Source organism: Phaenicophaeus curvirostris, chromosome 2 (genome assembly GCF_032191515.1).
Source record: "Phaenicophaeus curvirostris isolate KB17595 chromosome 2, BPBGC_Pcur_1.0, whole genome shotgun sequence".
NCBI lineage: Eukaryota > Metazoa > Chordata > Aves > Cuculiformes > Cuculidae > Phaenicophaeus > Phaenicophaeus curvirostris.
In genome coordinates this window covers 120,445,520-120,589,163 of record NC_091393.1, presented here as the reverse complement: position 1 = coordinate 120,589,163, position 143,644 = coordinate 120,445,520, and the positions used below count along the sequence as shown (strand labels likewise).

At 44.8% G+C, this 143,644-nt stretch overlaps 1 protein-coding gene across 2 annotated transcripts; it reads left to right on the top strand.

Moving 5' to 3' along the window:
• The first annotated feature begins 26,379 nt into the window (after window positions 1–26,379).
• LCLAT1 (lysocardiolipin acyltransferase 1) lies at window positions 26,380–126,870 on the top strand. Of its 2 annotated transcripts, XM_069850713.1 has the most exons (7): window positions 26,380–26,487; window positions 27,447–27,557; window positions 57,765–57,933; window positions 61,089–61,287; window positions 67,404–67,550; window positions 75,488–75,604; window positions 122,935–126,870. In XM_069850713.1, the coding sequence occupies exons 3-7, from the start codon at window positions 57,769–57,771 to the stop codon at window positions 123,441–123,443; spliced, it is 1,137 nt and encodes a 378-aa protein (XP_069706814.1). In that variant the 5' UTR covers window positions 26,380–26,487; window positions 27,447–27,557; window positions 57,765–57,768; the 3' UTR covers window positions 123,444–126,870. The 2 variants fall into 2 exon arrangements, with proteins under 2 accessions (XP_069706814.1, XP_069706815.1); XM_069850714.1 differs by lacking the exons at window positions 26,380–26,487; window positions 27,447–27,557 and adding an exon at window positions 54,787–54,806.
• Window positions 126,871–143,644: the final 16,774 nt, after the last annotated feature.

Genomic DNA, 143,644 nt, shown 5'->3' with positions numbered 1-143,644 from the left:
CCCCAACAGTGAAGACCCACAATTGGGAAGCAGAACTTTGAACCGTGACCAAATGGGAACTGGAAAAACCTGAAGTTATGAATGAATGTGGCATTTTTTAACTTATACAAAATTTAGTATTGTCTCTAGAGACTGGTGATTTGTCTTTACTTCACAACACTTACAGCACAGACCCCAGAGCTTCATTTTTTAAACAGTTTGATTTGTAGAGTCTACATCTTTCTGAGCAGTACTTCTCTCATGGTGAATCCAAACCTCCTACCAGCACATCCACTTCTTTTAGATCCTGGGCTGGATTCCCTGGAGTTCTTCCAAGCCCCTTGGGGACCTGCAAGCAGCAGGGTGAACAGCTCTGTCCTCCTGCTCTGAAGCATCATCCGAGTTTGAGGTTAGAACTCTAACAGACCGCAAGGAGGTTTGGGTTACATTGGAGAGGATGGTGCTCTGCCTCCATCATCATCTGCCCAGGTGAGCCATACATGGCTTAAGAGCAGCAAGTAGGGAAGCAAGAGCTGCTGCCAGAGCTCAGCATCCTGAAAACTCCCCAGGGGCAGAGAGCTCCTCCCCAAGCAGGGCACAAACTATGATTGAAACGCCTTTTTTTTTTTCTTAATTAAAAAAATACTGTTCTGATCTGCCTTCACCACAGCACAGATTCCCCACAGGCCGAGTGGCTTCTATCCAACTGAAACACATGTCGAACAACTAGAACATCCCCTGCCAGTTACTTAAGCGAAACGCCCAGCGTATCGTTCAGTGTGGGTGCTGACTGGGTGCAGACAAGCCTGGAGCTTGTCTGAGAGATTGGGGTCCATTTGCCAAGTCCCTGTGACCTCGAGGCAGTGACACCGGCCCAGTCACAGCTGCTCATGTCTCTCCACCACATTTACACAGCCAAGCACAGGCAGGAGAGTTTACCCAAGCTTGTGAGGACAACTAGTTTGAAACCCCTTGACGGTCCAGCTTAACCAAGACCCTTCTGGTCTGAGGGTGCTGTTGACTGAGAACAAGGCTGAGCTCCCATGGAAATCACACCAGTGCCTTGCTGGGGTCCTTGGCCAAGTGGTGTAACTTATCAGAGCCTCGTTTTCCCCAAAGCTGTAAAATTTATGTAAAAGTATCAAGGTGCTGTCTGAAAAAAGGCTCTAGAAGTCCTGGGAACTGTGACTGCCTCTGCTCCAACAACAAGGAATAACCCGCTTCCAGTAACTATGCTTCATTTCATGGGTTTAGTCAGTGTATACCTGCAGAAAGGTGTTAGCACTCTATACATCCTGCAGAGGGTTACCTGCATTTTTTTCTTGCATGCAAATCTTTCAGGTTTTTCTCTCCTTTTCTCTTTTCTTCTCCCCTGCTCTTCCCTTTCAGCATGCGTGGAGAAGATACAGAAGGGGCAGAAGAATGGCAACAGAGCACGTGAATAATTTCAGTTCTTCATCTACTGGCGTGATCCGCGTGAAGTTCACATGCAAGCACTTGTTCCCTAAACTCTGGAGAAATATAGAGTCAGGTTGCTGCCTGACTCTCAAGACTGCAGGATCCCCTGATTCAGGAATTGCTGCTCATGGAAAACATCCTCTTTGCAGCTAACTTTCAGTTGAAATTCTGAAAGTGATGGGTAACTTCCATCCTTTTCTCCTCTCACTTCAGGAAATCATTGTCAGAAGTCACATCAACAACCAAACCCAGCTGAACACACAGCTCCTGCCCTGTTCTGGTTGAAGGCTCCGCTTCTTTTGATCTCTCTGGGACAACAGCCTGGCTGCAGTCCACGTGGGTTTTTTCTGCAGTGACAGAAACTGGTGAGAGCTTTGTTCAGCACAGTGATGGTGAAGGTCACGGTCGAATCAAATGTGGCTTTGTCTCCTCTGCAAGCACCAGGCAATGGTGAGGTTCCTCATAGGATGGGAGGGAAAATCTGCGCAAAGCAGAGTGAGGTCCTGGGTGGCTCTGGCCAGTGCAGTGTTTGGCTCTGTGGGTATCACTGCCGCGTGGGAGCTACAAAAGCCACACTTCCAGACAGATACACATCTTCCCAGTCTTTAGGGATCAAACCAGCACCCATTAGAGACTGGGAGAAGGATGTGGTCACAGGCACACATACCCTGACATGCACAGCATTCAATAGAGGAGAGATGGTGCCAGAAAATTCTTGTGGCCTCAACCTGCACTGAAGGACTTGGTCAACAAGCAGCCTGTTCATCGCAGCCCTGAGTACCTCTTATTTTTTAACTTCAGTAGCAGGTAAACGTTCATAAAATGAATCAAAGGAAGTTTAATGAGGGGAATGATGAAAATGCCCATTCAGCGGCTGGCGTGCAGGGATGCAACACACCCTGCTCATCCCATGGGCCAGTGCACGAGCCTGAAGTGACTCCACCACTTGTGCAGCTGGAGAGAGGCTGAAGCTCGCTCCCTGCCTGTGGATGCAAGTGCTTGGTGTCTCACTGCACCCAGGCAGCCCACTCCAGCTGCAAACACACACTGATTGCAGTGGCCAAAGGCTTAATCTTTTCTTAAGGGGTTTTGGTAAAAAGGTGTGCAATGTTTTTTCCATTCATAATAGTTTTTTCTGGCTCCATCACCATCCTGCACAGCCACGTGCATTGGGGTGAGCTTGGCACTAGGTGCATTTTCAGATTCTCTTTCCACAGCTCCCATAGCAGCAGTAGCACAGCCCTTTGCCCCTCTGCTGTGAGCTCTGCCTTCTACAGTCTGGGCTTTGCCTAATCAAGGGAGACAGCTCTCCTGTTGGTGCTGGTGAAGCTGCAATAAGTAGCATATCCATTTCTCCATTTATCTGCTTTTTGAAACCCAGCCTGTAATGCCAGCAATAATTACTCCGTTTCTATATTTAGAGATCATCAGCACCTCATGAATATCAAATTGTACTGTGATTATCTCTGTACAATATGGGCCAGTCTCATATCAGCGTAAATATTTATAACAGTGATTATCGGGAGGATGGCTAGAGATCCCAAAATAGGCAAGGTTGAGCAGAAGTCTGCCATGATTTTTTTACTGGGGAAGGCAGGGAGAGCGGCAGAAGAGCTGCTGATGGTCCATCTGCCACTGGGGCGGGAAGGCTGGTGCCCAGGGAACTCCTGGAGGGACCATTAGGAGCTCCCACGGAGAGTCAGCTGAGCCTCAGCGCTGTCTTGAGTCCTCGGCACGGGGCTGCCATCTGCACGTTCATCCTGCCCTACAAGCAAATTCCTTTGAACGCTTCTTTAGGGTTTGTTTTGAGTCTCTTCCCTTGTCTGGAGTGAGGGTGATGTTTAAAGCTCCAGACTGACTGGTTTGGTAAATCATAGAAGCTTGATTTCCAAATTATGGATTCAACTAATTTTACTGTCAGAATTAACTGGCTGAGGGGAAATGGTGGATGTCTCTTCTTTGGTGCCAGCGAATGGCTGCATCTGAAGTCATTTCCACCCCCCTACACTTCCAGTGCTTGCTGTTGGCTTGGAATAATGCTGTGTGGAGATAAAAGGCAGGGTGCACAGCCAGGAGGGGGTGAGAGACTGCTGGTAAACGCTAAGGGCATGGGTGGATGCCAGTGGGGTTTTGCACTCACTCACTTAGTGATTTTTGATTTAATGGATGTGTTGTGTTCCATTGAGAAGGGCTGAGCTAAGCCTGTCAAACTGTTGGAGCTCAGTGGATCCGGCTGCCTCCTATGAGACCTTTCCTCCCCTCTAAGTCTCCAGCTGAGGAGGCTCCCAGGGGACAGTCACTCTCCATCATCATCTTTCAGAGCTGCCAGGGTGCTTCAGCGGCTCAGAGTTTGGTGTGGTTTCCCAACCCTTGCTTGTCCTGCTGTGTCCCTGGTCTTGTGCACTGTTTTCCATGTGGATTCATACCCCTGGAAAAGGCTTTATGAATCAAATTCCTTTTTCCTTTCCTTCACTTTCCCCTAGACTTATTGCTCTTGAGCATCTACTTTGCAGCCCTGTTTGCCACCTGGGCATGGCAAGGCAGAGCCACCTCCTGGCAGGATGGCAAGCGAGGCTCCTGACCTGCTGGCCCAGCACTTGCCTCTGCACAAACACTTGCCCGATGTCACTGACGTGAGCCCAGCCTGCAGGCTGAGAGCAGGACTACACCTCAGTGCCCACTTCCTTCCAATCAAAGCAGTTATGTCTATATATCTTTGCAATAACTGATCTGTATATAAAGGTGGGGATGCTAATACACAGTACAGCTCAGGGGTGGGTGGGCGAGCTGCCAGGAGACAGGGCTGTGGGACAGAGGGATGCCAGGAACACGATAAATCCTTGTGAGCACAGCTAATCCTGTGCAACTGTAGGTCCTGCTGTCCCACAGTATTTTACCCCAAGACATTGCCATGATGTGTATGCAAGCACACCCTTTTGTTTCAAGTTCAAAACACTTCGATAATACCCAAGCCAGGACCCAGCATTGTGTTTTCTGCTCCAGATAGAAAAAAGTTAGTAAATACAGCTGGCTTCTAATCAATTCCTTGTCCCTGAAAGCGCTGGAAAACACCCACCTGACAGTTTCTGCCCAAGCTGATTTCTAGAATCACTCTCTTTTCAGAGAACCCTCTGCCAGGAGAGGACATGACTAAGCAAGGCAGGAAGCTCAATGGCAGCAAAGTGTGAGTGAAACAGAAAATAATCACTGAGTGAACCAGTGCTTGTCCATTCAGCAGGGGAAAGAAACCCAGCTCATCCCCTGCAGCTCTGGAGCGCTGTCGCTGGCTCACACAGCCAGCCTGGAGACTCAAACAGCGACAGAACCGGAGCGAAGGGCCCCAGGGATGTGCAAGGAACCTACCGCTTTCATCTCTTGCACAAGGGACTGTGTCTGTCTCACAGAGAACTATTGTACATGTGTTCATGCTGCCAGAATGCTGTCTATGTTTGGTTTGGAAAAGCAACGCTTGCTTAACAAAACCTGAATTTATCCCTGTAATCCGTTCTTGCATCTCCCTGGCCAGATTGGAGCAGGCTGTGGAAAAAATTCCTGTCTATTTTCAGAAATAGATAAAAGCATTCAGATTACAGAGTGCAAATCTCAGCCTGAAAGGGCTGGAAAAATCCATTCAACGCCACTGTCGCTGACCCCTGCGACCTCTCCAAGTAATGAATTTCAGCCACCCGCGCCTCTCCCTGACACTGCCGCCTCCATCTCCGCTGCCACCACAGGAACCGCCCGCGCGCCCAGCATCTGCAGAATGTCACCCTTGTGTCCCGCTGTTTATCCCACCAGCAGCAGGGAGGGAGGCGTTATGTAAAAGAGCAGACATTATTTTTGTGGATGTTATTATTGACCTCGCTGCTTGAGAGCGGTAGTGGTGCGACTCACAACTTTTGGCATCCCGGGGAAGAAGAAGTGCTCTTTCCCGCAAAACTAAAAATTCCAGGAATTTGCAGGGTTGTGCTCACTGCTCTGCTGGGAGCTGGATATGGTGTCGAACTCTCCACCACTGGGAGCTCCCAAAGCAAATGAGCTTTTAGCATCGCTGATTAGTTCATGGGATTGCAGATACGGGGGCAGAGATTACTGCTCATTTAGAGGGATTGTGTGCTTTAGGTAGCCCCTGAGGCTTGATGAATTCCTGCTCACAGTGGATTAGATGCCCTGTTAGCAAGCAAAATATTAAACACAACTGCAGCAAGCTTGCATCTCACTCATATTTTGTTTATGGATTACAGGGCAAGTCTTCGTAATTAATACCGAGGAAGGAGACATCCAGATGGGCCACGGCTTATGAAAGATTAATCTTGATAGGATCTCTTTTTTTAATTTAAAACTTTGTTTTCTTTTCTATGGTGTTCAGAGCAGACCTGGGATGCGGGTAGCTTTGTGCTTGGCTCATCAAAGTGTCTAACAGAAATCCCTCAGTCCAACCTCGGGATTCATCCAACTGGTGTTCCCGCACTTCTGTCTCCTCTCATAAAATTGGGTCAAATCCTGGGAGATTCTGAACAACTCGTTTGGGAGCTGCAGGTGCCTCAGGTTTTTTCCTTCACTTCAGGACAATGAGAATTATAAGAAAATCAAAAGGAGCAGCATGTGGCAAAATGACCCATTGGAGAGGTCACCTGCTCTGATGATGAGCACTTGGCTCAGGCTGATAACACTCCAGTTGCAAGGACTTGGGGGAACATCTTGCCTCACCAGGAAACTTATAAAAATACCCAGTTTGCAATAGTGATGAGAGGGTTCATTTTGATCCGGTGGGGATACAGCTTGGCAGAGAACATGGCTTGTGAAATCAGTGAACAGGGGATGAGGTATCCCAGCAGCTCATGACTGCACCCATGGGTTATTTGGTTCTTAAATGACTTTAAAATATTTAAAGAACTTTGTTTGAAATCCTTCAGCATGGCATCCAGAGCGATATAAGCACAATTATGCATCTATTGTGTGCGTATGTTCAGAGCTGGGTTTAAGACTGTACATAAAAAACAAACACCGTTCAACTGAACATACAGGTGAAGAAAAGTGGGAAGCACTTGTATATATTCCTTGTACCTTGAGCACAAGGGCCAAAATACACTGGAAACACAAGTTACGCTCTGCCTATGAGTCCAGTGCCAAGCTCAGAGTTTATTTAATCCCGCTGCCACTCACACGGGCAAAAATAATCTGACTCTTGAGCTCACTTTAGTATTTTCCATATTTTTAATGCAGCTGTCAGTTTGAACTCTCAGCATTCGTAAATGGCTGTTGAAATTTTTAAAAACGCAAGAACTGCACCATTTTAAAAGTGCAAAATTGCTCTTGTAAGATACTACAGACATTATGTTATCATCTCCAATGAAGCCCATATTGACATTGAAAACAGCACAGCTGAAGCAAGGGTTAGAAATTTGTTACTTCAGACAAGGTACACAAACAGGGATACCACAGGAGAGGCCATTAGCACCTATAAAAGTTAATTACTCTAATGTAGTCTTGAAGGGATACATATTGATACCAGGTGACTGCATCTATGTATATGGGATACAGGCTGGACACTCAAGCCTGAACTACATCCATATATAAAAGTGAAGGCGTTCATTGGAAAGTGGAACTGAATTGCAGGTTGCAAAGAAATTCTTTTAAATATCTTCAGAAGATCTGGAGGAGACTGGGTTGTGACCATGAGTCTGAGAAGTATAACAATGCCTTCTCCAAGGAAAAACCTAACCTCTAAAGAGAAAATGAATGTGGAAATCCAGAAAAAGCTTCAACTCTGACCCATTTGGAAGCTAAAATAAGCCTGCGATATCCTGTTCGCTCACCAGGGAGCCATACTTATCACTGAATTGTTACCGCCAGCCAAAACACAGGTATTTATACATTCTGTTCGATCCAAGGGCTTAACATTGCTGTCAACTGTTGACTTCAGCGGAGATGAATGAAAGAAACTTATAGGTCCGCTGCAATCCAGGCTCTTCCTGCCATGTGTAATGACCTCAGGAATATCTCCCGTGTGCATTATTCCTGTCTATTGCAGGAGCTCCCAGGGCATTGTGCAAACACTACAGCACAGGGGACACTGCTGCTGAGCTCCCCAGAGCCTGCTGCAGGGAACAGCTACGCGGCATAGGAGCTTACAGGGCCACTTGGATGGGTGCCTTCCACAGAGAAGGGGGAAAAGGGAAAAAAAGACAGAAAAGAATAGAACTAAAAAGAAATGCTTGAATATGAGTGGGAAAGGTGAGTCCTGTTCCTCACTGAAACTGCCCAGACAGACTCTCTTACCTCTGTCCCCATCACGAGGTGTGTTCGGACAGCCAGGAGAACAGCTGGATGTGTTATCCAAACACTGAACAATGCTCTACACCACTCCACTCTCACACTGACCAGTCACAGCTTCCCTCAGCACCAGCCACACGTGGTGGAAGGAGAGATGAGCAAATCTGCCTGGATAAATGCCCATGGACAACTTTTGTTGTCTCTTGGCTGCTGTTTGGACTCCCTCCGTCTTTTCCATGTAGTCTCCTCCCTCAGTCCTGACTCCCAACCTACTACTTCTTTGTCTGGAGTCAAGCCTATGTATCATTTTAACGGGTGTTTTTAGGAAAGGAGAAAGTTCCTCTGTTTTCCCATAGAGAAGCGGTCTCACCAGTGCCGAGTACAGAGGGAAAATCACCTCCCTGGACCTGCTGGCCACGCTGTTTCTGATCCAAGCCAAGATGCCATTGGCCTTCTTGGCCACCTGGGCCACTGCTGGCTCATGGTCAGTCGCTGTCAACCAACACCCCCAGGTCCCTCTCCTCCAGGCAGCTTTCTAGACAGACTTCTCCCAGTCTGTAGCTGCTCAGGGTTGTTGTGCCCCAAGTGCAGGACCCAGCATTTGGCCTTGTTAAACCTCATCCCATTGGTCTCAGCCCAGCGGTCCAGCCTGTTCAGATCCCTTTGGAGCCTCCTGACCCTCCATCGGATCCACCCTTTGTGTTCCTGGAATGCTTTAACAACAAGCCATAATGCAGGCTGGAATGGTTCTTCCTCCACCTCTGCCATAGGCTCTGCAAGGAGGTAAGAGTTTGGTAAGCGCCAGCTCGTTGATCACCGGAGGTGGGTTGGTGGCATCCTACTGCCTGCAATCCAGCCTCATAGCACTGAGCCTCACAGCCTGATTCATCTCGGGGGTGGTGTGGAACATCTGTACATGGGGTCACCAGGTCTTCAGGTAGCTGTGCAGGCAGGTAGGAGCTCTTCCATCCACAGGACTGGCAGGAAAGTTGGCCTCCTCTTTGCTGCCTTGGGTAGGAGTGCGCACTGACGCTGACCCCGCTGACGTGCTGGAGCCACAGGGCTTGCCCTGGGGACCTTTTCACCAGAGAGAGGGAATGGAGGGAGGTGGAGCCCTGCCAACAGATCTGAAAATAGGGGTCTTTTGCTCATTATCTGGATGTATATTGCCATTGCAGATTTCACCTGGCTTTATGGCTGTGCTCCCTCCTGCCTAATAAAGATCTGGGAATGCGAGTGAGTGGTGGAAATCCATCTCTTAAAGATCTCACAGGGAGAGTATGTTTGGTTTTCTCAGATTTCTAAATGGAGACTGGAATTTAGTCCTTTATCAAGAGGGGCCATGGGTCTATTAAAACCAGACATTTTCTCTGCTGTTAACCACCTGGCACAAAGTTTACATTAATTATATCAGACGCATTTTCTCAGATTTTCCTGCTTCTATTGAGAGCGCGAGGCTCGAATCAGAGGAACCAGGCTGACTGCTCAGAAACGCAACCTGTCATCATCTCAAGCCCTGCAGTACTTCTCATCCAAACTGGAGTGTTTGGCCTTTTATTACTTTTCCTTGTATAGTTTTTTGTTTGTTTCTTTTTGTTTGTTTTTGTTTGTTTTGGGTTTTTTTGCTAAGGGTGCCTCTAAACCTGAGCATATAAAGCTGTGGGCCAGGCTTCAGTGGAAACTTACGGTATTCATTTTTTCCTGGAAAGGAGCTGTGTTAATTTTTATCTCCATCCAGACCCAAATTGCCTAGAAGTCACACTGACAAAACCAGGTTTTGGTAGAAAAGAAAATCATTGTCATGCTTGAAAGAGAGAAGCACAATAAAAAGTCACAGTTAAAAAGGGGGAAAAGTAAAATATTATTTGACCTTGTTCTTTCAAGACGAGACTCGGGCATGGAGCTGCATTGTAGGCTGAAACTCTTCCATTTTATGACAAATTTTCTGACATGCTCCCACCAGCTGCTTCTGCAGATTGGAAATGAACAACAGGGACGAAATATGGTATTTTCTTACATGATGCAACAAGATGTTGTACTTCCTGACCACATATAAAATGAATTTACAACGGAAACATGCCAGAAATGCCTGAGGGAAACACTCACCATAGCAGGATACTGAGCCTTTTTTATCTCTGGGACTGAATGTCATTTTTCTTAAAGCAAGCCCAGTAGGGGTGGCTGGAGCGTGAGCTCAAGGTTCCATGTTTCACATCGGGAAAAGGTTTTGGTGTAATCAGATCTCATCTGCACACAAGTCCTCTGTCACACACACTACGGTAACTCTTAAGGTTATTTATTGCAATGGATCCCTACAGTGATGACATTAGGAAATTAATATTATTACTATGAATAATTGTGTCAGTTTCTCTGCTTCTAGTTATTCCTTTTTTTCTGCTAACATCTACATGTCAATGCTGTTCGTTGCAGGAGGGACCAGGAACATTTCACACTGTTGCAGTGGGTAGTTTTTATGTCCTCCAAGCAAAGGGGAAAATCCAACTCGACTCCCTTTGGCCTTGAAGCTATGCCACAGATTTCTAAAATATTTAATCATGGGTCTCTGTCAAGGTCACTGTGATCTATAAAAACAATCCCACTGATTTCATTAGCCTGAAAAGACTGGAGCAATCAGAGCTGCCTGTTGCAACAAGGAAATGGAGAAGAGGGATAGGCAATCTCGTAATGCACAGTAAACAGTAAACTGACCCGCAGCAAGAGTGGAGCAGTAGGTGACGGAGAGCTGTGCAGGGAGAGGGGCAGATTCAGATGCTCGTTGTTAAGAGTGCAAACCTCCCTTTTGGCACAAGGAACACTTTATACAGGGAACAGGAGAAACAACCACTGAAGAGTAAGTTAAGAGACCTGGAAGATGTTAATTCCTTAGTGAGGGCTCTTTGCCTTGGTGTCAGCTCTTCCACAGCGATGCACATATGCTTTCCCAACCACAATGCTATCCAAAACTTCCATCCTGGTTAACATTTCATCATTCACACTCTGGGAATTATCATTTCCTCCAGACATGCTGACAAAGCTCATTGTTTATTGCTCACAGCATGTCAGAACTGCTGGTTTTGCTTTGGATTGCAAGATGTTTGGAAAGCCACATGCTTTTCCGAAGCTGGCTTGGTCCCCTCTGTGCCAGCCTCAGCTGCTGCCGCGTTTGCTTTCCCCCAGAACACCAGATTCTGTCCATGATGAGCCAGAGCAAAGATGAGCATCAGCTTGAGACTGACCAAACAGCACTGGATTTCATGTAATTGCAGCCAATTCTTCCTGGTAGCCACAGGTACAGCCTTTCCAGTAGAGGTGGCTGGCACTTATCTGACTTGCTGCCTTCCAAACCCATGCATAAGTCTGCCCGAGGAACGAGCCAGGGAGAGGGATCTGAAGATGTGACTGTTGTGCCGTTCCCCGACCCAGGGGAGATTACAAGGAGCAGATGTGCTTGAAGGCACGGGACGTACCCTCCACAGCACGGAGGTTCCTCCACATTAAGTGATTGTTCCTGAGGTTGGGATGCTCCCCCCACAGTAACCCCGAAGGGACTAGTCCAGATCGGAGAGACAGTAAGGAGAAAGTGGTGAGTTTGTTATTGCTGGAAAATACACACGTGGTTTGAAGAGGTTTTGGGGAGGACAGAAAACTCCTGAGGACCACTGGTGCTGATGACAAACAGCAGCCTGACCACGAAGGCCATAGGCAGGTGTGCGCTGCTGGAATTGCTGCCTTTCCTCGCTCCTCACTAGTACCTCATTCTGTCTAGTGTTTCAGCCTTGGCCTGACAAGCCCTATAGATGTCTTGGAGCTTGCTCCATCTCTTGGAGCTTTCTATTCCACCTTTTATTTGCCTCACACTGAATCTGTCCAGGTAATTAAACAAAAGACATCTATTCATTATTGTTGTTTTTACCATGCAATTGCGATGTCCTTTCTCAGAGTTTTTCTTTTTCTGTGAGGAATAAACTCTGGAAACTTGGATAGGATCCTTTGGCTCACACTAGAAAAGGTAATAAAATCCTGGGAACCCAAAATGCATCTCTGCTGCTTTCACCAAACATCTTTCCCATCTTGAAAAATATGCTTCTGTGTTCCGATTTGTTTCTTGTTTTAGGGAAGATTTCTTCCCGACCTGCCAGATCTCCTCCTGTCCAGCAGACCTGGGCATATGAGAGGCTGTGACCAAGGGCTCAGAGGGCTCTGCGGACCTCACTCCTGCTCCCTGCCGCATGCCTGACTCCCTACAGTTAGAAGGAAGTCACTCATTTCCTCATTGCTCCAGGTTCTCCCTCTGCCATCTTATGATATAATGTTTACTTACCTTTTCAAAGCATTTTAAATCTCCGGAGGAATGCATTATAGAAGTGCATTAATGTTATTGCTGTTCTCTGTTGTGTAACTTTGAGAAATGGCTTACATAAGGCAGGCTCCTCTGTCCCCTCTCTGACCCCCATCCTTTGTCCCAATACCACTGCCTTCTCCCACAGCAGCAATAATGAAGCTGCAGTTTTCCAGTATCCTCCTCAGTCTCCTACCCAAATCTTGGGGAATAACCATCCAGTCACCACTACATGATGAGCAGCTTTGGATTCAGGTGTTCTGCTGCCTCTCTCTGTGAACCTCTGTTGAACATGCCCTCATTAGAATCCCAATCTATGTTTTCAGAGGCTCCATAATGACTTGTATGATCTCAAAGGCCCTTGTCCTGCCACCTCTAAAGTACTTGAACAACAAAGCTGGACGTTTCCTTATAACTAGGACACAGTTTTATCAGGAGGACATTTGTAACCTTTTGCCTCCACGTTCTCTGAGGCCAGCTTTCACAAGCCAGGCATAGTAGGACCATGAGAGCAGTGAAGCAGAGACCCAAAGCAGAGAGTATCCCAATGGTGTGGTGGGAAGACTGAAGCTCCTGATGAGAATGACATGGCTGAATGCTGATGTGCTACTGACTGTGACCTTTGTCTGAACGGCACTTTTCTTTTTAGTAGGTAAGTAAATTTTTTGTTCCTTTTGTTTTCTGTCACACCAAAACACCTACTTTCAGTGAGATCAAAGGCTGTCAAAACAGCAGTTACTTGAACTAACACCACCACGGAGGAGCTTTCACTTAAATGGGTTGGCAACAGGAATCAAAAGGTGAGACTCCTCCATGCTCTTCCTCTTCTTTCTCCTCCTCCTTTCCTGAAGGAAATTGGTCCACATCCTTGCCGTTTTCTTTAAAGAGCTGCCAGGTTTCAGACTAGAGGTGACTGCATTTTGGAGACCAGCAAACGTGCTGCTGTACTGCTGCCAGGGACAGATCTCGTGTGCATTCACCTTGGCTTCCCAAACAGCTCCACTGGACTTCGGCAGTGCAGCTCTAGCCTGACCCCAGCATAAGAGAGCTGAGCCCATTCCACTATTTTTTGGCATTCAAAAAATGTTAAGTATGTGTCTTATAAAAATGTATCCGTACACTCTGCCATCCTGTTAACTCCTGCTTCACACGGGCACTTGCTCTCTCCTGGCTAATTATTTAGATGAAAACTGGTGACTAAAAGAAGCAATTTGTTGGAAACATGCTGTTCCCGACTGACCAGCAGCAAATTGCTAATGACTGACATTAGAATGGCCATTCTCCACAAGGGAACAGTTGAGAGCCCACTGTGCACCGCACTGATCACGTTTAACACCCCCTAATCCCTGATACTGGCACCTCCTGTTTCTCCTGGCTCCTGCTTCCCTCCTTTCCCTGGCAGATCCATAAGGGTGAGCACACCAAAATGCAACAACCACCTATTTGCTCACACAAACATGAACCGTGATTTAAAACACTTCAGTACTGTGACCTTATAAACTCAATGGACAAAATAGTAAAAAGAAGAATGCACTGTGGGGAGCAATTCTGCACCGCTCAGGAGAGGGATCGTAGGACTTAATAGATAATTTCCATCGCTGAGATTTCTGAGTCATGATGAATGGAATTTCTTAGTATTTGAAACAGGAGAGGGGCACGTTTAAAAAGACTGGAGAGGATTGCAGTGTAAAATGCTTGCACTATAAAAAAAGGCTGCCTTGGTTTTTATTGCCCCTGTGAGGAGTCTCCTGTGAACCAAACAGCAACTAAATCAAATAAACATTTCTGAATTAAATCCATCTTCTCTTTAGCTTTGGGGACTTTGAAAAACACAGTAATTTATTGAATTGCCTTTCATGGCTCTACGTGCAGATGCCTTTTGAATGTGATAGCAAAAACATTTAAACTCATACTGTTTCCCACATCAACTAAATCCATTCTATCACCTGTGCCAGTGACTCTGTTTGCAGGGCAGTAAACAGAGGCCTTTATTGTTTGCTGTTCGTGGGGCTGTGCACAAGAAGGAGCTTAGTCTGTCTCCAGAGATATACACCAACCTCACTGGCACCAGAAATATTACACTAGCTTCAATCAGTGCAGGCTTTCCACGCTGTCACTGCCGCCTCGGCTTTGATTTGGCGACGGCAATCTCTGCTTGCTGCTGTGCTGATGTTCTTTGATTCACAGCCCCTTCTCTTCTTCTGCTCTTCCTGGAAAAAAGAACCTGAACAAGTGCAGCTCAGGTATGTTCTGAACAGTTAGGAGACACCCACACCTAAGGAGTACGTGGGCTCAGATGTTACATTTCCTTTGCAAGCAGATGGAGAGGTGAAAAACCTTATGTGGGCTTGTCATACCCTTATCTCGAAACCCTCCAGGAAAGTGCAAGTGAGAAGGTGAGTGATCCAGACATTGAGTAACTGAGCTCTTCTCACAGGCACTGAAATCTGCTTAGAAAACCCATGAGAGAGGAAAAATTCAGGAGCATTAGGAAGGCGATTAGCATGTTCTGTTGTGATTTAGGAGGTGAACAGCCATGCGAACAGCAGGATCTTGGCAGACCCAGACGTAGCCTGTGGGTCACAATACGAAAACCTTTTGACGCAAGCACAGCACAGGCCATCTAGCACCAAGAGCTCATACAGAGTCTCCTCATTCAGGTGACTGAGGATTTTGCAAGGAACAGGAGAGTAGGAGTTTCCCTTCGCTGGTTTTTGGCAGTTCCAGGGAGGCGTGCATGCTTGCTTAATGATATCTTCCATATTGCTTATCTTCTCTTCCCTCTTGAGCATCACAGCTCAGCTGGGGGAAACAGTCCAAGAGGACTTAACCTACGAGTAAAACACAGACCTAAGCAGTAGTGACTGAAACCCAAAGCATTTTGGGCATCCTGGGGTTCCCCTCCTCTGTCTCCCTTCCTCTGTTTCCCCTCTCTCAGCGGCTTCTTAGGAACTTCATGATGGCCATTAGTGATCCAGGCAAGCTGTGCTAACACAGAACGGGTGGAAGGGTCCCACTGCAAATCGTATCACTAAAAATGTTTTGCAATGACTACCCCAGCTGCAGCCAAAAAATTTTCCTGTGCTACTATCAACACCTTAAATTCTTCATTCCATCCAGTTCCAAGCCCTGTCAGTGGATAGTTGGTAGCTCCTCTTATTTCCTGGTTTTGCTTTCTCTTTCTTAGGTGCCAGCACAACCAGAAAGCCTGAATCCTTGTTTAATTCCAACCCTTCCAAAAAGCTTTCACTGACATTCTCCCCAACTCCCCCCTACACCTCAAGTCAACTATTTTTTCAGCCTGTTTTTCCACAAGAATATTGCTTATGTGCACTCGCTGGCTTTCAGTCTGACTGAAATTCAGTCTGACTGAAATTCATCCTTTTGGATGAATTGCAGTCACTTTTGATGGCAGGGCAGTAGTCTCAGGAACAATTAGAAGAGCAACAAAGCTGGTGAGGGGGCTGAAGAGCAGGTCTTAGGAGGAGCGGCTGAGAGAGCTGAGGGTGTTTAGCCTGGAGAAGAGGAGGCTGAGGGGAGACCTCATTGCTCTCTACAACTACCTGAAAGGAGGTTGTGGAGAGGAGGGTGCTGGCCTCTTCTCCCAAGTGACGGGGGACAGGACAAGGGGGAATGGCCTCAAGCTCCACCAGGGGAGGTTTAGGCTGGACATTAGGAAAAAATTTTTCACAGAAAGGGTCATTGGGCACTGGCAGAGGCTGCCCAGGGAGGTGGTTGAGTCACCTTCCCTGGAGGGGTTTAAGGGATGGGTGGACGAGGTGCTGAGGGGCATGGTTTAGTGATTGATGGGAATGGTTGGACTTGATGATCTGGTGGGTCTCTTCCAACCTGGTTATTCTATGATTCTATGATTCTAATTGCATTTCCACAAGGTCTTCTAACACAGGCAGCAAAGCAGAGGAGAGAGAATCAGACTCATGCCCTCACTGAGCAAACATTATTGTTTCCCTTGGCAGCCAATACCCACTGGCCAGCTCGCACCAACCACTTCTTGCACTGTGGGCTTGCGGTCTGTGAGGTGGAAGGAGAAGATGAAATCAATGCAGCGAGGATGGAGGTGGGATACAGGGAGTATGTTTGTTGGTAACCGGGCCTGGCTGCTTCTAGCTCTCCCCACAGGAATGGCTTTGTGGCTAAATTAAACCTATATTATTTTATTTCAAACATGTCGAAAGTTTGACTTCAGCCTCCAATAGCTTTATTTCTGTGGAGGTAATGCCAGTACCTTAATATTATTTTAACAAAGCCTTCTGAAACGAACGTACATTTCCAGTCAGCCGGATTCTTCCTTTTTGCTGAATACTGAACATTCTTTTCTTCCCCTCACTGTTGTCTTTGGCTGTAGGAATTGTACTTTCCACTTTCACGAGTACTGTGAGGGCATTGTGAATGCCTGTATTTCTCTTGAGCAGACCTTTTGCTTTCTAACAAAACGGTTACGCTAGCTCACCTCACGCAAGGCCAGCGTTCAATGCACGACTGTAGAGCACGAAGGGCTTATCTGCTTCACTTGTGCAGCTGCAACTGAAAATTAAACTCTCCTTTCTGTTTTCTGCTAGAGTGCTGTGCTGAGTGGCTGGAAAAGATGTCATGTTCTTCTTCAGTCGGCTGCATGTCAACGTGGTAGAGAAAATGATCTCTCTACAAAGAGCACAAAATTGCTCTGAGGTCCTTAAGGAAAACAGGAATGCAATTACTTGTTATAGTCTATCTTAGCTAATCATTTTCTCCACAGTTGTAAGTAAAATACCTTAACTGTAAGTTTATACAGCCAGGTGGTGGCATTGTAAGAAGGAGAGCTGTAGTGTTTCATGTTTTCTAATCAAATTTCACACTTTGATTACTATCTCAGCAAGGAGAAACTGTCATTACTCCTACTACACAGCCAGGACAATGAAGCGATTTGCCCAGGTTCACCTTGGAAGTGGCAGAGTGGGCTGCAGGAAGTTTCTACCCTGCATTTTGGTGCTCCGAGATATACACTGGAGCATGAAAGCTCCTTACTTAGCTACAAAATCATCTTGAAGGTTTTATTAACCCATTTTCACATGGATTTCTTCCATACAGAGAGTTTCAACCTGGGAGACATTTTGCCACATGCTTTCTTTCCTGTTATCAGTTAAAAAAATTGATGAAAAGAGCTGCGACTTCCCTGCATTACAAGTATCAAAAGCCACCCACAGATACGACCACAGTCTCGCCTCTCTCACCTTCCTGTACAACAGCAGTACAATAATTTGGGGACAACTTCTCATTTACCTTCCCAGGCTTGCCCCAAGAGGACTATTACAGTTTCCATCTTTACAGATGACCTGTGCCTGCTCCAGTTTTTGAGGGTGCCTGGGAGCTCGACCGCGAGTCAACGACCCAAGATGCATTTTCCCCTCTGAGCCATTCTATCTGTGCTATTTCTTTCACCCCGAGGTTTCCACCCTGCTGCTTAAAGTTCTGCAGTTTGCCTTCCTGTTGTCTTTGTATGAGCTTCAGCTCCATGGCCATCAGCGGTTTCTGCTGGATACGCTCCGCACATCAATGATTGCCTTCCACCAAGGAGCCACAAACTGAACAGGGTACTCCGGGAGGTTTGGTACTTTGCCATTGTCTGACATGCAAGTGGCTTTAAGGAAGGATTTGGAGAAGGACAAGGTGGTTTTTCAGTCAAAAGACCATCCTAGTCATCTAAGAGGCTGCAAAACTGGTTAGTGAAAGTTTCTCTAGCAGTAGGGGCCCAATGCAAAAGGGGAGAAGACTAAAGCAGGGTGGGAATCATCTGTAATTGTAGACGGCTTGAAAGAGAGGCCTTTCCATCTAGATTTAGAGTATTCTGATGTTTCACTGAGAGTTGTACCAAGTAAAAAGTAGAACTTTACAGATGAAAGGGATGACAACAGAATTTCCAACATTTTTTATGACTTTTAGGATGAGATGCCCAGAATTCTCATTCACTCATTTTTTTTTATTTCCAGTATTGACCAAATGGACAAATTAGTCTTAGCTCCACAAAGGGACTTAGTGAGGTGATGAATGCTCATTGATTAATTGCAGGCGCTTCAGAAAGAGCTGATGTTGCCTTCCAAACTAACTGTAGCCTAAAAGAGAGATCCCACCGGGGAGTGGCTGTGGGACAGTGTATCCCTAAAACAGGAATGGGACTGGGTTTTACCTTGGTATTTGTGCTTTGCAGGAGTTTTGCAAAGGCTCACGTTAACCTGTGCATGTGAAATTGTTGTGGGGGTCATAAAATTTTATAGGAATGGTTGGACTCGATGATCTGGTGGGTCTCTTCCAACCTGGTTATTCTATGATTCTATGATTCTATGATTCTATGAAAAAGCCCAGGCCACTTTGGTCCTAATCCAACAGCTCCAGTCAGCCAGGCATGGGCTCACTTTGGTTTTACACAAGCATAAAACTTTACTTAAAAACCTCTTGGAGTTTTCCTTCTTGGATTGGGGGTTTCACTAGGTTTGTTTGCTTTATAAAAACATAGACGTTGGAAGAGTGAAAAGGTTAACTGCCTCGGCAGTACAGCGCGGAGCAATAAAAGCTGAAAATGTAGCCGGTCTCGGAGAACATCAGGAGAAAACATCTCCTCAGGGCTGCAGAAATGGTGCCATGGCCCTTTTCCACTTCTCTTGCACTCGACAGGCTGTCGTGTGATGAAATCCACGGCTAACAGCAGCAGGGTTTTCCCCTTCGTACAGCACTGTTGGGATGAGGAATCCCAACTAAACTAAGTGAGCACTTGTCCTTTCCACATGCCCACAACCGCTCTCTCCTACTGCTGCCCCGTGCGAGCAACACAGTCCCGCGGGAGCACGGGACCCAAAAAGCTTGGATGAGATCTTCTTTTGGGGTGAGCCAGGGTCTGAGCTCCCGGCTGGGACACACAGGGCACCCCGGCTTTTGGGGGAGAGGAGCCAAGGGCAGCGGGGCTGAGTGTAAGAAGGGGCATGGATGGATGGGTGTGTAAGGGAGGGGAGTGGTGAGTGTGTGTGTGAGAGGGGGGTTAGGAGAGTGTGTGTGTTAGGAGAGGGTATGAATGTGAGGAGCGAGCGTGTAAGGGTGTGGGTGTACGGGTGTGCAAGGAGGGAGGGTGGGGTGGGGGTGCACACGAGAGGGATGTGCGTGTAAGTAGGGTATGTGTGTGAGGGTGTGAGTGTACCGGTGTGTAAAGAGGGTGTATGAGTGTGTGTCTGTCTGTCTCTGTGTCTGTGTGTCTCTGTGCCTGCCTGTGTTTCTGTGGTTTTGTGTCTGAGTGTGTCTGTGTCTGTCTGTCTGTGCCTGTCTGCCTCTGTGTCTGTGCATCTACACATCTGTCTATGCATCTGTGCCTGTGTGTGTCTGTGTGCATGTGTGTGTCTGTCCCTCTGTGTCTGTGTGTCTGTCTCTCTCTATCTGTCCCTCTGGGTCTGTCCCTCTGTCTCTCTGCGTCTGTCTCTGTGTGTCTGTCCCTCTGTGTCTGTGTGTCTGTCCCTCTGTGTCTGTGTCTGTCCCTCTGTGTCTATGTGTCTGTCCCTCTGTGTCTGTGTGTCTGTCTCTGCGTCTGTCCCTCTGTGTCTGTGTCTGTGTGTCTGTCTGTCTGTCTGTCTGTCTGTCCCTCTGTGTCTGTCTGTGTGTCTGTCCCTCTGTGTCTGTGTGTCTGTCCCTCTGTGTCTGTCTCTCTGTGTCTGTCTGTGTGTCTGTCCCTCTGTGCCTGTGTGTCTGTCCCTCTGTGTCTGTGTCTGTCTGTCCCTCTGTGTCTGTGTGTCTGTCCCTCTGTGCCTGTGTGTCTGTGCCTGTGTGTCTGTGTGTCTGTCCCTCTGTGTCTGTGTCTGTCTGTGTGTCTGTCCCTCTGTGTCTGTGTGTCTGCCCCTCTGTGTCTGTCCCTCTGTGTCTTGTGTGTCTGTCCCTCTGTGTTTGTGTCTGTCCCTCTGTGTCTGTCTGTGTGTCTGTCCCTCTGTGTCTGTCCCTCTGTGTCTGTGTCTGTCTGTGTGTCTGTCCCTCTGTGCCTGTGTGTCTGTCCCTCTGTCTTGTGTGTCTGTCCCTCTGTGTCTGTGTCTGTCCCTCTGTGTTTGTGTCTGTCCCTCTGTGTCTGTCTGTGTGTCTGTCCCTCTGTGTCTGTCCCTCTGTGTCTGTGTCTGTGTGTCTGTGTCTGTCTGTGTGTCTGTCCCTCTGTGCCTGTGTGCCTGTGTGTCTGTCCCTCTGTGTCTGTGTCTGTCTGTGTGTCTGTCCCTCTGTGTTTGTGTCTGTCCCTCTGTGTCTGTGTGTCTGTCTGTGTGTGTCCCTCTGTGTTTGTGTCTGTCCCTCTGTGTCTGCGTGTCTGTCTGTGTGTCTGTCCCTCTGTGTCTGTCCCTCTGTGCCTGTCTCTCTGCGTCTGTCTATTTCTCTGTCTCTGTTTCTGTCTCTTGTCTGTTTCTCTGTCTCTGTCTCTCTGTGTCCGTGTGTCCCTCTACCTGTGTGCCTGTTCCTCTCTCTCTCTGTGTCTGTCCCTGTGTCCCCGGCCCCGTTCCCTTTAAGCCCCGCCCCGCCGAGCCGGAAGCGCTGCGGCCCGCGGGCCGGTCGGGGCGATGGCGGCGGCCCTGCGGCTGCGGGACGGGGCCGCGGCTCGCTGAGCGGGGCGGGACCGGGCCCTCCTCCTTCCTCCTCCTTCCTCCTCCTCCTCCTCCTCCTCCTCCTCCTCCTCGCCCGCCGCCCCGGCCCAGGTGAGCGCGGGCGGGCGCGGGGCCGAGCGGCGGCGGGAGGGGCCCGTGCGCCCCATGCTCCCCGGGCACCGCGGCGAGTACAGCGCGGGGCGGCCGGGGCCCTCCCGGGGCCCCCCCGGGGCCGGAGCCGCCTGCCTGGCCGGCGCTGTGGGGCTGGCTGTGTGTGTCTGTCTGTCTGGCTGTGTCTGGCTGTGTGTGTCTGTCTGTCTGGCTGTGTCTGGCTGTGTGTGTCTGGCTGGCTGGCTGTGTCTGGCTGTGTGTGTCTGTCTGTCTGCATGGCATGTGTGTCTGGCTGTGCATGCGTCTGGCTGTGCGTGTGTCTATGCGTGTGCCTGTATGTGAGTGTCTGTCTGTCTCGCTGTGCATGTGTCTGTGTGTCTGTGCGCATGTCAGTCTGTGCGTGTCATCTTTCTGTGTGTCCGTCTGTCTGTGCATGTGTGTGTCTGTCTCTGTGCGTATGTCTGTCTGTCTGTGCATGTGCCTTTCTGTGAGTGTCTGTATGTGCATCTGTCTCTCTGACTGTGCATGTGTCTGTGCGTCTGTCTGTGTCTGTGTGTGTCTGTCTGTCTGTGTGTGTCTGTCTGTCTGTGTGTGTGCCTGTCTGTGAGTGTCTGTATGTGCATCTGTCTGACTGTGCATGTGTCTGTGGGTCTGTACATGTCTGTCTGTGCGTCTGTCTGTCTGTGTGTCTGTATGCGCATCTGTCTGTCTGACTGTGCATGCGTCTGTGCGTGTGTCTGTCTGTGTCTGTGTGTGCCTGTCTGTGAGTGTCTGTAAGTGCATCTGTCTGTCTGACTGTGCATGTGTCTGTGTGTCTGTGCGTCTGTCTGTGCATGTGTCTGTCTGTCTGTGCGTGTGCCTATCTGTGAGTGTCTGTAAGTGCATCTGTCTGTCTGACTGTGCATGTCTTGTGTATCTGCGCATGTCTGTCTGTGCATCTGTCTGTCTGTGCGTCTGTTTGTGCGTGTGTGTGTCTGTCTGTGCGTGTGCCTGTCTGTGAGTGTCTGTATGTGCATCTGTCTGTCTGACTGTGCATGTGTCTTGTGTATCTGCGCATGTCTGTCTGTGTATCTGTCTGTCTGTGCGTGTGCGTGTCTGTATGTGCATCCGTCTGTCTAATTGTGCATGTGTCTGTGCATGCGTCTCTGTGTGTGTCTGTCTGTGTGTGTGTCTGTCTGTGTGTGTGTGGCTGTGCATGTCTGTGTGCGCATCTATCTCTGTCTGTGTGTGTCTGTCTGTGCGTGTACCTGTCTGTGAGTGTCTGTATGTGTGTCTGTGCATGTGTCTGTGCGTGTGCCTATCTGTCTGTCTGTCTGCATGTGTCTGTCTGTGATTGTATGTGCGTCTGTCTGTCTGTGCATGTGTCTGTGCATGTGCCTGTCTGTCTCTGTCTGTGTGTGTCTGTCTGCGTGTGTCTGTGCATGTCTGTGTGCGCATCTGTGTCTGTGCATGTGTCTGTCTGTGCGTGTCTGCCCATGTGTGTGTGGCCGTGCATATGTCTGTGCGTATCTGTCCATCTGTGCGTGCATTTGTGCGTCTGTCTGCCCGCATGTGTCTGTCTGTCTGTCCACATGTGTGTGTGCGCGTCTGTTTCCGTGTGTGCCTGTCTGTGTCTTGTGTGTGCGTCCATGTATCTGTGCATATGTCTCTGCTGTCAGTCTGTCTGCCTGTGTGTATCTGCCTGTGTGTCTGTGTGTGTCTGCATGTCTGACTGTGCATGTGTGTCTGTGCGTGTCTCTGTGCACATGTGCATGTCTGTGTGCGTGTCTGTATCTGTTTGCATGTGTCTGCATGTCTGTCTGTGTGGCTGTCGGTGTGTCTGCATGTCTGTGTGTCTGCACATGTCTGTGTGTCTGTCTGTGGGCGTCTGTCTGTCTGTGTCCCTCACCATGCCTGCACACGCAGAGTCAGAGGGTTCTGGGTGTGCTCCCTGCCATCCCCTCTCCTGCCGGTACCAGCAGCGCTGCTGTCCCAGAGGGGTTTGTGCTCTGGCAGAGCTGCCCGTTGACCAGAGCGGTCGGTCTCTTGTGTGAGGAATGCAGGATGCGTGTTGGAGCCAGGTGTGTCATTCAACAACCAGCCTGGCCTGAGCGCAGGTGTGGCCGCAGGAAGCTGTGTCACAGAATCACAGAATGACCTGAGCTGAAAGAGACCCACAACCACCATCGAGTCTAACTCCTCTTCCTGCACAGGACAACCCCAGCATCCACACTGTGTGTCTGAGGGTGTTAGCCAAATAATTTTTGAATTATTGTTAGGCTTGGTGCCATGACTGCTTCCCTGGGGAGCCTGGTGCAGTGCTCCACCACCCTCTGGGGGAAGAACCTTTCCCTAATATCCAACCTAACCCTCCGCTGGCACACGTTCATGCCATTCCTTCATGTATCATCCCAATGACAAATACCAGAGTTAAGCAGCTTCACATTTGTCCTTGTGTGTGCTCCACATGGTCCCTGGGAGTCACCAGATTCTTTTAATCCCCACTTACACCACGTGCAGAGTGGTTTGTGCCCAATAACAGGCAGTGTGTTTTGCATAATCGATTGGTGAGTGTTGCTCTGATTTAATTTCACACTGGTTGCGTCTCGTTTTGAAGACGCCGCCTGCTCACCACCTATGGACCCCAGAGCTTACCAGGAGCAGAGCGGTTACACAGCGATATTTTAATGTTCCTCGGGTGCAAATTGTTCTGCTCTCATACAGAGAGATCAACAGATGGGCTTTCTGATCTTCTTCTTACTTCACAAATGGGGCAGCTAGGATAAAAAAAAAGGAGCGAAGCCGAAGTATGTCTTGAATTGAACACAGAAATCTGAGACGTTGGCTTTGCAGTCAGGTGTTATAGCACTATCTAGAAGTCTACCTGTGAGCCATTCCTGGTAGGTGCATCTTCCACCTGGTCAGCAAACCAAGGTGCCGTTCAGCAGTGTGAAGACACAGTTGGTCAACTTATAGGCTGTGGCTGGAGAGCTTGGTCTCACCCCTTCCTCATCCCCATCTGTGGGCTGCTGCTCTTCTTTCTGTAGTGGACTGAGTGGTTGGAGGTTTGCAGGGACCGTTGATCTAACAGATTTTTGGGAATCGCTTGCTGTCAGTTGGAAGCTGTTCGAATGAGCGTTTGATCCAATGTGAGTGGAAGCTGTTTCTCCTCCTGCACCAATGCTGTGGGTTAAGTATAATGTGAAATGACCTCGAGAAACCGAATCTCACATTGGTCGTTCAGAAAATAAGGACTGAACTTAAAACTTCTGGAGAGTTTGGATTAAAAAATGTCAGCCATGGGAATACGTGGCAAGAGTGAAGGGATTTTCAGTCTGTTAAGGAAGTTTCCTATCTTTCCAACCTTTTCTCCATTCACTTCATGCCAAAGAGCTAAAAATTGGGAAGCCTCTTCCAAAGCTCTGGGGCTGGTCCCCCGTGTGCACTCAGTGAGGCAGGAATCTTGAGGAAGAGGAGTGTTGTATCCTACTGTGAAGGACGAACTGAAGTTGTACAGAGAAGCTTGAATTGTTGGACTCGGTGATCCGGTAGGGTCTTTTCCAACCCGGTGATTCTATGATTCTATGAGTTCTTGTATCTTCCAGCTCCTCGGTCGCGATGGGCTTTGCTGTCATGGAGTTCCCTGCCCTCCTCACAAAAGCAATCTGAAAAGAAAATTGGAAGTGTAATGAGGCATCATGATCATACCTGCCTGGGGTTTTAGCACTGTTAGGGTTCCATGATCCAGTGGATCCTCCATTTGCTCAGGTGGCAGGTTGCTGTGTTTCATCTGTTCCTGCGGGTCGCTACTTCTTCAGCAGCTAATTTTAATAATGCCAGGCTAGAGTTTTAGTCACCTGAGCTGTCTTATATACAGATCCTCTTGCCCTTCTGCTGGCTTTCCATTTGACTCTGTCCAAGACTCCTCCCTGAAGACTTTGTCTCTTCTCTCTCTTCCTTCCTATCTGTCCTGTCCTTCAGTCTGCTCCTGCCCCTGACTTCTGCTTTGCCAAAACACACCTTTCCCTCTTGTTGACTGCTTCTTCCAGCTTTTTGGGACACGCAAAATCTCTGTCTCAGTTCATGACTTCCTCCTACCCGCTCATCATTTACAAACACTCTTCTGTTTTCCTCTGTTCTTCTTTCTTTCCTGATTCCGTCCTCTGTTCCACTTACAATCTTGTTCAAGGTTGTCCTTTCCTTGTTCCTTTGTTTTTTCAGATTGTGATGCTGAGAACACGCAGATGAGATTCCTTGTGTTCTGTATCTAGTATTGAGTTCCATGATCAGGTTTAATGTTTCATTAGCAGTGGACTGAGGAGTAGTAGCCTGTTTGAGTGTGTGCAGTATTTGGTTAGCAATTACAGTGAGAGATGGGAAAACAGACCCTTTAGAGAGCTGACTTTTCAAAACAGGTCCTCCCTGAGTGTGTTTGTTTTTACATGATAACTTGGTGGCCTTACCAAAAAGTAAATTGCTCCTGAAAGACAGTTCTGTATTACACAGTGAGATGTGAGCACAGTGTTAGCAGACTTCTTGAGATGTAGACTTCAATCTGACAGCAGGTTTAGTTTGGTTGTTTGGTTTGGGTTTTGTTGTTGTGGTTTTTCCTCCCCACCAAGGATTCCTTGAAACAAAACCTTTTTTCAGCTTGCTGCTTTTAGACATGCTTTCAAAGCTTTTGCATCTGTTAAACTCCCGTGACTCCTGAGGGGCTTGGGGGGCATCATTTTGGATAATACCTGCTATTTATGTGATTTTAGGTATCAAGGAAGCAGGTGCTACTTTCATTCAAGTAGTTCTGAAAGGTATTGCTTAATCTCACATGCTTTCTCATTGAGCTTGTGATGGGTTTGCTGTTTTTATTGCATCCAGTGTATCTTGTGGTTGAAAGAAATCTGCGCCTATTACTCGTCTCTTTTGATAGCAGCTGCAGAGGTGCCATGAAGATGAAAAGAAGAGACTGCCTTGTGAGTCTGTGTGAAGCAGCTTTGTGGATCACCACACACTGCTTGTAGAAAGAGAGTTATTTTTTCTTAAAAATGCTCTAGTCTTTTATAAAAACTGAAAGAAAAACTGTGTGAATAATGGAAGTGTTCTTGTGAACTTCTGTGTCCCCAGGCTGACAGTCCCTGGGTACTTTGATATATGAATGATAGACTGTGAAACGATGGAGCTGGTGATCATCAGAAGAGTCAAATGACAAGCAAAGACCAAAGACAAGAACTAAAACACAAACAAGCCGCTCATTTCCCTTGGTTAATCATAGAATGGTTTGGATTGGAAAGGACCATGAAAGTCATCCAGTTGGACCCTCCTGTAGGAGCAGGGACATCTTCTACTGGACTAGGTTGCTCAGAGCTCCATCCAACCCAGCATCGAGTGTTTCCAAGGGCAGGGCCTCCAAAACAAAGAGTAGCAGGCAGCACAGAAACAGAGCAGTGCACGCATTCGTGATTTAAACAGGAATGGAGTTGCTTTGATTTCCTGAAATCCCATTTGTGACATCACACTGGTAATGGTTGTTGCAGATCTAGATCTAATTTACTGTTCGGAGTGACTGGAATGCATAGTGGTTATACTGAAATGAACGTGCAGGTCTGGGGGTAGAGGGTAATTCTATTTCTTTCCTTTTAGCCTTTGTCAGTGTCACAATGACTCCACCCAAGCACAAATGTTAGCGGCAGAGTAACGACAACCATGCTGGTGACCCATCTCAGCCATTAGGAAGACCCTCACTGCTCTTTGAAGGTAAAGCTGTTTCTGTCTTGCTGTGTGAAAGTTTGAACGGTGGAGAAAGTGCTGAGAATCTGCTGTGCAGCTTGGTCACCTCCTGGAGAAACAGAGGCATCAGATAAAAGATTCAAACCGTTTTTCCCTCAAAGAAGATTCTTTATGTCTCTGTGATTAATTGCACATCACTTGGTAGTTTTGCTCCTAGGTTTCATTATGGTTACTCTTACCTAGTGTGGGTATCGATTTGTGACATTGATTCCCCAGTCTTCACACAAGCAGCCTGCATTTGCTTGGATCGAGTATCAGCGTTGTGTGTTCAGATTCAGAAGATAATTGTATATCTTGCAAATTACCCAAATGTTTCATCTTGAAACACTTAGAAATCCATTTTAGTTTCTCATAATTACACTGTGTAGTCAGACAGCAATCTAAAGTTAGGACAGCGCTTTGCCAATGATATGCTTGTTGCTCTAAAATGAGCGCAGTTTTTGTGGTTAAATTTTCCTTTCATTTAAATATAGATTTTAATCAGCGTAGGCCAAACTTTTCCAACCATGTTTAAAATTAGCATAAGCCATATTTTAAAAAAGTATGGTCTCCTAATGGGATTTAACTTGTGTAGAAAAATGTATGCGGAAGATAATGCTTTTAAGCTGATAAATGCTCTTGAAGTGTTTAACAATTTATTTCATAGAATCATAGAATAGTTTGAGTTGGCAGAGACCTTAAAGAACATGCAGTTCCAACCCCCTTGCCATGGGCAGGGACATCCCACTATATCAGGCTGCTCAAGGTCCCATCCAACCTGTCCTTGAGCAGTTCCAGGGACGGGGCATAGTGAGGGTAATTAACAGCAGATGTGCCAGTGACTGGGAAAGCTTCATTTCTCCACTTTCTGCAGCTTGTGCTGTTACTTTTAAGAAACTCAAGTGGAACACTTTTTAATTTCACCCAAACATTCTTCTCATAAACAGGACTAATACTTACCCAGATTTTGTGTGGCCCATGGAAAGCCTCTTTCTCTTGCGTGCAGCATCTCAGAAAATGTGACGTTGTTGAGCTGATCTGTTGCAGAGCCTGGTAAGGTAAGGCTGATCATTATTTCCTCCAGCCTCCTGCACAAGCAGTTACTCTCATCAGGTCTTCCTTCTTCAGTACGAAAGCACAATGCAATCTGTGAACTCGACTAGTGAATTCCCTTAGAACTGTTTTAGCCATTCCTTTCAAGGTCTCTTGCCCAGGGCAGCTGGTTTATTCTTGGGACAAGTACAGATGATGCACTGCCAGTGACCTAATTGCATATGATTCATTATCAGATAGTGGAAACAATTAACGCTCTGGGAATTGCCGTGTGTTTTGTGTTTGGAAAGGGGGTGTTTGGTTTGGTTTAATCTCTCTTAAATAATTGTAAGCCATCTAGGAAGATGGAACACGATGTCCTGGGTGCATTTGATCCTTCTCAACTTTCAGGATAGACCGTTTTAGGGAAGAATCATAGAATAACCAGGTTGGAAGAGACCCACCAGATCATCGAGTCCAACCATTCCTATCAAACACTAAACCATGCCCCTTAGCACCTCATCCACCCGTGCCTTAAACCCTTCCAGGGAAGGTGACTCAACCACCTCCCTGGGCAGCCTCTGCCAGTGCCCAATGACCCTTTCTGTGAAGAATTTTTTCCTAATGTCCAGCCTAAACTTCCCCTGGCGGAGCTTGAGGCCATTCCCTCTTGTCCTGTCCCCTGTCACTTGGGAGAAGAGCCCAGCACCCTCCTATCTACAACCTCCTTTCAGGTAGTTGTAGAGAGCAATGAGGTCTCCCCTCAGCCTCCTCTTCTCCAGGCTAAACACCCCCAGCTCTCTCAGCCGCTCAGCTGCTGAAGGACCAGTCTTGTTACATTTTGTGGTGTCTCTGTGAGATGGACTGATGTTGCACTGGAGTTTCCTTAGACAAATACTTGTGTGTCCCTCTGATTTACAAGTGTTTGCACTCATCCATTCCTGTCATTGACAGTAACAGAGGCTGTCTCTCTCTCAACACTATGGCTTTGCTGAGAGAAGTTTGGTCTTTTCTTAAGATCACTGGGTTTAAATTTCCACTTGAATGCCAAGTTTTAAATAAAACCACGACAGTTATCTACTATTTCCAGTGCTTGCACAGGTCTGATATTCATTATGAAAGGGATACTCCATTATTTGACAAGTAAATGTAAAGCAAAATGTACTTAGAACAGTCATTTTTATAAAGACTGCTTGTCTGTAGCTTTGTTCTATGAGTGCTGGGTGTGCAGATTGAAGCTCACTTCCAGTCAGAGGTGTCAGTGCTGTGAGCAGAGTGCTAACAGGAGTTTGCGTGTTAGGAAGAAGGAGGGATCACATTCCTGTCTCCATCATTGCTCACTGTGGGTTGAAATACAGAGTTACCTGAAAAAAGGTTTGTTTTGGGCAGACTTTTGCTGAAGTTTGGAAACAGGGTGTTTATTCATAAACGTGAAATAAGAAAACCTTAAAAGACAGGGAAACCCTCCAGTAGCTGTGGATTTCAGTGGGACTTATTCTGTCATGTGCAGTAGTAACACAGGTTTGCTGTGAGCCTCACGAAATGACATCTTGGCCAGAAGATGCGCAGAAATGGAAAACAGCGGCTGCGAAATCTTGTTGTACCTGGAGCTTCACAGGCTGCAGGGTATCTTACAATGACAATTTTCAGTATGCTGAAATAATCAAATTTGGCAGAAGAATAATGCTTTAATGAATGCATATACCATGGCAAGTGGGAAGAGGAATCAACAGCAGGTGTTTCTTCGTCACTTGAAAACTGCTGTCACTGCCATAGCTCACCAGCCTTTTAGCAAAAGGTTTACAGCCTTGACAGGGTTTGTACAGTACAGCCTGCAGAGCAGATGCCTCTGATTGGCTTCGATATCCTGTAAAGCTACACATTCCCAGGCTTTGTGCATGTGGGGCCTTGGTTCTTCTGCATGAAACTGGTCCAAGTCTGCCAGCTCTTCAGGACTTGGGATTTGGTGTGGGTATGGAGGAGTGGTCCACTCTTAGGAGCTGTATCTTCTGTGTGACTCCAGCACCTCCCCTTCTTTGATAAAGATCACAGGATGCTTTTCTGTCGGTGCCAGTGCTTCAAGTGATGCTAATGTTCAGAGTGCAGTTATGCAGAACCCTCATTTCTGCTTTGGGATCTGTTTGAGAAGGAACCATCAGTCTCTTGTTCTTAATCAGGTGATTGTTTTCTTCCTAACGTCTCTCCCCTAAGCTGAACCTTGCTAGGAGTGGTCAGATTTCCACCAGGCATGTGCTGAGAAGGGAGGCAGAAAAGCACAGTTCATGTTGGAATGAGATCTGGAGAGAAGCAAAGCTGTGGGCAAGTATTTTTCCTTTTTCCAAATGTTAACCTCCAGCCATGTTAATATTTCTACGAAAACATTATTGGGATAATTTAAAGCAAAACTCTAGAACTGTTATGTCCCACATGGCATGAAATATTTCTGCTTTTTCTTTTTTCCTGGTGTATTAACTTCTTACACAGAAAGGAAATGAATTTTAGAAAGAATGTTATACATAAGCCATTTGAGACATTCGCTGTTAAGGAAATACCAGTTGTCAAGAAAGATGCAGCCAATGTTGAGTTATATTAAAAACATTGTAAAAGAAATATTTGTCAAGGAAGAGTGGATTAAATAAAACTTTTTAACTATTTTTGCTCTGGAAAAAGGCTAGGGCAGTTCTATATAAGCGTCTTCTAAATGCAAACATTGATAAGAGCTACCACTTTATTTTTTTCAGGAGGCAGCTGACTTAAGGAAGTTGTTCCTTAATATGGAATAAAGAAGTTTTCTGACCACAATGTAACTAAAAAACACAAGAAAGAAAGACTGGGAGTCATTATACTTTATTGACTTCAGATTCTAAAAGCTCGCTTTCATTGATTCTTCTTTGGGGACAGAACTTGTTTAAAAAAGAAAATGGGTTGCACTTTAGGATTTTCAGATTAATGTTTTCAGCTGAAAATCAGTTCTTTTTATGAGCAATTAATAGCCCTAGGAGGCATTATTCTGCTTCTGTAGAGGAAAATAGTGAAGTGCACATAAAAAGGTACATGGATCAGGCATGTGGAACGTTGAATATGGTAGGATTTGCTCTTCCCTTAATCCAGTCCAGCCTGCTGGATGTAAGGAGTTGCACACTGAACGTGCAGATTTACTGTGACAATTTGTAATATGAGCTTGGGGTTTAATTACCACTTTGCTCTTTTCCCATTAATCTGGTTGATGCTGTCAGATCTACCACGTAGCACATACAGGACAGTTATGTCTCTCTCCTTTCTAGGCAACACTCCTGTTAGTTCTTTCTTTGGGTACAGAGGCTGAAGGGGATGCTGAGATGTTATGGTTATGTGACCTTCTTAAATGTTGAGGTTTGGATTTCAGAAAAACAAATATCATATATAGGAATGTTGGATCTTCCTCTGCTTCAGATGTCCTACTTTTCATTACAATTATTTTCTGGAAAAGCATGAAAATCAGTGTTACCTTTCTACAGGTACGTGATTGCTGTTGGAACGAGCAGCTGTTCCCCAAAACTCTCTCTACATTCAGCTTGTGATCTCAGACTCCATTAAAATACAAATAGAGACAAAGGTACCACATGGTACAGGGTTTTTCAAGTCACCCACATCTCCACATTTGGCTTGACAGTCTGTAATTCCATTAACACATTACCTTCTTTCCCCATGAAAAAATCGCTGTTCTGGGAGATCTGTATTTTAGGAATGCCTTAAAGATTTAAGGAATGTGCTCTGTAGAACTCATTTTACTTGTAGCACATGCTTGACGTTGTATTCTGAACTGAACAAAGGACTGACGGTGATCATCTGAATGCTTTGTCAGTTCAGTGCCACTCATAACGCTTGGATTTGGCTTTTTAATTGATAAGCAAGATGTGTAACATTGTTATTAGCAATAACATTGTGGTTCTTCTATTGAACAGCACAGTTTCAAGCTGGACACTTATAAAATCAGGAATGCAAAGCTTTCAGAGCTGCAACTGAAGCTGACGGCATCAGTGACCTGTGCTTGTGGTGTACTGCACGGTGACAAATACTCTGAAAGAAACGAGCCTGGAAACCTTCCAGGTCAGGCAAGATGCAACTCATGTACTTTGTGCTGTGGATTTTGAGTTATAAAAATGTAAATAGAATCTGTTGTGAAAATAAATTACTGACATACAACACTTTCAGGTGGTGGTATAATGAGTGTAGTACAAAGAGAAAAGGAAAAATAAAAAGGGGGTTTTGTCCTTTGATTCTAATTTGGGCTAATTTTAGCACTGCACTATGAGAAAGGGTAAAACAAACCCAAAGTGATTTCTCCCTATTAACCCCGCTGTCAGAGCGTGTGCCTTGGGTGCTCTCATTTGAAAACGCAAGCCAATCCAGCAGGGAGGAGCAGCCTTGATCCTGGTGGTCTATAGTTTCTTTGCAGCTTCAGTACCCCGTGTGTCTGAGCTCAGTGTGAAGATAAGCACTCGCTGGCAGTGTGCTGGGTGGTGCTGAGCACCTGCGAATGCAGCAAATTGTGCTTGTGCTGTGGGTGGCACTGTATGAAGGTGGTGCTCTTCCTCCAGTGAGTTCTAAGGATGCTATATCTAACCTAGCTGCTTTTCAGGCTGGAATGAGAGAAGGAGAAGGTGTGTTAGGCTTCCACAGAATCACTTTATATGAGACTGTGCTTTACTGACAATATGGTTTATCCTATGCGAAATGAGAGATACCCAAGACCAGTGCTGCCTCCAGGGAGCAGTAACCAGGCTGGGTTCCTAAATACAGTATAGGAGCACTAACTGTGTCAGGGCTAGAAAAATATCCACCAGTATTCCAGGTTATGTCTATTAAGCAGTTAACAATCATACGTGACTCTGCAGTTTGAATTATGCAGGTCCTATTTTGTGCCTCTCACTTAAATTATGCATTTGTCCAGTGACATAGTCCTTGTGTATTTACTGTGCACGATTGAGCATGTGGTTACTGTTCTGAGGAGGAGGAAGAGGAAAACAATCTTTTCTCATCTGTCAGCTCAGATTTTGAGATTTCTTTCTAGCAATTCTTGTAACAATGGTATTGACTATCTAGGACTGGTAGGCATCCTTACAAGTGGATAACTTGGAGAGATGCATTTTAAATGAGGTGTGAAGCTGGGAGTTTGTTTTATCCTAGTTTACCTTAGTTAAATATGTTCTTCAGCTGTTGATTGAGGACACAGTATTTGTCTTTACGGATATACCTAATTACACTTTATAATTAATGTCCTTAATTCCCTGACAGTGAGAAATAATACTTTATGCACTTTTAAAGTAAGAACTTCAGGGGGAGGAAGATGTATCACTACAAAGTGTGTTTCTGTTGTCTGTCTTGCATAATGGAAATGAATAAATTATGTTATCAAAATATATAACAACTTTACCAAAAGGTTGTGGATGCTCTTTAATTTGGCATCTTGCACCTGAGTTGAGCTGGTTCTTAATGCACAGGAAAACCTACCTTCAGTTTAAAAGGGTCAGTTATGATATATATGGATGCAATGTTCCATCTATCTGCTTGATTTCTTTGTCTGACTATGGAAGCTCGAGATGGAAAGCTCTAAAGAGAAATGATTTGTCTACATTAAGTGTTTTGGGACAAGAGATAGTTGAGTTCCATTAGCCATGTGGTATTGAACGGCAGCCAGCCATTCTGAAATATTTTGAATCCCTAGTGTTCCTGAAAACTGGAGGAGAATCCTTTTCTGATATTCCTTCTAAAAGAGATTATTATTTATTTTTGTTGTAGCTCGATCTAAGAATTTCAGTGAAGTATCAGGAAATGATTACATTTTTCCATAGTGGCTGATGCAGGAATCTGTTACCAGTAAAAAAGGCTTACGGTTATGCTGCTAGAGGTTTTGGTTCACTTTAAATTTCTGATTTCCTGAAAAATACTGAATATGCCACCAGTAGAAGTCATAAGCTTGTTATCTCTGCGTCTTCGTTGTATGTGTTTGGTAGAGAATCCTGTAAGAGCAACCTTGTGTAACGATAGTTTTGCACATTTTCCTTTGTTCTCTTTGTTATAGTTGTGTCGATGCTTTTCCAATTCCAAACCTAGCAAAGTTTTCAGTTTCTTACTGTTTTCAGATGCAGACTGTGGTTGATCTGACTGTCTTTGTGCTGTGTGTTTTCAAGGTACAGCCTGGCTGTGGCAGCTGCCAAACTGAAGCCTGAAGCAACGCCAGGACACTTACATTGAGTTTACTAGAACAGCTTCCGCTATTGTATTTCTTGCTCTGTCACCATTAATCTCATTCTTCTTTGTCACAATATTAGTTATTAAACATTCTGATCTCCTAAGAAAGGCATATCAAATAACTTCTCCTTCTGTTTGTCTGTCGTATCCTTTTGGAGTACTGCAGATTGCTCTAGAAAGCACTATGAGAAAGTAATAGCTCAGTGGAAGTAAGTGAATAGAACCCTCCAGTTCTTCTGGTCTGCCTCGATGTTTGTAATTGTGTCCTCCTACTAAAATATGGGGAGAGAGTGAGAAAAACGTTGGAAGAACATTGGATTGTTTTCTTTTGGACTATATTTTGTTTTAGAATCACTTTTCCTAAAGTGATTTGAACTATTGTGTTATGCCATGCTATCACAGATCTACTGAGACCTTATGCACGTTATAAAAAGCTTTAAAATTGGAAACAGTTTCACCCCCCCCATTTATTTTTGGCAGTGATTGGTATGAAAATACCATATTTATTTTCTTGATCTTCATGTTTTATGTTTTAATCCCTCATTAGTTCTTCCTCTCGGCTTTGCCAAGCAACGCTATAAGCATAATTATTTGCTTCATGAAGCTTAAACTGTCTGAAACGGTGCTGAGTCGTGAGTAGTGAATTTTTGAGTGACTTTATAATCTCTTCATTTTGCAGCTGGCAGGGAGGTGTTTTCAGAAGTGTTTGCGTAATTCAGAGTTTCCTAAAAGTCAACCCTAATTTTTCTGGTTTGAGCTAGGACCAGGACTGAAGGAATTACTCCGGTAGTTAAAGCTGGAACATCTCATGTTGGCCTTGGAGGACCACAAGCTCACCTCCTTGTAGAACCCCTTTGCAACAGGTAAAAGGACATTTGGGGATTTAACTTCCCAGCTAATAAGGACACTCTGGATGCTTCCAGAAATATTTAGGGTTGAGACCCTGCAGAAATATGTAATGGATGTTATGGAGAGAGTCCAGTGAAGGACCTGAAGGACAATCAAGGGACTGGAGCATCGGACATGAGGAAAGGCTGAGAGAGTTGGGACTGTTCAGCCTGGAGAATGCAGAGAAAGGGATCTCATCAGTGTGTATCAATACCCGAAGGGAGGGTGCAAAGAGGACAGCATCAGGTTGGTGTCCAGGGACCAGGGCCACAGGCCATGGCCACAAACTGAAACCCATCAGAACCCCCTGTTTTACTGGGAGGATCCTTGAGCCCTGGCACAGGTTGCCTAAGGAGGTTATGGAGTCTTCCTTGGAGGTGCTTACAAGCTGCCTAGATGCGGTTCTGGGAACTGGCTGTACGTGGGGGAGATTTAGGCTGAACATTAGGAAAAATTTTTCGTGGAAAGGGTCATTGGGCACTGGCAGAGGCTGCCCAGGGATGTGGTTGAGTCACCTTCCCTGGAGGTGTTTAAGGGACGGGTGGACAAGGTGCTGAGGGGCATGGTTTAGTATTTGATAGGAATGGTTGGACTCAATGATCCAGTGGGTCTTTTCCAACCTGGTGATTCTATGGTTCTATGTTTCTGTGGTCCCGCTTGAGCAGGAGGGTTGGAGCACATGGCCTCTGGAGATCCCTTCCAACTTCAGCCATGCCTGTGGTTCTGGTGTGCAAATGTTACACAGTCTTCATTGGTTAGGGATCACCCATAGGTGATTTTCAGGGGAAGATGAGTCTCCTTTAAATAACAGATACTTATTTATTCTTTTAAAGCTCTCGTCACCTTCAGAAGAGGCAAGTGCTTCACTTAATGGGAGTTGTAGAATAAGGGGAGTTATTTGGGAAACAAGCTTCCTTTACTGATTTAAGTCTTTGGAAGCGTGTGAATTGAGAACTGAAGCAGTAGTTCTAGTTGCTGTTAGAGCAATTTAAATGCACGTTGTAACTGAGCCACCACAGGAAAATGGTGTTCTTTCCTGCGGGAGGTTGGAGAGAAGCACTCGCTGTGTGCTGTGCTTTAGGCCCTTTCTTGTATAATGGTCCTGCTTGACAACAAGGGAGAGAAGCACTTTAAACACAGGAAAATGTGGTTGTTAAGCCACAGAAAAATAAGAGGTTTCAAGAGCCTATGTAGTATCAGAAACAGTTTCTCTCACTCTTGATTTTCCTTTCATTTTGAGAGTGACAGTTTTAAAGAAAATGATTAACTAGTGACTTTCCTTTAGGTGATGGAAACCTTCTTTTCATGCTTGTAATGAAAATGCCCCCTTCTTCGTGAAATGCTCGCTTCTTCGTGAAAAAAATTTTCACGGAAAGGGTCATTGGGCATTAGAACAGGCTGCCCAGGGAGGGGGTTGAGTCACCATCCCTGGAGGGGTTTAAAAGACAGGTGGATGAGGTGCTGAGGGTCATGGTTTAATCATTGATAGGAATGTTTGGACTCGATGATCCTGGGGATCTTTTCCAACCTAGTGATTCTGTGATTCTTGAAATGCTTGTTTATTTTCACAAGTTTGGAGTGGCTTTCAATTCAGTGCCTCCAAAATGTGCCTGTGCATTTTAATTTACCTTCTTGATGTGTGCTGTGTTGTTAAATGAAACATTTTTATTGGCACAAAAATATTTGCCTCGCCTATTTTCATGTGGCAGTGGTGGGAGCAGTAACATTAAAGGCTGTTTAACATCTGTGAAGAGAGTTCTGGGGTTCTCCCTCACCTCTTGTTTATCTCAGGTTATGGAAAAATGCTGACAAGTGATTGTGGTGAAGTTCTAGTGCGGACGTTGTAGTTTTGGAGGCTGACACCACTGTATCCTGCAAGGTGTAGATTTGGACAATTTGCACATCAACAGCTTTGCTTGGCCTCTTCACACCAAGTGTGGGACTTGTGGGATAATGAACAGGAATGTTGGTGAGAAAGGTCACCTCTTTAAAGTGACCTGGAGTACCTTAGACCGAATTGTGGAACAAAATACTGTAAATACAGAAAAACTTTGATTAACTTCTCTTTTTTTTGGAGTGTACTGACCTTTATTGAGTTCCCCTGGCTGCCATTTTTAGAAGACTTTTAGCCCTCTTTCATTAAGAAGAGTTTATTTGCATATTTGCTTCACTGTGTTTCATTGTCATCTCCTCTGCAGTTTGATTTTCCTTAGCTACAAGAGTGTCCACATCTCATCTCAGCAGGGTTACTGTAGCAGTGTGGTGATGCAGTCCTCTTTATATAACATTCTAGAAATGCTTTTCTGTGAGTAGGCGTTATCTTGGTAAGTGAAGGAAAAATAAAGCAAACGAGTGAGAAAGAAAACAAACAGCAAATCTGATAAGCACCTACACAAACATTTGAAAGACAGCATAATGTATTAAAATTAGGAGTAAGTCACTCAGGATTCACATTGCACATCTCTATTTTTGGTTTTGAAGTTATTAGCTGCATTTTCTATTTGAAGGTAATGACATATTTAGTCAGAGTTAATTCAAGTGAATCATAGCGCTGCATTGTTTTTGTATGAAATAGTGATTGTTGGTTGTGGTTCTTACCCTCTTCATGTTTTGGAGGGGAAGAAAGCCTCTGTGCTCTGGAAGTTGCACAGACATTTCATAGTCTGGTGTGGTGATGAATAAATTACACTACAAATAATGCAGACAATGGGAATGCGTTGTTGTTGTTGTTAGACTGGACTCCTCCAGTTGGCTCCTGTCTTTCTTTTCTTGACACCCCCGTGGTGTTAGTGGGACTACAGATCATTTTGTACAAGGAGTCACTGGAGAGTTGATCCTTTTACAGGACTGTTTGTGCTGGTTCTGCTCGCTACGCCGGCAGCTCCAGCAGTGCCTGTTATTATGGCCGTGTCCTTCTTTTCCCAGCGCCTGTCCTGCTGTTCCTGCAGCAGCATGGGAACTTCTTCCAGCAGTAAAAGGCTGATGAAGTCTTAGCAGCTGGCACCTTTGGCTGGTTGGCTGGCTCAGCAAGGTCTTCCTGGCTTGGAGAGATGGCTTCTCAGGAGCATCCCTTGCCCTGTAATGCCTGAACAAACCCCAGACATAAGATCTGATTTTCTCCTTGCTGCTTTCTTCCTCTTTAGTACTGTGTTTCGTAAGGCCTTTAAGTTGTCTTACACGATATGAGGTGCTGTTCAAAGCTGACAATACTTTCTGTTAACTTATTCCCTGAAATAGGAACTTCCATTTAGAACAATGTGTGAGTTTCGACTTACTAATTTTGCTTTAAAGATACCAGGAGAGTGGTGATGGGAATGGGTCACTTGCTGTTAAGAATGTGGCAGGCTTTTCATTGCCTCACTTCTGATGGGCTGCCTGCTCTGGACAGCTGAGGGGAACTGGAGTGGGATTTGTACACTTGTTGCTCCAATGAGCAAGTTGTCTGGCTGCTGTCATCCTTTTCCTTTGTGGGTTTGGGTGCACAGCAACGGTGAAAGAAGGCTTTAAAGACTGCTGATAGAACAAAGGGGTTAAATCTGTTTATACAGGAGACAAGATCAGACTGATAGTGAGTGAGTGATGTGGGGAACGATGTAAGCGTATGCACGTTATGGCTTAAGATAAATGTTAGCAGAGAATAAACTTGCCATCACCGCCTGCTGCAGACTTCTTCCTGCTCCTTGTGATGAAGTCTGCTGTTCAAGATGCTGTCAGCCAGGATGGCTGGGTAGGCTACTGCTGACTCCGTGTGGCAACTTGTTTGCTTTTCCCGCTGGCCATTTCTTTCCTCAACATCCTACATGATAACAAAGTCTCCTAGGTCAAGACACTGTAAGTATTCATTCTCCATAAATGTTGTTCTGTGGAACACAAATCAGATCTGAGTTTATAGAATCCTTTCTTTCTTCAGCCTGGGCAGTATCCCAGTTTTCTGAGGGCAAGCAGCCCAGCAAACGCTCCTTCGGACAAATTCCTCATCCTTCTCCTTTTTCCAGAATGAAAATCCAAAACTATCAGCAATGGAGGCCAAAATAACAAAGGAAAAGTGGGTGTTGCCACTTCTTGCCAGGTTTTTGTAAATGTTCCTCTCCTTCCCTGTCCCAGAATAATAACAAAACTTCCCAAAGAGTCCACAAAATAAACCAGACTCTCTCAGCCTCTAATCTAATTCAGAGTAGATGTGGTAACAGAAATGGTATTGAACAAGTACTGGAAGGGGTACATTTTCTACCTGCCTATTCCTCATCTGTTAGGGTTGCAAGGAATTCTGGGACAGCTGATGATCCTTGTTGACCTCCAGCTGTTATTCCTGTTTCTAGGGTATCTAGTGGGTCAATGCTAGCTGGTCTTGTTTAACTTGATGGTGAGGAATCTTAACGGAGGTATAAAAGTATAGATTCCATAGGTTATTTCACTAGAGTGAAATACCCTCATGAAGAACTGGATATCCAGGAGATTCAGGCTCCAGAAAGAGTGATCCCAGCCTGCTTGTTCCTCCTTCAGCTTCAGAGACACAATTAGAAGCAGTAGGTGGGGTGAGGGGTCATGGTAGGCTGTGAGATCCAGGGATCAGTAAAAGCAGACCAGTGGTTGGATGAGAAACCAAGGCTGCGCTGGCAGGACGAGTCTGAAGCGCCAGAGACGACTGCTGAGAAGCAGGATCAGAAACTAAGACTGAATGCCAGTAAGAGGGGCGGGTAGCAGGTTTTTGGAGCAATCGTCGTATCAGGATGGTATCTGGAGCTATGGAATAGCTGTGAAGGTTTCCTCTATAGCAGATGCATGTGGCAGGCATTAGCAGGGTTCATAGCATCAGTTCTTCAGCTCATTGAACACTGGTGGCTGGCTGCAGCTTCTGTCTCGAGTCAATGCATTCAGGCTGAGAGGTTGCTGCCTTGATCTGTCAGAGCCACACGACTGATTGGTGTCATGCAGTAGCTGTGCATGAGCTGTGCCAGCAGACATTCAAAAAGCTAACAGATTCCTTGAAACCATTCCTACCCTTGCAAGTCACAGATGGGCTTTTGACCTTCCTCAGGTGGTTTTTTGAGGATCCTAACCACGACTGTTCTCCACAGGGCAAGTATCTATGAAGTATTTCCAGATCAATGACTGTCAGACTGGAATTGCCAAACCAGAGGGAACAGCCACCCAAACTGAGACAGTCTGGAATCCGAGGGCCCTGTCTGTGTATGAAAAGAGCTTCTCAGTTCCTGTGCTTCTGCTTCTGTTTTGATTGCTAATACAGTTTCTGTTTATTTTGGAGAGTGTAGAAGTGAGAAATGTTGATTCATCGAGTCCGGGCTGTGTCTCGTTGGAAGACTCCTGGAAAACCACACTTGTTCTAGAGGCAAACACAATGTCATTTCAGTAGCAGAATCCCTTTATGAGCCTCTTGGAAACAAATGTTTTGCATGAGGACTCATTTTTTCTTGTTCCGAATTCATTCGAACAATTTATCCTACATACTCTTTGTGGTGAACTTTTCTTGAGGAAGCCCTTTCTTGAGCCTCATTCAGAATCCAGATGGAATCTGAGTGCTGGTTAGAAGCTGCAGAGGTTGTAAATGCACGCACAGGTAAATGTATTGAGCAGAGCACTGTGCTTCAGCCTTCTGAAGCTGGGAAGATCATAGAATCATAGAATCATAGAATAACCAGGTTGGAAGAGACCCACCGGATCACCGAGTCCAACCATCAGTGTCATTGAGAGCTTCCAGCTGGTGTTTCTGTCTGTTCTCCCAAACAATTGTGCTCTCCCTAATACAGTGTATTGTCCTGGAACAACAAAGCAGCTTGTTTTCTTTCTTTAAGAGATGACTTCCGATATTTACAGAGGAAGAAGGATAATTTGGTTAAGTAAAGCTGACTGATAATAGGGTTGTTGAGTACCTCTCCTCATCTATAGGGATTTTTTTTCCCCTTCTGCATCTGAGCAGTGCCAAGTTTTGGTCTCTACAGTGCAGGAGCAAAGTCAGAAGGCTGGCTTAGTGTAGTAGGGAGGACCTGAAGGTATCAATCCAAATGATCTTACTGGGACACATTTGCTTTCCAACTGATTGAGAACATAGCCATGAGAAGAACGTGCTTGGGAATTTTTCATCTGCCTATGTAGGACAAGAAAGAAGAAAGAAACAATTCCTTTCCTGACAGCATGTCTGAAAACTGGAAGTGGAATGGTTATTTAATATGTTTGGGGTTTTTTAGCATTCTGATTCATAGATTTTCAATGCTGGTAGGTGCCAGTTCTTGATGCAATGCATTTTTTTTATTCTATGAATAAGTAGACACAGCAGACAAAGCTTCAGGGCGCTGGGGTGTACTGTGGTCTGTTTTGTTCTCCCTCTAATAGCAGGATAAATAGAAGTATTTTGAGGCCTATTCTCTTCCATCAAGCCTCTAGGAAAGAAAGAACAGGCGGAGGGGATGACTGAGCATGGAAAATTTTATTAAATGGCTCGTGGGTTTCCTCTTCATGTGAAATTTCCCTGAAAATTTCCCCATGACTCACTTCCTTCTTGATTCCTTTTTAAGTCCAGAGTTTGGGCTTTTTTTTTTTGTTTGTTTTTAAGACAAGTAGGTAGCTTTTTCCTGCCCAGCGTGACATCAATTTTCCAAAGGTGTGTATTTGTTGTTCTCTGTCTTCCAAGTGCTTGGACATTGCAGTCTCTTCTCCACAAGGACAGATGCCCTCTTTCCTCCAACTTCTTTTTTAGCCCATGGGCAAAGACGGGAAGCAAGGAATGTATTTCCAGAGAAAACAGATGTTTATTTCGTAAAGAGATTAAACTGACTTATTCTGTAGGCTCTCTCCATGGCACTAATGGTGTAATATCTCCTAGCTGGAAAAATAGCTACATCTGAAGCCGCTTTGGGATACTTGAAAAGAAGTTGTAAGAACAAACTGGAAACTGAAATCCAAAATAATCTTAAAGTAAAATAGTAAAAAAGAAACTCGTACCCCCTATCTCTTCCCACCACGGTATAACCGGAGAGATCTTTCCTGCCTTTCCTTAGGGCTTTTGTGACACAGGAGCTTGCACGTACTGAGAGAAAGCAGCTGTTCCTCGACTGCAGCAATGCTGACTTGGTTCTCCTTTCTAAAATGAAGAGAGTTTTCTATCCTGGAATTGCGAAATGTACTGCGGCTCACTTTTGATTTAGGTTTATTTATGCATTTCCATGCATACGGTGTGAGTGAATTTGTAGCTTGCATTAAAGTACATCTAAGTACCCATTTGTGCTAGTAAGTGTTTGTTCAGCCAGGTAGGAACCTTGAGTGAAAACTCACTGCTGTGTTTGCTTTTACAGCCCTGGTTTGTGTTTGTGTCTCTGAATGCAGCCATTGCTGTAAGTCCAGGTTCTTGTGAATTCGATGCATGCTCAGGAATTAGCTTGAATGGAGACCAATACGGCTGTTCAGAAACTGGGAAAAATTATACAGTGAATGTGACTGTCATGAGAAAAGGAAGATGCCTTTTGGAATCGAAGGGACACTTAAAATGGTACCACTTTAACAACTGTACAAAATAGTCCCTTATTAAGGACTGTCATGAGAAAAGGAAGATGCCTTTTGGAATCGAAGGGACACTTAAAATAGTACCACTTTAACAACTGTACAAAATAGTCCCTTATTAAGGACCAGTAGCCTATTCCTGATATGTTATCTAGATGAAGAGTATGTACAAGGCAGGAGGGTGAGGTACAGATGGCATCAGTAATGGATTGCGTTCTTGGGACTCTTGGAGGGCAACGGGTTAACTTCACAGCATGGGGAGCAGGTTATTACTCTGTCTGGTGCATTTCTTATCTGTAGGTTACTCTCTTCAATTTATTAGTTTCTCTTGAAAGCACAACTGGTTAACGGAGAATTCTGGTGGTCCTGTTGGTGCTTGCCCAGTGTGTGTCTGGCCTGGGATGGTTTTTGAATACATGGATGATATGGGAAGTAAGTTTGGCTGATCAAATTCAGCAGTAACGTTCTGTTTAGCTGTCTATGATCTGTTATGATGTTTGTCCAGTCTTCTGAAATGAAGATGGCAGTTTCATGTCCAGCTTGCAATTATCATTACGGAAGCAAAATCATTAAATTGATCTATGGGGCAACAGGATAACCATGGGAGGTGTCAGCTATCTGTGTGCCAGTATTTTCAAACAGGGCAGTTTGTGGAAGGCTGTTCAAGACAAACTGCTGGCTCAGTGAACTTAATGGAATAGCCTGCAAGAAACATGTAATTAAATGATCCAGCAGTATCTTCTGGCTTTGAACTCTGAGGAAGACTAGCACATGACAGCTGAAAGATAGTCTGAATCTCACACATTTTCCAAATGGCTTCTGGTGGCATTGATGGCAGAACTTTCTCTTGTGTGTTTAAGTCAGCAGGAGCAACCTGAAGTAAAAATGAAGAGGGAGCTGTTTTGCAGAGCACTTCATTTTGCAAATGGTTCTTTCATCACTGAAGTGTGTTACGACTCTGCGTGTTTAATAATTTCTTGTATATAAAGAGAAAAATGGTGATTTTCATTGTCTTATCTTACCCTTTCCTTACGCAAACAGTAGCAAGTCTGGTAACAAAGGCCTTGAATGGGTCCTTAAACCAGGTTGGACATGCTGAATTGCATTGAGTGCTGAACCTCTGCTCCAAGCCCTAGGTTGTGTGGGTGCATGTTCTCATAGGAGAGCCTTTATTCACAACAGGAGACCCTTCCAGGGCATCCTGAACCTTGTTTCTTCCCATTTCCCAGAAGAATGTGAAAACGGATTGATTGCCTGCAGTGTCATTTACATTTGGAGGGTTCTTGTGCCACAGGGATGTAAGGAGAGGGAGCATCCCTGAAGTTAAGCGTTGCTTTAGGTTTTCCACCTGTGACTGCAAGTTCTACACTGAAGTTCTAAAATGTTAATGCCTTGTAGATAGATGCCCATGAAAGTGAGCTGTGGGCGTAGTTCTGCTTCACAGGAATAAAAAGTGGAGTTTTATGACATTGGATTGGATTGGATTGGATTGGATTGGATTGGATTGGATTGGATTGGATTGGATCGGATCGGATCTGTCTGGTAAATGGAGTGGGATGGGATGGGGAGTGAGGGGATCAATCCAGTGGCTTAGCTGAAGGTATTTCTGTAAATGCCCAGAATGAAACGCAGGAAATCTTTCCTTGGTGGATTGGTACTAGGCTTGGCAAATTCAAAATTGCATATCGTAGTTTTGATCCAGATTCCGTCCTGTTTTGCTGATAGGTAGCATACTAAAGCCATATTTTTTTTTCAGTTTAATCTTTTCTCTGAAAGATTTGAAAAAAAATAAACACTCAGACCCTTCCTCCAGAAGTACAGTGGTAGTGTAATATACATACAGAAGAGGTGAGGGCTGGCTGAGAGGGCGATTCTTCAAATAACTTCAATTCCTTTGACTTCAGTGTCTGTTTAATCTAAATGTGAAGAAGTATGTTCCTTGACATCGGCGCATCTTGCTCCAGAAGCTGCTTGTGGTTTGATGTTTCATCACAATGATGGCAGCTGATGTGTACTGCCAGGCAACCATCGCTTTGTCTTCCTGCACTCAGGCTGTTCCATCGAGGTACCTCTAAGGTGAGAAAATGCATTTTTAACAAACCCTGTCATTGCTGCCTGTCAGTGAGAGGTCTGCATGTGGGAAATGCTTACCCCATTTGCCCAGGCATAATTGCTCCTGTTTCTGTGGAGCAAAGTTTAATTTAAAAAAAGGGATGAAATAAACCCAAATACTGGAATCAGATGCGAGTTCTGAGGAGAGGTTTTAACAGTGGCTGATGTCAATTATAAAGCTTATTTTTAAATACTGCAGTACCTCTAGAGCAGCGTTTTGCTTTCTGCAAGGAAATCGATGGGGGGGTTCGTCTGATGTTGTTAGAAACTTATTTAGAAAATGGTTTGTTCCATTATAAAACTTTGATGCGCTGAATTTTTTGGTTTTATCCCCTAATGGTCTTCCTTTCAAAGCATGAACTGCAGCTTCACGTCCACATCCTTTGCCTAGTGGGACTATATCAAAGAGCAGGACATGCTGGGGCAAGTGCAGGGCTACCCCTCTGCTGTTGTACCAGCCAGCTGTTTCCAAACAGAATTCCAGGGTACTCTTTGAACAGGTATCTTTATTAAAAGCTTGAATTACTGTAGGCATTACTAACAAGACCTTTCTAACTGTTGATATAGAAAGGTGTTTACATTTCCTGATAAGTTCCAAACAGGGCAGAGGGAGAGGAAGGCTTAAAAAGTAGTTTCATGACTGTTTGTCTTCAGTATATTTTTCTGAGTACTCTGCTTTGATATTCTCCTCAATACATCAAAATTAGTCATCAGATTGAATTGCTCAGCAATCCTTGACATTTCGCCAATTGATTGATTCCTGTTACCAGCATTGCTTTAATAATAGATGTTTTGTCCAAAAAGAAGAGGTCGTTTTTTTGTGGAAGCCTCTTTTCTTGCTGTAATGGTTCAACAGACTGTTCAGCTGTGGCTGAATGTGAACGGAAACGCGCGTTGTTGTAGCTTGTATCTAGGATGGAAAAAAAATTTCCATATAATAAATCTTAGATGTTGTTGAAAACCCTGCACTCAGCAGGAATCCACGTTTCCTCAAGTTGTTTTCAAATTTTCCCCATGCTGCATTTCTGAAAACTCCTCTTCACCCAGCCTTGCCCTCTGTAGTGAGTGAGACGGGCTGTGGGAAAGAGGGGAGGTGGAAAATCCAGCCTCATATACGCCTGAGTCAGTCCGTTAATCTTCTGGGTTGTAATTGCCTTCAAATTGCCTTCGCTAGAAGGCGTGTTGTTTGGCTCACTTGCTGTGGTCCAGGGCTTTCCAATAGCTCCAGGCTTTCCCTTTGACATGATATCCGCCTGCATTCCCGCTGCTGCCTCGTTTGGGTTCTGTCTGCCCTCTTTCCCTGGCTGTTAACCCGCAGCAGCAGCAGGTAAGGAGGAGTTGTGTGAGAAGAGTGTTTGGACTGGTAAGCAACTTCATGCAAGATTAAAAATGGGATGTTTTAGCCTTGAGATGTGAGCTTAACCGGAGTTATCTGTGTTAATCCAGGTATAACTGGTACTCTGACAGCCAGGGACTTGTCTCACAGCACATTTAAAGGTACCACAGCAGATGAGACAGATGAGAGGGAGGGGAAAGTGGAATGTTGTAAGGATCTATTTTTGATAGCATCATAGAATCACCAGGTTGGAAGAAACCCACGGGATCATCGAGTCCAATGATAAATCCATGATTGATAATTTCCCCAGTAAAAACATCACCTCCGCAATGCCCATTGTGATGAACTCATGAAAGGCATTTCAAGAGCTGGGAATTCTTGTGCAAATGCAGCTGGGAAGGTAGATGCACTTTCTCAGATCTCGCCTTAGCTGGCTACCCAGGTACTTCACTTAGTGAGCATATTTCCAGCTTGAAGCCAGCTCCTCCAGCTTCTGTCTCTGTGATATTAGTGTGTGATGATGAGGAATAACACAGCCTTTCCAGCAATTCTGTGATTATGTGTTACCTTTTTTCCTGAAAGGTCAAGGCACTCGGTAAATGGGGAAGCATATGCCAGGATGTGTCGTCGCTTGGAGATATCTGAGAGAATGCTAGATCTTCTTGAAAGAGAAATTCTTGGTAGTGAGAAGAGGGGGAAAAAAAGCACTTAAAACAAATTGGAAGATTACGAGCCTTAAATCTGTCTGACCCTAAAGAAAAGTCTAGATACAGCTGATATTAAACATATTCTGTGACTACAGAAACTGCTGGGAGAAGATTCCTGGTTCAGATATTTCTGGTAGCATGATATTGCACAGCCAAATCTGGATAATATCTTCCTTTTTTGGATAGAATTTATCTACTGCAAAGACTGAGTCACTGCATTTCCTTTAGATTCCTCTATTATTATTATTTCTTCCAAGGAGGAGAAGGGATGCCAATAAATAACCTTCTCTAGGCTATGTCTGTCATTTCTCCCCTTCATCTTCCATGTGGTAGTTTGTTGCAGGTCAGGGTGTTCTTTACCCCAAGCTATGATCAGCGCAGCTTCCTTAACTATTCAAACAATGATGACAGTCTTTTTTAAAAGTCCTTCTGTCTTTCTGTTCCTTTCTCCTGTTACTTTGCAGCTTTTAAGGCACTTTGACAGCAGCAGAGGTACCAAGTCAGAGCCTGGAAGCTGTCAGCAGGGCTATAACAGCACAGTGAGTGTGTGGTTGGGGGGGGTTCTTTGTGGTTCTTTTGGGGATATCCTTCTTTCCCTGGCTTGGTCACTTGCTGTCCTGCAGTTATTTCATGGATTCTGGCATCTGTGTCAGCCACAGCATGTCTGTCTAACAAATCTGCAACTGCCAAAGGTGTTTGTAGCTGACTTGAAACTCACTCTAACATTGACTTGCTCTTCATGATGGGAAATGCAACACCTACCAACTGCTTTTAATGCTTTTTTTATAAGCTCCTTTCAGTTCTGGCAAACTTTATTAGAAACAGAGTTTCTGGTTCAAATTAGGTTTTTTTTTTACATAATACAAAGCTAAAAATCTACACATCGTATTCTTAGATGTTGCTTTTGTCCGTCCTGGCAGGTCAGTGAAAAATTACATAAGCGCTGGCAGACAGCTTCGCGGTGGCTGCAGCCTGGAATTACTTTATTTAGCTGCTCATATTGGTACTTTGTTGTGGGATAAAATGACCTTGCTAAATATTCATGCAAAACATTTTGTCATCCATTTGTCACTAGTGCTGGATCCTTTGCATCTAAATGCAAAACACTCTACAGGTGAGGTTATTTTCCCGTATGTTTGAGGGACCAAATCCATTCAGTTCTAACAAGAAACATGAATTGCGTCATTATACTGTACTGGTAGAATATTTTCTGGCTTTGAGAACACTTTAAAAATGTGATGTGTTGTACAGGATCAGACTCAGTAGTCCCGGAGCAAGAGCGGAGTATCCGCCTGAGCCTGCCCTGGTGCACAGCCTGGGAGTCCCTGCTGGGACACAGAGCCTGGAGTGTGAGTCGTCCAGCTCGGCTGCATCTGCCCAGGCAAAGCTGACATCTGTGCACGGCACCAGGCGAGCGCTGAGGAAGTGTTTACGCAGCGGAATGCAGTGATCTGTTAGAAATGGCTTTGAAGACCTGAATCGACTTGAAGCCCTGCGGGACATCCCTTTGGAGTCTGTCGGAAGAGAAGCTTCCCTTTGTAGATTATGGAAAGGAACAACCACAGAGCTGAAGACAGGGTTGAAGCTACAGTTCTTAACATTGGTTTGCGATGCAGTTGTAGAAATACCCAGGGATGTGTTGACTGATCCGGCGCAAACAAGGTTTGAGGGCTAGTCCCTGGAAGGCTCTGAGGAGCCCAACAGAACTTCAGCTGTCACTGTGAGCTCCTGAAGCAGAGGTTATTCGGCAGCAGTGGAACAGTAGTTTGGCAGTGGGTAGATTTGGGCTACATCGCTTCGGTGGCGAATCTTCACCAAGAGAGAACAGATTAAGCACAGGATTTCATGCCCAGAAACGGAACAAATACAAATAAACTGTTTCCGCTGCTTCTAGTGGGGATGAAGCATGGTTCATCCTTCATTGTTTCTCCTTTGCTCCAAAGCCTGTCAGGTAACCACTCTGTCATTCTGTTCTGCCTGCTTGGAGAGCAGCCAGCGTGTAGGCATAGCTCACTAGAAACTTCAATTTATGAGGCTTTTAGAGTTGTTACAAACGTGATGTTTGCTGATGTGTAGGTATGCTTCACAGTGTTGTGTGTTCCTGATGCAGAGGCAGCCCTGCAAATCTGAAGCTTTCTGAAGTATGGAATTTTCCAATTCAGTGGCTAGAACATTTTTAACGTTATTTATAAATGTTTTTTTCTTTGATATTTGTCTTGGAAATATACTTTTAAAAGCCTGAGGCAGTTGCACAGACTCAGGCTTGGCAGAGTTATATGCAATTGATAATAGCAATTTATCTTTATTAAAAAAAATAAAATAGTGACAGTAATTTGCCTGCAGGCACTGCTTTCTGTCTCTCGTGTAAGCATGGCTTAGCCAGAATGACTTACACGGTAGGGAAATGAAGACAAGTCTCTAATTTTCCTTTTCAGCCCCTTAACAATTCCTAGAGTTGATAAAATCCCTGATCTGATCTTGCAGTTGATTCTGGATGGAGCTTCACTGACTCAGTAAGTTTGCTGTTGGGATTTTTAGCGTGGGGCCTGCTGAGGCTTTCTAGCGTGTGATGTGCTGCTGAGGGAAGGGATGAAGGAGTTTGGGGATTGCTGTGGTTTCACACCTATTTGCTGTCACAGTGCAACAGGTATTGGAAAACCCCTGACTGTAACGTTACCTATCCAGGACCAAACTCAGTTGTCGCACTCGCATTTGTAGCCCACATTATAGTGGAAAAGGAGGAATTATTTGGGTTAACACGTTCCATTCTAAAACCAAGAGATGTTTCTGTAGAGGTTGGCTAGGAATACAGCACTCTGGCTGAAACGTTCTCCATGCTGGACACCATGCTTAAGGCCTCCAAAATTCTGCTTTTGCATCCCCCGTTTATATTTTCATTGTTGTGCTCTTCAGAATGATATGAGTTGGGTAGGTTTTCTGTCTTGCTGTTCCTGTCCTAGCCATGGTTGGTGGTTTTCTCAGCTTGTTGAACAGGCAATTTGAATTTTGCTCAACACAGCTCTTCTGTGTTCCTTTTTGTTGTTTTTCCGATGAGAAAATCCTCTTCCAGTGAGGGTGGAAAAGCCATAGGAGATCCATGGATGTGTCCTTGCACAGAAGGGAGTTGGGACTTAGTGCTCTGTAAGCAGATTCAGAAGTTTGTCTTGGAAATGGGGAACACAGCAAAGTTAAGAACCTTGGTAATCCAACACTTAAGTTGCGCCTTCAGGACCTGTTCGTGTGTCAACAACCCAGAGAGCTTCCACCATGCTCAGGGAGGGGTTCTGGTTCAGTGCCAGTGGCAGGGATTTTAGGATACTCCACTGACCACTGTGCCAATTGTGCCTTTGAGTAATTGTTCTCCAGCAGGGAGTCCTTGGTTTCCCTTCCCCAGCTGAGAATTTTACTGTGGAACGGGTACTTCTGAAATTATAAGTGCCACACTCTCTCCAGGATAGCTGTGACTGTCTGGGATGCTTTATGCAAGGGGAAAAGTTGATTTATTAGTTTATTTGTAAAGTCTCCTCTTACAAAGTGAGGCATTTTATCCGTTTTTCGTAATTTTCCCTTGGATTTGTGAGCTGTCGAAGCTGGTCAGCTTCTTTGGCTGTTACAGGCTTTTAATACCAGACCACTTGGATTTGCAGCTTTGTTTGTGAAGCAGAAAGGGCCTGGAGCTGGACCACAAGTCTTACTCCGTATACCCAGTAGAGCTCCAGAACAGAGCACGGCTCCACGTTTGGGGCGAGGCTGTGGTCTTATGTAAAGACAGGGGATGAAGGGGCTGGAGGGACAGCCATTCTCCATCTGCTGAACCTGGTTTTGAGGGCTTGTCAGCCTGCGTAGTATTTACTATGGCTTGTGGGGCTGCAGTAACTTGGGGGACAGTACGGGGAGCAGCTGTGTGCGTGGAAAGCCATGAAAGAGTTGTTTGCAATTATTGGTGTCTGTGCGATACATGCGTAGTAAAAAATGAAATAGCTTTTGGTCAAAAAAGCTCTTGTGCAGTTCTTGTGCCGTTCTTGTGGAGCAGCTCAAACTGTCAATTCATCTAGATTTTCTGAACATAGTAAAGAATAAAAGTGAGCTACTTTTCCATGTATCAGTTTTTAAGGAAACTGCGGCAGCTCTTCCTTGATACTGTCTTACAAATAATTTTATACCCCTGAGCTCCTGCTCTCATTCAGGCTCCGCTGATTGTTTGGAGCAGCTGTGGAAGAGTACGAGCAACAAGACTGAAGCAGCATCAAACTGATCTGATGTCGATACCTGGACTGAGTTATCTGCTTACAGTATATAAAGGCCAGGCTTTCTGCATCTGGAAAGACACAATTACTTGAAGAGCAGATTAAATATTCAATGAAATTTATTATGGGGCTATAATAGATTAAGTCTTGGCAAATACAAGAGATGATAAATTATAAGACGCAGCAGTAATTGTATTTTATTTGTAATACTTAGGGAAATTGCTCATTAAGTGCTGTACTTTTTATTTTGTGCATATGTAAGCTGATACCTGCGATGCCGTTAGAGAGGGTCAGGGATGGGGATTGTAATGGTAATGATCTTTCATTGCCTAATCCTATATTGTTTTACAGTACACGTGTTAAATATCTTAAGGGTATTTCAAAACAAGAACCAAAGGAGGGAAGTAGTTCTAATAGTCAAGCGCCTGTTTCTTCACGTTTTTTCTGTGGTAGTGATCTCTGCCGTATTCACGTGTTCCTTAAAATACTGATGTTCCCAGGAGAAGGATCTGGAATAAGAAGCACTTTCTAGAGTGGTCTGTGGAAATGAATGGAATTTCTTGCCTGTGTGGTGTGAGTTGTAGGCTAGAGTGGATATCTGTGCAATTAATAACTGCCTCTCCTTGCCATTTTTGCCCATGTAACCTCTGCTGCTTCTGCACCTCTTTTAACTGAGACACAAATGAGAAGTTATGTGGTCAAAGGGATGGGGGAAGTTGTAGACCTGGAAATACAACTGAGTCGGTCTACAAAAGCTTGCTGTGAGCAATTTTCTTCTTAAAATGCGGTGCTACACAGACACTGGTTTCTACCTCTGAGTGCAAGAACCAGTAAGAATTTCCTTTGAAATGTTATGGAAAACAAACCTTAGGATGCTTAAGCAGAAAAGCCTGGTGATTCGTTGGACTTGAAATGTTCTACTGGGATGTTGTTTCCACTGAAACGTGCATGGCCGCCTGTCCGATGGTAGTTGAGAGCCCTGCAGGATTTGCCCTGCAAGCTGGGAAGCATTGTCCTTACAAACTGGTGAACAAGGGAAAGTCTGGATCATTTGTTTGGTTGCTTGTTCAGCGGACACCAGGGAAGCAGCTCTGTTCCTCTCCTGCCTACCTCCTTGAAGTCAAATTCACTTCACCCAGGTCAAAAGTTTGAAAAACTCTTGTGAAAATTGTCTTCTGACTTGGGAATTATGTTTCAGGATGCAAAGCTGAATACAGGAGTGGAAATTTCCAGCTCACCACTTTAATTTGCCGTGCTTGGAGGAAACACAGAGCTAACACGAAGTCTGGTTGCGGTGCCCTGCTGCTGTTCTGTTCTGGTGAGCTGCTTGAGAAAAGGCATCACGGGCTGCCTCCTCTCTGCTCGAGTTTAATTGAAGGTAGTGGTTAACTTTTCCGCTAGTGATTGACTGAAAGGAAAATTAAACCTAGTGCCTCGTGTTCTCCATTCAGGTCCTCAAAGGCCATGAAAAGTTCTGTTGCCCATGCTGGCTGAATAGAAGCACGTGGACTGGTAATGACACAACGTCGTTTTATCGGCACTGAAGAGCATTTCTTGATGTTTTCAGCAGCGTACTGAAACCTGATGTGCTGACTGTGTAGGATTTAGTGTTTCACCAGTTATCTAGTTGTCTATAGTTTTCCAGTCATCTATAGTTTTCTAGTTATCTGGCTGCTGGGTCCGTGTGCCAGGTAGCATTGCTTAGTGCCAGACTGAAGGTAAATCTGGTTTTACACTGAACTGGGGGTATGAGTTAACTTGTTTGTACAAGAACTTTGAGTTGGCCAGGAACTGTTAAGGAAACGTGAAGCATTTGGTGCATCTTGGCTGCTGTGAAACTTCTAGATCTTTAGTTTGAAAAGGTTTTTGCTTCTTACTAGACAAACTTCTTTTGCAACCTTTGCCCACTTAGAAGCCATAGGAGCAGCTGTGAAGGAAAACTGGTTTTGTTTTAGAGAACCAACTGTTTAAAACTATGTGAGATCATCATAGTAACAAGGTGTGGTTTAACTGTTGTTCCAGCTGTACCTGAATAAAAGTGTGTAGGTGATAAGCAGAACAAGCCAAAATCCCATCACTAAGATGCCTCTGCTTTGTGTTGTGTGCAAACGCAGTGTTTATGTTGCATATGAAAGAATTTCAAGAAGATATTCTAAAAAAAGTTGAAACTTGTGAAAATGCAACTGTTTTGGAAAGTAGTTTGGCCTGTTGTAACCAAGAATTTTTAGAATTGACTGAAATATAAAACAAAAATTGTGTTTTAAGAATGGCTGTTTCCCGTTACCTGGAGACAGCACGTGTTTTCCTTCTGCTATGGCAACGAGCAGATGTGAAGTGCTGAACCCCAGTAACTTGGAGTTCTGCCACCCAGCAGATGAAGAGCTACCAGCTGGTATGAGGGTGCTGGCTTCCTCGCTGGTTGCAGCTTTCGTCCTCAATCGTGAAATAGCTTTTCCTGTCTCCCCGCAGCCCTGACCCGCACAGCCACAGCACATGGGAAGCGGCTTTAAGCTGCATCCAGGCCATGATATGCGGTAAATCCAGCATTGAGAGTGATTGCTGTGTTGGGAAGAGAGAGCTATCAGCAGCAAAGGAACACTGCTGTACTTTGGAAATGCTTGGATTCTGTTATTCAGGCTTCCTGTCATATCCCTTAATTGGTTTCTTCTACTCTGACCTGAATCAGCTCTGATTTTCTTTGTTTTGAGAATTTTCACAGTTGTTTTGGATCATTTGGATCATTGGAGGGGAGACCTGATTGCTCTCTACAACTACCTAAAATGAGGTTGTGGAGAGGAGGGTGCTGGCCTCTTCTCCCAAGTGACAGGGGACAGAATGAGAGGGAATGGCCTCAAGCTCTGCCAGGGGAGGTTTAGGCTGGACATTAGGAAAAAATTTTTCACGGAAAGGGTCATTGGGCACTGGCAGAGGCTGCCCAGGGAGGTGGTTGAGTCACCTTCCCTGGAGATGTTTAAGGGACGGGTGGACGAGGTGCTGAGGGACATGGTTTAGTGACTGATGGGAATGGTTGGACTCGATGATCCGATGGGTCTTTTCCAACCTGGTGATTCTATGATTCTATGATTTCACAAGTCTTCATCAAGTTGTCCTTTCACTTTAAAATTATTTGGTTGGTTGTAATCTAGTTTGAAGTTGCAGGAATGTTTTGCCTTGATTTGTGGCTGTTAAATCTCTTGCTGAATGTGTGTGTGACAGATTTGGGATAGCTGAGATGCATCTATGAACATTCTCTGTTTCTAAGATGTCTAAGGGCTGAGAGATGCAGAGGATGATAGTGGAGTCCACTCTTTGCTCTCTTTGGTAACAGGCATCTGGGAACTCCTCAGGTGACTGATGCAGTGGTGAACTGGGTAGGGCAGTGCGCACACGCACATGTGTGGAATCCGGTGTGGCAGGACTGGGAAGCTGAGCCCATGTCCCAGCCACGCCGTCCTCACCATTGTGGCTTTCCTTTCTGCCAGGGCGTGTGACCACTTGGAGCTGCTGCTCTTCGCCAGCCCAAACAAGCTGGTACTGGAAGGGGGGAGTGGGGTGTGTAGGAAAGGGGATTTGCTGGGCCAGGGTGGGAGATGGGGCATGTGGGGCTGGGAGAGGGGTTGGGAAGGGGAAAAGGTGAAGATACAGAGCTGAGCAAAGACCAGCAAGAGAGGCTTTGTTAGGCACGTTGTGGCACTGTGTGATCGTGACTGTGCTGCCTTAGAGGTAAGTCAGCTCCAAACTCTACTGGAGCTTTAGTAGGACACAGATTTGTGACTGATTGCTTTGTCTGACCAGAGCTGGCTCCATACAGACTTGTGCACTGTACTGCCAGCTGAGGAGGTACTGAAGCTGGCTCCCTGTGGACCTGCATGTATTAGAGAGGGCGCATAGATGCTTTTAGACGTGCCCAGGTCTGGCGAGTAGGTCACATCCAGCCTAGGGCTGCAACCTCCCCTGCCCTCCCACCTCTGAACACTGGCAGAGCGGAGCAGCCCGAGGCGTGTGCCGTTGGCAGCCCGCGGCATGAGTACAGGCATCCTTGGCTACTGGCTGAAATGAGATTAAGTGTAAGTGTGCGTAGGCAGAGGCATTTTAAATCCTGTAACCTGTAACTCCGCCACGTGAACCCACAAATGAAAACAAGTGGGTTGAGCGTGTTAACAGTTTCATCTGGTGCTCACATGAGCTTGCAGAACGCTCTTTCAGAGGACCAGCTGGCTGGTTACCCTCTCTGTTGTAAGTTCTTCTCACTGCAGTCTTACTCAAGTCTATGAAGAGGGAGTTGTTTTTCTGTTTTGTGGGTTATGTGCTATATTGGGGTGGAGGTAATTCAGAGTCTATCCATTATTCTAGATAAATGTGTGTGTATGTGTGCAGAGATTGGTAATGTGTTATATATAAGCAATATGCAAAGTCCGGTATGTATCACACTTCAAAAATGTAGCTGCAAGAGAGATAAATGATGATTACAAACACGCATGGTATCTCTTGTGTCTAGAAATAAACTCTGTGGTGTTTAACCCAGTGGAATGCAGTGTAATCTATATGTGCATATCCTGCAGTGTTAAAGAAAATGCTTCTGGGGTGCAGGCTGAGAAGGAGAAACTTCAAAACTTCCCTGGGTCTTTTCCATAGCTCAGGTATCTCATCTGAAGAAAAAAAAAAACCCTGAAACCAGAATGTTTACAAGTCTTTCACATAAAATAAAAATAAAATAAAAATTTGGTTTTTCTTAAATATGTATCTCTTTGCTGTAAGTTGAGTGTGAACTGCGAAAAGCTCAGCCTGTAGATCTGTGACCGATCTTGCTTCCCAGGAGTCTGGGAGGGCAGCAGAATGGTGCCTTCTCTCGTATGCTCTGTGGTTGCAGTCAATACGTGGAGCAGGACGGTGCAGCTCTGCGGCCAGCGGCAGCCCCTCTGGGCCCAGGGCTTTGCCGGTGGAATCCCAGTAGCAGACTGAGTGACCAGGGATGCTGAGCAGCCTTTGAGAGGACCAGCAGGGCTGGCTGGAGCTAAACAAACTCGTGTTTCCTGGCTGGTAGTGGGCTTTCTGTCCATGAAAGCTGGCCCTAGATGTTTCCAGTTGTTTTGCTGTGCCTGCTCCTCAAAAAAATGCTTGATTGGATCAAGCACATGGAATTTTAATCCTCCCTACTGCCTTTGCTGTAGCTCTTGGATCTTGATGTATCAGGAAAAGGCCTTCTCCTCTAGTCCTGCTGCCATCAATGTTCTTTTTTGTCCTCTCTGTTGTTTCTGTCCTTGGCTGGGTTTTTCTTTCTTTATTTCAAGCTTGCCCCACACAGGTCTGCATTAACAATATGAGAAGGTAGTTGGGGTGTTGTTTCCTCAGTGCCCTGCTCCTCCAGGATCCCTTGGTATGTCCAAACTGATCCTACTCCGTGCGTGCATGTGTGGATAGCTGGTTATTTAGTCCCTGTGTTTGGCAGGAAAGTACCCCAGGGTGTAAATTTCATAGAATCATAGAATCATAGAATAACCAGATTGGAAGAGACCCACCGGATCATCGAGTCCAACCATTCCTATCAAACACTAAACCATGCCCCTTAGCACCTCGTCCACCCGTGGCTTAAACACCTCCAGGGAAGGTGACTCAACCACCTCCCTGGGCAGCCTGTTCCAGTGCCCAATGACCCTTTCTGTGAAGAATTTTTGCTGTGTTAAAATCCTTCTGACACAGCTATCAGCAAACATTTGTATTTAGAGTTACATTTTTAGCTATAGTGCAGCAGTCAGGCTAAACACAACTTCCTATGTCCTCCTTACACTAACAGATTTCCATGGCCCCTTCTCTTGGCTTGCCTCCAATATGTACAGTTTAGGAAATAGTTTAAACCTAAAAGTATCCTGAAATAGAGCTTCTTTCTTGTTACTTGTGAACATGAAGAAGCAGAAGCAAATTCCTGTGCTAGCAGCACCAGCTTTGCCATTTCTTGACTTTTGGATACTTTGCTGTGCAAACATTATTGCTATGGATGTTGCACAAAACATAATTGAGATAAATCATGTACGCTTACAGTACACAAGGCTTAATGGATTAGTTTTCCATTGCCCATTTTGAAATTAAAAACACACGCTTCCTGTTTTTCTCATTCTGAAGCCGTGTCTGCCTGAGCTCTTGTAATTTCTAAAATAGCCTGTCAAAAAAGGAATTTGGTAAAGTGACCAAAAAGTGACTTCTACTTAACCTTTGCTTTTTTAAACAATTGGCCGGGCCCCAAATTGACAAACCCAGACTATTTTTAGGCATTAATTTAGAGAATTGATATTTCCACATTTGCTTTGTCATGGCTGGTGGTAGTCGCTGAAATGTGAAAGCTCGTATCTGTTTCAAACGCTTGGTGGATTGCTGAGTACTCAGCCGTGATGCACTGAGCAGCTCCGTGCACTGTGTATTTCCACTGGTAATGAGGGAATCGAGCTGATAGCACAGGGCTTTGTGCTCGAAGTCTAGACTAGTGTCTTAAAATGCAAGGGCTGTTAGCTTTTTGGTGGAGTAAGTTGGAAAGTAACTGATAAGGGCTGCTGAAGTACAGCACGCTTTGTAAAGTTACAATTTTTTTAAGCCAGGAGGCTTCAGTTGCTGCTTGCCTGCCCTGCTGGGATGGTGTTTGAAACAGCTGAACAGTCTTGCAAGGGTCAATGTTTTCTGGAGGAGGTTGCATGTGGACCCTTGTTGGGTGGGGCGGACGAGTTTTTTCAGCACAGTGTTCAGCAAGGAGAGACAGCATAGAGAAATAGAAAAGCCAAGTTCCTTGTCTTCAGAAGATGCCAACATGAGTGCTTTGCTAGTGATGGAGGTAATGTCTGAAATGTTTAATAACCTAGGTTTTCTCTTGTATCGCTCTTCTGTACCTTTGGGTAATAGGAAGGGCTTGCTGAAGGCTTTAGAGTGGAACTACATGCTATAGTAGGTGGAGGAAATGATGATGTAGCTGATGCTTTTATGACCTCTTTAATATCCCACTGCTCCTTACAAATCACTGGGTTTATAAAGTCACTCTCTTCTTGCTGCCTGTGAGGCAGAATATTTTGGTTGTGTTTGCTGTCATCACCTTTTGTTAGCCGTGGGGGAAAAAGGAAGGATTACTGCCTCAAACTGCACTTACGGACTTGAAGAGTTGTGTCATTACTCTCAGTTTTACTCTAACATAATGCCATCTCTCTTTTCCAGAGCCATGGTGTCATGGAAAGGGATATACTTTGTACTTGCACTGTTCTTGGGAAGTTTTTTTGGAAGCATATTCATGCTTGGGCCCTTACTACCTTTGATGTTCATCTCGCCAGCCTGGTATCGCTGGATCACCGATCGCGTTGTGGCCACGTGGCTCACGCTCCCAGTGGTAAGTTGCAGTTTGAGCCAAGCTCTGGACTACGGTCCATAATCCCATGTTTAGTTTGCTCGCTAACACTTCGGATTATATTTTAAGTTTTGAAGTTTTTAATGCTTTTGTCAGAACAGGACTTAATGCTCTTTCTGTGCTCCATGCTGCATGCTGTGTGCTTCTTCCTCAACTTCATTTATGTGTATGCCAATGCCACGTCTTAATCATGCTCTTGAAAAGGCCTTTACCTGGCATCTCCATCCAGTGTCAGGTCAGCGCTTGTCAGGGAAGAGCAGGGGAAGAAGGGCTAAAAGAGGAGGATTTAGGTTACAGACTTCCTCAGTGAGCCATCTTGTATACTCTTCCTTTTGACTGTGCTCCAACTATCTCATTAGGAAAATTATTCCCTGCCTGCTACAATGCTGTTAACCTTCATTGTTCTCTTACTTAGTCCTCTTAGAATTTAGTCCTGTAATTGAATTAGAGATAAATGATTTCAGGTGAGAAAGAAGAACTTCCCTTCAAAATGAAGTCTGCCTCTCTTACAATGCATCGACTTTACAGCTATTGGAGCCTGGAAATCAATAACCGGAGCTCTTCCCTGAATTGTTCCCGAGGAAAGTTGGTGTGAATGGGATCTGTATCTTCATCAGTTCTCTGAAAACCATATGGCTTTGTTCTTTAGGCCTGTAAAGATTGGTTTAACTTCTTCTGAAGTAAATTGCCATGTTGGCATAGAGAGATCTGTCTGGTGGGACAAAGGAAGATGTCTCTTTCTTATATATCAAATAGTTTCTACTTTCTTTTTGTCTCGTGTGTTTTAAAGAGTTGTGAGTTGTTTCATGTCCTCAAACTTTTGTCCTTTCAACCATTACTAAATATGATGAAATTAGGAGGGAAGAAAAACTTACCAGTAAAGGAAATGGTGGGATAGTTACTTCTTGTCATGATGAAATTATCTGAGTACCGGTAGTGTCACAAAATTAACCTTTTCTCTATCCCCCCATTTTTCTATAATCACAAACTCCCTCAAATCAAATACCAGTCTTTTCTGTGATTACTTGCTTAGGCTTTATAGTTCTGGATTGTCTGGACTGTTTGTGATAGTTTTTGCAGTCTTGAAGTTTGATTTCAGCCCACGCTGGACCTAAACCAAAATCTGAATATTTTTGTGAGGAAGATTCTGCCTGGTAAGAATCTCAGGGATTTAGGTTCAGGAAAGGGGTCTCAAAATGATCTTGCATCCAACCTTTTTGAGGCTCAGTCCTTGTCTGCATGAGGTTTGTGTCCTTACGCTTATTCCGTACTTATTCAGGAGAAGCAGGCAATTGAGTTTCTGTCTCCAGATCGTGTCTAACGTTGGAACCCAGAAGGGAGGCTCTGAACCTGACCTCTGTGGTGTGAGGAACTTCCACCTTCCTCACTCCTCTGCTGCACATTGTTTCCTTTCCAGGGGAGTCAGCAGGATTGGACAGGGAGGTGGGTCTTGCTCTGGTTTAGTTTGGCTCATACTGGCATTAGGGCATGCAGAATGGGGCATCTGTTTATTGGTGTCTTAACTAGATGCTATATATGTCATAAGAGGCTTATTATACTGCCAAAAAAAGCTGCTTCTCTCTCTTCTGGAAACAAGATAACTGCTTACCGTGTTGAGCCGTGCGACCTGTTCTGCTTTTGCACTGGTCCACAGTTACTCTTGACAGCAAAGCCTCTGTCAGAGCTACAGTGAGCTATTAACAGTGTTTGGCACGTGTAAAGCTTTTTGTTCTGAGATCTCCAGCTAAGTGCAATTAGGAGAACATCAGTCCCATTGTACAGATGACTTGAACTGCGGAATTTGTTGAGATTCTGTGTCACAGGTGGCAGAAATAGGAACAGCACAGAAAACTGGTTTATTTCCTAGATCTCTATTTGAATTCCCAGACTTTGCTGTTTTTGTGTATGTTTCTGGAGGAGGAATGGGTCAGAGAAGGTAAGGGGGGATTTTAAGTGCTTCCTTTTCTTTTTTTTTAATAAGGCCAAATATTGATTCCCCTGGAGGCCCAGTCACGTTTTGGTGGGTTTTTGCTCTGTGCTGGCTGGGTTGGATAGTGTCCTTCCAGTGTCCTGGCCTTAGGTCCTCATATCACACCTGCAGGTAATTCCTGTTGTCAGCCTCTGTTTCTTAGGATTTGTTGCCTTTCTGCTGGGTTCCCACTAGGTGTTAAAAGATTGCAAGGCGCTAGCATTCAGTCGTCCATATTTTTTTAATTATTTGCCTGCTCCTGGTCTTTTGCTGGTCTTTGGCTTTTTCACCAACCAGCTCTCCTCCATGCACATCCCTGAATAACTTGGGAATGGCCACAGACCATTTTCCATAGGCAGTTTGGATGTGGTGTGAACCAGAGCATGCCGAGGTCTCTGATGTTCTGTACAACTCCTCTAGCTGTACACTCATGGTCCAGCTATCCAGGTGATGAAACGAGGCCCTCTTAAACTCCCGCCTGCTTTTCCCTTCCAATAAACCTGCAGCCCATGGTTTATAACTTGACCCCCTCAGAGCCACGTTGGAGCAGATACAGCATGGTTCATATGTGAACTTCCAGTGTCGTGGGCTCTTCAGGAAAAATGCTGCATGGAGCTGGGTCTGCACCGCTGTGGTGTGTTCAGGCTTGTTTGGGATTGCTTTCTCTTAGCTGTTCTTTCTGCTGTTAGACTCTCCCATTTTTCCAGGTGGAAGTTGAACACGAACGTGTTGACCATTGAGACGCAAGAGAAAGTGAGACAGCTTCTAATGCCTTCCAGGCCTGGCAATATTGACCAATGGGTTATTGGTGCAACCAATCTCTCTTAGATTGCCTACCAAGTTATAATCCCTACTGATTCCCTTGCTTTTCTTCCTACATGATTCTGGACTGGGAAAAACAGGGAAAAGTAAGCTTAATGTTGGACATCGTAAAAGAGTGTTGTTTTAGAGACTGCTATTCAACTGTTGCTTCTGCTTCCATTAAACAGCAGATTGTTACTGTAGGAAAGTTGTCTGCTCCATTGGGAAACAGTCAGACATTTGTTTACTGGTAATAATGGGAGCAAAGGAGTGAACTGCTATAATTAAAATTAATTGTTATTGATAATGGGCAGATGTTTGCATAACATCTGGGAGTAAAACCATAATCCTGTGCTATTCCTTTTAGGCCTTGCTGGAAATGGTGTTTGGTGCCAAGGTGATTGTCACCGGTGATGGATTTGTTCCTGGAGAAAGGAGTGTCATCATCATGAACCATCGTACCCGAATGGACTGGATGTTCTTGTGGAACTGCCTGCTGCGATACAGCTACCTCAGACTCGAGAAAATCTGTCTCAAATCCAGTCTCAAAAGCATTCCGGGATTTGGTAGGTCACTAAACCCTTTAATTTGAAAGGAATATGTGTTTAAATTTTGCCCACAATGTTCATACTCCGACAAATGTCCAAGGTTTAGATTCTGTTTCAGTATTTTTTTAAAAAACTGTAAAATGTGTGGCAGATTCAGTGATTAAGCCGTAAAACCCTGCAGGGTGCCTGGACCACATCCTTAAGCATTTCTTTTTAAAAATACTACATGTGCTGCTGTTGTGTAAAAGTAAATGTATTTCTGCTTTACGTACTGAAAGCATTTTTCAAAATTATGAAAATAGATGTTTTCTGAAGTCTCTTTCCATATTTTGGTTTTGGTGCTGTTTCACCCCACATTGCTAATACACACATCAAGCTTCTTTCATCATTATCCCATTTACACTACTGAGAAGAATTAATAGAAATAAAAGTACCCTGTAAGCAACTGCAAAGTTAGCTAGATGGTTAGCTTTAATAACTGTAGTTTTAATGTGAGGGTGGTTATGCAAAACCATAGATTGGATCTATAGTGGCAGAGAACACAATTTGTATCCCAGATCCCTAAGTACCCACCACAGTGTATTTGCTTTAGGTACTTGGCCTGCAATGTTGTGAATTACAGCTTATTTTCAGTAAGCTGCTAATGTTGTGATATCAGTCACAGGAGAGGAATCCAGCTAACCGACATCCTTCACTCAAGCCAGAATTCGGAGTCCTCAAATTAGGAATGATCAGCTTTCTGTGCTGTCATGGTGTGCCTAAAAAGAGGCCTCAGAAACAGAACACATGGCTCTGTCTTCAGTCAGGCTGTGCTTTGGGTGGCAGATTCTTGCAAAAATAGACTCTATAGCCATGTGATTAGGGCACAGTTGGAAAGTGAGATTCTTGGATTAGATGAAGATTGTTGGGAAGTGAATCTGGATGATGTTTGGTGGGCAGTGATGTAGCAGAGAGTGGTATCTGAAGGGGAGAATCTGGTATCTCATCAGTAAGAGTGGAATTTCTCCTTCTCTTCAGTGGACCTGCTGTGCTATACGATAGACCTTTAGTATGTGCTGGTCAGATTTTGGCTTGTAAATAAGGTCCTCAGTGGTGCAGTTGTCACAACGGAAGGATGGGATGTCATCCAGAGGGACCTGAACAAGCTGGAGAAGTGGACCTGTGTGCATCTCATGAGGTTCAACAAGGCCAAGTGCAAGGTCCTACACCTGGGTCAGGACAATCCATGGTTTAATACAGGATGGAGGATGTTGTGATTGAGAGCAGCCCTGTGGAGAAGGACTTGAGGGTGCTCATTGATGAGAAGCTTGACTTGAGCCAGCAATGTGCGCTCGCAGCCCAGAAGGCCAATTGTATTCTGGGCTGCATCAAAAGAAGCGTGGCCAGCAGGGCAACGGAGGGGATTCTGCCCCTCTACTACTCTCTCCTGAGACCCCGCCTGTAGTGTTATGTCAAGTTGAGGAATCCTCAACATAAGCAGGATATGGAACTGTTGGAATGGGTCCATAGGAGGGCTACAAAGATGATCCAAGGATTGGAGAACCTCTGCTCTAAGGGCAGGCTGAGAGAGATGGGGTTGTTCAGCCTGAAGAAGAGAAGACTCCAAGGAAGAAATTATAGTGACTTTCCAGTACTGAAAGTGGCTACAGGAAAGCTGGGGAGGGACTTTTTGCGAAGGCATTTAGTGACAGGAGAAGGGGAAATGGCTATAAATTGGAGGGGGAAGTTTTAGGCTAGGCATTAGGAAGAAATTCTTCACAATGAGTGTTGTGAGGCACTGGCCCAGGTTGCCCATGGAAGTTGTGGATGTCCCATCCCTGGACATGTTCAAGGTCAGGCTGAAGGGGGCCTTGAGCAGCCTGATCTAGTGGGAGGTGTTCCTGCCCATGGCAGGGAGACTGGAACTGGATGTTCTTTAAGGTCCCTTCCAACTCAAATCATTCCATGATTCTTTGAGTCTATAGAAGTATTGATATATTGCCTAGATGTAACTTCTAATAAATCTTCACCTAATGGTAACCTCGCTTTGAGTTGTTGAAATGTTTGAATGAATATACTGTATTGCCATTTTTTCGCTGATATTTCAAAGGCTTGTTTTAACAAATACTTAATTTAAAACTGCGTGTAAGGTAAGGTTTATAAGGCAACTCTTTCATTTCCATGTTTCTGAAAACCTTGTTAGTAGGAAGCATAGCACCTTTGTTGTCATAACTATTTAACCATTTAGGGTGTAAAAAAAAAGTCTGTGAGGTATTATTTTCATCCAAGCGGTGTATGTGCTAGGTGAAGGGCAGAGCTTGGAATGGAGATGAATCTAGAGTCTTTGTTGTACCCTTTGGAGGTTGAAAGTGTAAAGGTATCAGATTTAGCAAGTCTGTTTTACAAGTAGGCAGTTATTTTCTACTTAATTATAATTGAAATCAGAGGAGTCAGTATTTCAAGGAGACACATTGAGTCATTTATCTAATTCCCAAGTTATTAATTCTTTGTATTCCGGTGTATGAAAAAGCTTCAAATTGATTAAAGGTGAGCCTTAAAAAAGAAGCCCCAAGGAAAACAGATGGTCCGTTCTTCCTGAAACTGCAGCTTCGCCTTGATAAATGTTGCTCAGTAAAGTTTTCAGAAAGAAGTATTATGTTTCAGCAATCTCAGTTTCAGAAACATTCTTGCAGCATTGCAGTACAACTCGCCAAAGCTGGTGTCTCGAGGGAGCGCTGCTCCACTTGGAGCTGTAGCTGCTGTTCCTCAGCTGACATCATCAGTAGCTGCTGACGTGCTCTGCCATAACACTTCTCAAGGAGAACTTTTGATGGCACTGATGGTTTCCTGCATGGTCTAACAGGATGGGACTTCTCTGCAGTATTTGTGATAGATACTCACCATTTCTATTCTTGCCTCTTCTTAATTAACAAGAAATAGCATTGGAAGTGATGCAGATGATGATACAGTTGTGTTCAGCATGTGCTGTGGAATATGTATGGTCGAGCATGTACCACAGGAGTGGCAGGTAACCAGATAAAGACTAGAAGTTAGTTACGTCCCTTTTTTTTTTTTTTCTTTATAGTTTAATTTTTAAAAGTCTTGTGATATGGACCAGTAAGGCTTCATGGGCAGTATGGTTGTATTTTAATGATGGACAGTTTTCAAGTGCTGGGTGGCCTTGCGATAATATTTGGGGTGAAAAGTAAATTAAAATTTAGGTTTAATTGGAGCACCCTCAGATAGATCGATGGAGAAATGAGAGAAGGTAGCCGAAGGGGTTCATGTCAGAGCCTGACTGCTGTGTGAGATGATATTAACCCTGGTTTTGCTTAATGCTGATGGAATGGATAATGGTGTAATTCAGTGTACAAATGTAAAGTACATGAGTGCCTCAGGCACTGTTGCTGGACGTGTCTAAAAGAGTTATGATTTCTGAAAAGCCCGCTGAGACTCTAAAGCAGAGAATTACAGCTGGAGCAGATTGGGCCAGTAACAGGTAAGGAAAGGATGAAGTGATGGAAAAAGAGAACAAGTAAAGCTGGCAAACTTGGAGCAGAGGTAACAGTTAACTCTTGTCCAGAACTTTCTTTCCATATGTGAGTGACTCTTGCTGACATTGCTTGCAAAGAGACTGTGAGATGTACAGATCTTTAGTTGTTTTTCACTCATTGGGTCACTCATGTTGTGGCTCTCAAAGGCCCAAGGTGGGTTTGACCATTTTTGTGTTAAGAGCCAGGGGGAAAAAAGGCTTTGGTCTTTATTTCAGCACTGGTCTTAGCCCCACCAGTCTTTTCCTGTACATCATTGGATCCGTTATCGCTGTCTGCGTGTGCAAGCTTCCCCTGAAGCAAATCCAAAGTAATTTGAATCATTTCGGCTTTCAGTGAAGCAGGACAGAATAACTCCGCTTCTCCTGTCTGTGCCACGGGCTGAGAGCACTTGCATCAGCAGCTTTGATGGATCAGCTACCGTGAGGGAAAATACTGGTGTCACTAAGCCTGGAAAATGTTAGCACTTAACTCAACTGGAGTGTGGTTAAAGCAACACACTGTGGGAATCCACATACAATAATACTGGCAGGGATGATTTTGTGTTGCCACCACTGCTTCCACAGGTGGGGACATAAATGCTGGGTCATAAAGCATCTTTGCTTAGGTGACAGCTGGATTTGCATTCCAGTTCTTATACATAGGGAATATTGGTTTAAAGAATTAACAGCGTGCCCTGCTGAACTTTCTAGTACAGTTTGTGTGTCTTTGTGAAGTGTCTTTGCTGTGTTAAAATAAGCTGAAATGAGAGTTTGAGGGGCTGTGACATTTTGTCTGCTAGCAATGCAATTATGAGCTACCAGACTTAATGACCTTAGAGCTGTTATCCTACGTGATTTCTAAAGTAGAAGTGGAAAGGTGTGCTCTCTAATGGGAAGCGTAGTTGTTATTCTGCCAGTTGTTCGTGGCAAAGGCTCTCCTGAAGCAGTCTGAAGTGTGACAGAAGGATTATTGCTGTGAAGCAGAAATGCAGCTTGGTTTGGCTGAATTCTACATGCGTTTTTTTCATGAGGATAAAGAGACTTAGGTGCCAGTTTCCCACCTTGGCTCTTCCAGGAAAGGCATAATAGGAATATTTTCAGAAGCGTACCACAGAAATTCTCCCAACTCTGTCGGGTGGAAAAATACCAGCCTGTCTTCTGTTAAAAGTGTCCTTACCTTTCCCATACAACACAGACTCCGTGTTCTCTCCAGCCCCTTTGCCTTTCCAAAGGGCACATTAACAGAGTGAGACCAGCTGCTGACCATTCCCATCCTCTTCATTCTATGAATGATGAAAAGAGGGGTTATTTTGTCCCATCTCACAGAACACATAACAGCAGAATGCAAGTGGGATGTTTTCCCTGCTTACATCCCTTTGCCATTGCCAGTGGGCTATGCAGCATCTGTATGGATCGACTCATCAGGCTGAGCAGCTTCTACAGTCCTTCCCCGAGGAGATGGAGCATCTGAAGAGGCTGCCGGCCTATGGAAGAGCTGTTGAACTGTAAAATCTTTTGCATTCTTGATATGCAGTCAAGGTGACACATCCATTGGAGTGACTTCCACTGCTGGGAAGGACCTCTTTGTTCTTCCCACTATCTTCCAGCCAAAGGCTATTTCCTTTCTGTCTTAGGAAATTCTGCAATGATGGGGGCTCTTCTGCAGATGCGTATTGGGCCAGACACATCTTTGTCAAGACTTAGGCTTTCATGCAGTGTTTCTCCATGTTGATGCATTTTTAAAACACGTTAGAAAGGCTGCTTCCCAGCCGTCCTAGTGGTTTAAGCATTTGCTTTAGTTTGCTTTATTTTTGAGTTATGTTGTGTGATTTATTATATGGGAAATTGTGCCAGAAAAGCCAGGAATGTTATTGAGGATAATGGCGTGTGACCCCTGAGCTGTAGTTTCCTTTATTTAACTGCATTACGTTGTCACTTGGATGTCAGGCTGTGAATCTTCACAGCTGCCTTGAGCATTAATGAGTATACATAACATACAGAGTTGTCTTCTGCATAAATGGATATACACCACATTTTTCTGTCATCAAATGTAAAGAATAGCTTTGTATTTTCTTTTGTTAGTAATGGAAATTTCAAGAAGATATATGTGATAAAGCCCTCAAAAGAGTAGGTATTTTCAGCACGATGCACATGGTTAACGTGCACTACTGACTGCAACTCTCTGTGTAACCAGCTTGCTTTTATCCTGCAGTGATAAAAGCTGGGGTGCTTGTCTGTAGGGACAGTGCCTCCCCTTAAGCAATCCCAGTGCTGCAGCAATGAAGGGTGTTATAGTGAAGGCATGGTTATAAATACTTCACTTCATGACAGCATTGACTCTATTCTCTTGCTTTCTGGAAAGCTTTTGTGGCTTTGGTAACTTGAGTTGTGAGAAACCGCAGCCATTCCAGATTTATTCAGGTTTATTTATTTATTTTGCATTCTTTTGCTTCCCATCCAAAACTGTTTTTACAAGGTAACTGGGTGATGTTACTTGGAGGTGAGGATGGGTGGGCGGTAAATAAAATGCTGTCTGACACAATTTATACAGTATTTTGGGATGACAGACACTGTGGAAGAATCAGAGTGAAGTGGTACTAAAGGTGTGCTTTTTAAACTTCAGGCTGGGCGATGCAGGTTGCTGCCTTTATTTTCATTCAGAGAAAGTGGGAAGATGACAAGAGCCACTTCGAACAAATGCTGGATTATTTCTGTGACATTCGGGAACCACTGCAGCTCCTCATCTTTCCGGAGGGAACCGATCTCACAGGTAGGCTGCATTGGCCATCTTCTTGTGGAATGTTCAGTGTGGAAATACTTTGTTGTGTGTGGAAATAGTTTAAAAAAGCTCAAGGCAGGAGCAAGGCTGGGTTCCCACGGACAGTAGAAACCACAGCTGATGATAGATCACACATACTGATGCATTTGAGAGGTGCGGGTGTAGTTCCACAGAGAGGCTTTGCCCATCTTCCCAAAATAGACATTGTGTTTCAAAGCATCTGATGGTTACAGTAGCTTTAGGTTGGTTCTGGATGTGCGTTGCATCAGCAGAACTAGGTTTCAAGACCTGGAATAAATCACTTGCATGTTCCCCTTTTCCACATTCCTGGGGCAAACAGTGCAAAATCATTCCAGATACATGGAAGAGCGAAGAGGAGAGCTAATGATTCTGTTAGATTGCCTGTGTAGTGTTTTAAGAGGAGAAAAATAGAGATACGTGTTGCCTAGGCCAGGTGAGCAGTTTGTGTCTCCCTCTATAGGAAAAAATCTCCCTAAAACAAATGTTGATGTTATCATAAGAGTAGATTTATGGAGTTAGATCCTGTAGCGTTAATTGTTAATAAAATATCTACCCTAATACAGTTATCTGGCATCAGCAGCAAGCTGCTAACTGGTGCCACACACAACTCAATTGCTAATAAAAGAAAACACCATGTGAATGTTCTGTGGTTCTTATGCCTGCAGCATGATTTGATAAGCATCATCTTTAAGTAGAAAATCAATTACAATTAAACTTCTACCCTTTAGCTTATTTAAAAGATTATTGTACTTCCCACTGCACAACTTCTTCAGTCATATTTTATTGCAATGTCAGATTGCTAAGTCCTAGACACAGTGTAAAAATAACATGTAGTGCTGGTTTTTCTTCCATATTCCCCAAATCTTTCAAAATGGATATGTATGATATTCAATCATCATCACTTGATCTGCCTTCCTGAAAGCAGATAAATCATTTTACATTCTTGCATTGCTTCATATGATACCTCTTGTGGAATCAGTTATTTTCTGTCTAAAATTAGAAAGAATGATTACCTCACTTTAAATTATTTTTTCTGGAATTGATGAACAGCTGTCTCCTCCTGGTGCTTAACCATAAGGTGGAACCTTTCTCTCATTGGAGAGAAAGTCAGGAGGCTTCTCCTAGGGTCACCTACTCTCTTCCTGAACCCATGTTTCCATATCAGGATGATTGAAAGAATGGGATTGTTTGTAATGTATTTCATAAATTATGTACGCCTTCTGATCTCTCCCGATATTCCTCAAAGACAACAGATTTTAAAGAACTGAGGGAGTTCCGTGCTGCAGTTTTACCGAGCGTGAAGCTGAGGAAGGAAACAGCCAAGTGTATTCACCCTTCTCCTGCCCGGTCCCAGTGGTGGGGATGCTCCCACCTAAAGAATGGAATTCCTTAAGGAAATGCAGGGTTTTCTCTCTGCTGTTGTAACTGATACACATGCCTTAGACTAAATTTAAGCATATGCTGTTGATGAGGTTGACTGAGAAATTCATTCAGGCGAGATTCCTCACCTGATACTAAAAACTTTTATAACTGGATTTCTGAACATGGATTTCTGCCAGATTTTTCTAAGGCATTTCTGTTGTCCTGGTTATCCCTTCCGGTGTGGGTGTGGCAGGTTCTCTTTAACCAGCAGTGTCCAGCTGTGTCTGCACTGGCTGCGCTGTGGATGCTGTGATCGCTCTCCTGGTTGGTGGAGCTGGCCTGGGGAGGGAGCAGGACAGTGGGAAAGACAGACTGACAGCAGGGTACAGCATCCTTGGGCTGCAGGCGTGTAAGGCTGTCTTGTGTTCTGCAGTCTAAATTGCAATCTGTAACAAATGCCACCTCAATATTGTATTTGGGCATAATAAGATGTGTAGAGACCAGTGGAGCCCCGGGGCTCTGTAACAGTAACTTGGCTCTCCTGATCCCGTTGTCTGCAAAGGAAACATCATCTCACGCATGTTAAAATACTACAGGGGCCAGGACAAGCTCCCTGGACAAGTGAATCCTGACCAAGCGATACATTCATACCATGTAAGACAGAATATAATGACGCATTTTGAAGGAATGATTTTCAGGAAACTCTTAGGTTTGTGTTAACCTATTACGACTTCACATTCCATCTTTTAGAGCGAGAAATAAACCACAGGTTTGTTTTTGCAAAAATAGAGGCAGTGGCTTTTCTTTTCTAACCAGATTAAAAACCTGCAAATTACTTCTGCAAGCAAAATTCTTCTGGTGCTTAAAATGGAAAATGCCATTCTACCTGTGCTACATTGAGAAGCAGGATTGCTGGGCAGCTCCATGCTACTGTCACATTTTTATCCTCCCAGTACACGTGTGACATAGATTTACTCCTCCCTGTAAGGAATTGTGTAATATTTTCAGGTATTTGAGAAGGATCCGTTTCAAATAAATGTGAGTATGACTGCATGTACACACGGGCCAGCGCTGACTTCAAGTTGATGACATCCTTGGCAGCGGAGGATGCTACGTAAATACTTTTTAAAATAGCAATGCCACGACCTCAGAGCGCTGTCTTTGTAGACTGGGTCTGAGGTAATAACTACGTCCTTATTTCTGGTAGGTTGGCCATCCTTTCACCCTGGAGTACTTCACAGTCAAAGCTAAGTGCACCACAGGTATTCTGTTGTGACTGCTCAAAAGAAGCCCTCGGCAGATAACTGTACAGCCAGACTTTCTGAAGCCCTGAGAAAACAAAGCAGCCATAAGCCTGGTGCTTCTGGAAAGCTGGAACACATTGTGCTTGTTCATTTGTTTTTCCTGGTGTCCGTACACAGCTCTGTAGGAATCCTTCAAAAAGCAATAACAAACGTTGTTGTTTTGCTCTGAGCATATTAAAGCCTCATTGCCCGTGGGTTTGTGTCTGCATCCCTGTACGTGGTCTTTACTTCACTCCAGCTTCTCTCTTTTTTTTTTTTATATGTATTCCCTTCCGTGTGACGTTGCCTCCATGAAACTCTTGCTCCTCTATCAGCAAGAGCCCTTGTGCTCTGTGGCTCATCCTTCCCGCACTGGTGTCACCCAACAGGCTGCTGCTTGCCATGCAAAAGCCTGGACAGAGTCGATGCCTGCGGAGCCTGCCCCGGCCTCGCTGTTACCGAGATCTGTGCTCCTGGAGGCTGCCTTTTACCCAGCTGTTGATTCTTCTGGAACTCCCATGAGGTTTAATCATCTTGAATCTCTTGTCTCTGCCAACCTTTGTTTGCAAGTGGCAATGGCTTCAAGGGTGACGGGGAGCAGGGGGACAATGGGATTGCATAGACCTTTTTCCTTGAGGAACAGCTCAGAAACAAGCAGGAAAGCTTGCTAGAGCCCGGATTTTGGCTGGAATGTTGTGATGTGGGTCACATACAATGCTCTGGCTGGAAGGTAATGGTGAACTGCTGTTGAGTTTTTCTTTTTTCTAGGGAATGTGTTTGGTAATGCAAAATATACTGTCCAAAGCACTGATCAAGGTTGGTTTAACATCTGATGATTTGAGAGTAGCACGAATAAGAACACTGCTTAACATGTTCTTGAAATATCAGTTGTGAGCCAATACAGATGTTGTGGTTTCTATCCAAAGCTCTAGTAGATAAATGAAGATTTCTCCTTTTCTTTAATAGAAAGATTTTTGGAGTGCTTGTCTGGAGTACACTGTCTGACCCTTAGTGTTGTTGGAGAGCACTTGAAGCCACAGAAGCACTTGCGTGCTTTTATTGTATGTCAGATTAAAGGGAAAGATAGTGCTTAATATTCACGTTTCGGTGCACCAGTACTGCAAAGAAAAAAGTATTTGAGAGTTGATCAGAAATAGTTGTATTAAAGATGTCAGAATCTGCTTTCCAGTAGGATGATGAGAGAGTTTGTGATTCTTTTGGGTGACATCCATCAAAACACATCAGCCTGGACAATGTTGAATCCGTAAAAGCAAATGAGCCTGTTTGTTTGTGAGTTGCTAACACTGCACAGGTATTTCCTGAGAACACAGACCTGGCTTTTCATTGGGTACGGGGCTTGGAGCTTTAGTTCCAAATACTCTTCAGTAGAGCGCACCTTGTTACTGCATCCTGGCTTTCAGCAAAGTCAGACTCTAGAGATTTTTGTTTGAATTCGTAACAAGATCACAAATTAAAAATACAATTTGACTTAAAAAAATTTGACTTAATCCTCTGATTTTCAGGCGAAAAAGCAATTCAGCTTCCTAAAAATCTGTAACTCGAAGATCAAGAAAGTGTGTTAGCATAATTTCTTCCTCCAGTTACTTTAAATAAAATTCTTAAGTATAGTGCTTCTAGAAAGTGCTGACTTTCTGAGCTTTTCCAGTAATTTAAAAATGCAATAAATGGGATTTGCCCACATAATTCTGAGATAAATGGGAAAAAACATGATCAAATGATCTGCCAAAAGCAGCACGAGATCAGAATAAATGTACAAGGTTATGGCCAGAGCCCTTAAATTCTCGTTTTGTGTATTTTGACAAATGCTCTACAGTAACATCTAAAGACTCAAGTAAATTGGAGTTCTTGTACTTGTCCCCACCCAAAGAACATGCCCTCAGACAGGCAGCACGTGTCAAATGAAGGAGAGAGGAAAGGCAAGTCAGGGGGAGAGCGTGAAGCAGTTCTGAGTCAGGAAAGTTGATTAGGGGATTTTGCAGAGGTATTTGTTGTGTGAATTCCTGTAGGCTGGATGCTATATAAAAACAGGTTTCTCGTTTTCCTGAATCATTTTTCTAACCTCTACATTTGATATAATGAGGAACATGGCATTTTCTGCCCCTTGTTGAATCCAGTGCTGAGCAGGAAACGTGCTCTGCATTTTCCTGAGGGGGGTGAGGCAGGGGTGTCTGCACAGGGATCCCAAAGAGCAGCAGACACCAAGGGGATCCTGTCTGATAAGGCGGCAGTCAGGGCATTTGTTCATAGTAAGAGCAGAGTGTAAAACTGAGAGCACCAGGAGAGGGAGGAAGGGCATTATCCTTATTCTTGGCAGAGCAAAAGCATCCCCTGCCCTTGATTTCAGAGCCCTCTGACCTTCCTGGCTGGCTGTAATAGATATTGTTCATTGCACAGAGACCTGTGGCTTGATGGTTGTTAGGAGGGGAAGAGGAGATGATTTTTCCAGATGACAACGGTCGTGATGTTAGCTGGAAGTGTTATTCGAGTTCTGAAATCCCTTTACACTGAGGTTGTGCAAAAGGGGAAGGGAGCAATCTCTGTTATATAAAACTTAAAGAGTCCAGAGGTGAGACAGGGATACAGATATCGGGAAATAGCTGAGTGCTGCTGGCCAGTGTGCCAGTGTCCGGCTGCTCCCTCATTTCAGAAAGGCTTTGTAGCAAAGGGAATTTGGAAGCCGTTTTACAGCTGTTCTCAACAAGTTCCTTCCAAGCATAGGGAGGTGCATTGAGAGTAGCTTTGAACATGATCGCTTCAAGGCAATGGGCAGTGGAGGTTCCAGACCCTTTTTGCAGCATCAGTTAGGTCTTCCCCAGCAAAAACCCTGCCCACTTATTTCTGGGTTTTCTTCTGGTGTGAGTAGGAGTGTTTCGCAAATACCAAGGAACTCGTTTTTGTGCTCCCTCTGAAACAAAAACCCAGCAAGTGGGGAGACGGGAGAGGGTTTTCCAAGGGCTCCACGGAGTTCAAGATGCTTGAGACTTAGATTTATTGATTTTGTTGAGGCTGCTTACCTCATAAGTATAAGTGTTGTAAGTATAGCCACTTACAACACTTGTGTCTCAAAGCTTTGATTAACGTGATTTGCAGATTGCAGATGTTCCAGTGCGAACCCCAAATTTGTATATGCAGAAAATGAAGACAACCCTTCCTCTGTCCTTTAGAAGAAACAATACATCAGCCGAAAACTTTGTGATGAAGTAATTTAAAGCATTTTACTTCAATCACCACAGGATCTGGAAAGGAGCTCTTGAGTTGTGCACTTTTTATAGGAATGCTCATGCTGATCAATGTTGTTTCTTAGAAAATAAAGAGGTTTTAAGTTGTTGAGCTGGCAGTGTGATACAATTATGTTTAAGCGGTAGAATCTGGCTTTGCAGTGAAGCTTTTAGTAAAGACCAGATTGCTCTTGCACTTTTCTGCCACTCCAAGTCTTGCTCATGACTCACTTTGCAAGCTTCGCTGTTGCAGAGATTGGGGTCCTACAGGTAAGTTCCCTTTGCCGCTTCAGAACAGTCCTTGTTCAACACTGAATGGAGCAGCAGTCGAGCGGACAAAAATAGATACTCCAATCATGTGGTTAAAGACATTATGCATATGTCCAAGGAAGGACAAATTCAAGTTACATAGCCAAGTGTAATTTTTGTATTTCACGTATTCTGTAATTTTAGCATTGCTTTTTGGAGATGTCATATTTTCAAGTATTTGTATGTTTTGGCAATTTGGCAAGAATTAAATCTCTGGATTCTCTCTGCTGTATCACTTGCTTGGCTACTGTGCAACAGTTTTCCATTTCTGCTGATCACATGGTAGGAAATCTGCGCTAAATCCGAAGGGGCTGTGTGTCTGAAAAGCTGTACCCTTATGTGTGCAAACAATAGGTCACAAGGAAAAATACTCATTGCTACAGCATTTATGAATAGGTAGATGGTCCTTCAGGGGAGACACCCACATTTCTTGGTAAACAAAAGTCATGTAATTTAGGAAAAAAAGGGGTGAGAAAGTCATATCACTGCACTGAGGACATCTCAATCTTGCCCCACCTGTTGGTTTGTCCCTTGTGCTGTAGTTGCTTTACAGGAAAAAATATGATGATTGTAAGGGAAAGGACTTACCTATAAGTATCAATTCTGTTGAATTATCAGGCAGCTTCGTTCTTCATTGCTGGATATCTCATCGTTGTACGAGTTAACTGTGAACATTTTAAAGAAGAGACGTTTCTGCTTGAAAAGGATTCTCTGTTGCTTAGCCAATGATTATTTTGTTCCATAGATCTGTAGCTGGATTTTGTTTTCTGAAACACCTGTAAGACTATCTAAAAACTAGTTCTTTAAAAAGTTAGATGATTGAATTGATTTTTTTTTTGCCAAGGCAACATTGCATGTGTCCATTGCCTCTTGGCCCCAGACAAGTACAGCAGAGCCCACAACAAAGGAGGAAGCGTGGCCAGCAAAGTCTGTTTGGCCACTAACTGAGATGCTTGGAAGAAGCTCCTGCACATCACTGGAGAACAAATTACTTCCTCCCGCTTGGCTTCGGAAGTTCTCACTTTAGTGCCTGCGCCTCCCTTACTTGATGGGCTCTGTTACAACCGGCTCTGAAACGCCCTTGTTTGGTTTGCTTGCGAGAAACTTCTTTTTGCTGAGGTTTGAAATGTGTTTCTCGGGAGGTTTCGCTGCACTGCTCTCCAGCTGCCTCTCATGTACTGTGTGTGTGGTAACAAGCCTGTGCTGCGGCTTGGAGGCAGTGGGTCAGAAAATGTGCAGCGCAAGTTGGTGAATGAAATATGTCAAGTTCAGAATGGAGACGTAAATTGCTGTTTTAATGTATTAGATCAACTGCTTTCTTCCATTTAATGTTTTCTTTCCATAACAAGCTTAACACAGGTGAACACTGACCCCAAGGTGTTTCTCTGCATAGTATAAAATCTGCATTACAGAGAACTGTTAACAGACTTTAATTTGTAGATTTCAGATTGCATTTGATAACTATGAAAGTTGTGCTGATTATTTTCTAGAATGAGAGGGTAAAAAGGCTTTTCTTGCAATCCACATTGCTCCTCCCTGTGCCATCCTGTAGCCCACCAACCACATGTTTGCGGTCTGCCTCCATCTGAGAAACTGTGACACCTCTGTGCTCTTTGAGCTGCTCTTGTACTGTTCCTGTCACATAATAATGATGTTTAATTCTTTATCTACATGCACACTAATAGAAAATGGTGCTTTTTCTTCTCTCCTCCAGCAAATACTAAAGCCCGCAGTCATGAATTCGCTGAAAAGAATGGACTTCAGAAATATGAGTACGTCTTACATCCGCGTACCACTGGATTCACTTTTGTGGTGGAGCGACTGAGGGAAGGTAATCCTGATCGGGGTTGATGTGCACTTTCTTTCCTTTAAAGTAACGAATCTCACCCAGGCTGGAGAAGCCAATGTTCGCAAAAAGGGCTTGAAGTAGTTCCGGAAAAACTTTGTGTCCTATAGCTTGTGTTTGCAGCCCTTCTTTAAATGCTTGTAACATGGAGCGATCTGAGAGATCTGATTAACAGGCACCAATATCATCATAGGAAGTGCAGTTGAGGAGAAAATTCTCACATCTTTTTAATATTGTAGCTTGTTTGGCAATCTTCCTCAGAAAAGAGTGGAAAGATCCCTAGGAAATTCAGAGTTGTTGCCCTGAGCCTCGCTGGGTGGTTGACACCGTGCACAGACGTGTAATGCTGCCCACTCGGAAAAGCTTCGGGGATTTGAGTCTGGGAGCCGAGGCAAGAAGTTGCGGTGTTCGGTGGACAGGGGGAGTGCATGGCAGTGCATCGATGCAGCCCGTTGGCTGGCCAGTGCTGCTGGCTTTTCCAAGTCATGGTCACTTGGAGAAGCTGCATGAAACAGGAGTTGTGCAGAGCAGTGTGTGAGAAAACATCTGATTCCAGCTCTATATCTGGACATGGTCTGCCATCCCTGTGTGAACCTGGGGGAGATACCGATTCCCTGTTATCAGAGCGTAAAGAGGTGGCTGCCTGTTAGATGGAGGTTTCTGGGTGTTGTTGTGGGAGTGGGTGTTTCAGTGAGGTTTGAGGCCACCTTGCTGTCAGCATTAAACAATACTGATGTGGCAGCAATTAGGGTGACGAGGAGTGGATGCTTCCAGTGTCTGTGAACATATGGATGAAGAAAATAAACAGCTACAGTGGGTCTGAAGTGACTTGTTCATAGACTAGAGAAAAGCAGCTCTAGATCTGTAACACATGCGGGTTATTCTGACTGCCAAAGGAGGATGTTTGAGATTAGTTAAAAGAGTAAGGGCTTACTGGTAGACTTCTTCCATTGCTGGAGTCCTTGCTTGGATCCCATGGCATAGGGTTGGAACTGGATGATCTTTAAGGTCCCTTCCAACCCATCCCATTCAGTGATATTATGATTTTAGGAGCAGGGATGGCTTATGTTTTGCCTGATCCCTACCAAGCAGATATCCCCAAAATCACTGTAAAGCCTTTGATACTTTTCCCAGCTGGACAGTCCTGGCTGGACCGTGTCCCTCTTGGGCTCTGGTTTTATTAGACAATCAGTGGTGGCCACCTTAGATTTTCATCTGTCCTGTATGTTTAGCATTCACTTTGCTGTAGTTAAAAAGCTTGCCACGTACACAATTTCATAAAAGCTTTTTTTGCTTAAAACTTTTCAGCACTGAGTTAACCTAGCACATTTCTAGCCTGGAATAAATTTTCAGTTAAAGGAACGTCTTCAACTTGAAATATTATCCACCTAATAATAATTCTGTATTTGCTGCAGAAACAAGCTTTGTGGTTACACAGTCATTTTCTAGTTCTATAAAAATGCTTTTCTCTTGTATGAGACATATATGCAAATCAGGCTATTGGGTTATAAAAAAGGAAAATATTTGAGGCTGATCTTATGCAGAACAAAGCTGGGGAAAAACGAAAAGCATTCCTAGATGATTTTTATGTCCAGTCTTTCAAATGCTTTTAAGTCCTGCTTTTATTTGAGGCTGGCAAGTACTTTATGAGATATTCATTTCCCTTTAGCATTGAGTTTATGAGGTATTTGGTGTATTGGTACACGTTATAAGCTGTATATCTTATGCCCACGTGCTATTATGTGTGAGAAGGTGGTTCAACAGGTGTTTTCAAATACAAAGTTTTCTTGCTATTTTAAAAGTTGGGTTTCAGTTGTTTGGAAGTGTGCCAAATACAGACCATTTGCTCTGAAATAGTTTATTTTATGGATAACCTAATTGTTGTTTGACTTCAGGACACTTGAGTGTATTATGTGCCTGCATATATGTACATATCTTGATCTATAAAATATAGATGTCCAGGTAGATTTTCCTATACCAGTGGCACAGATGGTACCTAATGTGGTTTGACCTCTCATTTATATATTAGGAAGCCTGTTTTGCAGCTCTGATTTCTGATGCCAGTGGTAACAGAGAAATCCAGGGTTGTTAGGGATGTGGTGTTGACTCTGTGTCCCTGTTTCTGGGTTGTCCTAACTCTACAATGGCAGCAATAATGACAAAACCAGACTTCTTTCCTTTTCCTCTGCTGCTGCCTGCATGCACAGAGCAGTGTCTGTGACTTTAACATGCTGGAGGAGCAGTGGAGTTGCTAACATCATGTTTACGTCTTTGGCAGTATTTCTGTGCACAGATGACAACCTCATTGCCCTGCAGCTCTCCTGTGAATACGTTCTGGCTCGTGGCTGTTTTCCATTCCCCAGGCTCAAGTGTCTTCACTTCAGGCCTGAGTACATTATTTTGCTCCAAAAATAGGTTGATGAAGAGAGGGGGGAAATGTCACTAGAAGTTTAACTGCTTTTCGAGCGTTGAAAAAACTAATTTAATTTGGCAAGAACCCTGATTAATATGCATCACAAGCTGCAGCATGAAAGAATTACCCGTTATTACATAAAAATAACTACTAGCGACCCTTCTGAATAGGAAATGAAGAATCGGGAAGAAATAACCTTTAGTGAGATGCTGCTTGTGTCCCTGCAGGAGAGTTTCTTCCTAGTGGAAGCCCTGTCATAATCTCAGCAGTTACCAGTCTTTGGCTTTCCAGAGGTGGAGGACATATCTGAGCAATGGGAATGGATTTTTGCCAGGGATTACCAACACTTGGATTCCTCTGACTGCCTTCTCACTCTTAGCTGGTCGTTATTTTGGCTGTTGGTCCCTTTTGCCCATAGATGCTGCTGTATTGATTTCTAAGTCACTGCTGAGATTGTGGGGGCTTAGAAAAAAAATATTTCTATAACCTCCAGCAAAAAAAGGCGTAAGTATTTCCAGCCCATCTCCTTGGCATTTGAGTCTCCTGCCTTTCTTGCCATGTTCTAGCTCTTGATGAGTGGTAGCTCATTCCCCCTGCACCAATTCCTCTGAGCAGATACCCAGGTAACAGACTGCTTATTTTCCCTTATTAATATTATTGCATTAGTAAACGATCACTTTACTGTTTCCTCATTCATATAAACCTCAGAATCACCCACAAACAAACACAGACTGGAAACGTGCCAGAGCTGTACAATTAATAATGCACTCAGGAGAATAAGGACTGCAGCTCTCACTGGTTTCTGAGCAAGAGAAAGACATAAATTTGATTTAACATTGATTTTTGGAGAAGTGTGTTCCTTTGGCTTAATAATTGTTGTAAGTAGGAGGGTTTAATACAATATCACTGGGCATATAAGAGAAAATACAGGATGGAGATGGGAGTGCAGAGGGAAAGGACATGTGGAAGCTGTATAAGGGCAGCTGGCTGTTACCTGGAGATGCTGAGTAATTAAGAGTGGAACAAAACTTTCAGTAAGGACTAACGAAGATGGAAAAGTATTAAATATTCTTAAGTTAACTGTAGATTAACAAACTAGGATGCATTTTTCACCCCTGCAAGAAGATCATCCTTCCTGGGAGCGATTATTGAATTTCTAGTCCATTGTGACCGGCTCTGCACAGACAAAGCGGGTTTGTGAGGTTCTTCATTAATCTTTACTGGTGCGTGTCACTCAATAGCCCTGATCTTTTCCCTAGCGTCCTTCAAAGTGTGCTTCTGCAAACACTCTGGCCCTGGTCAATCAAAATAGTGCATGTCGAAAGTGTATGAACTCCATTAATTGCACATTTTCTCAGTGCAGAAGTACATTTGATCACTTTGATGAACCGCCCTGTGGAAGACCAAACCTTTGTTGACTAAAGTGACTGCTGGAATGCCATGTACTTTATTCAGCACGCTATTGTGTCAGTTTAGTTGACTATTGATAGGAAGCAAAGGGAAATAACACAGTTGATTTGCTTCTTTCTTATTCTGTTCACTTGATCAATTATATAATTTGTCAAAGGTGAGCGTTTTTTGGAAAGAGAGTCAGCACATGCAAATGAACAGCAGAAAGTGAACATCAAAATTAAGACTGGTCATGATTTTTTTTTAATATATAGTTCATCGTTATATGCCTCTCTTTAAACATCTCAAATGATATCTAATCCTTTTTAAAGTCTGAAGCTCTGGACAGATTCTACGTATGAAGTCATCTGGCAGAAGTGAGGTTAAGGCAAATCATCTCCTTTTGCAAAATGTTGTACATTGAAAATGACAGTAACGGGCAAGAATTTAAATTAATACTTTTATATATGTGTGCCTTTAGCAAAGTTAATTAAAACCATTTCTGGTTTATATAATGGTCTTGAAGATCTGGGTTGTGAAGTCCTTCTATGAGAAGTCAGGAGGTTCCTTAGAAATTAATGATAGCTTCTCAGCCTTGGTTGTGTTTCATCAAGTGTTTTCTGAAGTCCCAACGACATTGACAGTTCAGCTGGCTTGAGTGTTCAGTTTCAAAGAGAGGGGAAATGATACCAGCCGACTGGATTCAATGTTGTCTGGATTTAGTGAATTACATACATTATTTTGGCATAATGTCTATAATCATAGCCAAATCGTCTATCAAAAGAAAATAGTTGTTTACAAATGTTGTCTTAAAATTGCTTCATGGCTTGTAAGTATTTTTTGGACTAAATAAACAGCGAGGATTAGGACAGAGCTGAGGTTCTAAAGCACTGTTAGAAGATTGTTCATACTTTTGCAGCCAATCATTTCTGCCAACATTAAATTTTAACTGGCCTCTTTTTAATGTTTCCTCCATATCTGTCAGAAGTCTTTAATATCTGGATATATTGGACTGGATGTTCCCGTTACAGGGCTTACATTATACCAGTTTTACAATACAAGCTGCACCTTCCATATGAGGATAGACTGAGAGAGTTGGGCTTGTTCAGCCTGAGGAAGAGAAGGCTTGGAGGAGATCTTATAGTGACCTTCTAGTACCTGAAAGGGGCTACAAGAAAACTAGAGAGGGACAATTCATAAAGGCTTGTGGTGATAGGACGAGGGGGAACGGGTGTAAACTGGAGAGGGGCAGATTTAGACAAGACATTAGGAAGAATTTCTTCACCATGAGAGTGGTGAGACACTGGAATGGGTTGCCAAGGGAAGTTGTGGCTGCCTCATCTCTGGATGTGTTCAAGGCCAGGTTGGATGTGGCCTTGGGTGACCTGATCCAGTGGGAGGTGTCCCTGCCCATGGCAAGGGGATTGAAACTGGATAATCTTTAAGGTCCCTTCCAACCCTAACTATTCTATGATTCTGTGAATATGATGAAGAGTCATTTGTGAGGTCTTATTTACTTTACTGTAGTATTTCAGCATCAGATTTATTTCTGGTTCACCACTAGCTGATTGAAAAACAGTATTGCAAAAACTAGCTGCCCAATGCAGCGTCCCCAAATAAAAAGATATGGAATTAGCATGCTTGCCTTCATTTGTGCATCCTTGCTGATGAACAGGAACTGGGATTCTCATCTTTCTTCCATGGTTCATTCAAAATTGAGAGTTTTGCCCCCAAATATGTATTTTTTTAGACACAGTCAGTAACCAGTCTGTATCTTCTACTGTTGATACCCGAGTTGTACAGTTGTATGGCATCCCAGTAACTGGATGCAAGCGTCTGTTTAATTGCCGGGGCAGGAAGGTTGTGTTTAGGTGTTTAACCCGGGATAGGTTTATATCTGTCAATATTTTCATCCTGTAACAGTTATTAACTGTTACACAGATTTTGTGTGCTTTGCTGCAGCATCCATGTGTGTTTTTATGTACTTAACTCTTTATGCTATTTATTCGGGTTATGGTTCAACATGCATATATGGCACTTTAGAGCAAATAACCTAGGGAGACAGATCAAAATCTATCTGAGATGATTACTGGGAGGTGATGATCAGCACCAGGAATTGAAAGCTGGCAGTTTGGTTCACCCAAACAGTTTGGTTCACTCCTTGCTGAGGCATAACTGCGCAGTCGTGCAGCAGGTCCTCGTGAGCGGTGTCTGTCTCTTCTGTGCGCAGAGAATGTGACCCATAGAGAACCCTGAATAGCTGTGGGACCATCTTTAGGAGATGATTCTGCCTTGAGTCCTGCAATTGTCATGTGAGTGGAAGTGCAGAGATCTGATGTATTTATGTAAATGGTGTTTAAAGTTGAAGCTCTCAATTCAGTAATTCATTAACAAGACTCTCTAGCTTGAAGTAGATGGAGTATGTTGGCTTCTGGAGCTATTTTCTTACTGTGGCTTTGAAAGAGAGAGGTAGGAGGCTGCTTTTGTGAGCAGATGAAATGTCGCTACTGAGTGCTGCCACGATACTGCTAAAGGCGTGTCTTCAGTTGTGGGTGACACTTCTGCTCTGCACGGTTACGTCTGAAGCACCTGTGGCTTACAGACGGATATCATTTCTTTTATCACATGTGAAACAAAGTAATGCCAATTTCCAAGTGTGCTGTATTTGTGTTTTTAAGGGACAGTTGATGCACGTGTAAAGTACAGGTATATGATAGCTGTGTTCATTGACTGAAGGGCTCGGGCTGCAGTGGGTGGGATGCATGGGTGGATGGATGGATTGAATTTACCACATTCTAGTTTGATACAAATAGTTTCTTTCCTCTTCACATCAGTACTGGGTGAGGTGTGCGGGTCTCCATCACAGAAGCATCCGCTGAGTTCCCTCCAGTGGTTTTAAGTGCTCGGACCAAGCTGTGTGTGCAGGATCTCAGCAGCCCTTAGGTTCGTGTCTTGTGGGTAACAGAGGAGCAGGATATAGGAAGGCATCACATGGAGTGACAGTGCGGGTTAGCTCTGTTGCTGTAAGGAGAGCTGGCCTCCCTTCTGGTGACTGAAGAGATCTGTGACTCCCAGAATGTTACACTGGGCCACTGCCAAAATTCCGTTGGGAACTACTGTCCCTCAGAGCAGCTTGTGCCTGTCCATGCTAGTTTCTTGGTGTGTGTGTGTAAACCAAAACCTGTCTGTTCTGGGAGCAGGAAAATAAAAGTGGCCACACAAGCTTTAGGTCCTCAACCAGCTGATTTCACCTGTATGTCCACTGGATTTATAGACATTAAGAATCAACTCTAAACCATTGTTCTTCAATGCAAGGATGTTCTTTCTTCCCCATTTTTTTCTGGTTATTTTTTTAGTTCCTGTGCATGTGTGCCACCAAGTCCTATTCCTCAGTAGTCGAATACTCCGAAATTACAGAGCTGTTGTGAAGGAGCTTTAAGCAGTTCACTGAAAATGCAGTATTAGAGTTTCACTGGTTGCTGTTACAATTGAACTTGTGCTTTTATGAGAATTGGGTCCTGTGCATTAAATGGCCCAGCCTTTGATGGAGAAATATTGGGTTGTGAATTGGAGCTTGCATCGCTTTTACGCCTTTGTGTGTTAGTAGAAAACTCATAACAAATAAGTCCATTTGAAAAAGCAAAGACCTTTTTCAAAACCACACTTTTATCACTAGGCATGTCTGTGAAATTCAGTGATGCAGAACACTGGTTACAAGCTGTGATGCTTTATTGTGAAGGCTGACAGTTGTCTCTGTAGCTGGAACATGGGAAAGGGCAGCCTGACTTAGTTAAACATTGGTGATTACTGTTTCTTGCAAATATCTGCATGCACTGGCTTTGACGTGCGTTTCAGAATGAGCACTTAGCTTTCTGTTAGACATCTTCTGGTCTTTGGTGCGCATTGAAGTGTCTGCTGCTGAGTCTTCTTTCCTGTCTTGCTGGAGCACTGTTCTGCACTGTGCACCCATCGTAGAGTCTATCATTTCAGTCATCCGAGGAAGGATTTGGATTACTCCACACCACACCCTTCTCTCAGAACCCATCCTTTATCTCTGTGCCTTAGAGAAGGGAGTGCAGACTTTCACGGGAGGGTTAGTGGTGGGTCCATATACCACTGGTGGTGGTTGCACATTGACCTGTTGTTTGTATCCTCCCCTCAATGATGGTGCTTATTGAAGATACTTCAGGTTCTATGCTCCTAAGCCTATCAAGATCCACCTGCTGGAATAACCTCCTTACTCTTAGGCATTAGTCACGGCTTGTGATGGACGGACACCCTGTGCCGTGGGTCACTCTCTGCTTACCTCCTTGTGGGTTATTAATGGTCATAGAATCATAGAGTGGTTTGCATTGGAAGGAGCCTTAAAGCTCATCCAGCTCCAGTCCCCCTGCCATGGGAAGGGACACCTCCCACTAGACCTGGCTGCTCAAGGTTCCATCCAGCCTGAGCTTGAGCAGTTCCAGGGATGGGCTATCCATGACTTCCCTGGGCAACCTGTTCCAGTGCCTCACCACCCTCAGCATGAAGAATTTCTTCCTCATGTGTAGTCTAAACCTTCCCCTTTCCAATTTAAAGGCATTCCCCCTCATCCTATCACTACAGGCCCTTATGAAGAGCCCCTCCCCCGCTTTCCTGTAGCCCCTTTCAGTACTGGAAGGTCACTATATGGTCTCCTTGGAACCTTCTCTTCTCCAGGCTGAACAACCCCAGCTTTCTCAGCCTGTCCTTATAGCAGAGGTGCTCCAGCCTTTGGATCATCTTTGTGCTTCCTCTGGACCTGTTCCAACAGTTGCATATCCTTCTTATGCTGGAGATTCCATAACTGGACACAGTACTCCAGGTGGTGTCTCAGGAGAGGGGAGCAGAGGGGGAGAATCCCCTCCCTTGCCCTGCTGGCCATGCTTCTTTGGATGCAGCTTAGGATCCGATTGGCTTTCTGGGCTGTGAGTGCACATTACTGGCTCATGTTGAGCTTCTCATCAATCAGCACCCCCAAGTCGCTGTGGTAACCTCATGAAAAGGTTGTTATTTGCCAGCAGTTACCCCACAGTAGTGTTAGAATTTTCCTCTGTTTTCCCTTCACTGGAATACACAGTATCTGTGGTAACGATGTGGTAATGGTTGGCAAATGAGGACTGTCTTAATTGCTTCAACTGGAGGCCTGGAATGATGTTAGCTCATCAGATGGTGCATGTAGAAGGGAAGCTTCGCCACAGATGAGTTGAGGAAAAATGATGGCCGAGTAAAAACTGGAATCGTTTTCTGGACAATTGAAACAATGTTCCTGCTTTTTTTTTTTAATTTCCTCTTCCAGATACTTTAAAAAAGGTTTTTTCTGGTTGTGCATGGGCTTTGGCTTGGCAGTGAGCCAAGAAAGTGTGCCTCGAGGTGTGTGTGCTGGTCTGGACGTGGTCGGCATCTCACTGGGTTTGCTTTTGAAAGGTCAGCTGTGCAGCTGGAATATCTATTCAGTTTGATTTCTCCTGTAGTGTCACAGCAGCACAGCGAGCTCGGCATGGGGCCTCGCGTCACCCTTGTGCTCTCCTGAGCCTCAGGCATCACCAAACACATGGTCTGGGGCTTGTTCACTGTATTCTTGTTAGGGGCTCGATACTCACAGTGTTCTGAGTGCTGTAAGGATTTGGATGTCTGTACTGGGATACAGACCTTAGTGCTTGGTTTTAGACTTAACAGCCACAAGACAGACAACAGATGAGCCTGGGTAACATTCAGGTTTGTTAATTATTGCTCATTCTCATCAGCCATCAGTGATCCATGATTTTTGTGTGATGTTGGTTGAGTTGGTAGCATGTTTAATTATTGCTGAAATTGAATTTAACTCCTATAAACAGGGTAATAGTAACTGATACCTGTTTATTTCACATGACATTACCAGGTGCTCTACACAGCGCACCCATCTCTCAGCAATCTTTATTAGTAAGGCAGATCATTGTTTCAAGCAGTTGTGAGCAGAGAGGAGCCTGAACACACTTTTTCCAGGACAAAATGCTGCTTCAGTTTCAGTTAAGAGATTTTTCTGATGCGTTTTACTAGAAGAACAGCAGCATCTACAGGCTGAGCAGACTGCTCCCAAATCAAAGCCCCACTGTAGAGGAGATTCATGTTTGATGGATTCCCCACTCTTCTTCATCCCCACCATATGCTGGCTGGTTTAGTTGCCAGCTGTGTTACAGTATTTTGTGTATTCCTGCTATCCCTTTCCTGTACAAGTAACTGCTGGCAGAGGAGAAGGTTGATGATGTATCATTTCTGATATTGGAAATGTTGGAGCCCTCAAGCTGTTCAAATAAAGCCCCAAATCTGTATGAGAGTAACACAGCTTTCAATCTCCTCTACTTGCAAGGTTTGCTGCTTGTGTATCATTAACCTTAAGCTGTTTCTTTCATCCCTTTTTGCCATTGCAGCCTCAGCTCCCCTTCCCCTTGGCCCCCCATCCTCCAGGATGTGCAGAAATGAGCCCAGCACCGTGCGTTTCCAGGCTGACTCAGATCCTTGGGTTTGGCAATTGTTTGCAAGGCTCTGCTCTGGAGATGCTGAGAGCAGTGCCACCTTCCTGAGTCTTTCACGTTGCTATGGTGCTGGTACTGAAAACTGACAAACATGAGAGGGCAGAGGAGCTTGGGAAAATGGTAGTAGAGCAGAAATGCTTTTTAAAATAGATTTTTATCAAAACATAAATTTCAGCATAAATTCAACTCTTCACCTCATTCATCACCTTATATGTAACCTGAAGTACTGCTGCTTTTGGGACTTATTTTTCGACCTTCCCCTGAACTGCAGGATTCTGGAGGGCAGGGAATAAAGTCTTTGCTCTCAGTGTTCTCACCGAACATTGACAGAGAGAGGAGGGGTTTCCCTTCACTGCCTGTGTGCCATGCCAGTTATTTGTGGTGTTGTACATTGTGAATTAAACATTAAAATGAAGCATATTAGAGATGACAGATGTTAGATTTGAATATGTTTTCCCATAATTTTGTTTTCCTGTGGAATAGCTACCAGTTAAGTATTGAAGAGCTGTGTTTAACATGCATTTGCTATGCCAGTCTCTTCCCAAACCCATTTTGTACTGTTAAAAGCTAACGCTCGTATTTTAAAACTAGTATCTCTGGAATTGCTGTCATCTGTATTTAGACAGATACAAAGGTGTGATTTTGTTGGCATAGGTAGCCATTGGTGACCTTGCAGCAGAACAATAGAAGTAGATGCTCCTGGTAATGATAAAACAGTTCCAGAGGCAGGGACCTGAGCACCCTGCTGGCTGTTCCCATCCCTGGTCCTTCGCTACGCTGCTCTGAAGGAGCCAGGCCACCTTGGTGGTTTCTGGCATCACGCAGACAACAAGGACATCTATTAGGAGAAAAGCATAACATGCACAATAAGTAAAAGGGAGAGGCATTTTCAAAAACACTTCAGAGCCTTTGGAATTTGTGAGCAATGGCAATGCTGCGTTGCTGGAAAGTTGCTATGGGTACTGATGTTGACAGGCCAAACATGTGGAGGGCAGACCTTAGGGACATGAGTCCCATTTAAAGTCCTATTGGAATCAGTGTTCTTTAAATCTGCCTGGATGCTTTTGAAAGTCGTCCCTCAAAAGGATTCTTTGCTTAAGTGCTCTCCAGATCCATCCTGCCAGCAGCACCACTGTGATTTAGCCAGTCCTACTTTTGTCTTCATTTACCCAAAAAAAGCATTCCTTCCAAAGACCTGAGAGCTCTCTGGCTTCCTCTACCAACCCTTTGCTTTGCTGCACTTGTAGCATCAATCAGCAAGCTGCATCCAAAGCAGTGGGACCAGCAGGGTGAGGGAGGAGATTCTCCCCCTCTACTCTGCTCTCATGAGACCTCACCTGGAGCCCTGCGTCCAGTTCTGGAGCCCTCAGCACAGAAAGGACATGGATCTATTTGAGTGAGTCCAAAGGAGGCCATGAAGATGATCCGAGGGCTGGAGCACCTCCCAAACGAGGACAGGCTGGGAGGGTTGGGTTTGTTCAACCTGGACGAGAGGAGGCTCCAGGGACATCTTCCAGTACTGAAAAGGGCTACAGGAAAGCTGGGGAGGGGCTCTTTACCAGGGAGTGCAGGGATAGGACGAGGGGGAACAGTTTTAAGCTGAAAGAGAGGAGATTTAGATCAGGCATTAGGGAGAAATGTTTTGATGTGAAGGTGGTGAGGTGCCCAGAGAAACTGTGGCTGCCTCATCCCTGGAGGTGTTCAAGGCCAGGTTGGATGGGGCTTTGAGCAACCTGATCCAGTGGGAGGTGTCCCTGCCCATGGCAGGGGGTTGGAAATAGATGGGCTTTAAGATCCCTTGTGACTGAAATCATTCTATGGTTCTATGATTCTATGAAATGAAGCATTTCCTAATATCCAATCAAAACTTCTCCTAATGGAACTTGAAGCCATTTCTTCTCATCCTACCACTTGTTGCTTGGTAGAAGAAACCAATACGCACCTCACTGTAACCTCCTTTCAGGTGGCTGTAGAGAGCTATAGGGTCTCCCCTTGGCATCCTCTTCTCCGGACTGGATAATCCCAGTTCTCTCAGCCACTTCTCAGACTTCTCATAACTCTTGTGCTCCAGACCCTTTGGCAGCTTCGTTGCCCTTCTCTGGACATGCTCCAGCAGCTCAATGTTCTCCTTGTAGTGCAGGCTCCAAAACTGAACACGGTATTCAAGGTGAGGCTTCACCAGCACAATGTACAAGGGAATGATCACTTCCCTGTTGCTGCTGGCCGTACTGTTTCTGGTCCAGTGGAGGGCTACAAAACTGATAAGGGAACACGAGTATCTCTTTCATGAGGAAAGGCTGAAAGTCCTGGCTCTGTTTAGCCCGGAGAAGTAAAGACTGAGGGGAGATCTTCTAAGTGCTTAAAAACATCTTAAAGAGTGGGCGTTAAAAGGATGGGGCCAGACTTTTCATGGTGCCCAGTGACAGGACAAAGGGGAACAGGCACAAACTGGAGCACGGAAATTTCCACCTGAACATGAAGAAAATCTTCTTTACCTTCAGGGTGACAGGGCACTGGAACAGGCTCCCCAGAGAGGTTGTGGAATCTCCTCTTCTGGAAACCTGCCTGGCTGCGTTTCTGTGCATCCTGCTTTAGCAAAGGATTTGGACTAGATGATCTTCAGAGGTCCCTTCCAACCCATGCAATACTGTCATATGCTGAGCAGCTATGTGGCTTCTCTTTCCCTCTCTGTCCTTCCCATACTGTCTGCTGAGACTGTGTCTGGTTGAGGCAGGTATTTTGATTTTGTGCTCTGGAACAGTCACCTCACTGGTAGATGAGCATTGCTGAAGCAGGTAGCAGTTACGCTGCAGCTGTGTCAAACAGTGCCCTCTGCATGTCCAGAGCATTGCAAATATTTAATAAACCTGTTAATAATGCATTCCAAACCGCACTGAGAGGCTGTGGAGATTCATCAGGACTTAGGCTACCTGTGGTGCTAACGAATTCAGTTGCTGTTGCACACTGAGCCACGCACGTAAGCATGCACTCAATTTCAAAATACATACATAATTTCTGATTCCTAACAGCAGCGTCGTACTTCAGGAGAGAACATTTTCAAAGGATTATTCTCCTCCTTGAAGGGATAAATCCTCTTGACTTTCAGTCTTGTGGCTTTCTGTATTCTGGCACACACTGTAATCAACCAGCAGCATATTCTTGTTCACATCTTCTCGTTTGGATAGCAGCGGGCCGCCCAGAATTCATTAAAACCAAATGCCTGAATGCTGGTGGAATATAATGAGCCTGTGACTCACATGGTGGGTTTTTCCTGTAAGGTGCAGCATATTGTGTACATACAAAGCTGCGTATACGTCGCGGGATTTGGTGGCTGGTGACTGACTCCGTTACTTGGCAAACTGTCTAGGAGGTGTATCATGTTCTAAAATCTTGTTAATATAGTCAGAGAAAATGAATCTCACTTAGCTTTTGAGAGTTTGTGCAGGAAGGATATATCCCCCATGATTTTTTACAAGCAAACCCATTTCACTCTGCTACTGCCTGTGAGTTGACTAAAGCACCATGGCCAGACAAGGGCAGCTTTACATCCAGACTGAAGATGTTGCAGTAACAAGGTCAACATGGGTTCCAGCTTGTCATGGCTGTGAGCAAAGTGAGCTTGCTTAGCCTGCAAAATATTCTGGGGCATCCACAAGCCAGCGCAGCTCAGGATGGGTTTTTCTGGCTTCTTGCTAGAGCTCCATTGCCACCTCTGAGTTGGTCAAGAAGAGGAACACGATTGAGGAGGTATACATTGCTGAAAACATTCCAGGACCCACTATGGGATGCTCTGACATGACTGACAGCTCACATACCCTCAGAAGGCTCTGCATCTTTCAAAGTAAAACTAAAGACAAGAGCTGAACATTTTGAATGCATAACTAAATGCCAAGAAATGGTAATTTCCAAAGGTGAGATTGAGAACAGCCCTCTTGTGGCATTTACTTTGGAGCAAGGGAGCAAATGTGCTTTGCCACTCTCCTCCTTCTTCCCTTAGAATGACAAACCTTTAACAATATATTTTACCCTTTTTCCTTTCAATTCAAAGAAAGGAACAAACCGGAATGGGGAGCTTCTACCACAGGGCTGTGAGGCTGAGGAGCTATGAAGAAGCAAAGCAAATTCCATAATGTGCGGTGTTCTCTGGAAGCGTCAGAGAGGGGAGAGCTTGAGGAGCTGAGTTTCTGCCTATGAAAAAGCTGGAATTTGAGAGTATCTACTTATAATTCCGGAAATGGTGCTTTCATTTTCAAAAATTCTCTAGTAACTCTTTTACAGCTGTTATCTCAACATTGTTTGCTCATGATATTTTGCCATCCAGAACACATTCCTAAAATATTTTCTTTATTTTAGTACAAGATTACAAGAGAAATACAAAAGAATGGCAGTAGTGGAAGTAGCTGAAGGAAGCATGAGGGGTTTGAAGATGCATAGCCTGGCAACAGACTCTCCAATCCAAAGCACACAAATGCAACAATGTGGTTTACATGTATGAGTAATCTGGATCCAGAGAGCACTTTGGGAGATGGTGGTGAATCCAACGGGATAGGTGAGGGTAGTTACTTAACAAGCATCTTCTGGTGCTCAGAGGTCACTGTCTTCAAACAAACAAACTCAACCGCAGAAGGTGTTCTGATTTACAAGTAGTGTGTTTCCTTGCTGACTTCCATGACTAACTTGTACTTTGCAGAGCAGAAATGTCACATTGCCTTTTCCTCTATGGAATTTGGTACAGATACCCGGTGTGGACACAGATCAAGAGCCGTTATCCTGAAGAGGAACACCAGCATGGTTTTAATCGCAGGAGTGTGATACCACACAGAAGTCTTTCTCTAAAAAATGAACAAACTAAGAAACCAATAACAAACAAATAAGAACACAGCAACACCTGGTCAGGCTTTGGTAATCAAATAAACTGAGACTATTGGGAACTGTCTGTAAAAGACATTTTTGCTGCTACTTAGCACACCCTGTAGCTGAAATGGAAAATTCTGCAGAGCCGAATGGTAGCACTCAGTGAATTGGCATTTGCTCTCCATTTTCCAGTGGTTTGGCGGTATTAATAATGCAGCAGCAGGACAGGATATCCTTCAGCTAAGTCAGTATGAAAAAAAGGTCTGCATTAGCTTTACAGAGAAGTCAGAACTAGGTATTCTTGCTCATCGGAAAAAAGGGTTGGGAAGCAAGTTGCACATTTGAAAATGTTTGGTGAATTTTGGAGAGGATCTAAATATGGCTGCTATCAAAATCTGTTTTTAGCATAGAATAAGGATAAAGTATCTTTCTCAGGCTGTTATTGCAATTCATAAGATGTTATTTTCAGCAATGTTTATTATACAAAAGAATGTTCAGAACCGGATAAATACACTGGGGAGCCTGGTTAAATAGGAATAAACCAAAGGAGTTACTTAAAATTACAAGAGAAACAAATGCTGACATAGAAGTGATAAATTGTTCTTTCTGTTGTTTTTCCATAATAGGCTCCTTTGGTCAAACCCAAAGAGCAGTAACCAATGTATTTGTCTATTTGTGGGCAGATGAAGATCACAAACTTTCTGATTTATCAGCCAAGGTAAAATGAGTTGGAAGCAATCCGGTCTGGAGGAGCCGATGCTTATTGCCAGAACCTTGGAGCTGAGAGAGATAAACTGGGAGCCATCAAATGCCATTGCTGATGTCCATGAGCAGCCAGACGCGGAAGCAGTGTGCCTGGTTGTCACCACAGGACACTTGTGTTTGTCAGAGCAGCCGTATCAGTCCAGCCTTCAAAACAGACCACACAGGCCTGCCGAAATGGAAATGACGATCTGGCAGCCTGCAGTAATTCTGGAATTCGCTGCCTTTGCTGGTGTGCCCCATTCTGAGCTGTATGCTCAGATTTCAGCCTGATGCCCAGCTGCATCTTTATCAGCCAGCACTATCTTTCAGTGAATCACTGTGCGTACTGTTGCACAGTGGCTCAAGGACATCCAGATTCTTAGTCTTTTCCATAGATTTGGCTAGAACACTGCCGGGATTTCTTTGAAGGATCTCCTTCTTGCAGTACATGCTCCAAATACGTGTTGATGTCATCAATCACTGCATCATTGTGATTCTCTCCTCTACATGTCCTGATGCCTCAGAAAGGCCTGAAAGAATACCGTAAGTGACCTCACCAGTTCTGCAGAAGACAGTTAATTCCTGAAGTTTCCTTCTGTCTTATGCCACTACATCCTCAGTTTTGTCTTCATCTGAGAGCAGAGGGAGGAAACTGTCAGCTCTGAAGTTAAAGAGAATTAACAAAACTCGAGCCATCCTGATTTTGTCTTTGGGACAATTCTGCTTTGTGTGCACTCTCTACCTGCCTTGCTCCAGTACTGGCTTCACTTATCATCTCTGTGTGTTATGCTTAGCTTGTTCTTTTGAAAGAAGCCAAAGCTTGCATAGGTCCTTCTCTCAACCATGCATGTTTGCCACCTTTCCTCAGCAAAGTCCCTCCTTATCAGCAGCTTCTCAGAAGGACCTTCCTGGAGCCTCTGTGAGGTTTCTTCCCTGTGTACCTCCACCAGCCTGGCTGTGCCCGTGGCTGGCACTGCCCCAGAATGATAATGTTTGAATGCAGGGTATGATGGATCAGATTTCTTGCCATACAGCGAACACTTGGGATAGTAACATTTCTAACTCAACCTTACTGAGAGGTGCTTTGTCTAGCTGCAAAATAGCAGTTTACTAGCGTATCAGATACGTTTGGTTCCTTTTCTTACCCTGTCATTGCCCAGTAGAAATGATGGTCCCCCGTATATGATGTTGGGAGTGAAATTCAGTTAGCAGGAACACCAGTAAGGCTGGTTGGGTTCGGTAGTTCCTCTTTGTTTACCAACAGCGGCTGACTGTGGTTAGAGAGCAGAGACAGTTTTGGGTTGCTGTGCTCTGCTTTATAAACATTGTAAATAATAAGGTTCCCCCTGCCAAACTTGCATTCTGGATAACAGCCGGCCAGCTGCTGGCTCTCCAAGGAATTTGCTTCGGGGGGTTATGTACTGAATGATCGTATCTATCAGATGTGGAGGCAGATCCTTGCCGAGTGGGGCTGCCAGAGGATATGTGAGTACAGCTCCGTGAGGGGCAGGAAGGTCTAGCCCAGAGCCTCGGATGGCGTGCTGGGCAGAGCACAGAGACCTGGGGTAAGGTAACCCGGCTGTAGCTCTTCTGGGAGTTTTTGTCTGGCCTTGAAAATAAATGGCTGAAACACCACGTCTGGAAAGGAATAATCATAGAATCACCAGGTTGGAAAAGATCCAACGAATCGTTGAGTCTAACCATTCCTATCAATCACTAAACCATGCCCCTCAGCACCTCGTCCACCCGTCCCTTAAACACCTCCAGGGAAAGTGACTCAATCCCCTCCCTGGGCAGCCTCTGCCAGTGACCAATGACACTTTCCCTGAAAAATTTTTTCCTAGTGTCCAGCCTAAACTTCCCCTGGCGGAGCTTGAGGCCATTCCCTCTCGTCCTGTCCCCTGTCACTTGGGAGAAGAGGCCAGCTCCCTCCTCTCCACAACCTCCTTTCAGGTAGTTGTAGAGAGCAATGAGGTCTCCCCTCAGCCTCCTCTTCTCCAGGCTAAACACCCCCAGATCTCTCAGATGCTCCTCATAAGGTCTGTTCTTCAGCCCCTTCACCAGCTTCGTTGCTCTTCTCTGGACTCGCTCCAGAGCCTCAACATCCTTCTTGTGGTGAGGAGCCTCCATGAGCAAACAGACAGCAGGTAGTTGTCTTGCTGACTGGGGCTGATATTTGGTCCATATAGTCTAGCCCGAGAGCAACAGATGTGAACAGAACTCAATCCCAGAACTTCAAGCTGCTCTAAGTACCATACCTTAATAAAGAGGGAAATGGCCATCAAACCTGTGCCCTGGCTCTTGCAATGCCTCAGTACTGATCGGTCTTGGAATACTGTTAGAATAGAAACACCTGACAGGGTTGTGGGGGTTTAATGTAACACCTCTGTCTTAGTTCATCACACGGTGGAAGTTCCTTTGCTGACATTTCAGTGGCTTTTGGTGCAAGGTTGGGTTAAGGTAACTCTAAGTGTTTGGTTTGGCCATTGGATCTCTGACAGAATCCCTCACTTGCTGAAGTTGGTAGAAAATCTGATTGTGACCATACTGGAAAAGGTGGTTGGATGTGTTGATGCGCAAGGTAACAAGTTGTTTAATGTGCATATTTTAAAATCCCAATGTTTCAAATAGATATTGATGTGTTTATTGTAAATCTCAGCAAGGCTTCCTCTACGCAACTGTCCTGTATGCCAGTAAGTGGGGATAGATAGTTTGGCTTTGAGAAGAATCAGTGTAAGGGAGGTGAGAGAACGTCAGTGTTCAGCTGTCTGCGTTGAGTGCCTGCAGTGCGCACCCCCCTTAAGCGTAAAACCTCAGCAGAAAGTATCAAAGCACACAAGAGGTGAAGACGAGTGGGGAAACTGTTGCTCGTCTGCTGAGTGGAAACTTGATGTTAAATAAGATCATCTTATGTTTCACCCTTTGAAACACAGTACGAGCTCCAGGAACTAATTATCTGGCAGTGGATGATGACATGGAAACATATGAAATATACATAGATAGCTAACCATGAATACTTGATAAGCGCAAAAGAAGAGTCTGGCTAATTTTTATGTAAATTAAGCAACACTGAAAGTGGTGATATAATAAGCAACAACACTATTTTGTGTTTGAATAGAACAAAGCTGCCAATTCATACTTGAAATAGAGCCTTTCTTCTTAGAATGTCCTTTCCTGGGTAGATACTTTAATGTTTGCTTTATTCACAGTAAAAACATGATCACTGTAGAAATTGTCTTGTCCAGAAATAAGCAGACAAGTCACCCTTTCAAAGCTGATTGAATTCTCTGGTGGGTGTCACGTCTACGCTATTGCTTTTAATGTTTAAAGGTCCTCGTGCTGAATCAGCGTGATAAGCAATTCATGCCAAGGTTGCATAAAGGCTTGCTCATCCCCAGAACTTCATGGACGTGCTGGAAAGGGGTGCTCCCGACCAGGAGGGTAAGACTGTCAGGGGTGGATTGGCCTGGCAGAGAGAGGTGCCTCCCTAGGTCTAGTCTAAACCTGCCCCTCTCCAATTTATAGCCATTCCCACTTGTCCTGTCACCTTGGCCTTTGTAAGAAATCCCTCCCCAGCTTTCCTGTAGCCACTTTCAGTACTGGAAGGTCACTATAAGGTCTTCCTGGAGCCCTCTCTTCTCCAGGCTGAACAAGCCCAACTCTCTCAGGCTGTCCTTGTATAGGAAGTGCTCCGGCACTCTGATCATTTTTGTAGCCTCCTCTGGACCCGTTCCAACAATTTCACATCCTTCTTATGTTGAGGATTCCAGAACAGGACACGATACGCCAGGTGAGGTCTCACAAGAGAGGAACAGAGCAACAGAATTACCTCCCTCGACCTGCTGGCCACACTTCTTTTTTGCAGCCCAGGACTTGGTTGGCTGCGTATCCTTGAGCTGCATCAAAAGAAATGCTGATAGCACCAGTAAACAGGCTCCAGAAACTGCTAAGGAGCAGCTGCCTTTGGCACGTGTTGGCCATTCAATTCTGAAATACAAATCCCTAAGCATTTAGATGAGTGCAACTCAAATTGTTTGTGTCGTGGTAGAGGTACAAATGCAGCCTTCCTTTCTCATCTGCTGTGGGATGTGATCAGTTGAGCCCCTGTGCCAGTTCCTGTGAGACAGAGGCTTTAATACTTGAGCTGCCAGTCAAAATGACAAAATCTTGATATTTTCCTTATCCTGTTTCCAAATCTACAACTTCCACATGGAGTTCAAGTCTAAAATGATTTAATAAATTTGTTTTATAGATGTCTGAGAAACAGAATCAGCAAAGTCAGAGTGAGTTGGCTTTATATTGGTAATGAGCTCTGCTTTTGTGAAGGGGAGGCTCTACAGCTGGGTGAAAGACATTAGAAATTTGAGTCTTCTCTCACAGATCAGCTTTGGGCTTTGAATTTAAAAGGTGGTGCCAAACTGAGAGTTTGAAGGCCTAATGTGTTCTTCAAGGGCCAGGACAGATTTCTTTATCACCTTTGAACATCCAGTATCATTAAATCTTTATGGATGGGTTTATCCCATTTCACAGAATCATAGAATCACCAGGCTGGAAAAGACCCATTGGATCATCAAGTCCAACCATAACATTTGCTGGGGACAGGTAGTTTTATTTGGATGACACCAACAACGAAAGCAAAATTAAAAAGAGAGTGAGAAAAAAACATTATGACGCTTGGAAAATTTGGCACTCAGAAGTCAGCGCACATCACAAAGCTGTTCATGGAGTGTTCATTTGGCTTTCCTACACATATACATGAGATGCTCTGGTCTGTAGCTAAATGATAGCCTGCTGTTCTCCCTACACACTCATCTTCCACCTCACTGAGTGCTTGCTGAAGGAGCAGCTTTTAAATATTTTGTTTTCTTCTCATCTTCAGTGTGTGGCCACTAGGCTTATGCGCTGCACTATGCAAGCCTTTTTCTGAAACAGCATTTCCATGTCAGCATCTCTGCTGCTCATTGCTCCGGTACTAGGGTGCTCCCTGATTCTGAAGGAATTAATTTTCACTATGTCTGTATTTATCTTGTGCAGGTAGAAAACTGAAGAGTAGTGAGACCAAGGTCAGGGCTGCTGCCAGGTGTCAGACACCTATGGGTTTGTTTTTCAGCCACGGTGCTTTCCATGCAGCTAGGAGTGCTCAGCAGCACTGTAGGACTGACCCTAGAAACTTCCCATGAGCCAAAACAGAAGTGGAGAAAGTAGAGCTTGTTTATGAAATAGGCAGCAATAGCATCCAGTCCTCACTTAGCTGTCTGAAACAGAACTTGTCCCATTTGCTGTCCCCTCGCCCTGTGTTGTTCCTTGCAGACTCCTCTAGTCCTGCAGCAAATGAAGCAGAGCTCCTCCACTCACACCTGATCCACTGCAAGTTCAGGCCCTGGGGCAGAGCCGTGTATCACCACGGAACTGTAGATAATACCCACTGTCAAGGCAGAAGCAGCCTCTGATCTGGCATTTCCTACATCTGAATATTGAACTTTACAGCCTCATAGTCTTTACTGCTGGTGTATGTTATGTTACTCTAAATGTTTTTAAACACTAAATCAGCAGCTGATCACACAACAGATTATGTCACCATCCCTCACCAGGCTGTCTTTATGCTTTGGCTGCCAGATTCCTTTGCAGAGCTGCTGAGCGCTTGTCCCCTTTGCATGTGAATCAGGCAGCTTCCCTCCCCATGCTGCATGGGTGGTCATGAGCAGGGGTGGTGAGGGGATCAGGGATCGTAGAACCATAGAATCATTGAAATAACTAGGTTGGAAAAGACCTTTGAGATCATCAAGCCCAACCATACCTATCATATACCTAAGTACTTCATCTACCTGTCTTTTAAATACCTCCAGTGATGGGGACTCAACCGCCTCCCTAGGCAGCCTCTGCCAGTGCCCGTTAACCTTTTCAAGTGAAGAAATTTTTCCTAATGTCCAATGTGATCCTCCTCTGGAGCAGTTTGAGGCCATTCCCTCTCATCACCTGTCACTTGGGCGAATGTGGCATGGTCTTCTCCACCAAGGAAATGGTGCGTGAACTGGAGTCTGGGAAGTGAGAATACTCAATGAGGACACGTTCTCACTAAATTTCAGCTGTAAATTCTATACAGTGTTTGCTGAGTGTGTGCAAAATTAAGATTCTTCAAAGGCTCGTAGTTGTTGGCCAAATTTGGGATGTTTTCTTGGAAGCTGGCAAAAGGCATGTTACTAACATAAATACCAGCTCCTGCCAAACTCCAAGTCCCAGTTCCAAGGCTGGGGGATGCTAATCCTTTCCAAAGAAGAAACTGTCTGAAATATTTTTTTGTGACTTTTTAAGTAACAAAAACACTTTTTCCGTATCCTCAGCCCTTGCTATAGCTGAGTTGCTTTAGCTGAGATTGTGGTGCCCCTTCTTGCCTTCAAAAAAAATGAATCTGAGGCTGCAAGAGTCTGGAAATTTAAACCACTTCACTCCAAGTGGTTTAAACTTGACGTGCATAGCAATTACTATAGGGTCTTGTAATGAAAGAGCTGGGAAACCATAATGTGGAGGTACTAAGCCTGCTTTATAATAGAAGAAATTGGCTGCTGTCATCTGAGTTATTTCATACTACTGTAAATTTGGTGTTCAGAAACTTTATTTTTAGACCAAATAACCCAATGTGGACTGGACAACTTGTCCTGCTTTGATTTTGCTGGATCAGGAGGACGTGTGATACACTGGTATTGCCCTGTGCAGACCCAATCCAGCCATCTATGGTTCGTTCGTTAGGATATCGTCTTGCATTGTGAAATGTCTTTTTTTCCTGAAAAGAATGCAAAGAATGTTGTTACTAATAATGTCTCACCCTTTATGGGTAAAGTTGCTCTGCTCCCTTCCAAGATGAATGCAGCTCTCCCCAACTTCTGTGAGGATCTGCTGCTTCTCTGTCTTGCCTGGTGGTCCAAGGCTGGATCCTCAGCTGGGTGTGTTAGTTTAGCTCCATCAAAATCCGTACGGCTTTGCCACTGTGCATCCACTCAAATATTTGTGCTTCTCTTCACTACAACATTTGGTTTCGCACTTGGGAAGTTCAGGATTTTATTTTCTGGCTGAACTTTAGTACAAATCTACCGGGAAGCAACTCTTGAGTTGCTTTGCTTCTCAACAAGCTGCACAGCTGGGGTGGAGGAGACGGAGGGATTACTGGTCCACCCAGAAGTGTTGTACCAGCTGTGTCATTTTATGTGCTTGTGGACCGGCAACTGCCACTGGGGAAAGATACAGGAAAAGGATTGGTTTTCAATGGGAGTTTTTCTTCTGTCATTCACGCTCTGAGCTATAGGGGGAAGGAGTGAGCAGGGAGGTGGATGAAGATGTTTTATGTTCATGGTGATGGACAATGCTGGCTCGTGTGCTGCAGCTGAACCCAGAGCAGCAGGGCAGTCAGACTGATTGGGAAAAGAAAAGAATTGATCCTTACAGATACAAATAGGCACCCGACCTGCTTGATGCACCTGGAAAGACCACCAGGTATTGAACTGTTTGGCTTCTGTGTGTGGTGGGCATCTGACGAGTCAAGGTCTCTGTGATGCCTCCTCCTTCCGCCCACGTATTCCTCAGGTTGCAAAGTGAATTGGTGACTCTGGCACATTGGCTGTGTTTTGGGACACTGTTCAACCTTTCTGCAGTGACCAAAATCTGAAATGTGGTGTTTGCTGTCTCCTCCTGTCTACGGGCATAGGCTGCTGAGAATTTAATGGTTTATTTGTATTGATCAAAGCGAAAACATGAATTCATTAGGAGTCAGCTTCAATATTAGGTGTCAGGCATTGCTATTTTTAAATTGCTTGTGGCTTGTTGATACGATTAATTATAAATATTTAACAAGGAACAGTTTAACAGTTTTCTTCTGTAAAATATCTTTTAGGGTTGAGGGGGAGGTGGATAGGGCTTAACAAATGCAGTATGCTTGGTATAAAATAAATTCCATAAAATACTAGTAATCTCCTTTTCCAGATTAGTCTCTCTCTGCAAATGAATGTGTCGGTAATACTAAAATAGAAAAGATATTTACCAGCTTTTGTAGAACATCATCACTTGTTTTTGCTTTATGCATGCTCTTTCATATACAAATGTTACAGATATTGCATGATTTAATTCCTATTTTGCCTTTTAACAACGAGTCAGAACAAAAGAAACCAAATGGTTCCTTTGAATGTGGCTGCTCTGCTGTGTTTAAAACAACTTAACTTGGCATGAATAAGCCAGCAGCGGCTTCTGTGTTGTAATGACCATAAGAAAGAAATGGTTTGATAAAGCTGTGACGTGGTTTATGTCCTGCTGTTTGTCATGCCAGACAGGACCATTCCAGAGTGATAGATGCCCTCCTCGCCTCAGACAAACAGGCAAAACCCTGAGACAGAACAACTTTTTAGACATTAATGAGATGTTTGGTACCCCTGCCAGCAGCTGAGTTTCAGTGATATTTCTGCCAGAGATTGTGCAGTGGCAACTTAACATACAGACACGTTGAAGAAGCTGTGGAAGCTGAAGCTCTGCGAGCAGCCAACTTTAGAGAAACCCTGGCTGCTCACCTGTCTGCAGACGTGGTTGCAGGAATGAGCACCCTTCTTGAATTTAGCTGAGCAAAAGTGTTCTCAGAAGGTTGGTTTTTAAGATTTGAGGAGTAATTATTTGTATCGCTAGCACAAAGCTTTTTCAACTGGGAGTGGCTGTTCTGGAAGTTTAAGGGTTTGGTTCCTTTTGTGCTGATCACTCCAGCCTCTCCAAGAACATCTGATGAACTGGATATCCCAAGGAAATAAGCAGGCGGTTACAGTTAAGTGAATATAAAAAAAAAGTGTTGTTGAAAGACAACAAAAGACAGGCTAACATCCTTGTAAAACAGTGATAACCTTTCCTTTCCTCTAGATTACCAAAAATAAAGAGCCACTTTTTGATTTTTGTACTTGGCTGGAGCTTGAAAGTCAAAGCTTCAGCCAGGGATAGGTTTCCTTAAAGCAATGTCTTCACAGGGCCATTAATCACACAGAGGTTTTGGTACAGTTTCTTGCATAAAGATTGGTTTGGAAAACTGTCTTTCGGCCAGTTTTGACTCTGTTCAGCCTCCCATCCTCTCTTCTTTCCCCCATTTTCCTGAAAAGGGAACATATAAGTGTTTGGTTGGGTTAGAACTTACATCTGGGAGTTTCTTGAATTTGGTCTTTTGTCCCCCATGCTCACACTCCACTCAGCTTTTTCTCCATGACTCATACTGATTTTTATGTAGTCATAGTTTTGGGATCTACAGATTCTTCCTTCGCCACCATGGAATTTATTCCACGAGCGATATTAGAACCATGGGGGAGGCCGTCTGTGAGGCCGTCTGCAAATGGTGGTTGGCTCTTCCCACTCCATCTGTTGGAAACTCATGAGAGGTCTTTCTCATTTTGGGGGATTACTCTTGTTTTTTTTTTTTTTGATGGCAGTAGTTCTTCCTCCATTCTGTAATTTTAAATGCTGAACCACAGAAATTAACAGTCAAAATAAAAAGAGAAGGAGCACGAGGCAGGATACTGCGAAGGGCTGGGATAACAGGAAGACTCCTCTGCTGCTTTTGAAGGCTTAGGAGACGGAGAACTGTCTGCTGTAACGGTGTTGGGGGGTTATAGAGAATCCAAGCAAAGAGAGGGATTTGAAGGGCCTTTGCAGGGTGGTGCTGAGGGTCTTTGAATGGGAAATAACTCTTTGGGCAAATCTTATGGTCAATATGCTGAGAATCCAAACTCCTCCAGCTGCTGCTTGGGGAGAGGTGCGAGAAATGAAGACGTAGTGCAAGAACCCAACAAGGGATCACCTAAAGCACTGGATGCTTGGGGTCTGCTCTCATGTGCTACCTGGACTGGTGCTGGTTTGCTACGAAGAGAGGCACGGTCCTGTACACATTATAAACCTGTGTTAGGCAGAGTTTGCTCTCGTGAGTGGTGGCAGTGGGGGCCACTGCCACAGATGGGCTGGGGGGATGCAGCCCCACCGTGTTACGTTCTCAGTCCATGGGGAAACGACGCAGCTTAACAACTGATATTTTCAGTAAAATAGCTGCAAAGCATCTTGTCAGAGGCCAGCAAGACTGTTAAGGAGATTCTGGTCCTGAAGCATAGAGCCTGAAATGTGGTTCTCCCATCACTAATTACAACCCTGCAGCACTAATGACAGATCTCCTTTTTGTGTGTCGGCGTTTTTACCCGATTCCTTTGTTACCTTAAATGGGACTTCAGAATTCATGTATTGTCTGCTTGTATTCAATCCTAATTCCTTTGAGTTTAGCTTTTTGGAGGGTTCCCATTATTGATGCATTGAAGAACACTGTGGACAGAGGTTACCAAAAAAGGGTGGGACTGGGGAGTGTAGTAAATTTAGCACATTCAGTTTTTATTCAATTTATGACTCATAAAATGCTCAATATTTCACAGAATAGCCAACTGACCCTCATTTTGCTTGTGCTGATGGATGTCCTGAAGTTTTGCCAAATAGTTTTGGAATTATATCCTCCAGAAAATGTTACTGCCTATTAAAAGCTTGCATGTGACCTTTTCTCCTTTCTCTTCTCTCTGACCTCTGTCTCTTGACACATCCCATATTGAAATTCTTTTTCTCCTCTGTCCCTTTGGCAGAAGATTCCATGCTCTGCACACTCTCTGTTAGGTTTTAGTAGATGTAAAAATAGACACTTTGCATGCAGCACCGTCTTCAGAGTGACGTCTGTCTGTCTGCTGTATCTTTGTTCCTGCATCTGGATGATCTGATGCTTCTGTGCGTGGATATTTGTAAAAAGCTCCAGCTCCTCCGCTAAAAATGGTTTTAATTGTTAAGGGTTTATTTGAAATCTTGTTGTGAAATGTTCCTTTGTTTGTTTGGGTTTTTTTCCCCATCCAGCTGTTGATGTTGTAAACCGCACATTTGCAGGGATGCTTGTGTCTGTGGCATAGAATGCAGTCGGCTTTGTAGTTGTTTTCTCTCTTTATGGACTGGAGAAGGTTTCAGATGGAGAAGACCAGCTGGAGGGAGAGCAGTGTCAGCCGTGCCCCGCTGGCATTTTGATCACGCTAAATTCTATTAATAAAATTCAGGGTCTGTATATCAATATGGGATAGGTTGGAAATGTCATACAAACACTTTGTAGTGAGGACTGAGAGTCTGCGAGAGGCAATGTAAAAAGTCTTAATGTTTTTTAAACCTTTCCATTTCAGATCTGTAAAAAGCTCAGGCTTTCCTGGCATTGCTGGCGGGTTTTTAACAACAAAGATTTAGGAGTCTTTGTTGGTAAATGTTAGAGGTAATACCTTTAATCACGACTAAGCCAAATCTGTCAAAATAACCTTTAGTGCTGGGTTTAAGAACTCTAGCACTGGCGGTGGGTGGGGTTACAGCAATTCTGCAGGTTGGAGGATGCACGTGTGGTTTCCAAACCGGCGTTGTGTGTGCACTCACCTGACCCGCATCCTTTACGGTGACCACGTGTGCAAGGAAAAAGCAGCATCGCATCTGTATCTCTCATCATGTGCCTAAGACAATCACATACTACATGTGAGGAGAGAATGTGGTGTTCCTAGAATACCCTGCTGCGTAACGCCGTGTTTCTCTTCTTCACTTACTGCCTCCACAGTCGTATCTGGCTGCTTCCCGGCTTCCTCTCTTTGCATAGAATACGGTTTCTAGGTTGTGGGAAATGAGGAGAAATGAGAGGTGTAGCTGGCACAGGGATAATGAATGAGGCCACACAGAGGGGCTGTAAACTATTCGAGGCTCTGGTGACTGTGCGTGTGAATAAATGGGTAGGAAAGGGTAAGGGGGATTCTGTACATTTTAGACCCTAACCTCATAATGTCAGTTGTAGTAAAGGGGCTGCACAGGGCAAGCTCGGCACAGCTAATTTCAGGGCTCTGAGTACGTTAGCTGTCTGAAAATAACAATTAAGCAATTCATGTGAAACTCAGATGGCATGCTTAATATAATTCATCTTCTGTGGACATCTTTTCTTTCAAACATGTTGAAACACAATACCTTTTTTTAGTTACCCTGTCAACTGCAAAAAATGCTTGGTTTTTGGTTTATTGTGGTTTTCCTCCAAATGCATTTTGCACATTCAATAGAATGCTGTCAGTAGTCACTTTCTGTGCAGTTTGAATCATTTTTTACTCTACAGCTACAGGAATAAAAAGCTTCAACTTGCTTTTTAAAGACATGTAGGTACACAGGTATAGCTACATATGTATGTAGTTTTTCAGACCAAGAGTTGATACTTTTAATAGTAAACTTTAAAAACTCAAGTTCCATTCTTTTTCAAGCTCTTATTTAGTAGGGTTTTGGTAAAAACTCAAGTTCCATTCTTTTTCAAGCTCTTATTTAGTAGGGTTTTGGTTTATAGAAAAACTATTTCTAAAATGCCATGATAGGTTGTATTTGTCAGAGTTTTTTCTCTAAAACAGAGCCATCCATCTTTTTCTGTGGTGGCTGGGTTGAGGTCTTTTTCATGCACAGGGTACCCAGCGCTATAATATCATTAAGGAACGCAGATTTAGACCCAACCAAGTACACTTCAGTTACATTCAGTGCAGCATGGCTACAGTTTTTTTTCCATGGTAACCCCTTTCCTTTCTGTTCTGGAATGGAATATAAAAATAGCTCCTGTGAAACCTTGGTTGGATCCCTCTCTAAATGCACGAGGTTAACATTTACTTGCAATTTTATGCACGAAACAAGCAGTGAACAAACCATTTAGTTGTGTGATCATGTTCCCACTTAAGAAATAGAGGTGTACAATCTCAAGTTCTGTTTGAGGCATCCTTAAACTGTTGATTACCTTAATTAGGGAACAGAAAAGGGTAGGTCTGCTATACTTACAGGCCAATTTTCAGAAGCAAGCGGGGAAACACCACAGAAACGATTTAAAATCTGAACCAGCAGCTGGCCTGGATATTCCTCATGGTAAATCTGTCCTAGTTAAGAGCCTCCCTGGAACCCACCAAGTTGTTTTGAGAGTCATCCATAAAGCTGAAAGCTGCTGTAATGAATTGCATGATAAAAACCCTCTGCAGGTCCCAACCAGGACCAGCGTGAGTCATATCTGCCGAACACCGCAAAACCAGGCAAAGAGATAGGAATCCTTCCTAACAGGAGAATCTTTTCATACATGCTCATTTCGCAGGTGATGGGAGTATTCCCAAAACACAGCATGAAACATCCTTGAGCTTTAACACTCTAGAGATCGGGGTTGTGGGTGGGAGAGGAGGGGCTGAGGTAGCTCACCTGCAGTAGAGCCAGCGATGCGCCGCCCGTGTAGCTGACTCTAGTGAGCAGCTCTTGGCAGGTTCCGTTTGCGTGAGTGACTCACAGCACTTGTAATAAAAAATCCTGTGTGTCATTGAGGATGGAAATTCTAGATGCGTTTCATAAAGGCAGAAAAGATAATTAGACAGGTTTTAGCATGCGTGGGTTTTGTACACATTGTGTACAGAGAAAATAATCCTCCCATCTCCTAAAAAAACTGTCAATTCCAAATATTAAGCGCACAAACTCCAACCCCATTCTGAGAAAATGCATTAACCATCATTTATAAATACTTTTTCGTAGCTGTGTCTACAGTCACAGGCAAGAGTGCCTGCGCCTGGCCCAGGGCTGTCGTTTTCATTCCCCTTTGATCTCAAATCTCTCTCTCTTTCTCTGGCTGAACCAGGTTCTTTGCAGGGGTGTTTGCTCAGTTTTATTATCAAATAGGTGCCTACTTACATGGTTTCTTATGAACAGCCCTGGGTGGGATCCTACATCGCAGTTTCTGTCTGCGGTGAATTATTTGGTCAAGTGCTTTGCCGTTTGTGATGCCGTATAGAGTGAGGGAACCGGGGTCGAGGGACCAAGCAGGGTTTGTCTCAGGTGTAATGTTGTATCTAATGGGGGTTTGTTTTCATGTTTTTCACAAGTGTGTTTACTCGTTTTTGACAGTGCTTTTTGTAACAGGAGTAATCGCCTTGGTTCAAGCACTAATGCAGTTTGATCTGTCAGTTTACAAATGTTCGTATTAAGCATGCAGCAGAAATTCCTGGGTTTGGAAAGCACTGGCAGCCTGAAATGTGCTCTTCACTAAAGGCAATATCGGCTTAATATGTCATGGAAGTAGCTTTAAACATCTTACGCTGTCACAAGGAAGCTCTGTGTTTTGTCAGGTCCCCATCAGTGAAGATCCCCATGAAGGAGTGAGAGGATTGTTGGGAGGCAGGAAACACCACACAGAAATTGCTGTTCCGAAACACAGAACCTCAGCTTGGGACAAAGAAGCACAGAGCACCCCAAGCCCCAAATTATAAATTGAAATAGGCTCTGGCAATTTTTCTGCTAGTTGAGAGAAGTGAAAAACCTAAGGAACTATTCCACTTGCTCTGTCTTTTCTCAAAGAAAGGCTCTGCAGAGTTCAAGTGCAGATATCCAAGGGTTTAGGGCTGTCCACACCTGGAGGTGGAGGCATAGCCTGGTTGCCACTCTGTTCTCCCTCCAGGGCACTGCACCGTTCCTTGAGTATCGCGATGAGTGACTTGAGTATCCTGAGTGACTCGATGATCTGGTGGGTCTTTTCCAACCTGGTGATTCTATGATTCTATGATTCTGTGATCTCCTGCTGACAGCAGGAAGGGCTTTGGGTGCACGGGTGTTGGAGCTGGGTGCTGGCTGGTGGCAGAAGGTGGCATGGAGTGTGGTTTTTCTTCCTCCCTGGAAGGTTTTAATTTTAGGAATGTGCTGAAGTTATTGCTGCTCTGGATAAATGATTTCATAAGGGTACTGAGGGAGGGATTATAAAGAGCTGGAACATACAGTTTTAGCACACAGCGGGTCCAGCATCACGGTTTTCTTCTCGGCTACTTTGGAGATGTTTGTGATAAAGCTTGCAATGCAGGTACATTTTGTGTTTCATTAGTGATGAAGGCATTTGAGTCGGAATGGCAGAGGGCACTTATCTGCAGGAACGAGGAGGTGCCTGCGCCTCTGGAGGAGGTGGAGGGTGTGCTGCTCACTTGAGGCCCTCATGGGTCCTTCACCATTTCAGAAAAGGAACAGCTGTGGATCCATGCCTTTGTTTTTTCCATCTGCTGCTAGCCAGGAATTTGTGAACATCCTTCTCGGATGTGGATCTTGCTGAAGTTATTCATGTCTTTGTCACCTCCCAGGCTGAAATTCTGCAATCCACACTTGGAGCAAATGTTCATGAGCCTCCAGAGCATTTAGCTGGTGTGCAGAAGGTGGTGGCACACGTCCTGAGGGGGTTTCGTCAGCATGGGCTTGGCTTTTTCAGACAGCTTTGAGTGCTTTAACTCGGTAAGGCATCTGCTGAAAGTTGCAGGTGTGTTGTATCTCTGAAAATCAGGTCTTGGGAACACACTGAGCTCAAGTTTGCTATTCTCTGGTTACCTAACTTGTTCCAGATGCTGTTCTAGGCAATAGCAGCTGATAGAGGAAAACGCTAACTAGGCGGTGGCAGAATAATGAAGGAAAAATGTTCCACTCCTTGGCCTAGAATTCCTACGAATTACGGGAGGACACTGTGTTCTGTGTAATCTTGCTTTGCATCTTACTACCACAACAGATGTGAGCTGCGAGTTGAGTTGTCTGCCACGAGGAGACAAGCCTGCACCCACATTTTGGATGGGCGGGGGAGGCAGGGAGTGCTTATCCCATTTGGTGGATGAAGGAAGATGTTTCTAACGTGAGAACAGCCTGTGCATATGGCATCCAGTCCAGCCTGAGGTAGCTCTCCTGACTTTGCTTGCTAGCGGTGGGAATGTCCATGTCTCACTGCCATCAGTAGTCAGGGGTTCAGATTCCCTGTGACCCCCATTCCCAACGCGGCTCTTTAGCAGGGTTGGCTCCTGCCAGGTCTTCGTAGGTAGGACCTGAGGGAGCAATAGGAGCACCCAGCAGAGGGCAGGAGGCAGAAAAAAAGCTCCTTTCTGTGGTGGGTTGGTATTGGGTTGGTTTAGCTCTATCACCTGCATCCTAAAAGTGGCTTAAAATCTCCTTTTGTAGGGGTAGGTGTTTGCAGAGCAGGCAACGTGTGTGTTTTGATGGCGTTTGGAACAGTTGTGTTTATATCTCACTCTCTTTCCAGGGTAGCTGCCTCAATTCAGGTAGTGCCAGCACTGGATCAGGAGGCTCCACGTTCTGTCCCAGGGTCTGGAGAGTGGCCCTCACTCATCTCAGGGGTGTTTCTGTGCCTGTGGGAACATGAGCCATTCTGCGGGTGGTACAGGAGCATCTCAGATATGGGTCTGCTGGCTGTTGTGTTGCAAGCCGTCACCTCCCCAGCCTCTGTGTTCCCTCTGCATTTCATGAAGTCCTTCCGAGCAATCTCTTTGTGCCTTCTACCTAGCAAAATCTCAAACAGAAAAAGATTTCTGGAAATGTGCACCTCAACAGCCAGGTGGATCGCTTGGCTGTGCTGTGGAGGGGCAAGGGATGGCTTCAAGCGTGGTGTTGCTGTCACATTGCCAGCAGCCACATTCTTTAAACCAAGTTACTGAGTCCTCATATGTAACCCACGTGCAACAGCCCTTGTTCTGAGGGAAAACGGGGACAGACACATGTAAAAGGAAAGAAAGAATAAAAGGGATGTAAATAGAGGTATTGTACCCAGACATGCATCTTGCCTGGAAAGCTGATTTCTATAAAAGGTTCAGAAGCTGTTTGCTGAAAGCAGTAATCATTGGTAGCACCGTCCCGCAGAGAAACGAGGGCTTTTCCTTAGCAGCAGTTTTCTGGAGAATTTTCCCATTTTAACAGGAGCAAGAGCTGTCAATGCACTGCTTTGGGTCTTGTGATGAACCTGAAACTGTGTATGTTCTAATGGACAAAATAGAGAATATCCTGTCAGGGACCAAGCCAAACAAACACCCTCATTGCTGTTTTTCAGTCCTGGATGCCAGACGTGAAAAAGTAGATCTGGGGGGGTCGATCAGTTTGTTTTCTGTATTTCTTGAGCCCTGCTCACATCTCCAGTGCCGCTCGATGTTAACAGCAGCAGCAAATTGCATGTCAGGACATCTTACAAAGTGAGAAATGAGGAGTGTTGTGGACTGCTTCGCAGTGTGTGAACCCAGGGATGAAGTGAGAATTGACCTTAAGGATTTGTAGGGCATTAGGAACTGAGCCTGGCTTCAGGTTGGCTTTTTTGTTTATTTTTTAATATTATAACATGGGGTAGAGAGTGAAACAGTAATAGTTTATTCAGAGGAGTTTGCAGAGTTCTGAGTTTGTGTCTCCAGCACAAGGGTTGCCTCCTTCGCTAGGCAGAAATGGGGTATTTAAAGCAAAACCAACATTGATTCATTCCTCTAACAAGAAATAATGAAGAATATTTATACATGTCTATTTACTAGGTGTAGCAAAGACCAAGAAGGAAATGCTTCTCTCAGTGGCATTTTAGGAACAGGGAAGTTCTGATGTGCTGTAATTCGTTGTTGGTTGTTTTCATTGTAGTTCCCAGTGTGGCGGTGCCACACTTCCATCGCTAGACCTTAACGTCTGACGTGCCTCTGATGCCAGAACATTGCATTGTGGGTTTTCCTCAGGCTGCATTGGATGTATGGTTTCCTCCTCCACCTTTGTAATCCAGAGTGTTTCCTGTGTCTTGGTAGAAGAATGAGCACATCTTGCAGTAAAGATTTTATATGAGAATTCCAGGAGCACTGAGTCCAAAAGTGCTGTACAATTAATGATACAAGTTTGGCTTTGTGTTTGTGTTGAATTGTGAAATAAAGACTGAAATCCCTTTTCTTAACATAAAATATTTAAAATGAAGCATTTATTATTCCTGGATTTGATAAGGCTACTTACCAGCCTAGACATGTTTGCACACAGCAGTATCTTCTCATTTAAATTCAATCACAGTCACAAAACAAGCCTGGCTTAGACAAGCTGAAGATATAAACTTCATTTTCATCTCATTAGGCCACCTGGAAGCAGCAATCAGTGAGTAGTCCTGACGTCAATGGTCTCTCTACTTCATTAAAATGTTAATTTCATGGCTTTAATTCCCTTTGTAAAACGTGCTGCTGCAGGACACTGAATGCAGATTTATTCTGAAGCAGGCAAATTTGCATGCCATATTCCTTTTTTAGTGCCTTAGCTTCCTTTGGGTTTTTATTTTTAGCCATTCCTATTTTTATAAACTGCTGTGCAAAGATGATCACCATAGCAACCAAAAAGTAAATATTTTCTTAAAAGAGCCCTTTGAGAATGTATACTTAGGAATCAGGAATTCAGGGCAGCATGCAGTTAGTGATGTTTTGCTCTCGTTTTCCCTTTTTCAGTGTTCAAACCAGAGACAGGTATTGTTCCTGGCAGACAATTTCAGACAGGAGATCATGAAGGGAAAGCATCACATGTGATAAGTCGGAAGCAGCTCCATAGATCAGCTGTAGCATCACCACTTTCAGTTGAGGTCCTGCTGATGTCAGGAGGAAATGATTGACCTGCCGTTGGTTTCAGAACCCTCCCTTGACAATGCGTACTTCCTCGGCATTCGGTCATCTTCATCGTGCTTTAGGGGATGCATTTCTGGTTTTATTGCATACTTGTGCGTCACCGATCGCGTTCAGCCCCTGGCAGTAGCAGTCTGTCTCCAGTGCAGGCAGAGGTAATTGCTCATCTGGTCGTTTCCCCTTTTACCGTACACCGTTCTTTGGAAGAGTTTGAGTGCTGTTGTATATTTTCTAAGTGCTGTATAAACTCTAATTACGTTTTAGTGTGCCTGTGCTGTCTGTAGACGGATGCAATGTGTCCTTGTGTGGAGGATGCTGAAACCGCAGTGCGTGTCTGGCCTCCTCAGCCGGCTGGGCTGCCCGGCTCAGCGCACCGTGGTGGCTCTGGGGAGGCACCAGGGTCTGGGCTGCTGACGAGACCCCTGCTCTGCCCTTGCTGACAGTGTCACTTCAGGCTCTGTATAAATCCCACTGTGGTACCGAGGTCCCTCTGGGAAGGATCTGGGATAATGTACGTACCCGGCCTGATGTTAGCCTGCCCAGAGGTGACAAACGCCACCAAGTCTCAATCAAGCAAATAAAGGAGGGTTTTTTTCCTAAGCACTGGACACATCTGAAATTTTTCCTTTGGGAATCCCAGTGGGATTTTCCTGCAACAAGCCCCAGGAGGATGCTCTAGGAAGTAACTAAGAAGAGGTAGTTAATTTGACCTTGTGACTGTGCTGGGAAAAGCAGTGTAGTTGTAGCTGCACCAGTCTACTACCGTTTGCATCTCTGCTAGTTCTCTTGAACATGTGTGGCTCAGGGAGTGGAATAGAAGTGTGCCCTGAAATTGTAACTGAGAAGGAGCCAAAATAGCTTTAAAGATGTCAATACAGTAAAGTTGGACAGCCTTCCAGACCTCCATCAGCTTCCTATTTCAGGTTAGGTAAGATAATTCACTACTAAGTCTAAAACCACATCAGTACCTATTTTGTCACTCTTAGTGTCAAAGGAGAAGTGTTTTGAAAGTCAGTGAAGACAGATGGACAGTAGCCAGTTAATTTCCATCCTGGGGCTCTTGCCTATGAGGTTATTTCATCACAGGCAGCACCATAAGTCAATGTACCAGTCAGTTTAAAATACCAGCATGTGCCAGGGCTTTACTGTATGGATGGAATTATTCATTCATGTCTGAGTTGGTGAGTGGGGAGTGATACCGTGACAGCATCTCGCATCACTGGCTGATCTAGAAAAACACTCCATTTTATAACCTTTCTGGGACATTCACTGTTACTGCAGCAGCGCATTCACTCTTCTTACACCATGTTTGGATCTGACATACAATACATCTTAAGAACTAATCAAAGCCTTTGTCACTTTGGTGTGCAGTCCATTTAAACATGAGTTACTGCAGGTGCTTGAACAGAATTTGTCTTTCTGCAGAATGGATTTTATTGTCAGCTTTGACATTTGAAAGGCCATTTCTGCGATGGACCAGCGTAGTTAAAGTTGCTGTCATCACTGAATAAACCTATGACTGTAGGTTGACATGGCTTCAGGAGGATAAAACCAAGACATCTTACTTCTTGTTTTGCATTTCTTTTGCCTCAGTCACTAATCATGTGTAGTTCCAGAGATATTCATGCTATAATTGCTTATTGTTCGGTTTGTTTACTTTTTAATGCTCTCGTAAACAAGGCAGATGGAAGAGTTGGTGTCACTATTGCTTAGCAGAAAGCATACTGAGAGGGGCAATGGGCTTTGGGTTTCAGTATTCATCATGTTTTCCATGTTTCAAGAAGTGTAGCAGAGCTGCTGAAGTTCCCTTTGGCTTGTGTTTGCCCACAGAGAGAAGGGTTTTTACCAGAACTACCTCTTAGGGCTAAACTGTCTTAGAACTCAGCCAAGCTACTCTGAATTTTTTATCGCCCCATTGTTTATTTGTGGAAGACCAACTGGCTTTTCATCATTCCACAGCTCTTGAAAAGTCTGGCTTTCACCATTCCTCAGATGAGAGGTTATGCTCTTCAGATAAACTCAAACTCTCTCACTGCTGTTGTGGACCTGCCATGGGAACCAGTGGCAACTTGTTTGTTTCCTTTTTTAGGGAAAGCTTTTCCTTTCCACTGGGATGGAAAATGGGAGACATCCAGTTGCTGCTGGCTGATGAGGACATTGTGCTGTACCACACCAAAGCCTTCCTGCAGGCAATTCAGAGCTTTCCACCAGCCCTTGGCCAGATTTCTTCGCTGACTCTCATTCCTCCAGAGCAGAGGCGATGCTTTTGTTGGTGGTCAGGAGGGCTGTTGTGCTTCCCCTCCAAGCTGACACTCCCACTGTTGTCTGTGTCCATACATGAGCGAGAATAGCAGTCTTTGCCTGAGTCTGTACAGGTGGTGCCTGGCTCGTTCGTGGCTGCTGAGCCAAAATGTTGAGACTAGCAAAGCTGGATGTTGACTGCAGTCAACTGTGTTGTGTACACAAGCACTTAGGGAAAATATGACGGTACAAGCAAGGAACATGGGGCTTTCTGGGATGTGCTGCTGATGCGCATGTTTCCAGGCTCTGTTTCCTGCTCTGACACACTCAGGATCTCCTGGTGGAGGAATTTGTGGAGCAAGGATTGCACGGTGCCTTTTGTGCTGTCAGTGGCAAGTCCTGGGGGGGCTACATGCAGAGGCATCATCCAGGCAATCTGGAGGGAAAGTGTTTCTGAACTCAAATCCGTTAGACACAGTAAAGTGTAGTTATCGAATACAGAGCCAGAAAGGATTTTTTGCTCTGAGAAATAGTTTCTCCCCTTAATTAAGCATTGTCCTCTCAATGCGCTGTATAAAATTTAAGAGGCTTCATTTTTCCCAAGTAAAATATTTAAGGAAAACAATTGTGTGCTGACAACAATGGCTTTTTAACTTACAGGCCATTTATTTCTCTGATTCCTATGAAATAAATATAGCTGCCCAAGTAGGTTTTATTCATTGTGGTTTAGTTATGTGCATGTTCATATTTGTGTTAAAACCAGTAGTGACTGCTGTAAGAGCTTTCTAGCATGCAGTGCTAATGCAGCTACACATTCCGCCGGGGTCCAAACATAGAAGTGCATAGCAGGTACTTTTAGGAAAACAGTCATGGAATCATAGAATCATAGAATCATAGAATCACCAGGTTGGAAGAGACCCACTGGATCATCGAGTCCAACCATTCCTATCAAACACTAAACCATGTCCCTCAGCACCTCATCCACTCGTGCCTTAAACACCTCCAGGGAAGGTGACTCAACCACCTCCCTGGGCAGACTGTTCCAGTTCCCAATGACCCTTTCTATGAAGAATTTTTTCCTAATGTCCAGCCTAAACCTCTCCTGGCGGAGCTTGAGGCCATTCCCTCTTGTCCTGTCCCCTGTCACTTGGGAGAAGAGCCCAGCTCCCTCCTCTCTACAACCTCCTTTCAGGTAGTTATAGAGAGCAATGAGGTCTCCCCTCAGCTTCCTCTTCTCCAGGCTAAACAACCCCAGCTCTCTCACAAGTCTGGGACTTGTGTTCTGAGAGGCCCGTGCAACAAGCATTTACAGCGTTTCCTCATCTCCAGTTTCAGCTGTCAGCATGTGCTTGCTTCTGTTCTGTATAAAAACCCATGTGAAGGTACTGTGCACAGATTCTGAGCCTAAACCTGGTCTTGTTTGCCTTAGGCAGAGGCGACTCATTTGTCTCATGTACACGGATAAGTGCTCTCTCGCAGCCTCATTCTTGCAGTATTGAGGCTCGATCTGAAGGTGAGCCACTGGCTCCTACCTGGCTCTTTTGCTGTCCTTGAGGTAGGGATTCAGTATTTACTTCTTCGGCTGGCAGCATCCCACATGTGGAACACAAGGTCGGTTCCCAATATTCAGCTCCCATCAGGGCCCAGGAATGACTGTTCTGGCATTCCCCGCAGTCTTTGCTCATTGTCATTCAAAGGTTTGACTTCAGTATAATTTTTCTAAGCATCCCTGCGAAGAGCAGTAGTTGGAACAAAACCGCTGGCAAATTGTTTTATTTCCAGAGACAGATCTCTTTGCTCCTATGCATTTAAAATGCCTGCAGTGCCTTGTTTGTCTGCAAGGCCACGGTGCAGTGTTTCCACACAGGGTCTGGAGCATCCCTTTTTCTTTGCCGTGGCACTGCCATGACAGCTTCTGTTGGTACAGCCGTTCTCACATCACCAATTAAACATAACTGAGCTGGAGCTAAGGGCATTGATCAGAGTCCCTCTGTCAAAGGAAGCCAGTCTGCTCCTGCTGGACCTCCCCATGCTTGTCTTCTGCAGGGCCCACGGGGTGGAGGAGCAGCGCCTTTCCACGCCTTGTTTCCCTAGCACCTGACCAGCGAAGGGAAGGAAACGCAGAGAGTCAGCACAACACTGTTTTGCACTGATGTTGTAAAAATGTGATGCAGAATGAACATTGCATGTCCTTCTTGGTTTGAGTGAGCGAGGGGGTAGCAGCTCACCCTCTTCACTGGGGGAGCAACCCCAGTGCCATGAGAATGCAGACGGGAGGGTATTTGGCTTCACAATAAGAATTACTTGAGCAGCTATTTGTGGTTTTATGTAGGGAAAGAAGATTAGGAGACATTCAGTTGTGCTGTGGATACCTGCAAGGCCATGACTTCTTAAAGAAATTGGTCCTGATGGGAAGCAGTCAGGCTGTAGGTGGGAAGGGCTGGGGAGGGTTTGCACCGTCTCCTCTGCCCTGGCTACTTTCCTTTCATAGCAACTGGGAGGGCATGTGTGTTATGTGAGGTTTCTCTGCATGTGGATGATCCAGACCATCAGACCCTTCAGGTTTATGGCTCCTTTCCAGCCGAGGAGCTCCCCCAAGCAGCTTCAGCAGGGTTTGGGTCTGATCCCACGTCATTAGGCAGAGAAGGATCCGTGCAATCACTACCCTCGTTAGAAACTTTAACCACAGCCTGTGGAGGGATGGCAGCGCTTTATCTGAAAAACATGTCACTGCCTTTCATCAGCTGATTGTAATCATCTTGGAAGTTCCCGTGTGTCTGGTTTTCCCTCTCCTTTTTTACTATTGTGTTTTGTTTAACTTTTCCTAATGAGCCCAGTGAAAAGCAATTGTTCTAAATAAATCATGTGCGCTACAAAGCAGTATATCACAATTAGGTTCCCATTATTCTTTAATTAGGCGTTACATTATTAAATTGATGTCTTTGGCTTCTTCCAGGTCTCAGACTAATCCTGAAATAAATTCCTCTTTGTGGATAAATATTAGTCACTCATAATTAACGAGTATTCGTTGGAATTGCAGCTTTTCATTAAATCCCTTTCTGATTAAGATGGTTCCCCAAGCACTGGGCTGATTAAATTTAATAAGATTTGTCCACTTGTGTGTATCATGGTCTGGTGGAAACTGTTTTAGCACCAGGGGATTGAGAACAACGAGTTCCTATTGCAGTGCAGGCGGTGTGGCTCTCAATGCCTGTTCTGCACCGTGCTGTGCACTCTTGTACCCAGGGGCTCTGGGGTTTGAAAACCATGGAAATTGAGTTAGCATGTTAGAGTTGGATGTCAAAGGGTTGAGCTGCATCTCGAGGGTTCCAGTAAAGAACAAAAGACTGAAGGATGTTAGAGGTTCTCCTGTGTTGACTGAGTCAGGGCTGGGGCTTTGCTACTTGACTGAATGCCCAGTGCTGCTCTGCCTCAGCCTGATTTCACTCAGTGGGATGTACAGATGAGCTTGTTTCTGTGTAAATACACCTCAGCTGTGAATTCTGATAATAAAACAGACCCTCCTGAACAGAACAGCAGATTATGGAATGTTTTCAGAGCAAAATCATTGTTCTGGGTTTAAAACAAGGTAGGGCAAACACACTATATAGTAGATATATAAGGCACGGGTGGACGAGGTGCTGAGGGATATGGTTTAGTGTTTGGTAGGAACGGTTGGACTCGGTGATCCGGTGGGTCTCTTCCAACCTGGTTATTCTGTGATTCTGTGATTCTGTGATATACGCATATATACGTATGAGCCTAACAGTTTTCTGTGTGCTGAACCTGTGACTTCTTGTCAGGCTCCTCGTGCTGCTCTGCCTTCCTCTTGCTTCACACACAGAAATGAAAACAAACCGCTGTGACCAAGAATGGCAATAGTACAACTTGTCAAGCTACAAAATGTGAGGGATCGGCTTGGGACGTCTGCAGAAGCGCTACATCCCGGTATCCGAGGTGGCTGGAGCAGGTTGTTTTTCAACATCCAGTTCATGCTCTATTTCTGGTGCAGGTTACATTTTCATCTGGTGTTTCGGTTTGTCATGAGCCATGTTTGCAATATTGAGTCTCTCCAAAGTTTGAATGCGTTTCCAGTTTCCTCTCTTATATACCAAATAGCATGGTACTGGGCACATCATCCATCCCATCTTGTGCATTGTGAGGAATCCAGGTTCACTACTAACTCCAGGTTGTGTTTCCTGGTCTGCTGCAGCTGCACAACCATGAGCAAGCCTGGGAGAGTTTGAGAGGGCAGGATTGTAGACCTGTGTCGAGTCCCTGCACAGCTGAAGGGGACTCTCTAGCGGTTGCCTTTGGGTAGTGATGGGAACAGGCAGCGAAATGCATTGAGTAAACGTGAGGTTACTCATCTGTAGCCATTCAAAAAGGAAGCAAAATAGAGTAAAGTGAGGAGAGGAAGCTGAACTCTATATCTGAATTATAGAGAATAGTGGCTGTCATGCACTAGGAGCCAAGAATGAAATCTCTTTACTGGCCGTTGCTTATTTACTGATGGCTATTGTGACAATGCCATGTTAGATGTCATTCTGCGGTTCCCAGGGAATTCCTCCATTGGCATGAGCTAAGGGTTGGTGAAAGTGCAGAGTCCATGGTGTTTTGGAGGAGATAGGGTGCACTTTGATTTCTAAGCGACATTTGCCACAACTGTTTTCCTCTGAATATCTGTGGTGGATTGTTTTTCTCTACTTCTCAAAGCTTTGTCGTGATTTCCCAAATACAGGATTCCAAATGAGTTGTGGTGTCGGCCTGCAGATCAGCTGGGGTCTGATGTTCTTCTGTCCAAGGCAGTCTGAAAACGATTAAAAATGATGAGAAAGTGATGAGAAGATTCCTATCCTGGCAAATCCTAGAGTTGTTGAAAAAAACGATATATGTATTTGGAAAAAGTGTAAGTGATGGTTGTGGGAGGATTCGGAGGAAGTAAATAACATCTAATGGAACAAACTGGGATTAGGAAGGGTAGCAACTTCAATGTTGGCATTTTAACTGAAGTGCTGAAGACCAACATGTGCTTTTCATAGAATCATAGAATCGTTTGGTTGGAAAAGACCTTTGAGATCATTGGGTCCAACTGTACCTGTCCACTACTAAACCGTATCCCTGAGCACCTCATCTACCTGTCTTCTGAATACCTCCAGGGGTGGTGATTCCTACCACTACCCTGGGCAGCCTCTGCCAGTGCTTGAGAACACTTTCTGTGAAGAAATGTTTCCTGATATCCAATCTAAACTTCCCCTGGTGCAACTTGAGCCCGTTTCCTCTCTTCCTATCACTTGTTATCTGGGAGAAGAGACCAACACCTACCTCACCACAAACTCTTTTCAGGCAGTTGTAGACAGTGATAAGGTCTCCCCTCAGCCTCCTTTTTTCCTGGCTAAATAATCACAGTTCCCTCAGCCGTTCTTCATAAAATGTGTTCTCCATCTTCTTCACCACTGCCCTTCTCTGGACGCTTTCCAGCCCGTCAATGTTCTTCTTGTAGTGAGCCAACCAAAACTTTCCACCAACCTTCAGGATGGGAGTTTACACGTACTGCCTCCCCTTATGGCTTTAAAAATGTGGCGCTTTTCTTTCCCTAAAATTCCAGGTTTTAAGCCAGCTGTGTTGTTTACCTAGCAGTGACATCCTGCGATGTTGAGCATCATTGATGTGTCAGCTGTGTATGAAAACTGTTCCAGAGTGATTTGCTTTGCTGATAACTTACTGAGGTTGTTCGGAAACAACAGTGGAAGCTGTAGATGCAACAGCTGGATGCTGGCAGAACTGGATTACCTTAGGTAGAGATGTGTTTTCTTTTGTAGAGATGGGTGCTTAATTCTGTCTGCATTGGAGAGAGTCTTCATCCAGGCAGAGAGCAGTGAAATGCACACTGGGGGGTTTTATTCATTCTCAGCACCCAGTGATTACAGATGCCTGGCCAAATAACAGTGAGATAAGGTGGGAAGTCTGCTATATTAGAAGAATTAGAATAAGCTTGACCTGCTTACACACACTCTGGTTGCACTTGTGATTTATTTTAAGGATATTTGATATCCTATTTTTGATAACTGTCATGGTACTTAGCATTCCAGAAATACTTGAGTGCCTTTTTTAGCTTTCTTTATATACTTTTAAAGAAATCAGCCATTTCCAAATTGACGTACATTTACCCGTGTAGAAAAACATCTTATGGCAAGATAGAATGCATGTGATGCTTTTTAAAAGGATTTCACTGCAGTGTAATAAATTATCTTTATTTCAGGCATAATTGTGATTCTTGTCTGAATTTGCTGGCTGCTTGCCAGGAAATCCATGTTAGAGCTTAGTGGAGCGATGCATATCAGTGCATCACTGTTAGATGAAACACATCGGTAGTGGTGTCCTGTAAGCCTGGGAACAATGTGTTTTCTCCTTCCTAACACGTAACTTACTTATGAAAAACAAATCCCATCGGTGTATGTGGAGCAAACACGTAGTATGGGAGGCCAGAAGTGAGCAGATATGCAGGAGGAGAAACAAACACGGCATTTTTGTTATCTGGATCTGATAAATATAGTTTGGGAATGATAAAGAGTGGTGAGTCAGTTATGCCTGGTCATCCTGAGTGACTGAAAATAACTTGTTATTCCAACCGTTTAATCCCTTTGCTCCCCGCTCGCCACATATTTTTGCATTTTATTTATAGTTCAACCAGCTTTTGCACTGCAATTTGTAAACTAACCCTCCAGAGCCAGGGAGTGAGGACAGAAGAGCAACAGCCCCAGGGCAGCGTGACGATGGAGCCACTGGGTCCGCAGGTTCCCCAGTGTGATGGCTGAGTCCTTCCTGCTCTGCAGCTTCTTCCCTCATCTGCTTGGAGATTCCTCTTTAAAATGATTAATAATTAAATGAGGTATTTACAGAGTCTTCCCCTCCCCGCCCCCAAACAACTTCAGTTCATGATATTGGTTTGCAAATTAATGAGATGTGTCATCAGGCGGCAAAACTACGGGATTTAAGTGTATTTAAAGAAAGAAATGACCCCACGTAACGATTGCTGATAGCTCTGAGGATGTTCTTCTATCTCTTGATCTCTGTACTGGCCAGGCTGGAGTGGATCCCAGTAGTCCTCTACTCCTGTATGCAGTACCCACGGCACAGTTTATTCCACTAAGGAGCAGAAAGCGGCCAGGCTGCCCCTTCCCCAGGCTCCCACCCTCAGGGACAAGGGTTTCCTTAAGTCCTTGGTGTCAGCAGGTGGAAGGTCTTTCTCTCTCCTTATGTCCCAATGCCAGTGGAAAGTCGGAGAGCTGGTGAAAGAATTCGTATGCAGGATCACTCTGCTGGGTTAATCAAGGCCAGCATTATCACAGAATCACAGAATGGTAGGGGTTGAAAGGGACCTCTGGAGATCATCTATTATCATTCTGTCTTTATTTTTTTGTTGTTGTTTGCTTATTTGATTGCAACACTTACCCAAAAAAAGATTTCCAATAACTGCTGAGCTGAGAGTGATTTAGATTAACCCTGGCTGACACCGCTGCTTTAAAGAGGGCTGCCTGAAGTTTTAAATCTCCACAGGGATGATATTTCCCAGGAGGGGCTGTAAATCCTTGAAGCTGCTCCCTCCTGGTCACATGCTCTCAAAAAAAAAACCAAAAAACAACAACAGACTAACAGCTCAGGAGCTGAGGCAGTGATATTCTCAGTCAGCAGTTTTAGATTGCTTTTGTTTTAATGTCCAGAAATGTATCTTCATTTCAAAGCTGAGGTTCAGTACTCTGGTGGTGTGAAACCGCTGGTCCTGTTCAGCTTTCTTCCATACCTGTTCTGATTGGGTTGCTGATCAGTTTATTCACAGAAATGCCAACCCTCCTTCTTCTGTGGGATTTCCCAATGAAATGTGCATAGAGAAGGTATTAAGGGGCAGTGAGGAAGCGCTTCATGGAAGCCTGGAGGGGTGTGAAGCATCTGGAGATACGTGATGAGGGGACAGGAGAATGCAGTTGTATTGTGGTGGGAAGTGGAATGGGCGAGGGCCTCAGGTGTTGGTCCCATGTTTCACAGAACAGCTTATTTTAAGGTGATCATGAATATTTTGTTGTAAGAACATCTCAGTACACCTTTCCCCTTCTGGCTCACCAGCTCATTCGTGTGCTGCTCTGTGATGGGCTGTGGTTAAGAATAGCATCTTCTCTGCTGGATTTATGCAGGGAAGAGACTATATAATCCTTGTGCAAGTTATAGTGTCAGTGGCAACTAAAAGAGGACAAATTACAGCTGCTAAGATCCTCACTGGGGATGGAAATGGGTAATAGCCACCCGTGTTAATGCTGGGGAGACTCAACTGCTCATTCACCTTCCAGGCTGCTGAGAGTCTGAGCAATTCATTGTGGGGATTTGCCTGGCACCCCCCCTCATTTTTGGCCCAGTGATGGTCACTTTGGCCTTAAGAGCTTCTGTTCTGAATCACCATCTTGTCCCTGAAGTTATTGCTTAGATAACTCCTTTTTTCTCACAGCGAGCTTGCATCACTCAGTCCCAGGTAGGAGCAAGAACATGTCCTTGTCACTGACGTGAGCCACAACTGAAGAACGAGCGATGCTCGAGTTCCAAGCGATGCTGCTAGCAGAGAGGAGGGGTCCATCCAACCAGCTCACTTGTTTGGTGCTATGCTGCAGGACTGAGCATTACTAGGGGAAATTTTCACATATAGCATCTACCTTGCAGTACTGTCTTAGTGAATATTTTTGACAGAAATTAAAAATAGTTTAATCCTGCCTTTTCTATTCAGCCTGGGTTTTCCCCCTAGAGTTAAAATTCTGTTCTGACACTGTGTTATTGAACCCACAAAATTAGAAGTAATTTTCAGTTTACCTGCAATATCTTTATTTTTAACCTAATAGGAGGCTCTTCTTGGTAAGGTTTAATAACAGGCGGTGAGATTAAAAACTTGTCTGCCCACGCACAAAGGAGCAGGCAGGGAAAGCCCAAATCCCACAGATAGAATCCCTACCATGGGGAGCCATTGTCCCTTGGGCCAGGGTGACACCCATCACTGTGAGGCACCATCTTTCATCCATCACTTTACTAAAGGGGTTACTGCTTGCAGAGCTCAGGAACTCGTTACTGGATCCCAAAGTGGAGCATTTTTTTGGTTGTATAAGATCTATTATGAGATATTTAGGGGAGGAACCAGAAGTGGGGAAAGGGGTGGTTCGAGGTGGTTTGAGAGAGACAAGTTTGGGAAAACAGAGGAATGAATAAGGGGTAAAAGGGTCTGGTCCCGTGTAACTGGGGCTGGTCAATGCATTCACCTGACTGTGCCTGGCACCTGATCAGCCTGGTCTTCCCCTTCTGCTCCTTAAACTCTTATCTCTAGCTGTTTTCCTGGACGAGGACACTCTGTGGGTGTGCACGTGGTGGTCCAAGTGCCAGCCGCTGGAGAGACCAGAGTGGGGCTGAAACGTAGGTTTTGTTCATCTTTGCAAGAAGTGACATCATCTGTGAGAAGAAAAATCTTCAGCTGCTGCAACTGGAGGCAGATTTTGGTCTCCAGTTCTATTTTGCCCTGAGCCAGACGGGCAAACGAGAACAGCGGGATAAATCACCGCTGGCAGCACTCACCAGTTATGCAACATCCAGTGCAGCAGACGCCTATTTTTAGATTGGTTTTACACCAGCAGAATATACTTTATGAAATCTAAAAAGAATGTCTGGTCAGAGGCCAGGGGATAAGGAGGTTACTGAGAAAGTGCACTGTGTAAAAACACTGAGCACAGTGATGCGCTAGCAAACCCCACTTTGACAATGCCGATTGCCTTTTAGGAGGGTTGACTTGATCAGGCATGGGAATGATGAGGAGAGGGTGTTTCATCAGAATTCCCTTGGATTTGTGATCCAGTATTGCTTTTTAAATGGCTAACTGTACTCACTTTACCCCAGTAGCTGATTCTGATTTACTTAAAGCTGGGCCTCTCCAGCATCTCTGCTGTACTTGTCTTTCCCAGCTCTGGGATGCAGTGGGCAGCAGGTCCCCTCCAGACAGTTCTGGGTGGTCAGATCTAAAGAGGCTGTGTTGACTGGAGCTCTCTGCAAAGCTTGCTGACCTACAGAGACACTCCTCATCCTCTGTGAGATAACCTAGACCTAATGAGAACCTGATACCTAGATGGTAGATGTTTCATGTATGTTTTCTCCATCTTCAGTAAATTAGGATTGCGTGTGCTGCTCACGCCAGACCGAATGGACTCTTTTGCAGTGTTCACAGGAGCATAACCTAACTTGTATTTCATTAGTTAAAAGCCATTTTAACTTGCAGAGCAGGTATGAATAGCTGAAGATTAGTCTCATATGCTGTGCTCTTTATCCAAGACTCACTGTGTGTCTTCTCTCCTTCAGATTTGACTTTACCCTCTTACTCCCTGTGCTGTAATTCACCATTTGTGCTGTGTATTAATTTTGTTCCTAAAGTTTTTTACTCATATTCAGAACAGATAATGATTGGGAAAAGTTTGATCTCTCAGCCTTTAGATACTTCAGCAGATAAAAAACTGCAGAGCTAATGTGTCCCTGGGCTTTCTTTCACAATTTGGACAGTTTTCAATCATGCCTTGAAGTGAATTAGTATTCTTAGTGGTCCACACTCACTGCTTTTTCCCCAAACCTTTCTTCTAGGTGACAATCTCGATGCTATCCATGACATAACTGTGGCATACCCCCAAAACATTCCTCAGACGGAGAAGCACCTCTTGTATGGAAACTTCCCAAAGGAGATTCACTTCCATGTCCAGAGGTATCCCATAGAGACAGTGCCCACTTCCAAGGAGGAGCTGCAGCTTTGGTGCCGTAAGCGCTGGGAAGAGAAAGAGGAGAGGCTCCGATGCTTCTATGAAGGTGGAAAGTGCTTCAGTGCGACAGGGCAAGGCATTATTCCACCATGTAAATCCGAGCTCAGGGTCCTTGCAGTGAAGAGCATCTCGCTCGCGTACTGGATGCTGTTCCCACTGATTGTGCTTGTGCTGCTGTACCTGTACAGCTTCGCACGATGGTATTTTGCAGCCATGATCGTCTTCTTTGTGGTACAGCAAAAAGTATTTGGTGGGCTGGAACTGATTGAACTTGCTTGTCATCGATACTTCAAAAAGCAACAGAAATTTCATGAAACAAAAATAAAAACCAATTAGTTCTGGGATAGGGAAGGACATAAAAATGGGTGGTTTAGAGATGTCCTGCAAATGTTGTGCACAGGGAAGAATTTTTGCATGAGAATTGTCTGTTAGTGTTGCCATTGCTAGACATTTGCACTCGATTCTGTGACAAGAAAGACAACGTTAGTTATTGCAACATGTGAAAGTGGTAGTTTAATCTCTGAATGTACTCTCAACTTTGCCCTGGCCTGCAGTTGGCAGCTGCATCCTGCTGTAACCAAGAAACACACTGCTGGATTCCAGAACAATCGTAAGGACTCCGGTAAATGTGACATGCACTGAACTGTCCTGTAGAAACCCAGAATCTCCAGCTGAGACAAACAGATGTGTGATTTCTGTGTAACCACAGTGTCATACGGTGAGCACCGGATTTGGAAAGCTGGTAAGTGTAAGAGTGTTGTGATGGTGCAGGTGGAAGTTGGAGGAAAAGTTGTTCTGTTTCTTTTTTCTATTTCAAATACTCAAGGTTATTTTAAAATAACATTTTCATGTAAGCTTTTCCAGACACTGCTGAGCCCACCACTATTCAGCCACTCTGGCTTGGTCACTCAGAAGGATTTTTAAGCCTCGCAGCCTCGTATTGTAGTGCAAAAAAAACCAGCACTGGCTCAGCCGCTGTTTAAGTCTTACCTGATTCTTTAATAGGTCTGTGCAGCTAAGTTTTGAATTTTGCTATTCCAGTCTCCCCATGAGCTGCAGGAGACTTGTTCCTGCTGTAGCGTACAGACCTGGAGGAGAAGGGAGCTGGCTTTTTGCTGGATTATTGGTGTTTTTTTCCTGTAGAGGCAAAAATAAGTGTCTGTCTCTGAGTAGCTGGCCAACGTTTTTCAAAAGGGTGTCCTTGTAGACATTATTTGCTTGAAAACATTTTATAATTTTTAATTTTTGGAATAGACAAGGTATCTTTTTCTGAAGCATTTCTTTGGTTTGCACGTTGCTTCCTTGGGCGTTTCATTGTCTGTGTAGATAAGTAGGCAGATTGCTTGTTCCATGTGTATCAGCCAGACCTGCTGAAATACATCTGATGCAGTGGTTGTTCCTTGTGGGTGCCAGAAGTGGGATTCAAACCATCGCAGCACAGGGAATTGAGCTACATCTTCCCTTTGTGGTATTCTCTTCTGTTGCCTGATGACATCGTTCCCTTTCCAACCTCCTTTGTAGTTTTTGAGGGCTCACACTCAAAACCCTTTCCCTTCTTCGCATGACATTCAGAAAATCTGAAGGCTTAAACTCTGACAAGGCGCTTCCTTGTCATGTATAATACAAGTGGTGTTCAGGCTGACGTCGTAAACGACATAAACATCACCAGTAGGCCACTTCATGTTGGATTTGTCTTTAAACCTCAAGAATGTTGGACCACTTGATTCCCTGTATTGCTGCAACACGTGAAGGCTTCTCGTCTGAGCTATGCTGAGATGGCCCAGCTCCATACGCTCAGTAACGTTGCCATGAAATGTCAAAGTGTATCTTGTGCCGAGTATCTCAAGCACTGGGTCAACATGGAAAACAAATCTGTGTTCTTCTAAATTACAACACTACACAAGTTGTCGATGTGTTTTTATCAAAGGCCATTCTCTGAACGAATCACCAGCCTCTTCAACTGTCTGCTGCAAGGTGACAAGTATTTTTTAATCTATGCTTATAATGACTAATTGTTTATTATACAGAAAGTACTTGAAGCCATCTGTTTTACTGATTTTTTAATCCCCTTTTTCTTAAATGAAAATAGGTTTATATTTAGGGTTATGTTTCTTATTGAGTTTTTCATATTTATATTCGAGTCCCCAGAGGCTGACAACTGGTGTTTCATTGTCACAAGTGGAAGGAGGCTCTTTCTACACTAAGGGGACCATATTTAATGTAGTTCTGTGATTTCAAAGGCACGAGTGCAGCTTAAACCTACATAGCCTGGTTTTTCCTCTCCTCATATTCTGCTTTGGTGCAGTTCCCAGCACATCCAGGTAACATGCTGCAAGGGAAAACCTAAAAACCTCATTTATCATTAAATAAAGCCTCAAAGGCTTCTTCTAGTCTGTCCTGAGCCGGGGCTGTGCTGTCACACCAGGAGCAGCCATGGCTAGACTGCTCCAACAGCCTTAACACAGTCTTCAGGAACGACTTTGGAGGACGGGTTGTGTGTGTTGGTGACATAAACACTGGCTGTGCTTTTGTCAGTCATTCAGAGAACTTTGTGGTGTCATCACATGTGTCAGAAACATCAGTGTGAGTCTTGGTCATGCAGTGGTGACTGATTTGCATCCACGTGCGGTTAGAGTGGGGCTCTGAAAATGCAATCAAATGCATCATCGACCCTTACAAGGAGTTTTCTCCCAGCTGGAACCAAACATGTAACCTGCTGCAATGTGGTGAACGTCTTGCAGATCTGTAATTCATCTCCATCTCTCGTATTCAGACCAGAGGGAAAGAATAATCTACTTGTCAGCTGCAGATGTCACATTTGCAGTGCCTGATTCTGTCATGCAGGGCAGCACATGGTGAGTGAAGAATCCTCTTCTCAAGGAAGGGTATTGGCTTTATGACTGATGTAAATTTTCACATTAGGAGCATCATTTTCCAGCTCAATAAGAAATGCAAGATAGGAAAATAAAATGGAATAAAAAGTTTTGTGGGTATAGAAGCATCTTTTTTCATAAAGTGCTTAGGGAACTGGGGGAGCATCTGTCTGTGAGAGCTTTTTTGTCTCTTTGGTAAGATTGTAGCTTTTTACTCAAAAGGTTACAGTGTACAGATTTTTCGGAGACTTGTTTTATTCTTACTCACCCTGTTTCCCTACTCACAGTACACTAGGACATGCTGGGTCAATCACTTGGAAATGGTTTCAGTGCTGTATGTGAAGGGTCCTGGTGCTCTGAGAATCACCCGTCCCCTTTGTGGGACACGTAGTGGCAACTGCTCCGACTGCGGGCCCTACGGGTCTCGTTTATGTTATCCAAGATCAATGACTGCTTTCCCTGCTATGATGGATACCGTACTCGTTTGCTCAATAAATGTTTCCCCGTCGCATCAGGGGTTTCCTTGTCTCTGCTTCGAAGAGGAGGCTGAAATCCTGGCTGTGTGTGTCACCAGGCTCATCTGGCCAGCAGGATGTCAGACCGAGACAGCTCTCTGGGTGCAAAGCTGCGAAGCCCAAAGCTGCTCTCTAAGGCGTTGTCTGGATCATACGAAACGTAGTTCCTAAGTTTTGTGCATTGCATCAATCTCTGTTGTTTAAGAAAGATCTGTGTTTTTATAACTGATTTTATATGTCTTACTGTGGGTAAGGAAACACCAGATACCACAAACCTACAGAAAGCCTTAGTCCTCAGAGTTCACTGACTATATCGGAATGTTTTAGCCATGTACCAGCTATTCTACTGCAACAATAAAGATCTAAAGCATTGCACGGGGTTAATTTTGCTGTTTTCTTTCTACTGCATGACATGCTCTGTGTGCACCTGTATGGAACAAACCATGTCTTTAGTTGTATGCTCTCTGGCTTTGGTAGATGGGTGTGTGTCTTCTCTCCATGGAGGCTGGAAAGGGGCGGCTGGCTATACCCTCCCTCCTTGTTTGTGTAACAGGCTGCAGAAACCTTGGAGGGTACAAGAGTACAGCTCAGTTTTAGCCTTGCTCTGCCGTTCACTGGCGCTGCTTAGGAATAAGCTGGGGTTCCAAGTATGTTAGGTATTGATAGGGAAGTCCTCTGTTTTACATATATCCATAATTAACGACGCAAGAAACCATCTATGGCTTCACATTCTTAGAGGATCTGCTTCGCTGCAGACACTGCCCTCCTCTAGAGGTTCTGCTTTTCTACGCTCACTGATGAAAGGAGTGGGTCTTTCCCAGGAGCTGCTGCCAGCAAGCACGAGGAGTGTTTTATGCAAGTTCACAGCAAGGTGTTTGGGTCTACCACCTCACCAGGTGTGAAGGCAGGCTCTCAGCTCTCCACAGCTGATGGCAGAAAGCGCTATGGAAGTGAGAGAGAGCCTGATTAGGGATTAATGAGAAAGGAGCCTGTGACTTTATTATCCACTGGACCTGTGTACTGTGGATGAGCAAAAAGGTTGCATTAGCTGCTTCCCACTGAGTCCTTCCAGCAGAAAAGTCCTTAACAGACTTTCTGCATCATTTAAGGCTGGGAAGTTGAGGAGGATGCTGTGCATGAGGAGCAATGGGGCTCGGTGTGCTCTGCTGTATGCGGGATGGCTGCCAGGCTTGTGGCCCTGTGGGTGGAGCGCAGATGTGGGGCAAAAGCGTTTTGGGCTCTGCTGTTGGCTCTGCCACCAACCAGCAGTGTGTATCATGCACCTCCTGCTTCGAAGCATTCAGCGGGATGGAGGACACCTCTTGGGGATGCACTGCTGCTGGGGACACAACACACTGTGCTGCAGACCGCTATTGAGGGTAAAAAGGGGCTCCAGCTCCCTCAGTCTCTTTTGGTGCCACTGCCCCTTTTCTTGGCCACAGCACAATAGGAGAAGGGTGGGCCGGAAGCAAAATCACGGCTCTTTCATAGAATCATAGAATCACAGAATAACCAGGTTGGAAAGGACCCACCGGATCATCGAGTCCAACCATTCCTATCAAACACTAAACCAAGTCCCTCAGCACCTCATCCACCCCTCCCTTAAGCACCTCCAGGGAAGGTGACTCAACCACATCCCTGGGCAGCTTGTTCCAGTGCCCAATGACCCTTTCTGTGAAAATATTTTTTCCTGATGTCCAGTCTGAACCTCCCCTTTTGGAGCTTGAGGCCATTCCCTCTCGTCCTGTCCCCTGTCACTTGGGAGAAGAGCCCAGCTCCCTCCTCTCCACAACCTCCTTTCAGGTAGTTGTAGAGAGCAATGAGGTCTCCCTTCAGCCTCCTCTTCTCCAGGCTAAACAACCCCAGCTCTCTCAGCTGTTCCTCATAAGGCCTGTTCTCCAGCCCCTTCACCAGCTTTGTTGCTCTTCTCTGGACTCGCTCCAGAGCCTCAACATCCTCCTTGTGGTGAGGGGCCCAGAACTGAACACAGGATTCGAGGAGCGGTCTCACCAGTGCCGAGTCCAGAGGGAGAATAACCTCCCTGGAGCTGCTGGTCACGCTGTTTCTGATCCAAGCCAAGATGCCATTGGCCTTCTTGGCCACCTGGGCCACTGCTGGCTCATGTTCAGTCGCTGTCAACCAACCCCCCCAGGTCCCTCTCCTCCAGGCAGCTTTCCAGCCAGACTTCTCCTAGTCTAGAGCTGCACAGGGTTGTTGTGCCCCAAGTGCAGGACCCGGCACTTGGCCTTGTTAAACCTCATGCCATTGGACTCTGCCCAGCGGTCCAGCCTGTCCATATCCCCTTGGAGCCTCCCGACCCTCCAGCAGATCCACACTTCCACCCAGCTTAGTTTCGTCTGCAAACTTGCTCAGGGTGCATTATACAGCCATCACTTGCCTTTTCTGTGGCTGATTCCCTCACACAGGAAGCAAGAAACCCACAGCCTGCGCCACCTCCAGCCTTTTAAGCTTCTTCCATGCAGGATGCCCTAAGTCGCAAAGCTGAAGCCCAGAGCAGACAGGTGAGCCCAGCACTCAGGGCTACAGGGAGAACAGCCCAAAAAGGAGGTTGACTTCGCACTAAAGTGTTTATAACACAGACTGGGGGCCTTTCCCTTCTGTTAGGCACTGGTTCAACATCCAACGTCACCACAGAAGTTTGAAAGAATGCTTAGTGCAGCATGGATCCTGCCTTTTTGGAGGCATTGAACATCTGAGAGTGGCATCAGAACCCCATCCAGAGCTGAAAAGACACGTGGGGCCTCCTGACCTTGGCTCCCAGAGCACTCAAGGATGTCCTTCTGCAGCAGAGACATATTTTTAGGTCCTCCTCCCCACTGCTTCATTAAGGGAGCTAATGTTCTCCAAACTGTCGGGCATCTGACCCTTGAGGTGTGCACACACCATGCACTCCTGATAAATATAGAGCACTTCACTTACATAACCTGTCTGATAAGCAGCACCCATCCTCTCTGCAGGTGTGGGGCACTGGGAACAAAAGTGCCTCTGCTAAGGTGTCTGAATGGATGCCTCACATTTTATTTTATTTTATTTTATTTTATTTTATTTTATTTTATTTTATTTTATTTTATTTTATTTTATTTTATTTTATTTTATTTTATGTTTTATTTTATTTTCCTTGTCTTCAATTTTTGATGGCTTTTTCCTGCTCTATTGACTCAACGAGTGACTCAAGGAGGTTCAGCGGCCCTGGAAGCACTCTAGGTTCAGCGCGATCTCTTTGCTCTCCCCAGCACTGTCAGGGCACAGGGTAAAATCCTCTTTTCTAACCCTCCCCTCTGCTGGGGGAGGCATGGATCAAATGGGAGGGTTAGGAATCACAGCAACCTAGGTAACAGCTGGCTTCATTTCCTAACTGGCTGTGTCAGAGCATTTGGGGTAGCGGAAGGACTCTGCCTTGGGTGTGCACTGGTCTGTTACTGGTGTGGGTAATAGAACAACAAATGCACCTAACTGCATGCCGTGTCAGCTCAGAAGGCTTAAGAAATCCATGTGCTTGGTAATAAAGACATTTTGGTATCAAATAGCAAGGCACCAGTAGAGCTGGGCTGTAATCTCATAAAATTGACGCCTAATAACTTTAGGGGCTAGGAGGAGCTGCAACAGCCAAGTGGCAAAATACAGAGCAATCTTCAAATAAAGCACTCAAAGTTCAGTATGAAGCACACGATTAAAAGACTTGACAAATGTCTGCAGCAGAGGTGGTTCGCACAGTGATTTTTAACCCCTGGTCTCTGGCTCCTTGTGGCACTTGCAGCCACAGAAAGGAGCCAGAGAAACCAAGTCTGCCCCACGTCAGGAGGTTTCTCTTCTTGAGAAGCGCCCAGGGATCTGGCTGGCATTATTCAGAAAGGCAAGTAGCTGTTTCCATCAAAAACCCAGGACAGCGCGAGTGCTGCTTACGGCAAGGACCATTCTACCTGTATTTGCTGTTCCTGCTGCACAAGCAGACAGTGCGTCCTGTAATAACTTCAATAGCTTTTATGCAACAGCTAGGAATGATGCAGCTAATTAAAGATTAGATATTTAACCTCCCTGGTTTTATTCCTGTCTTTATCTAACGGTCAACAATCAGATCTCTTCCACAACCAGATCTCTTCCAGTGCTCCTCGCTATCAGCTTCAGGCTGCAGTTGAGGAGAGGGCTGGTCCAAAAGCAGGGGTCCTGCTCTGGCTTCCAGAGAGGCAAAGAGCCGGTTACAAGTGTTGTCCCCAGGGCTCAGTGCTGGGTCCAGCCCTGTTCAATGTCTTTATCAATGACCTGGATGAAAGCATTGAGTGCACCCTTAGCCACTTTGCAGATGATACTAAGCTGGCTGGAAGCGTGGATCTGCTGGAGGGTCGGGAGGCTCCAGAGGGATCTGAACAGGCTGGACCGCTGGGCTGAGACTAATGGCATGAGGTTTAACAAGGCCAAATGCCGGCTCCTGCACTTGGGGCACAACAACCCTATGCAGCTCCAGACTAGGAGAAGTCTGGCTGGAAAGCTGTGGCCCAGGTGTCCAAGAAGGCCAATGGCATCTTGGCTTGGATCAGAAACGGTGTGACCAGCAGGTCCAGGGAGGTTATTCTCCCTCTGTACTCGGCACTGGTGAGACCGCTCCTCGAATCCTGTGTTCAGTTCTGGGCCTCTCAGCACAAGAAGGATGTTGAGGCTCTAGAGCGAGTCCAGAGAAGAGCAACGAAGCTGGTGAGGGGGCCATGCAAAGAACTCAGTGGCCATGGCCTGGTCTGCAGGTCCCTCAGTGTCCTCCTGTCCATGCGTGGTAGGGAGAGTTAATAATAGATGTTGGATGCTGCAGGAAGATGCAGAATTTAAATTAATTCCCCTTCCTTCTCAGTAATAAAAATGTTTCTGCCCTAAGAGTCCCTTGATTAATTGATCCGGCAATTGACAAATCAAGGATGGGAAAGCATACAATTCAATAGAAAAGATGAAAATAGCATTATGTACCATCTGATGCAATCAGCGATGTCAAGCAACAAAATGACTACAGAAAAATAGGGCCTTGAGCTGGAGGAACCTTCATTAAGATGCGACAAGGGTATTATTAAGTAAAAGAACATTGATTTTGTTTGAAAGATTTGGCCATCCATATTATATATAATCTCAGTAATGTAATCTCAGTAGTTGCTTTAAATGTCAGCCTCACTTGGCCACATCCGCTTGCTGGGGTGGCTGCTCTGAAATGACGATGAAAACTTCGTTCTCCGTCACCCATCGTACTCTGTTAGCAGCTTGATGGGCTGTACCCATCCAGGGAAAATCAGCATCTGGATTTCCTACAGGGAATAAGCTCATCCCAGAAAGGCCTGTGTGTCTAAAACATAAGCAATGGTAACAAAACAAGTGATTTACAAAAACACAGAGAGCCAACACACAGGCTGTTCCAAAGCCAGAAATCACTTTAAATTCGGGGCTTTCATGTGAGGCTTGAGCACTGGGCCAGATTCTCTGCTGCTGTTGACGCTCTCCTGACTTCAGCTCCACATCCTCAGAAGCCCAAGCCCCCATTCCTAGTCCAATTTGACAAATTCTGCTCAAGGATGTATTTTTCTGTGTCCCAGATATCCAGATGAAGTGGCAGCAGCTCCTGCACAGGGTTGCCATGGATGTGTGTCAGCTGGCTGAAGAGGTGCTCTCATACCTCCTCAGAGATACGGATGCTTCAGGATTGGCGAGAAGCACCACTGAGCTCTCAGTGGTCAATGTGAGGGTCCTCACCTGCTGGGTGGTCCCACAAAAAACAAAGCACAACAAAACTGCTGCTAAATGGGAACATGGTCATGGTCCCAAAGAGGCAAGAACCTCCCGTCCTCCCAAAACTCAGAGGAGTTGGGGACAGCATCTCCTGGGGCACAGTGCGAGAAGGAGGAGGAGGATCCCTGCTGGTGATGTGAAGCCACACCCCAGTAATATGCAGTACGGGTGTTTGCTGCCTGCCAGGAAATCCAGTACAGAAAATTCAAGAGGGTCTCTCATCATCTGAGACAGACAAAGACTTTGACCCGCTCTTTGCCTGTGTACAGCTGAGCCTGAGGCACTTCTGCTCCCACAAATCTCCAGTCCCGTGCTCGCTCCGAGAGTGGAGCAGCCTGAGGATGGCAACAGAAACAAGTAGGGACCATGGTCTTAAAATCAGCTGGGAAAACATCAGTGGTCCAATGGAAGTTCTACAACCACACAGAGAGGTTCAGCTATTCCTGCATCCCCAGGTCCAGTGCAGGGAAAGCAAAGCTTCAGAGAGCACCTCAATTGCACAGCTCTGCTAAAGGAGCACAACAAAAGGCGTCAAAACAATTTCCTTGCAAATCACGAGTGTCCAGACACAGATGAAGGAACCGAGCCACTGTAATGGAGTCAATTTTCTCCTTCAAAGTGCAGTGTATAAACCTTTTTATAGCTGTGTGCCAGCAGAGCTATTGTTTCCTCCACTGGCTGCTGAAAGCCATTTTTGTGGCTCCCTCTCCCAGCTTTTGCCCACTGCTACTGTTTCATTGAGCACTTGGAGCTGAATGGCCATGAATTAGGAGCTCCTGCTCTGCTCTGACACTGCTTTGGGGCCAGGAAAGACTCCTGTGCAGGTGGGAGCTGGGGACGGGGAGCAGCAGGAGGAAGCTCACCCTGCTTCCCTGCAACATGAGGTCTGCTCTGTGCATCCCTCATGGAGCTGAGGACTTCATCACCCCAGGACGCTGAGGCTGCAAAAGCCTTACATGAACCCATGGGAAGAGCGGGCAGTCTGGCAGATGAAAGGGCTTTGGAGAGCTGGTCAATGCACAGAAAACATCTTGTTGGAGGCACATACGGTCCGTGAGCAAGAGCTCCTATAGTTTTGCCCTAATTATATTCTCCTCCTAACAGCCTCTTTTCAGGTAAGGGGCTGCAGAGACTTTTGCTCTGGCCGGCTTTTACCTGGCCTAATGTGGAAACCTAATAATCTTTCCTGAGGTCCATCAACTTTTTTTCCATCTCTGTTGCAACTGTGAATCAAGAAACAAGACGAAATTGCCATCACGATCACCCTGTGGGCCTTTGCTGGGTAAAGTCCTCATTGTCCAAACATAACCATGCTCTGAGTGCTAAGCCTGCACCAAGAGGGGCTTTTCCCCACATCTGCAGAGTGGGAGCAGCGTTACCTTTCTTGATGGAAAAGGATAGGGGTACTAAAAACCACGGTTCGACAGAGGAAGCGCCCCTGAATCAAACACAGTGCCTGAAAACTGGGGTGGACGAGGCACAACCAGCTGCCTCCCCTTGCAATTGAGCCCAGTGGGTGGTTGATGGAAATACAAACACAGGACAAAAAAAAAAGAAAAAAAAAAAAAAGGAAGAAGAACAAGAAATGGAAAGAAAACAGATTTGTGTCGCTTGGGCGAGCCTGGTAGTTTTGAAAATCCGCAGAGCACAAAGAGGAAAATAGACACGGAAAGCAAAATATAGAAGCTTTCGTGTGATGCCAGCAATTTTCCTTTCCTTTGCTGAGAAAGGAGGTGCATGAATGTGCCGTGTTGTGATTTGCTCTTTCAAACGGCTGAGTCAAATACCAGCTAAATTACAGAGAGCTGTGCAGAGACATGAGGGGCACGTAATGACAATATTTTGTCATTCCTCCCTCAGATTCGATGGATGTGAAGACTGGGATGAAGGAAAAAATTGTATTAGGATTCAGATAGGATTTTGATAGCCGTTATTAAATGAAATGTAAAGGTTATTTTTAAACCTAAGTCCTGGGTGCTGCTCCAAGCATGAGCAGACTGGCTAATGATGTCAATTTTTCTTTATTTTTTTTTTTTGTGCTATTTCTCCTATGGATGTGTTTATCACTTAAGCGGGCATTGTAACCTCACATTTTAAAAACGGGGAAAGGCAAAAGCAGAGGCAGTGTTTTCCTAGGTATATAGGCAATATACATAACAACAGATTGATATTTCATTGCTGGCACGACTTGCTTCAGGACAAACACAGCTATGAACAGGACCAAGCTTTGGAGTAGCCCTTGCACTGGTTCAGCTCTCAATGCTTCAGATCTTCAACCCTGAGCCTCACCCTGGAGCAGATACTGACTATTTAGAGAAGGAAATGTGCCTGCTGTTATCTAGACTTGGCCCAAAAGCCTCTGTAATGGTCCCTGTTGGCTTTGCAGAGTTGGTCCCAGGCACAGGCTGAGGGTTTGAAGACACCTGAAATGGGTAGAGTTTCTGGAGGAGAAAGCCACACAGACTTCATACCTGACTTCATAGGAGGCTCCTCTGTTCCCAGTCTGTGGTCGGTCCTTGTTCCTTCAAAGTTTAGGTGAGAGTCAGTGTTGCCTAGACTTTGTCCTACGCCTTGTCATGCTTCACTGAGGAGCTGTGGTTTTCATCCAAGAAAAGGGAAGAAAAGGGCTCGTTGTTGCTCAAACTAGAAAAGTCAGCCTTGAGATCAACCCACCAGCTCTCATGGGGTGATGGACACTTCAGCAAGAGGAACCATCAGGCTGTCCCAGCCCAGCAGTTGCAGCCGCAGGGCTGACCTTGCTCGCATCCCAGCACGCAGGTGTCCTTCCCACAGTGATGAACACCAGCTACTCCTTCTGCTGTCACATCGGGACACAGCCTTGGTTTTGACCAGCTCCTCAGAGGGACTTGTTTCAGGGACATCCCTCCTGCTGTGTCTTCATCCAGGACTTTTCCCTGTCTCTCATTATTTTTGATCTGGCAAGACTGGTTCTATGTTGTCTGTGATTAACTCATCTGATGACTTGGGATCGCTTGCCGATTCATCTGGGTTGTGGTCATAAACCAGTTGATATCCCTCCCATGTGTTTAGTGCCAGAAGTAGCTATTGAACCTGCCTGGCAAGGTTTTCTTCTCTAAAACCATTCCATAATTTGCAGTGCTTATGCTCCATGAGGCACAGGCATCTGATGCTGGTGTGTGCAAATGAGCAGGGGCTCATTGCTCTCTACAACTACCTGAAAGGAGGTTGTGGAGAGGAGGGAGCTGGCCTCTTCTCCCAAGTGACAGGGGACAGGACAAGAGGGAATGGCCTCAAGCTCCACCAGGGAACGTTCAGGCTGGACATTAGGAAAAAATATTTCACAGAAAGGGTCATTGGGCACTGGAGCAGGCTGCCCAGGGAGGGGGTTGAGTCACCTTTCCTGGAGGTGTTTAAGGGACGGGTGGACAAGGTGCTGAGGGACATGGTTTAGTGATTGATGGGAATGGTTGGACTCAATGACCCAATGGGTCTTTTCCAACCTTGTGATCCTATGATTCTACAATTCTATGATTCATGTGGCAGAAACTGAGCATGATGGAGGGCAGTAAATGTGGTTGTTGACCACAACGGTGATTTTCTGTAGCTGGGTAGAGACTGTGTTCGGTAGCACCCCTGTCTGTGTGTTGCAGTATGGGTGTTGATTTTCCTAACCACTGGGCTCAGTATCAGGCCTGGTTAACGTGGCATTATGTGGCACTCCAGTCGGCTCACTTATTGATCTTTAATTTTATCACCTGATTATTTTTGGTGCTGTTCATCACGAGCACCACAATGTAGCAGCAGTCATACTGATGCTGTGAAAGTTTGTGAAGCAGCCTGTGTTGCCAGCAACACACAAGCAGCATCCTCTCTTCCCAGCCTGCGTATTTACTCTCCCTTGCAAGCTTCCCCTGGTTGCTGCTGTTCCCCAGGAGCAGCGAGTAGAGGAGAAGGTGTTGCCCATCTGTATGCTGCCCATGGCTGTGGTCATCGATATCAAATGTGAAATCACAGGGGAAAATGCTGAACCACAGACTTGTAGGAGGAAAAGGTTAAAGGCCTCCCAGCATCCCTGGGAGCTTTATCTAAACGAGAGGCTGTGATGGCAACATCCTCTGTCCACTGTGCTGTGATGCTCTTGCTCGTATCCACATTTTTCTGTCCTGGCATGTGCGCACCGACAACTCGCTGCACTCATTTGAGCTGTGCACTGAATGATGATGAAGTGATGTTGTCATGGCAACACGTGTGGATTTCCTGGTTGCATAGCAACCCAATGCAGGCTGATGTAAGGTGCTTGCTTGTTTCCTCCACTGGCTGCACTCCTTTGATGCATCTGCAAGGTCCGGGGTTGGTTTAGTTGGGTTTTTTCATCTGTTGGACGTGCCGTGACATCAGAGTGATGAGAATGTTGTTTTGTGTATGCACAGAGGTGAAGAGACACAGATTATCGCCACTGAAAGCGCTCATTCAAGCTGCTGTCTTGAGCCGGGTCACCAATGTACACAACTCTTTTTTTTAGAGGCTTGATAGTACTTAATCTAGTCTTTATTGTAATTATGTTGTATAATACTGACTCAAGGAGACAAGATGCCTTTAAGTGATTTTGTCTCAAGCTGTCCCTCTTGATTTTTGCATTAGTCTTGTTGAAGGTACAATATTGTGCATGGGGCAGCTGTAAACAGGTCCCACTTTTTCGCAGTGTCACAGCTCAGTGCTATTGGCAAAACTGCAGAACTGATTTTTGTGCAAACTGGGTATCTGCAAAGCTGGCTGACCCATTAACTGTTTTGTGGATCATCTGTAGCACAGCAAGACTAAATCCCTGTTCACAATCACGTTGAGCCTCTGTATACAATGTGTAATGGTAAAAGTTGCTTGCTTAAGGGTATGATGCTTTATATTGAAGCAGATCTTTACAGTGATGGTTGTGATTTCAGTTTCTGCCAACGGCCAGATGCTCAGGACCTATGGATCTCAGAGGATATGCCTTCTAAACACATCTCAGTTCACCAGCAGTGAGGACCCAGGTAGGATGCTAGAGGTGGCTGCTAGGAAGCTCACAATGCCTCAGTCTTCTCCTTGGTATCTTGCTTTTGAAAATCTGTCCCTTAGACTCAGGAAGAAAACTGGCACTTTAATAACTAGTGACCTTAATGGAAGACATTAATGCAATTAACTCAAAACACTTGGTCTTTCAGACAACACTGTTCAGCCCCCTCAGCTGCAGGATGCGTGGAGATCGCTCCTGGAAACCACAAAGCGTGAGCTGGACCGTGACACTGCTCCAGTCAGCACATCGGAAAAATAGGCAGAACAGATACCATGTAGGAAAGGCAAAACTCTTCCAATTCCTCTGATACCTTGTCCAGGTAAGGGTGAGAAAGGCAATCCTAGAGTGACACAAGGAGCTTTGTCTCTGGCCCCTCTTCTAAGGTCATGAAGTATGTTCAGTCATCTGAACCCCATGGTGCACACCAGCTAGAATATAACTTGGGAATAAAGAACAACAACTTAAAGCAGGAGATGCTGAAGCACAGCTGGGGCATTAAAGTCACTCAGCGAGTCCTTCCAAATCTAATGTACCATCCATTTCCCCATCTGACTCTTTGCTTGTCCCATGTGCATCAATGAAAGATGATGAAACACTTCTGGTGACAGAATGTGTGGCCTGAGGAGAGAAGCAACAGGCTGTCATAGAATCATAGAATCACCAGGTTGGAAAAGACCCACCGGATCATCGAGTCCAACCATTCCTATCAAAATATCATCTCATATGAGACAGCCTGGAGGAGGGGAAGGGCAGCAAGCCCTTAGTGGACCAGAATCTGCACTACCAAGACAGCGCAGAGGAATAGGGCAACCCTGGTAGAGGCCACGACCACTTCAGTCAGTCAGCTGCCCTTGTTCAGGGAAGGCTGGAGCTGGAGACAAGGGGTTCTTGCTTATAGACTTGTGCCTGTGCCTTTTTGTGCTCTATGGGCTGAGCAGATGCTGCCCTAAATGGTTTGGGAGAGTAGAGGGTACGCTGTGTGCAGTATAAAGGGGAACAACTCCCCTGGCTCAGCCAGGAAATCTGTGAGTGTCCCAATAACTCCAAAATCTAGGTAGTGCTAATCACAATAAATAAAAAAAAAAAGAGCATTAAATAATAAATAATAAATAATAAATAATAAATAATAAATAATAAATAATATAATATTGCTGTCATGTTTCAGAAATATGGCACTGCCAACTCTGCAACAAAATGTTTTAGGAGAGCCAGAAGAGATTTTTATCCCATGTTTCCATCATCAGGCCCAGGAGATGCTGATGTAAGGAGATTGATCCAAAGGTTTTTATCATCCCAAAGACAGAATGGATGGCTCTATACATCACTTCTCAAACACACGGGCTGTCATTTAAAGGCAGCACTCTCCAAACAGCTCTTTCACATGATTGATGGTAGCAAAAAGGTTCCCTTCGCTGCTTGGCTCCAGGCTTTTCACACAAAACTATGTTTTATACTCTGTTTGTTCAAAGAAAAAAAAATACTTCAATGAAGTCACAGAATGGATTTATTTAGTCTTTATTTATTTGCCAAGAAATTGTACAGAACCCAGAAAACAAACACATCAAACCAGCCGTGCCTCTTCCCAAACCTCTTGATGCGTATTCCCCAGATCTGATGCCAGAGGGCAGGCGGCCCTGGTGGTGAAATGGTTAATGCTGGCCCTCAAGCAGACCCTTCTGGCACAGCCCTTTTTTGATATTTGGGGGGGGATTATCATCACACAGAAATCTCCTCCTGTGAAGACTCCGTTCACAGTTTATGGAGCAAAAATCAAACGAGCCTGTCTAGGTGCTTGCTTATCAGGTGCTGCAAAAGTGCCAAACTAAACAAAATTAATGCTGTTTCCCAACACACCCTCTTCAGTGTCACACAGCTCTTTCTCCTCTCATCTGGTGACCATCACCTCTCCTCCCAAAACTGCAGAGTCTCTCCCTTTCTCTTTTGATTTATTTTTGCTTTAAATTTGTTCTCTCCTTTTGGATATGAACAAAATGCGTTTATTATTTCCTTTCCATCCCGTCCTGTGCTGCTTGCTCACGTCTGCCCTGGCGAGTGGGGAGCTGAGCGGTACCACACATCCCACCTCTCCCAGCTTTGACACCTCTCACAGAACACGAAGCATTCACCGTGAGGAGGAGGTGGGGAAGCTTGACTTGTTTACAGCTGCTCTTTTTTTTCTGGCTGTTGTGTTTGGATGAATGGTTTATTCTTTTCCACCTAATCACTTTTCCAAGCCATTCACAGAAAATCTGGGAGCTGCACCAGTCTGCCTCCCCACTGGCAGATGCCATTTGCTGTTATTTATTTTTTTGACAGAAGGTAATCATTGCTTTTATTTTCTTGTTTATGAAAGACTGAGGAAAGCGTCTCTGTTTAGAGATCGATTTGTTTGCTTTAGTTTTGTCCCATCTGATTGATTTCCTGGAAATCAGGCACAACTAGCTCTGTGGAGGAGTGACATCTTCCACGCTCTTGGCACCAGGCTTGTCCAAGAAAAGAGGGGATCACAACACTTAGTGACTGCAGCTCCTTCCACTCCGCTTCTCCCCACTCCATGCAGACCACTCCAGCATTTCTGTTCTGCTGGAAAGGCCTTTCCAGTATTGAACCTGAACTTTTCTCACTTATTCTCTAACATGCACAGTCCCAGTTGAATCCATCTTTCCCCTCAGGTCACGTTGTGAAGACCAGTGGTTCTCAATGTGGGTGCTGGTGGTTGTCTCTGGGCGCACCTCCATGCTCCGAGGTGAATCTGTGGAGCTACCAGGAATGGGCCATGTCAGAGGGGAGAAGACAAAGGGGAAAGAGGAAATAAAAGCCACAAACCAAGGGTGAGGATGAGTGCTAGCAATTTGCCTCCCAAGTTGCTCATTCCAAGCATGCTTGAGCACTGCCTTTGCATAACATGCAGGGCTATATTTGTCCATGAGACAGAGAGAGAGCGAAAGTATTTTTCCATTGAGGTCATTCTTGCTCACTTTTTCCTCTAAGAAAATCAATGTCTTCTCCAGTGCTTTCCATTCCCTCGCCCTCCTTGCTGCAGACTCACAGCCCAACCTCTGCTGAGCATTGACGTGCTGGATTCCTCTTGTGATGTGGGGTGAGGTCTTCTGACCTGTAAATCCCACACCTCATTGCAATTTCTTCCAGCTCTTCTTGGGAAAGCATCTTTTCCCTCCCTCCCCTGTTTCAAACACCCTCATTCCTCCAGCCTCCCTCCCTTTCGGGTGGGAACTGGAAATGGAAAGCCCTTTCCTGGGACTGGTTCCCGAGAGCTCCAGACCAGTTGCAAGGGAGAAGCCGTGGTGGGAACAAGGGGCAATGGTGCCTCTAGATGGGGTCCAGCACACTCAGCCTGTGCTGCTTTGCACTGGGACACAGGCTGGAGGAGTTGGGGTGGCTCAGAGGTGATTTTGCATGGTGCCTTTCCCAGGGACACTCATTGCCTTGTCTGAAAGCTGCCAGAGCAGTTTCATGCTTGCCTCACGCTGGAGAGAAAAGATGGCACTGAAACAGAGACTGTTCTAAAGTAGAAACTTAACATTGATGTATTTTGAAGAGATCCTGGCTCCTGAGCCTGGGACACCCTTTCCTCCCTTACTTCGGGGGATGTTCGGATCAAGGAAAGCAAGTTTTTCTCTAACAAATCAATGTCTTTGAAACATCTAACATCTTTTTAGCACAGCCAGGGGATCTTTAGAGAGGCAAAAAAAAGATCACAAAATTGTGACTAAATGATTTCTGGTTTGGTTTAAACTTAACTTGGACAGCTGGAGGATTTCTGTTTTACCGAAGGAAAACTACATGGTAATATTGACATTTCTCATTCCCTAGGTACTAAACCTTCAAAGACTGCAGAGCTGCAGCTGTACAACTGAAAAAGAGTTGCAACCTCTTTTCCTGTTAGGTCAAGTCGTGACTGTTAGGAATGAAGATCATCGTAAGGGGAATTGTGATGTTTCCATGAGGAAAAAAAAAAAAACCCAAACCTTTAAGCTGTGCTTGAAACCAAGCAAGTAGAGCTGAGAGCCTGTAAATGCTACACTTAGAAAGAGGCAGCATGAAGGAGGTGGGAGAATGGGATTCCCGTGATCTTCTACACTGTAGAGGGGAGGCAGCTTGTTGCAGAGGTGACCCAACAGCCAGTTTTCCCAGGTTTGCTGAGTGGAGTCAAACAAGCCCCCAGAATCCAACATCCTTATCTGAATCATCCACATAGTTCACACAGCAGTGTGTTGGGAATCTCACTGCAGGAATTCATGCTGGTTTGGAAGTGCTCTTTCCAGTCCCAGCTGGAAGTCAGAAGAGCACAAAACACGCAATGACAAGACCCAGCTTGATGATAGGGGCAGGTCTGGGTCAGTACCGATTTGATGCAAACCAAGTGTTTCCTCCTAGCTTCTCTGGAGCAGAGACATGCCACTGTTTCCTTCAGCAAAGCTTTGGGCATCCAGAGGACAACCAGTAGAAGGAAAGCATTCAGGCTGGGCTTGCCCTTGCCTCCAGCCCCTGGGCAGTGACACACACCTCTGACCTCAGGCTGGCACGGTTTGGTATCTCAGCACAACCTGACCAGTTTTCTTCTTCTTACAAATGTTAAGATTTTGATTTGGAAACAGATATCAGACAGACAGGTCCTGATCCAACACAAAATAAAATTACTGTAAAGGTGTGATGCTCACTGGTCCATTGCTAAAGTACCAAAACTCCTGAGTGCTGCTCAGAGCTGAAGTTCAGCCCCGACTGCCTGGGCTGGCATCCACACACGCCTCCTCAATCCTGCTCTAATTGCTGCCTGATGTGTCCTTTCCTGCAGAGACAAGTGGGAGCTGGACTTTGACCTCCTCCTGATCTGATGCCAAAGGGATGTATTTTACAGTGTGGTAACAAACGCCTCCCAGCTCACCTGCTGTGAAACCCTGGGTAGTTTGGCATTGTGCTACTACTGAGGCGTCTTCCCTGAAACTATAATCTGTTTTCACATGTTGAAAGGTTCCCGTGGTTATTATGTATTTGCCCTAACCTCGCTGCAATAGTGCTTCGTTTCCAGGGAAGATCAATAAAGAAGTTAAGCTGACTGACTCTCAGGGCATTTGCGATATTGGCTCCTTCCACTGCCCTGTTCTTCAAAGAGTTTTCATTATGCTGCTCAAAAACATAGCAGCATGCTTTGGGGCAGAGATTGTCAGAACCTCTTCATCAAGGGAAAGATGCTTGAAATATTAATTACAATTTAGATTGCTTTAGCAAATTTTGAGAGGGGAAGGAGAGGGAGTTCTTGCAATGGGTGGGTGAGTGAGCCAGATCCTTCACTGAAAACTCTGTAGCATGTTGCGTGCATGAAGACACAGAACATATTTCATGGCAGCCAAGCATGGCTGAGAGCATCTGTTGAGAGCCTTATCTATTGCTTTTTATTCCATACTTGCAGGTCAGGAGAGAGTTTAAATTAAAAAGGCTCAGCTGATGTGGGAGAGGTAAGCTCCTCCCTTCTGAAAGCCAGAAAAAGCATCTCCAAAAAGCAGGTCCATGGGATCTTTGCCCAGCACCCACCTGGCCCTCAAAACCTGCAGCCTCTCACAGCCACACTTTGCTCTGTTATGATGGCAATCTCACATTTTGGATGCCCGTTAGCTAGGATGATCTCTGACACCTCTGAACTCCTTTAAAACTTTACCACCAGTTCTTGAAGGCAGCTGCTCCCTTTGCAATCCGTGTCTCTCACCCTTCAAGAAGAATTGAGAAAAGCACAGAAAGATGAGCCCTTGGAGAACTGCAGGTGTTCAGAATTTGTGTGTTCCTGAATTAGAATATGAAAATGTCCAAACTCCCCACTCGGAGAAACTGTATTTGAAAACTTCGCATTGATTCTGACTAGTTTCTAATGAAGTTCAAAATGCAGTTTAAGGAAGCACTTTAAAATCAGAAGATGAAACATCTATTCCTGAAAATGCTGGATCTTTTTTTTCTGTAAGGTGTCTCCCACAGCCCTAAATGAAGTTTACAGACCAGTTCTTTGGTGAGGGCAGGCTGCTTGTTGTAGTGTTTCTATTAAAAGTTCTCCTGAGATCCTCTCCTTCCCTGTCCTTTTGTCCCTCTTGCTTTCTTTTTTTTTTTTAAAAAAAAAAGAACACAAACAATAGCTGTGAAGTTGACCATTACAGACTAGCAGCCAGTCAAAGTCCCATCCCTGCAGGATGTTGCTCTTGCAAACAAGCTCATATCAAGTTTTCTGATGTTTTTGCTCTTGGACTGATGGGACTGCAGACAGCAAGGAAGAGCAGGAGCTGATCTCTTTGGGGTGGGAGAAACAGTCACTGCGGGAGGCACAGA

Bases quoted from the DNA above. Each gene is read 5' to 3' on its own strand.
- LCLAT1 (XM_069850713.1), top strand. From the start codon at position 57,769: ATGGTGTCATGGAAAGGGATATACTTTGTACTTGCACTGTTCTTGGGA. The intron at 57,934-61,088 runs GTAAGTTGCAGT...TATTCCTTTTAG, and splicing joins CGTGGCTCACGCTCCCAGTG to GCCTTGCTGGAAATGGTGTT. The intron at 61,288-67,403 runs GTAGGTCACTAA...TTTAAACTTCAG, and splicing joins CAAAAGCATTCCGGGATTTG to GCTGGGCGATGCAGGTTGCT.